This window comes from Brassica napus, chromosome C9 (assembly GCF_020379485.1).
Source record: "Brassica napus cultivar Da-Ae chromosome C9, Da-Ae, whole genome shotgun sequence".
In the NCBI taxonomy this organism is placed as follows: Eukaryota; Viridiplantae; Streptophyta; class Magnoliopsida; order Brassicales; family Brassicaceae; genus Brassica; species Brassica napus.
In genome coordinates, this window is record NC_063452.1 from 64,826,382 (window position 1) to 64,956,572 (window position 130,191).

Here is a 130,191-nt window from a genome sequence, read left to right on the forward strand (position 1 = left end):
ATTTTAAAACAAATCTAAAGATTATAGGCTTCAATATATCGATCATTTACCGAAAAACTCAATATTTTCGTAAGGGCATATGATAACACTGTTTTAATACATTGTTGCATCTTTCAATAACATATGATGATGTTGAAAGAAGTTTTGAACCTTTGTTGTGTCCGTTTCTCTAGGGAATATCAATTTTATATTGGTTAGTACACTAATTTAGGGAGTATATGCAGTTTACTAAATTAATTAATAACAAATTAAAACGATGTCCATGTACCCTGAAAATGAGTTTAGTATACATTAATACAAATGTATAATGTGGTGATAAATTTTAAAAAAAATCTAAATATTAATATCTTCAATATATAGAGCATTTACCGAAAAACTCAATATTTTTGTTGGGGTTAACAGATAGATTTTGAAATAAATTTAAAAAGTATGACTATATTGTTTTAACATATAGTTGAATCCTGCAAAAACATATGATGATGGTCAAAGAAGTTTGGAACCTTTGTTGTGTCCATTTCTCAAAAAAATATCGATTTTATAATGGTTAGTCCACTAATTTAGAAAGTATATGCAGTTTTACTAAATTAACTGATAAAAAATATAACGATGTTCATGTACCGTGAAAAGGAGTTTAGCATACATTGATACAAATGTTAATGTGGTTATAATTTTTTTTAAAAATCAAAATATTATAGGCTTCAATATATAGATAATTTACCGAAAATTTCAATATTTTCGTAGGGGGTTAACACATAGATTTTGAGAAATTTTTTAAAAATATGACAATACATTTTTAATACATAGTTGAATCCTGCAATAACATATGATGATGGTCAAAGAGGTTTGGAACCTTTGTTGTCTCCGTTTTTCAAGAGAATAGAGATTTTATAGTGGTTAGTCAACTAGTTTAAAAAGTATATGCAGTTTTACTAAATTAATTGATTAAAAATTAGAACGATGCTCATGTACCATAAAATGAAGTTTAGCATACATTAGTAAAAATGAAGAATATGGCTAGAAATTTTAAAATTGCACTAAAAATAATAGGCTTCAGTATATATATATATATAGCATTTACCGAATAATTCAATATTTTCGTAGGGGTTAACACATAGATTTTGAGTAAAATTCAAAAATATGACAATAATGTTTTTATGAGTTTAGTATACATTGATACAAATGTATAATGTGCTTATAAATTTTAAAACAAATCTAAAGATTATAAGTTTCAATATATAGAGCATTTACCGAAAAACTCAATATTTTCGTAGGGGTTAACCCATAGATTTTGAGAAAAATCAAAAAAATATGACAATAATGTTTTAACACATAGTTGAATCCTGAAATAACATATGATGATGGTTAAAGAGGTTTGAAACCTTTTTTGTCTCCGTTTCTCAAGAGAATAGCGATTTTATAATGGTTAGCCAACTAGTTTAAAAAGTATATGCAGTTTTACTAAATTAATTGATTAAAAATTAGAACGATGCCCATGTACCATAAAATGGAGTTTAGCATATATTAGTAAAAATGAAGAATATGGCTAGAAGTTTTAAAACAGCACTAAAAATAATATGCTTCAGTGTATTAGCATTTACTGAAAAATTCAATATTTTCGTAGGGGTTAACACATAGATTTTGAGAAAAATTCAAAAATATGAAAATACTGTTTTAATGCATAGTTGCATCTTACACAAACATATAATGATGTTCAAATATGTTTGGAACCTTTGTTGTCTCCGTTATTCAAGATAATAACGATTTTACTGTGGTTATTCCTTTGATTTAAGGAGTATATGCAGTTTCACTAAATTAATTGATAAAAAATAAGAACAATGCCCATGTACCATGAAAGAGAGTTTATCATACATTAACACAAATGAAGAAATTGGTTAGAAATTTTAAAACAACACTAAAGATTATAGGCTTAAGTATATAGAGCATTTACCGAAAAATCCAATATTTTCGTAAGGTTAACACATAGATTTTGAGAAAAGTTCAAAAAATATGACAATATTGTTATAATACATAGTTGCATCCTTCAATAACTTATGATGATGTTGAAAGAAGTTTGGAACCTTTGTTGTCTCCATTTCTCTAGAGAATATCAATTTTATAGTGGTTAGTCCACTTATTTAGGGAGTATATGCAGTTTACTAAATTAATTGATGAAAAATTAGAACGATGTCCATGTACCATGAAAATGAGTTTAGTATACATTAATAAAAATGTATAATGTGGTTATAAATTTTAAAACAAATCTAAAGATTATTATCTTTAATATATAGAGGATTTACCGAAAAACTCAATATTTTCGTAGGGGTTGTTAACACATAGATTTTGAAAAAAAATAAAAAAAATATGACAATATTGCTTTAACACATAGTTGAATCCTGCAATAACATATGATGATGGTCAAAGAAGTTTGGAACCTTTGTTGTGTTAATTTCTCAAGAGAATAGCGATTTTATAGTGGTTAGTCCACTAATTTAGAAAGTATATGCAGTTTTACTAAATTAATTGATAAAAAAATATAACGATGTCCATGTACCATGAAAAGGAGTTTAGCATACATTGATACAAATGTCAATGTGGTTATAAATTTTAAAACAAATCTAAAGATTATAGGCTTCAATATATCGATCATTTACCGAAAAACTCAATATTTTCGTAGGGGTTAACACATAGATTTTGAGAAAAATTCAAAAAATATGACAATATTGTTTTAATACATAGTTGATCCTGCAATAACATATGATGATTTTAAAAGAGGTTTGGAACCTTTGTTGTCTCCGTTTCTCAAGAGAATATCAATTTTATAGTGGCTAGTCAACTAGTTTAGAAAGTATATGCAGTTTTGCTATATTAATTGATTAAAAATTAGAACGATGCCCATGTACCATGAAATGAAGTTTATCATATATTAGTAAAAATGAAGAATATGGCTAGAAATTTTAAAACAGCACTAAAGGCTTCAGTATATATAGCATTTACCGAAAAAATCAATATTTTCGTAGGGGACACATCCATTTTGAGAAAAATTCAAAAATATGACAATATTTTTTTAATGCATAGTTGCATCTTATGCAAACATATAATGATGGCCAAATAGGTTTGAAACTTTTGTTTTCTCCGTTTCTCAATATTTTACTCTGGCTATGCCATTGATTTAAGGAGTATATGTAGTTTTACTAAATTAATTAATAAAAAATAAGAACGTTGCCCATGTACCATGAAAGAGAGTTTAGCATACATTAACACAAATGTAGAATGTGGTTAGAAATTTTAAAATAACTCTAAAGATTATAGGCTTCAATATATAGAACATTTACCGAAAAACTCAATATTTTCGTAGGGGTTTACACATAGATTTTGAGAAAAATTCAAAAAATATGACTATACTGTTTTAATACATAATTACATCCTTCAATAACATATGATGATGTTGAAAGAAGTTTTGAACCTTTGTTGTCGCCGTTTCTCTAGGAAATATCAATTTTATAGTGGTTAGTCCACTGATTTAGGGAGTATATGCAGTTTACTAAATTAACTGATAAAAAATTATAACTATGTCCATGTACCATGATAATGAGTTTAGTATACATTAATACAAATGTATAATGTGGTTATAAATTTTAAATCAAATCTAAAGATTATAAGCTTCAATATATAGAGCATTTACCGAAAAACTCAATATTTTCGTAGGGGTTAACACATAGATTTTGAGAAAAATTCAAAAAATATGACAATATTGTTTTAACATATAGTTGAATCCTGAAATAACATATGATGATGGTCAATGAGGTTTGAAACCTTTATCGTCTCCTTTTCTCAAGAGAATAATGATTTTATAGTGGTTAGTCAACTAATTTAGAAAGAATATGCAGTTTTATTAAATTAATTGATTAAAAATTAGAACGATGCCCATGTACCATAAAAGAGAGTTTAGCATACATTAGTAAAAATGTAGAATATGACTAGAAATTTTAAAACAGCACTTAAAATAATAGGCTTCAGTATATATAGCATTTACCGAAAAATTCAATATTTTCGTAAGGGTATTAACACATAGATTTTGAGAAAAATTCAAAAATATGAAAATACTGTTTTAATGCATAATTGCATCCTACACAAACATATAATGATGGTCAAATATGTTTGGAACCTTTGTTGTCTCTGTTTCTCAAGATAATAACGATTTTACTGCGGTTATTCCATTGATTTAAAGAGTATATGCAGTTAATTGATAAAAAAAAATAAAAATGATGCTCATGTACCATGAAAGAAAGTTTAGCATACATTAACACAAATGTAGAAGTGTACACTGCAGTGTACCTTGAGCGTACATTGCAGTGTACCTTGAACGTACACCACGTTGTAGGTCATAGTGTACACCAAGGTGTACAACGTAGTGTACACTAGAGTCTACGGTATAAACTATAGTAGAACACTGGAATGTACACCGTAGCATCCACTGAAGTGCACACCGTAGCGTACACAGCAGTGTACACTAGAACGTACGGTGTATACTGAAGTGTGCACACATACGTATCAAATATATCTAATACACACGTACGAACAAAGCCTCTAAAACATGTGAACTGGACCATGATGTGGCCTAGAAAAACATTTGAAACCACTAGTTCTTATAAGACCAAATGGTCCATGGTGTGACCAATCAAAACCGCTAAAACCACTGTTTCTTATAAGAACAACTGGTCCACGATACATCTATGTACTTATATGCAGCTAATCAAGGGGTTGTTGCCAGGAGATTCATTAGTACAATAATACATACTCAAAGAAAACTTGTTGACGTGCCAATTGTAATACACTTGTTTCTAGGGTACAAGGCAACCAGTTATATATTTCTTGCCCGTTTTAAGAAAAAAATATTATAGATTTTAACCCAGACTACATTCTATTCTGCAAAAAAATACCTGGAGAACTTGATGAAATGTTTCCCTGTAATATGATTAATGTATTTGGAAAAATTATAAGAGATGAATAAAAACAACAAAAACTTTATGATAATTTTTCCAAATACATTAATCATATTACAAGGAAACAGTTCATGATCTTAACTTTAATTATAGTCAAAGTTCAAAAGAAAAAACTTTAATTATAGTTTATAACATTGTGTACGTGATGTTAATAGAAATTGAACGTGGACCAGAAAGGATCTAAATTTGTCTATTGATTAAAAGTATATCAATAGTTTTCTCTAGCATTTTAAGATGGGATCTAGTTAATCCAAATATGTATTATTTGTGATCGTGGACCTTATTAATTGTTAATCTCCAACAATGATACCAAATTTGGTGTTTTGGTGTCAAAACTTTTTGGTCATCTCTAACAATGACACCAAAAATATTATATATTGTTTGATATTTCAGTTTTAATTTTTGTAAATTTTTATTGTTTGTGATTGATAAATAATTATTATATCACATTTAGATTATTATTTATATTTTTATTATTTGTAAGTGATAAATAATAATGGTCATTTAATAATTTATTTTGAACAAAAAAATTAATATTTTAATTATGTGAAATTAAATTTAAAATATAAATAGTACAATATATTCATGTTTAATTACAAATTTAATAGTAATTGAATTATATTATTAAAAGAAATATAATAAAATATATATTTTAAAGATTTGGTGTGATAAATAGTGTTATACTAATTTGGTATAACATTATTCGCATTATACACCAAATTTGGTGGGATGGTGTTAAATTTGGTATTCCGACAATGGAGATGGTTAGAACATATATTGGATATGCGAATGGTGGGACAACTTATTCGTAGTCAAACATTACATATGCTATTTATACGAGTTAAAGTTTACAAGCTATCATGAAATTAGGAGAAAAGAAGAAGAAAAAAGGGGTGAAGTGGAGTCATTTTTGCTTTATTGAGATGATCACTGGTCTTTAGTCAAAAAAATAAAAATATAGGCTCCTCGTGCAGAAAACATGACTTGATATGATAATGTTGAATATGATTTGATCATGTTGGGATACATGTGCAAAAATAGAAAGAAAAGTTAAATTAAACATTAATTTAGCTAAAACTAGAGTACATAATAAAGCTCATAGGAAAGTGAAGCTTAATAACATAGTCTGGAATTATGATACCGTAATGTATATTCATGACTCTTAGTTAGCCTAATACGAAAAAGATTATTTTAACTAAAAAACAGAGTGAATTGTAAATAATAGATCGGATAAGTTAATAATGAGAAGATTGAAAGAGCATATTAACCCGAATTCTTGTTTTGTTTTTTTTCTTTACACTTTTTGGTTAAAAACCGATTCTTATATTTTTTATTTAAAAAATTATTCTTAATTTTTATTAGTTAAAAGCGAAAAAATGGTTTTTAGCCGAAACTAAAAACTTCGTCTTAAAAGTTCAGGTTAATCATGGTGTAAAGCAGTAACGGACAAATAATAAAGAAAGGGAATTAAAAGGGGGGGGTGAAAAAGGAAAAGAAAAGCAACTTGTGCGTCTGACGTCAGCAAAGGAGTGGGACCCGTCCCGCTTTCGCTCTAATTCTGCTTGGGGATGCGAAAGAAACAAAACGGAAGTCTTCTAATGGGCCCCACAAACAGGATTACAGACCACACGATCGTATTAACTCCTCAATAGAATTTAATCTGGACCGTGCGATCCCCTCAAGAAGCCATCATCACTCTCTTACTCTCAAGCGGCGAGGCGAGAGAGAGATTCTCTGCAACTTTCGTCGATCCCTTCTTCTTCTCTCTCTCTCTTGATCAAAAACTTTTATCGAATTTCGTTTAATTGAGCTACGTAATCTTGAATTCTGCAGCGTGTTGGTATTGCTTCTACTTAACGTTGTTTGTTTGTTCCCTTTCTTTTTTTTTTTTTTGGCTTTTCAGAGATATTTTTCTATGTTCTTCTTCCCCGAAGATAACAGCAGGAGTTTGATATAGATGAAAATGGTGAAAAGCTGGGGTGGAGTTAAATAGATTAATGTGTTGGTATGTTCCCTTTCTCTCAACTTCCCTCCCTGAAATGCTTCCTCCATTACCTTTTGCTTTTGAATTGAGTCAAGTGAGCAAAAAGTTTCTATTTTATTTTATTTTATATGTGTAGAAGAAATGGGTACAAGAAGCGATCTCAGAGGCTTTCTTAAACAGAGCCAAAAGACATCAGATGGGAGATCATCGAAAGGAATGTGATGAGGTTGTGAAATACATGTCAAAGTTGCCGCCCTATCTCCAAGGAGGAGAAGAAGAAAGCAATGTTTTGAATGTTGGAGTCTTGGACTGGTCTCGTCTTGAGAAATGGAAGCAGAAATGTGAGAGAAGAGTGTCTTCTACTACTACTACTACTTTAGCAACACTTCCCAATGCCTCCTCTCATCGCATTCACAGGTGTAAGATTGGTGACCACCAAGTGCATGCTGGTTCCAATCTCCGTAAAAAAGTGAAAGCTTCCCGGGATCTTCAACTCGGAGTTAGATGCAACTCGGAGTTTGCTTCTTCTTCTAGGGATTCACCAAATAAGCAGGAAATGCCAACCTGCAGCTATAATAAGTCCTCTGCCAGAGATGAAGAAAGAGTAAATAAGAGCAGAAGATCGCCTTCTTCATCAGGTCTATTGTCAACGATGGGAAACTCTTGGGGATCGCTAGGCACAAAGGAGACTGAGAAGAGAGCACAAGAAGAAGCTAAAGAAAGCCGGAAACAATGTGTTGTTGACAAGTTAAATAGAGAGGACAAGACCGTTGTTCTCCTGCGATCAAGACGAAGCACCCTTTCTAGTCAACCACCCCCACTGGATCATAACGCTTCTAAAGTAGCAGCAAGTGAGCTTCTCGACTCTAGCTCTTTACAGTTGACATCTCGACTTCCTCCTCGTTCCTGTCCACTCTCTTTCCACTTTGGCAGAGATTCTGAAGATATCATGTTGCTGCCTCTTCTCGGTGGTGTTGATCTTTCTCCTTCTAGTGGGACAACAAGGCACTCAAAGACTGCTTCTTCGAGGATATTTGATCAACAAGACAAGATCAGACATGATAATACTTCACCAAGCAAGCGTTTTAGTTTCAGCTTCGGTCGTCTCAGCAGAAGTTTCACCTTCAGAGAAGATTCATCAGCTACTGATTCTATGAGATTTGATGGTTTAGCTTGTCCATCTCATCAGTCAAGCAATACGGAGGAGGAGAAGCACAACACTCACGGTGGTGGATCTCGGGTTAGCCCTCTTAGAAGACTTCTTGACCCTTTACTGATGAAACCCAAAGTCTCAACTTCTTCCAATCAAGATGAAAAGAAGAAGCAGTCGAGAACACGAGCTCTTTTACAGCTAACGATCAGAAACGGCATCCCTCTATTTCAATTTGTGGTCGATGATGACAACCTCAACAACAAGAGCAGGAGCATCCTAGGGGCTACAATGAAAAGCTCTGATTCATCGTTCAAAGACGAAGATTCTGTTAAGTACTGCACATTCTACTCAGTTAATGAAGTCAAAAAGAAAAAAAGCGGAAGCTGGTTGATCCATGGACACAAAGACAAACAACAACAACAAGACAGGTTCGTCTACAATGTCATCGGTGAAATGCGGTTATGCAACTCAGATATAACAGAGCATAAACCGGAAAACATCTCTTGTGTGATGAGAGAATCAGTGCTCGTTGATGAAACAGAGGAGCAAGTAAAAGGGAGGAAAGAGGTTGCAGCCGTGGTGATCAAGAAAGGAGAAACGACAGTGATAATTCCAGGTGGCGTTCACAGTATCCCGGAGAAAGGAGAACCGACGACGTTGATTAGAAGGTGGAGATCGGGAGGGTGTTGCGACTGCGGTGGCTGGGATGTGGGATGTAAACTCCATGTCCTCTCCAACAATACACTCCTCCATGATTTTGACCAAACCTTCACACTTTTCGATCAGGTAAAGTATATAATCATAAATAGAATAGAATGAAGATAGTCCCTTTTCTTTTATATATGAAAATCTATTTCAGAGATTAAAAAAAAATCATCTCTGGTTTATTTACATTGAGCAGGAAGAAAGTGATAAAAACACTGGTCCGGTTTTGGGGATGACAGAGCTCAAGACAGGGATGTATAGGGTGGAGTTTGGTTCGTTTCTTTCGCATCTACAAGCGTTTTTTGTGTGCGTGACGGTTGTAACGTGTGCCTCCGAGGAGGAAACGGTGTCAAAGACTACCGCAAAAACTTCCTCTCCGTTTGCTCCGCCTCTGTCTCCTGTTGGTAGAGCCTAAATACCCCCCCACAAACTCGGGGACAGAGAGAGAGAGAGAGAGAGAGTGTATAATGGCTCTGGTCTTTCTTTCTTTCTTTCTTTCTTTGGACAACGAGAGAGAGAGTATGCCATATTGTCATGGTTTCCGGTCGATACTTCACAGTCAATGTGACGAGTTCACATGCATTATTGATTCATGCTCTGTCCTTTTCAAAAAAAGAAATGAAAAATACCACCTGTACTTCCAAAATGCTTCTTTAACTATTTCCTGAAACGAGCGTCCCATTAACTACTATTATACTATAATAATAGTACTGAAAATAACTTAAACAGATGCAAATATATATTGCCAGTAATACTAAACTAATTAACCTGGAAAATACCAACGCTTTATTCCTACGCTTTCTGTTAACTTGATAATTCAAAAAAAAAAAAAAATCCATGCAAATATATATTGCCAGTTAAGAGAGCATGAGTCATAACACAATTAACTTGCCACCAGATATGTTTCTTATTAGAATTTTGACATTTTCCCTTTATTAGAATTTAAAAGTATTTTTCTTTCCTTTATAAAAGTAAATATTGATAGTTTGAATTTGTTTAGAACAAAGAAAGGAAAAAATATAATATTTTTTTGGAGGCGGGAAGTGTCTCTCAAGTCTCAACCAAGTTTTGACCGGCGGCGATGGGATGCATTTGCTTCAAGTCTTTGCGGCTAAAACCTCCACCGTCGATTACATCAACCGTCGTCGATAGTCAAGACGATGACGACGGCGACGACGGAGGACAATACCCGCTGATATTCCGGGAGTTCAGCTTCGAGCAGCTGAGAATCGCCACCGACGGATTCTCCCCCGGAAACATAGTGTCGGAGCACAATGAGTGGGTACCAAACACAGTGTACAAGGGCAAACTCGGCGATGGTCGTCGGATCGCCGTCAAACGGTTTCAAAGACTTTCATGGCCTGATCCTTTCCAATTCATCGTTCGTCTTTTTTCCTTTCTTGTTCATAATCTTTTCATCATTTTGATTAACCAAAGATTGGATATTTCTTTTGGTGGAAAAATCAGAAGGAAGCAGAAGCTGTTGGGAGATTGAGGAGTGAGCATATGGCTAATCTGATCGGTTATTGTTCTGATGACAGCGAGAGACTTCTTGTTGCTGAGTTTATGCCTAATTCCACTTTATCTAAGCATCTCTTTCACTGTACTCTCTATCTCTCTCTCCTTTTTCTCTTTGGTGGATTATGATGATCATGTTTTAACTTGCCACACAAGAAAGATGGTAAGCTTAATAAAAATTGTAAATTAATGTTTCAGGGGAGAAGAGACCGATGAAATGGCAAACAAGGTTAAAAGTTGCGCTTCATACCGCAAAAGCCTTGGAGTATTGTAATGACAAAGGCATTAACTTATACCATGATCTTAATCCCTATAGGATACTCTTTGATAAGGTACCCTCTTTCATTATTTCTTCTTTCTTGATTTGGAAGGAAAAAAAACCAAGAAAATCTTCTTTTTTTTAATGAAAAATTGCTTGATGACACAGGTGGGCAATCCTAAACTTTCTTGCTTTGGTCTCATGAAGAATAGCCATGAAGGGAAGAATCATAGTACCAACGTAGCATTTGCTCCACCCGAATATTTGCGCCTAGGTACTTAAAACAACCTTTTTGATATTTGGATCAACAAGAAAATATAGCTTTAATATCATAGAAACTCTACAATAACTTGTTTTTTCAGGTACTTTGATACCGGAGAGCGTCACATATAGCTTTGGGACCTTGTTGTTAGATCTCATGAGCGGCAGACATATTCCTCCAAACCATGTATGATTAAAATGGCCGAATAGTTTGCATTAATTTTTAACATTTTAGACTGCTTAATTTTTTTTATTTTTTTTTGAAAGAATGTTAAATTAATTCAAACAAAAAAACTGTTTTAAACTGCTTAATTAGTATCACATTTCTTATGTAAGTTACTACTGCGTGTGCAGGCGCTTGATTTGTTCCAAACCAAAAACTATTTGGTGCTAGTGGATTCAGCATTGGATGGTCAGTTCTCTGATGAAGACAGGACAGAACTAATGCACATAGCTTCTCGATGTTTGAAGACTGAACCCGAGGAGAGGCCAAGTATAAGGTTTCTCATGTCAACTCTTTCTAGACTTCAGAGACGAGCTGAGTTATGGCCAACCAGTGTCAAAAGACTCATGCCTGTAAGTGTCCCTATTATTCAAGAGTACTCCCTTCTATGCATACTTAATCAAATATTTGACTTAATAACTCAAAATATTAATTGACAGTCTTCTTCAAACAAAAAGACTAAACATGCTACAGAGCCACTGAAGTTAACTCCTTTTGGAGATGCGTGTTTGAGAGCAGACCTTTGCACCATGCACGAACTACTCGAGAAACTCGGGTATGGAGCAGACGATGATGTGATCTCAAACGAGGTACGTTAATGATTATTGATATCCCAAAGCAAAATGATCGTTGCTGATATCACATGAATATACTTATACATTTGCCAGTTCTCATTCCAAATGTGGACGGGAGAAATGCAAGAGAATATGGACCACAAGAATCATGGAGATGCAGCTTTTCGTGCTAAAGATTATGATACCGGCATTGAATTCTATACAGAGGTAAACTAAAAAGAAGAAGAAAAATCTATACATCCTCCTTCTCAGTCTCTCTTATTAGAACTATTAAGGGCCTAATCTAAATATATAGGTGACATTATGTTATTTCACTTTGAAAAGTTAAAAACCAATGGGTTTGAAGAGTGCAGTCTATATTTGAAACACTCCGGAACTCTTTAAGTCATACAAAACATGGAATCATCAGGAAACATGAACACACCATTGTTGACTTTGATTCATTCTTTATATTTGTCTGCAGTTCATGTATGGAGCTCCTACAGTCTCACCAACAGTTTTGGCAAGACGATGTCTATGTTACCTTATGACTGAAATGTTCAGTGAGGCTTTAAGCGACGCGATGCAAGCGCAAGTAGCTTCACCTGAATGGCCAATCCCTCTTTACTTACAAGCTGCTTGTCTCTTCAAGCTCGACATGGAAGCTGAAGCTAAAGAAGCTCTTAGACATGGTTCTGCCCTCGAGTCTTATTAGAATTTGTGAAAAATAATAATATATACGTATATTCAGAAATCGTTAAATACAAAAACATGTAACCCACTCAAATTTTGTGTGATATTTAAAAAAAAAATATTTTGTAATCTAACTCAGTTATGAATCTTTATGTTTTTGTATATTCAATGGCTTGATATGATTACACTTGTGCAAAAATCTAAAACAGGAATCAAATTCATATAAGGCAAAAGAAAAAAAAAACACAGAGGTTAACCTTGTTTCCGCATTGTTGTTAAGGCAAGTTAAAGTGGAAGTACCGTGAGATTGCAAATGCAGAGACCATACATGTTAAAAGGAAGTTAAGAAACCTATTCCCTCTCCAGAATCTCCGGTTAAGAGACCATACTTCCGGCCTCCGCGTCATCCACATTGGTCTCAGTCTTTGTTTGATCAATCTCATTAGCAACTTTAGAGAAGTTTAGAGCTATGGAACGAAAAATCTAGCAAGTCCTGAAATTTTTAACTTACTAAATCCTAACAGTTGTTCTCATTGAGATCAAACGAGATTGTAATATAGTATGTAGTAAGTGGTGTACTCTTTTATTGTATCCTTGGTCCTTGGGAATAAAATGAAGTTGACCAAAAAAAAAAGCTTTAAGCTGATAAGTAAGTATCATCGTGTTGTAGTGCGGCTAAGCTTTGAGACCACCGCCTTCACGACACACCCCTCACTTCTCTCTCTTTAAAGGTTAAAAATGTTTTTTTTTTCAACTTACCAATAGTAAGCAAGCCTTGTCAGCCAAGAGGTTGATGTTCGTCGCCGTTCATGGACTTGACATGTTTGGTTGGTTTAGTTGGTCACGTAAAAGACCATGCCCTCTAGAATTCAGGCCTATTAATAATATAAATGAGTCTTAGGTCCACGAATAATAATTAAGCCAACATTTTAAAAATATTATTTAAGACATTATGGCTTTGGATAGACTCTGGATACATTGTCATTTCAAACACCAATTACATTAGATGACCAATGCAGAACTAATTAACATAGCGAGTAGAAAATATTAAAGTTATTACAATGTGGTTCTGTCTGAAGCAGAGAAATTAAAACCAAACCAGTAAAAAGCCGTGGGAAGTTCTAAGAAACAGTACGTAGATCATGAAAATCAACATTACAGAGAAAAGATTAGGCATTCTTTTTCTTTTCTTCAAGTGGATTACAGAGAAAAGATTAGGCATTCAATGAGCGTCTTGAGGTTGTGGAGGAGGAGGAGGAGGAGGAAGCTTGGGAATATAAGGATTGAGAGGGCTTCCGTGCTCAATAGGACCTCCTCTAACCGAATGTTTTGTTGTTGGAGTTGGATCTACTGGAATATTGTAATCCTCCAAACCCAACTCCATCTCTGCCATTTCTCCACGTGAACTGTTATTTAATTGATCCTCTAAAGAAACAAGAACATACTAAAGAGAGTTAAAGAGAATATGATTGATTACCAGAAGAAACTAGTGAGACACAGAGGACTATGACAGCCAAAGTGAAGACAAATCTTGATTCCTTCATCTTTCTTCTTCTTCAGTGACAGACAACAAAGAAAGTTTCTTCTTCTTTTTTTGAAAAGAGAGAGCGATCGTTTAACAAAAAGAAGATGTGTATGAATTATAAGGCCATGTGGGAGGGCTCTTGGATCTTTGTGTCTTGAATGTGTTGTTGTGGGTCAAATCGAGAACAGAGTTATTGCTCTCTCTCTGTTGCAGAGATGAAGCACCTCAAACAGCTCAGTAGCTCGTTTATTGGCTATACTTAATGCTCCTCCACTACTTTTCGTTTACGACACGTGTCCCGGTTTCTCTATCTCCATAAACAGCAAATTACTCATCGATTGTATTTGATCACCGTTGATATAAACGAGGAAGAAGAGAAGGAATAAAAGAGGAATGTGAAAACAAAGGATGTTTATAAGAAATTAGGTGATGGATGGAGAAGAAGAAGAAGATACAAAGGTTGAGGCGGTGCTTTTTATTTAAATATATATAGAAGGATAATTGTGGTTGTTGGCTATTTTAACACCACTAGCTACTAGTGAGTAGTTATTGTCTTTGTAGTATTAATAGCATTATCAGATTTAATGAGTATCAGCATTGTAAACACGAAACATGCTCTTAAAACATACTGTAGAAAAATACTACTACTATTATAAGCAAAAAAATACTAAAATAGTACTCCATTAATGTCGTATAGCGTTAGACCACCTCCATTGGTTATGGGTTCTAAAAATTAATTTAATAGTTAATTGTGTACTTTATGAAGTTTAGAACCCCTATTAATGTAATTAGTTTTGTAAAAGTCCAATGGGAGAATTCCTATGAGGTTCTTAAAACTTTTTTTTTAGAAATTAAGTTATTAAATTTAAATATTACAAAACTTATAAATTATTGGATTTCATAACATTTAAACAAATATGACATAAAAACATATGAAAAATACAAATAAAAATTTATAATTAGAAATTTTAAACAAACATGAAAGAAATGCATAAACGAGAAAAAACCGATTAGTTGTAATCTTGATTTATACCAAATTTTTGCCATATGTTCTCAACCAAATCAACTTGCTTTGAATTGTTGATCAAAGATTTGGTCGAATCATGTCTTCAATATTATTAGAAGAAAATGCCATTTACCAAAGTTAGAAGCAAGAAATGTAAATTTGAAGGTAGGTTCGTTCTTCTATTTCTCAACAAGTAATGATTAAGTCATCCTACTAAACCGGAGAAGAAAAACGTGAGCTTACTACTAAATAACCTTTCATAAAGCAATGTTCTTTGATAAACCTTAACTACTTACACTCCTTCAGAGATAAAACAAAGCAAAAGTCTTTGATTGGTTTACCCTCTTTGGGTTAGGGATAGAACACAAAGGAAGATGAGTGATCATTTCCTGATAGACGCATTCGTCCCTCTCCGTAAGCTGGATGACTCCATCCAGAACCAACACTTTCCCATATGTCGCAGACTAAAGAAAGAAACCAAACCAAACATACTTATTAAAACAGAGAGATTGATGATTGCAAATTCTAAAACAGAGAGATCTCTCACTCAAAGAACTTGCTGCAACTACAGTACACACTGTCTAAGGTTTGACACTAGAACCAGAGTGCTAATCAATAAAAGTTCACACCTTTACAATATTTTCATGAATGAATCAAACTGAAATCAACACATAAAGGTGTAATCAATTATAGCTGCAAGCAAATCGATCATTTTGAAAGACAAAAGAAAAGGGTTGGTGAGTAAAGGTCATATGTATCGAGAGAGGTTGGTGATGGAGATGGATAGGTAAGCATTCGAGGAGACGAGCTTCTTCTTGATTCTTCATCAGTGCAGCTCTCGTTATTGTTGCTCTTCTGATTAGTTCCCGATCACTTGGTCTGAGTTTTTAAAACGGGCCGTTTAAATGAGAGAGCAAACGACGACATTTCTACAGGAATCACGGAGATTGATGATTGCAAATCCTTTTACAATCTTACTTATTAAAACAGAGAGATTGATGATTGCAAATCCTTTTACAATCAAACACGAAGGAGGAAACCGACATGGCCACTTGGGACTCATCTCGGAGAACCACCCAGGAATCACGGAGGAGAAACAAGCAGGCTCTTTCGCCTTTGTAACAATCGTAACACCAACGAAAATCGAGATCAGAATCAAGTGGTTTTCAGATCAAATCCCCCGACGAAGATCGAGAGAGGAAGAGGAAGAGAAACAAATGATTTTTGAAGGAGAGAGGAGAGAGTGATAAATGGGAGGTCCAGTACCAGTGTGACACATAGGGGGCTTAACATATCTAAAAATCCTACATTAAACACCGTGTAACGCCCCGACCGCCCACAGCTAATGGACCATCCACGCCCGCTCTCTCGACCCGTGGGCCCCATCCTGTCCGACTGTCGGTCCGTTAATTTTTCCAAGACTCGAAATCATTGTTTACTAACCCTGCAATCACCACCCGACCTTTTCTCGTGCTTTGGCCTCACTCGCACGTTATCGCGAATCACTTCCCGATAGGTCACCCATCCTTCCACTACTCCAGCTCAAGCACGCTTAACTCTGGAGTTCTTTCAGAATGTGCTCCAAAAAAGGTAAATCAACTTTGGTGACATAGGTAGTCAAATCAATTCTCTTAAGCCTTTTCACATATCACAACTCGGGATGTTACAATTCACCCCCTCTCAAAGAACGCAACGTCCTCGTTGCGGCCCACGACAGGTCTCAAGACGCCTCTCAAGTCAGAACTGAGATGGCTAACCAGCTCTGATACCACTTGTAACGCCCCGACCGCCCACAGCTAATGGGCCACCCACGCCCGCTCTCTCGGCCCGTGGACCCCATCTTGTCCGACTGTCGGTCCGTTAATTTTTCCAAGGCTCGAAATCATTGTTTACTGACCCTGCAATCACCACCCGACCTTTTCCCGTGCTTTGGCCTCACTCGCACGCTATCGCGAATCACTTCCCGATAGGTCACTCATCCTTCCACTACTCTAGCTCAAGCACGCTTAACTCTGGAGTTCTTTCAGGATGTGCTCCGGAAAAGGTAAGTCAACTTTGGTGACATAGGTAGCTAAATTAATTCTCTTAAGCCTTTTCACATATCACAACTCAGGATGTTACACACCGGTTCTCTTCTTTTTTGTCATTTTTCATTTATTTTTTTTCCTCTTTTCGATAGAACTTCCCTTTTAAATACACCGATGGATTTGCTCTTAGTTGCCTTACAAAAAAAAAAGAAGAAGAAGTTAATGCCACGATGGTTTGACAAAAAAAAAAAGTTAATGCCATGATGTGACTCGAATCAACATTATTTCGAATTTTCATTGCTGTCAAATTTAAATGCTGTTTTTTTTTGTACTTGAAAACTAATAACATAGATGTACAACAAATTTCACATTTCACATTCCTTATTCCTTTCACACTCAGAGTGGCAAACTTTATTTGTAAATCTTTATTACACATTGTATATGTGATTAGACTTAGACATAATCAGGATTAGTTAGTTGAAGCGGTCGATATAAAATCGGTATTAAGATATCCGTAGTTCAACGGTGCCTCCGGAGAGCATAGACGTAAATCAAGCAAGCTATTCACGTACGCTGGCCATTTCGAACAATAAAAATGATATTTATTATACCAAACGCCAATTGTGAGCAGCTGAGCATCCATATGACAATGGAACATATATCCCATGCACATGCATGCATACCGAAATGCTTCTCATGTGATTAGTGTGGTATTAAGTAAGTTATATAGATTTGTCCACAGAAAAGAAGTTAGTCATACAGAAATGTAAGTAAAATAAAATGACTAAAATGAACATCTTTATCTCTCTTTTTATTGTCTAGTTGTACGATTTGGCAATTTGTTAATATATCATCACCGATCAATTAGATAATAGTATCGTTTAAATTCATTTATTAAATAGAGGCGTGGGCCTAAATGTCACATTCTAGAACATGGGGCTACGGAAGAGAGGAGATAAACGTACTAGGGCTGGGGGTACACATTTAATTAAATTTTTACATTACTCAGCTCAGCAAACCACCGAGAGAGAGAGAGAGAGGGAAACAACAAGGTTCCTCTCCAAGAAGAAGAAGATGACTTTAAATTATATTTATTTAATTTCTTCCATCTGCTTTTCCTTTCATCACACGTTATACAATCACGAATCCTATCAATTCAATTCAGAAGGAAAAAAAGCTTTGATCAAAAAAAAAAAAAAAAAAAAAAAAAGGAAAAAGAGCTCCTTAAAGCTTACTCAAAGCTTCATCCCAGTTTCAGCTATGGTGGTGCTCTTCAAAGCCTTAGCTTTCCTCTTCCTTTTAAGCTTCAAGATTTACGAAACTAAGGCTGATGCAGATGGATGTTCCTCTTTCTCCTTTAATGGGGTTTGTGAGCTTTGACAAGAATATTGGCTCTGTTTGTCCTAAAAAAGAAAGCAACTGGTTTCTCGTGAATTCAACAAAAATACATTTATAATCAGTTGCCACTTTCAGACATCTTTACTCTGTGTCGTGACTGAGAAGAAAGAGTAACAATGGAATGTGTATTGTCTCCAGTGGGCCCTCTTCCTCAGTTTATGGATTTTTATCGGACTTTGTTTGTATGAGCAATGATTCGTATTTTTTTTTATTTCGTATCTGCGTCCACAAATTAGGTCTGTATTTCTAATATCTTTCTATAAACCTAATTACATGAAAAAACCAAAAAAAGAACAAAAGTCATGTGATTTCCCCGTATGTGTGTGTGTTTAAGAAGCTCTATCTCTCGTTATCTGAGAGTCTGTGCACTTAGACTTGGTCTTTCAAACCGGTTGATACTACGGGGTTGTTGTGGTTCATCAGAAGAAGTGTCACACATGCAACCAGGAAGAGGGTTTGCATAAAAATTCTCCTCCAACTTGGGACTCAACCCTGCCCTTCCTGCCCGTCTAACATACGGTGCTCCTAATCTTTTCCCATGCAATCTCTTCACCTTGGACGAGAAATCTTCCCAAGACATGAGCCCCGCATCGAGCCTATCAATCAATTTCACTAATCTTTGCCTGAACAAACAAAAAAACACACGGTAAAATGTCAGTCTTAAAATTACATAAAAAGTATTTTAATCACGCAAAATAAAACACAAACTGTACCTGTGGGGATTAATCGTTTTTCTAAAACCTTGGAATCTACGGTGACCCTGAACCGCTTTGGCCATGTTTCCATCATAAGTGTAAGCGAAAACGTCGCTTTCGAGTGCTAAATTGTAATCAAGAGCAGCCAATCTGTTCTGGTAAGGTTTAATAGTCGAAAGTTCTTCCTCAGTCGCCAGTGTGGAGTGAGAGAAGACGTTTGGGAACTCTTGGTGGAATGCATTCATACTGTTTTCGCCGTAGATCTCCCCTGCAACAATGTAGATCTTCGTGGTCGAAGGAAACCCCATTGCCTTGAGGAACACGGCAGCTTCCCGCGGCGTCATGGGGCAGTTACCTTCAAGACGACGTTCTGTACCGTTGATCACCTTTTCTTTCCAGTGAGGAATACTATACCTCATCTTCTCGAGATCGATCGATTCCTCAGAGGTTAGACTGTGATCGCACCCGGTAAAGGCCAACATATCTTTCTCGTACCTCAAGTGAAGAGCAAGGTAGGGTTCATTGTTTTCTCTAAGTCTTGAAGTGAGAACTTTACTTAGATTCTCTATCTCTGGAGAGTAACGAAGAGCTTCGTAGTTGGCCCGACATCTAAGCCGCTGGATGGAAGGAGGTGGGCTGTTATTGGCTAGGCGAGAGTCAGTGTGATTGAACACAATCACCTTATGCTTCTTCAGTAGCTTTGAGATTGAGTTTCTGTAATAACTCGCCTGAGCGCGGTCAAAAACATTACAGAGTTAGGTCAAAATCCTGAAGAGAAAAACAGAGAAGTTTGAAAGCAATGAAAAAAAATTGAAATTACCTTGGACCAGGAAACAGGATTCTTTTCAATAGGCTTGATGGAAGCAAGTTCTTGCGGTAAATACTCGACAATGTTGACATCTTCTGCTAATACGTTGATGAAATGTCTCCAGTCGAAAATTTCCTTAAACGTACTGGAAAGATAATGAACACAACAAACTTATAAGATGATGATGATTATGATGATTCTGTTGAATTGATGATGATGATGATGTGTTTACCTTGGATCACTCCAGAAAGATGAATGGTCAAGGAAAGGAAGAACAAGACTAGCGTTCATGATTTTGGCTATTGCAACCATATCGCATATCTGTGAACAAGAGACAAATGAAGTGAGGACTTGGGAAAATCGAATCCAGAAAAAGGCTTTAAAAGAAGGAGAAGAGAGACTTACACCAGTTCTCATTTGATTCAGACCACCGTTGGCGTGAACAACAAGGTAACCGTTGGTTTGCTTGATTGGTCCTAAACCAGGTAAAAAACAATAACTCGGTCTTAAATATCTCAGTCAAACCAAGGCGACTCAAAGAAGAAGAAGTAGGAAACTTACTTTGGTTCTTAGGACGAGTTAAGCATTTGTGATAGTTACCAGTTTCCGGTTGATTCCAAATCTCTGGGATCTGTTACCAAAGTCAATATTATTAGTTCGTAGAATGGTAACGAATAAGCAAAAGCCCAATGGGCCAACGTACAAGTCAATGTGTTTGTGATGTGATTAGTTACGCGTAAATAAATACTGGATGAGTTTTTATTTATTGCAGTCAACCCTCTGGAAAATTCAAAAAAGAACAAATGGGTACACTCCCACGATGACTTTCGTATTTTGGAAAATATTTGATTAAATATATTCATTAACGAACATTAAGGAATTTTCTTCTTACGAAACTAATCCTCTTTTTAAATTAACTGCTAATTAAAAAAAAAAGGATTCAGCTCAGATTTATATCAAAAATTAGTACTTTTAAATGATTTTTAATATAATAAAAACAAAAAATTGACTCTGTTTGTACGGAGGATTAGAATTAGAAGCTTACCGGCTTTCGTTGGGGAAGGAGTAGTTGAATGGAATTGGAGGAAGACTCTTCTTCTCGGATGATTTTCTCAATGTTATTTCTGGGATGAATCGAAAACACAAACTCGTGTTTCTCCTCCACGTGTTGCCGCCGTCCACCGGAGAGAGCAACAATAAGGAAGAAAGTGAAGACGAGGATTCCTAATAAGGACAGAATCACACGGCCGAGATTCGAGGCCGATCTCATGTTCTTAGCCGTCCACTGGGATTTGTTGTCCACCATGAGCATCCACACCAGCCTGAATTTGCGCAGAGACAGAAACCCCACGAGGTAATTGTTGTGGGATCCACTCGGACAACACGATGATAATCCTCCTCCGTCGGAGAGGCTGCAGCAGCTAGTGGCTTCTTCCTCGTCGGGGACGTAAACGACTGCGTTTCCTCCTCCTACGGTGCTGAAGTTGCAATGATCTTCCTGAGAATCAGCCACGCGACGTCTTGTTGTCGCCGCCGGTAACTGGCTGCTGCTCGACGTATTCACCGGAACGCCGACTGACATATGGCCGAGAAAACAGGGGAATTTATAGAAACAATGAATCTTCTTTCTTTCTTTCTTATTAAAATTTAAAACTGCGTGATCTCAGGCGAGCAGACAAACAATCTCTCTCCCTAATTTCTTCTTCCTCTCTCCTTCTTCTTCCGTTATATACACGTCTGAATGTATTATACGCGGGGCTAATATGTCATTGTATGTATTTGTCCTTTGTAAAGGGCGAACAAAAGAGTTAGAAAGTTGTGGAAATTACAAGTCTTTTTGATCCAACTTTAAAAAAAAAAAAAAAAAACAATTTGGACTTTTATTTATTTCACATGTAAAAAAGGTTCGTTATTAAAATCATTTAGTGTACAACTACGAATTTGCTTTCAACAAATATTCAGATTTTTTTATATTTTTCCTACTTACTTTATTACTGTAACTTAATCTCGACAGATTATCTGATTTTGTCTTCTTTTAAAAAAACTGTTGATAAACTTTAGACGTAGTTGATAATTACATTTATAATTAACAAAATACGGTATCATTTGTTTTGTTATTATTGGTTAATATTTATTGTATTTGCCTAACTAGAACGAATAGACACGTAGATTTTAGAAACAAGGGATTTTGCACAGTAATTAGGTGTTAGTATTAAACCTGGCATCTTGTATTGTCGTTGAAAATAACCGTAGTTATTTTTGTTAAATTTATTTATGCTTTAGCTTTTTTCAACTAACAAACCGTTTTTATTTAAACTGAAACCTTTCATAATTAATAAATATCTATCTTTTTTTTGTCATCAAATAAATTTATTCTTTCGGTAAATACTATTATCCTCGTAACCTATAAATTAATTATGGGTATGATTGGTAGTGGTTATAGGTGTTGTCAAGAGTTCCACTTTTTTTTACGTCACTAAATTTACAACAATCAACCTTTAATAAAAAATTTAAAATTACAACTCACATGAAATAACCTACAGTTGTACAAGTATTCTGTATAACCAAAAATCCAGAGCAATTTTTTAGAGTTCCATAAAATTCTAAAGCAATAAAATCTAAAGCAACAACAAAAAATCTACAGATTTGTTTCACGGTAATTTTTTTAAAGCTACATTCATTATCAATCGGACCCTATATTAATATTTTGTATTATAAGGTCAATGTTCAAGAAAATTATATTATTTGTATGTGAACAAATTAATTCCAGCATAAATTTAATATATTATTATAAATATAAATTTAATATATTATTATAAATTTCTGAAAATGACGAGCTTGAGACTGGTATTTTTTTGTAGGATCCTCTAGTAATGAAAAAAAATCAATTAAAACCTTTAAAGCATTTTTTAAAAAAATGTTTCAAACTAAAGAAAATTTAATTTAATTTCTTAAAAAGCTTCAGTAAATAAATAGGTTTTAAACTATGTATCACTTGAAGTTTACTAAAGATAGTGCAAATTTTGAAAAAATCCATTAGTCATCACTAACTTTTATTTTCGGTGAATTATCACTAACTAGTTTGCCTATGCTGCTCACATGAAAAAGTTTTCATCGCTATCACTCTATCAACATGTAAGTTTTGGTATGCTTATGCTACGTACTCTTATGAAAAGTTCTTTAACTTTTATGGCAACTAAACCAATTTTGTAATACGTATTAATTTGAAGTTTTTTTACCGCAAAGTATTGTATCACTATCAGTTTTTTTCAAAAAAAAAAAAAGTATTATATCAGAAAGTGAGGTTGGTATAACTTAATTGTTTCACGGAATAGTTAAGTAAGTAGTATTTAAATATAAATTTTATTTTTGTGTATAGAATAGGAAATTTGTGAAAGCTGTCGTAGTCATATTTTAGTTTTTTTTAATAAGTTTTATATTTAACTATTTACATTGTAAATTAGCGACACTGCACTGTAATAAGAAAAATGCATTCGAGAAATTGTAATTTTCAGAGTCATACAAACTAAGTAAGGAATAAGGATTTTAATGCGTCATACTGGACATATTTTCGTCAACTTTCTTTTTATAGGTTTAAGTTTTAACCAATACCTAATAAACTAATCTATGTAGATACTGACCAGTTCTATTAATAATACACATTAAAAATAGCATGCGTGTCTATCACGCAGTCATTTTCTCCTATGTTAAATTCCTATAATGCATTTTAAATAAATTTAGAAATTGATCATTTGTTACTTTATATATCCAAAAATTATTTAACCTATCACACTGTTCATCATATATATATTTTATACTTTCTAAGAACAAAGTAGAAAAATGAAACCACTATACGCTAGGGATTACGTGAATGATTATACAGTTCCCAAAGAAAAGTGTATGATTATACCCTTTAAACAAACCAAGTTTTTCGAACCACTAAAAAGGGGCTTTCGGAATATAAATTATAAAACAAATACTCGTATGGTAAATTATATGTGAAACAATATAACAATAACAGTGTTATGTAAGTTTTCGAGTGTATTAAAAATTTAAAAGTGAAAAGACGTTTAGGATAAATTCGAACGTTGCTTGATTTCCCAAATTTATTTGTCCTCTTCCTACGTCCTTTTCTATAGATCTTCCATTAAACGATACCCATACCGCTAAATTTTTATATACTACTTTACAAATACCAAATGGCTTGACACATGACTACTTCCATTTTTATTAGAATTGTTTCTCCGAAGAAGCCATGTTTTACTTCGATTCTATTATGTTCTGTGGATTTAAAAAGATTCCTAAGTGAGCCTGAGTTTAATGTATTGGTGTCACTACATTAATCATGATTATTGGGGGTCTTTGTTTTTGGGTCCTTAGAGCACAATTAAACCGAGGTTCTTAGGATGAGGTTCTTAGCGGAAGTTAATAAATTGTTTCTTAAGCTTAAATAAGGACTTTAAGAACCGGTTCTTAACTTTTTTAGTTAAAAGTTAAGAAACAGTTTCTTAACTTCCGTTAAGAATCTCACTCTAAAAACTCCGGATTAATCATGGTCTTAATACACACATATTTATATGTATATATTATATATATATGCATATAAATATATGTGTATTAAGGACCCAAGAGCAACGACCCCAATAATTATACCTTTAGACGACACGCCTTAGAAGTTTTATTATAAAAATATATAGACTATTTAAAAAGCCTAAAATTCCTCTATACAGAAAAACTTGTTTGTGACTTTGGGTTAAACTGTTTTTTTTTTATACTTTAACCCACTTAGTTTGGTAACCGTTAGAGTTCCATCAGTGCTAATAAACACAATTATTATAATCCTCACAAGCTAGTGGTTTTAATAACTACAGCTCTGTACTCATGAGCTGGATTGTTCTATTGACTATGTCATGCAAACACTACTGAGTTAAAATAGATATTCTCTCGCATATTATCATGTTATTTCAGTGTTAGATCCGATTTAAAACCTAGTGTGCAACGCTTAGAAGATTTGTAACCCATCATGAATCCTGTATAAGTCTGATATCTTGTATATAGAAAGATTTAAAGAAAACAATTCATAAAAAACGTTCAGTATAATCGTTAACTGACATTGACAATGTCTTTGTGTACGTAAACAATTCCGTAATTTAATTAAGCTTCATCGTAATCTCTTAACTTATTTAATAGAGTTTTGATATGAATTCTTCCGGACCTTCTAGTTGTAAATATTATCATATAATGTCACAGAAATCTTGACGTGTATTCTAAATATTCTTAGACAGATATATAATTTGATGCAAATCAATTCTAAAGCTAATAGAAAACGTTGCTGTATAAGAAACGAATAAACTAATTAGAGACAATTTTACTACCGTGAAAAACTACAACAATTTAGTAGTACTTTAAAAAACAGTTTCTTAATTTTTTAGTTAAAAATTAAGAAACAGTTTCTTATATTCCCATAAAAACTCCGCTCTAATAAACCCTGGATAATGATGCCTTATCGCCGTGCCTAAGATGATGGACATAAAAAAAAGAAATTTACACAATCAAACAAGTTAAAAATTATTAGTTATATAGTATAGTGAAAGAATCCCCATTCCGACATTATGTGGATTATGTGTTGGTCTAGACCATATTACACTCCGAACCGCGATTTGCCACGTTCTTTCGATCAACTCTCTTATATAGTTTTTAAAATTTTCCCAAACCGAATTTTCAAACGTACGTTTTAAAAGAGCGAAAAAGGAAGTGGAATTCGAACTCCTCTGACGTCAAAAAGGGACCAAGACTCAATTAGAACCATTGGACCTTTCGTCGAAATTATAACACGCATTTTAAAATGGACTTGAGACTCGAAATTGACCTATTCTCTACATAGACACGTATGAGTTATGTATGCATTCGTCAACCTGTATAGTTTACGAGGGAATATAGTGTACTATTTTATATGATTGCGAATCGTAGAAAGAGGTGGCGAATGGGGGGGGGGGGGCGGGGCACGCGACATTTTGGTGGAATTGTCTCTCTTTTAATTTTCTTTTGAGAAGTCAATATCTCTCTACCTGCCAGCTGAAAGCTAAGCTTCGTGGATGGTTGTTGTCAGGGTTGGAAATATCTCATTAATGATCATTTTAAAAACTAATTTGAAATGAGCAGATTATATATATATATATATATTTATTATTTTAGTTTCTGTTAAATTTTCAGATAAATTTTTTTCGCAAATACCGATAACAATAAGGTAAATATGTTATCTGTGTATACAAGTGGATATACTAAAGGACAATTATCTCAAATAGATTTTTTTTTAAGTTTATGTCACAAAAATAGATTGTAAAAAATAAAATAACCAAAATAGATTTTTTTATTTTGAAAATTTTAATATTTTTTTTAGTTTTTAAAATTTGAAATCATACCCCCAAAACTTCACTCTTTAACTCTAAACCTTAAACCCTAAACCCTAAATCATAAATCATAAACCATAAATTTTAAATCCTAAACCCAAAAACACATCCCTTAATAAAACATTTTGGTCATTTTGATAACTGCGATCTATATTTGTGATAAAAACTTTTTTAGGTCTATCTTACGGAATTTCTCTATACTAAACCCTTTATACAAAATATAAGTGGATATACTTAGACTATCATATTTATATTTATACCCCAGATAAAGATTTATAACAAATATAATGTAACTATGTAAGTACATTTCAACGAATTTGATTTTATATTCTGATATACGATATTGCAGGATAGTTGTTTGATAAACAACGCACCGTCTGATCAAAAAGAAAAAAACGCGTACGGTCTGACCAAAAAGAAAAAGCGCGTACGGTACGGAGTGCCTCTAGTCTTCGGTTCTTCGTCCCCACCGTCATCGTCGACAAGTAGTTTTAGCCGCACCGCATTTTCTATTTTTATTCTGATACATATCTAAACCCAAATTTTCTAGATGGGATATATTGATCTCAGTTTCCTGTGTCATATATTTTATCGACTATATTATATATACCAAAATTCTAGGACTAATAAACATAATGGTAAAATGAAGAAAGAACTAAAATATGGATTACAAGAGTTTGGTGTCTAATGTGAAAATATTGTAAACTATGGGGACCGTTTTGTTTCAGAACGTGAGTTGCAAGCCTTTATCATTCTAGTTTTAATAGTTGATACTATTTGTACAGCACACATAAATCATTATCTTATAATTTATACTAGGTTAAAAGATGCGCCATCAACATAATGAATATTATATATAAATTATTTTAATGTATTATATTATAAAATAATAAATATTAAAATGTTAGGTCGTCATTGGCTTGTCTTTCTCCGGGACGATTCCAGATTCGAGCTCCGGTTCGATTGGGGATCGAGGTCCTTTCTGGAACCGAAGTGCGATCTGGTGGTGAGGATCGATCGTGGACCGTTGATCGCTCCTGGTTCGAGGTTCCGATTGGAAGGATTTGTTGTGTATGGGTTGTTCTGGTCGTCCTGTCAGTGCCCGTTGGTCCAACGGGTAAGGTTTCGGTTCTCGAGTTGGATCCGGTAGGGTCGACGTTGTCGATTCCTGATGGCTTGGTTCCGATAGTTTGATTGGGATCCATATTCGCGCTTAGAAAACTTAGATCGATTTCTTAACAAATATATTTTTCGTTTATCTTCCCCACAGTCGGCGCCAAAATCTACACTAAGAATTTGATAGTGATCGAGAGTTTAATCAAAGGAAGATAAATGATGTGGGCAACAATATCTTTAGGACACAGCGATATAATCAGTTTCCGGTAGACAAAAATGGACTTTTATTGATGAACAAGATCGAATACAATGAGTAAAGCAAGATCAAACGTTACAATGAGATCGCTAAGAGAAAAGATCTAAAGATGGATGAAAAACAAGGTCGAAGTATGGGGGTAGCTCTCTCTAGGGTTTTCAATGTGTCATTTTCTTATGTGTCGACCTCTTTCTTATAACGGGATGCTCTCGTGATGCTCGCAACCGTTCCGCGATCTCTGCAACCGTTCCGCGATCTCCGGATCTTCGAAGTCTCCATCTGGAGCTCGAGTGTTCGCTGTGGGATTTAACTCCTCGCGGTGCATTTACTTGATCGTGGCCCATTAACATATTGACCAAAATTGGGTCCAACAGATACGAAGTCTAATCAAAGATCAAGAGACGAAATCAAAGAAAGAGAAGCAATTGCGATCAACAACGAAAGAGCTAATCGAATCTCGGACATATTACCTTGAATGATAGTAAGTCGCGATTAAGAGATAGATTTTTCGAATTCGGAAACCAAGCAAGCGTGAGAAGGAGAAGAGAGCTCTGAGGTAGGTAGGGGGCGTTTTTATACTACTAGACAACACAGACTCTCTGAGCGGACAAGTAAGCCGATCAACAAGCCATAGCGAATAAAAGGTTGACACGTTAACTTTGTTCTCTTTTCCTTTTTTTTTGGGAAAAAAATATCTTCACCAACGGGTCTAATTATTTATCTCACACATAAAAAAATATCTTCACCAACGGACCTGGCCTATTAATAATATATAACCTTTCGGTTTCTCGTTTATTTAGACCCCAAATAAAAAGTGGTTTAGGTTTCAGCGCTTCGCTTGCCTCTCTGTTCATAATCCTGTCGAAGAGAGATAAGAGTTGCGTAATTCACTCTAAGATTTCGTCCAAAAGAAAGATATTTAGCGTAAAGGTAAGTTCGTTGAATTCGTTTTTTAATCGTTTTCTCTGTAATCTGCCATGTAAGTTTTTTTTTTTTTAAAATTTGAGCAGAATTTACCTTGTTTGTTTTTAAAAAGGTACCAGCTTTCCTCTCTTCATGAGCTGCATGCATGAGTAAAAAAATTCTAAACTGTTTCAGGGCATATCTTTATCTCAGACATGGCTCGGATCTTGTTCTGCATGTTTTTAAAAACTACCTTTTTAACTGTTTTTACTGCAGATTTTGGGTACTGATCTGTATGTGTAAAAACCTTTGACACTTTTAAAAATTGTTTCAATGCAGATCTTTTTGCATCAAAAACATGTCTGATGATTTGGTGAATCCGGTGATAAGCTTGAAGCTACTCATAGACAAAGAGAAAAACAAGGTTGTATATGCTGAATCTGGTGAAGATTTCGTCGACATACTCTTTAGTTTCTTGACATTGCCAATGGGAACACTCGTTAGATTGCTTGAGATGCATCAGAAGTCAAAGTCAGTCCCCATCGGCTGTTTCAACAATATCCACGCAAGTGTAGCGGGTATGGCGATGAAGCATTTCAGTTCCCAAGCTTCCAAACAGATGCTTCTCTACCCTGGGAGTTTGAATCGCGACAAATGCCAAAAGACCAAGCTGAGGATAGATGATACACAGGCTACTAAATGTTTCATGTGCCCTATGTTTGTGCGAAGCGGGGAATGTAGTAAAGGGTATAGCAATTTCAACACCTCGAGGTGTAGCTGTGGGAATTTGATGAGTGAAGTCATTCAGTTCCAAGGAGAAGGAGGCAGAGCAAGTGCAGGGCGGAATGGTGGAGGAGTGTTTGTGAGGAGTGCTTCATTCATCATCACTGATGATTTGAATGTGGAAGTTAACTCTGTTCTGTCTACACTTAAACTTCTTAAAGAGCTTGGCTACGCAGCAGATTGCCATAAGCTGGTTGAGATGATTCTTGACGTCAATCTCCAAGAGGCAATATATTATTCTACTTAAAAATACTTAATTTTGAATATTAAAAAAACGTTTTAAGTTCTTAACGCAGTTTCATCTGATTTTTTTAGGTAGCGACTTTGCTGGAGTGTTTGTTCACATCGGATACTCCATTGACGGATACATTTCTGAAAAAGAAAAGTTCATGCGGTCTTAAGAGGATGCTGAGTCCTCCCGCCTTGAGCGATGAAGAAAAAGAAGAAAGGGAATCAAAAGGTGATCAAACGATAACGCTGAATGCATATGTGAGGAACAAGGAAGGGAACATCATGTACGTTGAGTGTGGTGAAGATTTTGTTGATCTTCTTTTCACTTTTCTTGCAATGCCTCTAGAGTCTGTATGGGGAATATCTGGAAAGGGAATCATCCTTGGATGCGTTGGAAACTTGTGCAAAAGCTTCAAGGAGCTGAGTGCTGATGATTCCGCAAGAGAAGCTAAGTGTGTTATACCTCATTACTACAAGTGTGATCAGAAGCAGCTGCTGCTTGATGCTGTCACTACACATAAGCCACCAACTTACTACCGCTTTGTTTCCTTCTCTGCGAATCATTTTAGAGAGTACTGTTTGAGTGACAAGTCTGATAAGCGACTTGTGTATGCTTGGGATAAACTCTTGCCTGTGACTTGTATAGATCCCAAATCGGAAGGAAATAATCAGTCAAGTGGGTTTGTGAAGAAAGGGACAAAGTTCATGGTGACAGATGATCTCATCATTACTCCTTCCAACTCAGCCTCAGTCTTGGGAATGCTTAAAGATAAACAGATCAGCCTAGAGGATGTCGAATGTCGAGTTATCAGTATGAAACAAGAAGAGGTAAAATAAGCTTGTAGTCAAAGTTTTATTTTCTTTGATTTCAACAATACGTAGTTATACATTTATTCTCATTCATGTATATATAATACGCATTTGCAGGTGATCAAATTATTGAGAGCTTCACTAGTGACGTTTTCTGCCTTGAGCACCGGTCTTCTAGCTATGGAATCAGATTCAACAAGTGCTCCTGAAAGCCGATTCTATAAGAAGCCGAAGATTGAGACTTGAGAAGCAATGTTCAGTCCGAAACTTCTCTTGCTAAAGTTGATCGCTAGATAATCTTTTTATTTAGCATCTAACTGTTTCAGTTACTACAATATCAGTAGTTTTCTTGGACATCATCTACTTTTGTATGAACTTGTCATTTTGACTGCTTCTCTTTTATTCTTTTTTTATGAGACGTTGAAGTTTACGATATATGAAATTAATACCTTTAAGCTACAGAAACAACTCACTGTGGTTACGTAGTTGAGGGGGAAGCTCAAATGGTTGTTTTTGGTTTTACTTATTTGGCTCCTGGTTTTTGATTTTGATTTTGACAGAGCAGATTTAGTTAATGTCAGTATTTAAACTATAATTTAAGAAAAGAACTTAAATTGTGACAAGGCCAAAGAAAAGAAAGAAACTCAAGAAACTTGCATTAGAGATTCTGGCATATATTTATCGACACCTTAAAAAGCAGTAGTATAAAGTTAAAAGTCAAGGGGAAGCGCAAAAGGTTTGGCTTCTTTTTGTTGTTATTGCTTCCAAGTTAAATGGATCTTTGATGTTGATGACACTTAAATGTTTTTACTCATTCAATATAAGAATTTAAAACTCTCTTGAATAAAATTGGTCCATCGTTTTGACTCCACAATATTTTGCAGTCAGAGGAGAAAGCTCAAAGGTTGTTTTTGCGCTTATAGAGGGCTCTTTGGTATTAGTGAACAGTCTTAAATGTAATGCCGCTCGGGTCTGTTGTTATTCCTCAACCGCTTGAGCTTTAAATATAGGTGTTTTGTGATTAGGAGTGTCTTCCAAACTTCTTTCTTCTCTCTTGTTATCATCCCTTTTCATCTTTTTTTTTTTTTTTCTAAGCTGACCTAAATGGCTGATGAAATGTCAGAGGAACCAAAGTTTACTTTGAGGCTTATTGTTGATGAAGAGAAGAACAAGGTCGTTTTGGCCGAGGCCTGTAGGGATTTCATTGATGTTCTCTTCAGCCTAATGACACTGCCAATGGGCACCATTGCCGGATTGCTTAAGAAGCATAAAAAATCCGAGATTGGATGTTTGAGCAACCTCTATCAAAGCGTTGCGGACATGAGCATTGACAACTTCATGACTGGAGCTTGTAAGCAGATGTTGCTTAATCCAAGGAGCGTGAAGGAGGCCTACTGCAAAAGGCTTAAGCTCAACCTAAACCCAACTGATGACCACCTCAAGTACTTTAAGTGCCCTTCTTTCTCAAGCTGCAACATGTGCAGTGATTTTAGTGGCTCTGATTGTGCTTGCGGAAGGTTGATGATCGACGAAATCGAGTTGACTGAAGAAGAAGATGAGATACAGAATGATGTTGATGGAGTATTTGTAAGTGGCAGGTCTTCCTTCATCATCACCGATGATTTGAAAGTGTCTGTTGATTCTACTGGTCTTGTCTTGAAAACTCTCAACAGTCTAGGATGTTCTGATGTTAGTAACCTTGGGGAACAGCTTCTTGATATTGGTCTCAACGAGGTACCTTCTTTTTCTTTTTAATTAATTATTATATAGTATTTGAATTAGTAAAGAAAACATGTTTTGGCTTTGATTTCATAGACTTCTCTTGTTGTTGTTGCTAATTTATATATAGATGATGCATCTTCTTGAGTGTGTATTCTCCTCAAATACTCCGTTGACAGACGCTCTCTTGAAGAAGCAAAGTACACAAGACATGACAAACATGCACAAGCTGTCGACTAAAACAGAGGTATCAGAATCAGAATTTACTATCGATGCCATAGTGAGGAAACAGGACATGAAGATTCTATATGTCGAGTGTGGAGAAGACTTTGTTGATCTTCTTTTCAGTTTTCTCGCTGTCCCTCTTGAGTATGTATGCGATACGAGTTTGGGGTGCATTGGAAACTTACGTAGAAGCTTCAAGGATTTGACTGTTGTTGATAAAGAAGGGAAAGAAGGGTCAGCTTCCAAATGTGTGATGCTACCTCATTACTACAAATTGCAGAAGCAGCTGTCTGGTATAACCTCTGAAGAAGCACCAGTTTACTACCGCTACAGGAATTCCAATCCACGCCAGCCTGACTACAGCTTGACTAAAGATTGTGATCGGACTCCGCTGTATCGGAAGGACAGAATAGTTCCGGTGACTGTGATTGATCCAAAGTCTCATGGCAGAGAACAGTCAGAGAATGGAAGTGGGTTTGTGAAGAGAGGAACAAGGTTTACAGTTTCAGATGATCTGATAATCACAACTAGGGGTTGCTTGAGCACGTCCATCTGCTTTCTGAAGAAGTATGAGATAAAGGCAGATGATGTGGATGTTCAAGTTATTAGAATCCGTGAAGCAGAGGTAGTAACATTTACTTCTTTCTCTAGTAAATACAGTTGATCCCCCTATATTTAACGAAAATGTATTTGTATTTTTTTTTTTTTAAATATTAGGTAATGAATGTGTTGAGAGCTTCTTTGGGGACAACCTCTGCTTTGAACACTGCACTATGGAACTTGATTGCTAAGAAGCCAAAGATGGAGACTTGAAGGAATCAACAATGTTTTGCTATTTTGTCGGTTGGAACATGTTCTTTAGACTATTTTGACTTTAGTTTTCAACTTGGCTTTCTCTTTAATTTTATGAAACTCGGGGCATTTTTTTTACGTAAATCATGAACCCTCTTCCTGGGCCAGAGGTTCTTCCTACTTACAAGTGGGAATAATATTTTAATTAAATAGGAAAATTAATCGGGGACAAATAAGAAACGAGGAACAAAATCGAAAAAGAAAAAACTGGATTGCCCTTTCGCCGCCGCGGTGATCCTCCGTTTGAGAAGAAGTTAAGTAGAGAGAGAGAGAGAGAGAGAGAGAGATCTCGGGACTTATCGGTGTAATGAACAGCTTTAACTCTTCTTCTTCTTATTTTTTGTTTATTAGGGTTTGTTTGATTAATGTAAAGCGATATTGAATTTGGCAGGCGAGAGACAGAAGAATGCTTCAAATTCGACTAAGGAGGGATTCTCCCACAGAGTCTGGAAGCGGAGCGAAACCTTGTCCGGCGGAAACTGTGACGGTTGCCTGTCCCGACCACCTCGTCCTCGCCGATCTCCCTGTCGCGAAAGGGATCGGTTCCGTAACTCCCACCACCGTAATAAAGCCCGTCGGACGCCGGTCTCGCAGGCAGCTAGGAGAGAGGGTTCATTTCTGCGTCCGTTGCGATTTCCCCATTGCAATCTATGGCCGTCTGGTAAATTTATTTTAATACACTAAAAAAGGCTAAAAAGGGGCTTTTGTTTCTTCTATGTGGATGATTTGAACTTTGTTGTTTGTTTGTTTTGGTTTTTAAACAGAATCCTTGTGATCATGCCTTTTGCCTCGAATGTGCTCGTAGTGATTCCATCTGCTACCTGTATGTGTTATCCACTGAGATCTTTGTAGAGATTTCTTAGTCAATCTGAATTCTTGTTATCTCTTGTGTGAACAGATGTGATGAACGGATTCAAAAGATTCAGACTATCAAGATGATGGAAGGTATCTTCATCTGTGCTGCTCCTCACTGTCTCAGGTCTTTCCTCAAGAAGCCTGACTTTGAAGCCCATGTCCATGACCTCCACGCCACCCTCTTACAACTCGATGCTGCTAAAGACGATGGCAACGAGTCAGACGTTCAGAGCACAAAGCTCCAATCTTCTGCTTCTGAATCCACTTTGCGAGCTCCCTTGAGATCCCAGCAACAGCCTTTACTCCACAGGTCACCTTCCTTGTCAAAGCCACACTCTGGATTTGGCCAACTACAGAGTTACCCTGCAGAGACCGACAACTCTCGTCCTCCTGGATTTGAAACCGCTAGTCCTAAACCTGGAATCCGGTTCCCAGACTACCCTCCGCCTATCAATATGATGCAACCACCACCCAGCATGCCCATTCCCATGAATCAAAACCCGGGTTTGCCTCAGCAGTTTGGTTTTCCGCCTTATCCTACAACTGATGGCTCGTCTCAGCAATTCTACAGCGGTCCACCTTTTGAGACGGCAAGACCAGAAGGCAGCGGGTCAGACCAAGGTTCGGCGCTCGGGTATCAGCAACAGCAGCAGCCTTCGCCAATGATGAATCTGAGTTTCCAAGGATCTTATCCTCCTCAGTCTCAGTCTTCATGGAATCCCGGTATGGCACCGCCTCAGACGACTCAGCAGGTTAACAGGGGTCAAGGTTTCGGGTGGCAACAAGAGAACCGTGATGGCTTTGGGCAGGAGTAACTATAAGACTAGTTTCATCTCTCTCTTTTCTTTTTTCATGTAATGTTAAAAACTATTCGTTTGAAAGTTTCAAAAGTGCTTCTGTGACGCTATCATTTTTTGGTTCTGAGTTCTAACTTCGAGTAAACACCAATATTGAAAAACTTTTCCCGATAAATCAAACTGAGTTGAGCCCAACTAATATTCGAGTCGACACAAGTGAGATTAACAGGTACAAGTTCAAAAAACAATCTATATGTAAAATCAGCAAGTGTCTCTAGTGCTTCTTATCTTAGAACCAGAGTCTCTCTCTCTTGATCAGCGAGAATCCGAATTTGTGGTTTAAGGTTTTTGAATAACAAACCGGTCTTACTTTGCTTATTGGCTATGGTGAAGAAGTTGTCACAGTTGTAGGACCTATTAGGATTGTTTCTATTCTTCTTTAAGAGAGGTTTTGCCATTTTCTTTAAATACAGCCATCCTAGTAAACCATTATACACACATAACATGTAAATGTCCAATCATCTGCACATGTGTCATCATCTTTAAGAAAAAAGAGAGACAAAACAAAAGGTCCTGATCTAGTAAAAGCCGAGAAATTTGTCTTTTTTTTTTTTTTTTGGTATTGGCTTCAAGTAAAATAAATACTTACAGAACAAACAGTTCACAGACTCTCTTTTTTATTGGGTTTCCTTCACTATTCAGCAACACTTTCAATCTCAGCCAGAAATTATTACACATTTATAACTTGCATATAGTTTGTAATCTTCAAGGGCTAGTGGGTATAGTACTCTAGACTTTAGTATTCTGGTGATTAGTGTGGTTTCTTCTTTTCTATATTGTTTTCCCACTAACCTACTACTATAATGTGCAACTGGAGAGTGTGTATGGCTATGAAACATGTATTGTTTCAAATGGATTCTCCAATTATGAACCATAATGATACATAGCAATCTTTGCAAGACACCATTATTTCACATTATGAGACTGGGAGAAAACTGAGATCTCTAGAATTTTTTTCTCTCAAAAAGAAAAAAACTTTTTCCCCATGTTTTTTTATTAATTATTGCGATCCCCATTTAAATTTCAAAATGTAAAAAAAACTAATCATTGTCGTGATTTTCATGATTAATCAACAAATCATTATGACCGAACAAAGATAATATAATATATACTAACACATTATGTTAAACTAACGATCATGTAGAATCCCATTGTGTATGTTAATATAATTCATTGCAGATTATTTTTGCTATAGTGTTCTTTTTTGGGCCTTCTTTCATTTCCATGTAAGTTTACACTCTTCCTATATCCTTATAATTCATTTTAATTGCAAAAACAAAAGAAAAAGTTCCCTTTTTAAAATCATGATGTTAGAGCAAATCTGGTTAGTGAGAATACATAAAAGCCCAGATTAGTGGCATTGATTGCGTTGAGGTTAATGGCTGATGGGAATAATTGTTACGTTATTTGACGTTTGATAAAAGGTTCCCTGATATTATATTTGATGGCTTTCATGAATAAATTCCAGCGCGTTAAATAATGAAATACTGTACGTGGGACTCTTTTCCTCACATGAACGAGAATTTGTACATACACACGCTTCAACACATATGTGCTTGGTTTAGCATCGAACTCATCCTGTTGCCTGTTGGTCTGACATAACTTATTTTACGTCTAGTTTAAGTAACACTTTGAAAAATTATACGATTAATATTATTTATATACTCCATAACATATTCTATGACACACGATGAAACTGACAAAATAATACTTGCAGACTAAAAAAGAGAGAGACAAAACAACAGATGAGATTGATGGCGTGAGATTGCTTTTTCGCTTTTTTTCTGCTTTTTCGGTTGGAATCTTTGAAAATCCAATGCATATCTTTACTTATATTTGAGTATATATAATATATACTATTATTTTCTACCCGAGTTAGATATCTCACATCTCTATGACATATGTTATCTCATATCTCTATGGCCAAAACCCAAAACGTTAAATGGATGAAACAAGCGTGTGCTTTGGTAGCTGTAAATAAAGAGACGACATAAAAAAAAAGAAGAAAAAAAACAAAAGATCCAACCGTTTTTTTTTTTTTTTTTTTTTTGAACAAAAAAAAAGAAAAAAGAAAACGCGAGCTAATCTTTAATATCCATATATGATGTTACATTTGACGTGTATAAATGAATACATACCATACTTCCATGGACGAAACCATCAAAATACTATAGTAGCTCAAAAGAGTCGATAGGTAGATAGGTACTGTACGTTCTTTAGCTTAGCCGACAGATAGAAAGACAGTCTAGAAAACTCACTGATCACCCTTTGATATTTAATCACACCATTATACATTATTTTTTTAAAAGGTTCAGAATGCAAATGAACCTTCTTTTTCAACTAACAAGGATTTGCACAGATTTTATCTGACACCTGCAAAATCCAAAATTTCCTATTTTTTTTTTTTTTTAAAAAAAAAAGAAAAGAAAAAAAAGATTTAGTATAATACAAATAATTATATCTCTCGTCATCTCCTTTCTCTTTCAATGTCCGTTGATAACAGACGAATGCTTGAGACATAAACAACTCTTACAATCTCTCTAATCAATTAAGCAGACAGCGAACATCGTATGAGCAGAGAGTAAAAGAAGGAGGATCATTCATCGTCGTATTGTCTCATGAATCCCTCCAGCGACCAAGTTTCCGTCGCCGCAGAGGAACTAGCTCCGCCGTCTCAACCGCATCGCCTATCCACATCCTGCGATGCTCACCCAGACGAGCGCTTCTCCGGTTTCTGCCCTTCCTGTCTCTGCGAACGTCTCTCCGTCTTAGATCACAACGGCGCTCCGCCGCAGCCGTCGTCATCTTCCCGGAAACCACCCACCATCTCCACCGCAGCGTTGAAAGCTCTCTTCAAGCCCTCTAGTGGTAACAACAACGCCAGTGGGAACGGCCGGGTCCGAGGAGGTTTCTTCCCGGAGCTCCGGCGAAGCAAATCGTTTTCAGCAAAGAACAACGAGGGATTATCCGGAGGGTTAGAGCCGCAGCGTCGGTCTTGCGACGTCAGGCTTCGTGAAGAAAACAGAAACCTTCCCACGAAAGAAGAGGAGGCAGTGGTGGAAGTGACTGAAGAAGAAGAAGAAGAAGAAAATGGAAGCCACTCGGAGATTGAGATTGTGAATGATTCGGGCGAAATTATAGAGGAAAAAAGCGACGAGATTGTGGAGGAGGAGAAGCCAATGAAGGAGTACATGGATCTGTATCCGCAGACAAAGAAGCCCTCCTTGGCCGGGAGCTTCTTTTCGGCGGCCTCTGTTTTCAGCAAGAAGCTCCAGAAATGGAGGCACAAGCAGAAGAAGGTTAAGAAGCCACGTGGCAGCCAAGTAGGACGCCCACAGTTGCCGGCTGAGAAGGCGACTGGAAGACAGCCAAGGGATACGCAGTCGGAGATCGCCGATTACGGATTCGGCCGGAGATCTAGCGACACTGACCCTAGATTCTCCCTCGACGCCGGAAGATTCTCCGTGGATATAGGTGTGGAGTTAGACGAGCCAAGAGCGTCGTGGGATGGGCACTTGATCGGCAGGACGACGGCTAGGGTTCCTCCACCGCCGTCGATGCTATCAGTCGTGGAGAACGCGGCGCCAATGCATCGATCAGACATGCAGATTCCTGTTGCGTCGATTAATGGAGAATCCGACCCGATAATCATCATCCCAGGCGGATCGAGTCAAACCCGAGACTACTACACGGAAGCTCCGTCGAGGAGGCGGAAGAGCCTCGACAGATCCAATTCAATTAAAAAAGCAATGGAGATGGAGGAGGTCAAATCGGTGGTGTCGAATTCAAGGGTGTCTCCGGCAGAGTCATACTCCGTGGAGAATCAGCGTGGTGATAAGAAACCATCGAGACGATGGGGAAAATGGAGCATGTTAGGTTTTATCTACAGGAAAGGTGTTAGCAAGGACGAGGAAGATGATAGGTATAGCCGTTCCAACAGCACCGGAATGGTGGAGAGGTCATTGTCGGAATCATGGCCGGAGCTGAGGAACGAAGGAGGACCCAAGATGAGGAGGAGTAACAGCAATGTGAGCTGGAGGAGCTCCGGGGGAGGATCTTCGAGGAATAATAAGAGTTGGAGGAATTCTTCTAAGGATGGTGACAACGGAATGTTGAGGTTTTATTTGACACCGAGTTGGAGAAATGGCGGCGGTGGTGGCGGGTGGGAGAAGACTGCGGCCAGGGCAAATAGTCACGGCCACTCTATAGCCAGGAGAGTCATGAGGCTCTATTGACCAGCAAATTATCTCTCTTAATTTTTATTTTTTAAGTATTTGAGCTTATATGTATTCTGAGTTCTAAACCGATGATTCCTATTCCAGAATAAGCCTTTGGGAACCACCCACAGAAATTAAGCTGCTGCTTCATTAGTATCTTTATTTTTATTTTTTTTGGTCAAAAATTAGTATCTTTATTTAATCTGTTAAATCATGTGCAGGTTCCTTCAATACTTGCATCTGAATCTCAAAGCGACTAATCACTAATAGAAAGTAAAAAACAAAAGCAAATGGAATCAGAGAAAATCAGGTCTGACAAGACAAATCTACTAATATAGTTTCATTACAAAACCAATGCTATGCATATGTTCTTTGGTACTGACAAATAAACATGACTGACTGTTCGAAAACAAATAAATATTACTTACTGTAAATTAAGTTATAAAGAAAAATGTGCATAGATATAACCTTAGAGAGCATGGCCTTTGGCTTTCTTGTAAGTGTAGGATTTGGCAATCCAAAGGTAGACGAAGAAATTCAAGAAACTCAAAACAGCCAATAACCAATAGTAGTAATCAAGATGACCTCTGTTCAGGTTATCTGCTATCCATCCCGCTCTTCCGCCCGTCGTCGTCACTTTAGTAACCACCGTCACCAGCAGTGTGCTTAGATAGTTCCCTAGCGCCACCGTCGTCAGCGCCAATGCCGAGCAAAGACTCCTCATCGCATCAGGTGCTTGGTCGTAGAAGAACTCCAGCTGCCCTATAAACGTGAACACCTCAGCGCAACCTACGAAAAAATACTGCGGAACTTGCCAGAATATCGACATTGGAACCTCTTTCGCATCGTAGAGATCGTGAGTTCGCACGTATCTTAACCTCGCCACCTCTAGGATTCCGGCAGAGACCATTGAGAAAATAGAGATTAAAAGTCCGATTCCTATACGTTGAAGCTGTGTGAAGCCACGTTCATGACCGGTGAACTTCCTGGCGAGGGGAACGATGAGCTGGTCATAGACAGGTGTCCAGAAGAGGACACTGAGAATGTCGAATAAGGCGAGTGATGCGGAAGGGATAGTGAAGTTAGGTCCCATGCTTTGGTCCATAGTGTTGCCTTGAAGCACGAACACTGTGCTCATTTGGCTATAAACAGCAGCAAAGACTATCCCTGAGGCCCAAACCGGCAAGAGACTGATCAGTGCTTTGAGCTCTTCCACTTGCGTCACTGTACATAGCTTCCATCCCGATTTGGCTGCTTCTTTGTTCTCATCAGTCTCTGTCTCTACTGCTGCTTTGTCAAAGAATCTGCAAAAAATAGTTAAAATCATCAAACCAAAAAGTTTAAAACCAACAAAACTACAGCTCGGACTTACGTTAGTTTAGGGGTGTGTTCGAGCTTGCGGCTTCCTTGGATACTGCTTTCAGCGTCGTGTATCTCGTAGAGAAGAGCTGCATCTTCAGGGACTCTCACTTTTGATTTTCTGAAAGAAGCAACGATGACTTGAAGCATTCTTGTGATAGGGCTTCCTCCTGGTTTCTGAAGCCTATAGAATTTGCTTCCCGCGAAGAACAATAGGACGGCGACCGCCATGGCGACAGTGGGAACTCCGAAACCCCAGCCCCAACCAACATTCATCTGAATCCAAACGAGGACAGAGGAAGCGAACATCGCACCAACGTTGATCACAAAGTAGAACCAGTTGAAGAAAGAGCTCTTTGACTCTTTCTCCTCTTCGTCTGTGTCGTCAAACTGATCAGCACCAAAGGAGGAAACACATGGCTTGATCCCTCCTGTCCCGAGTGCTATCAAGTAGAGCGCTACGAACGTGATCGCGATTTGAAACTCGGTTGCGTGGCAGTTTTCACCGTGGCAGGTTGGTGTTAGACCAGGAACCGAAGCTGATAACGTCAATAGCGTCATTCCCTGTTTTCAATCTTTCACGTTCAAAAAAACAAATATAAATATGATTTGTTGTAATAGAAGAAGATGAAAACTAACGCAAATGTAGATGACGACGAAGGAAGCGATGGTCCAGTAACGACCGAGGTAAGCATCGGCGAGAAAAGCACCGATCAAAGGAGTGGCGTAACATGTTCCCGACCAGTTTGTGACACTGTTGGAAGCTGCTACGTTTCCCATACTGAGATGTTTCTCTATATAGTTCACCAGGTTTGTGCTCATTCCATAGTAAGCCAATCTTTCACAACACTCAGTCACTGCCAGTTTCATAAAATCAAAACTCAGAAAGAAACCGGTTTGGTTAATTTTATTTAACCAACAAAAAGGCATTACCGAGAATGAATCTGCAAGCTTTCCAGGTTCCTGTTTTATTCTTGTTGGCTGGTTTCTTGTGAATGTCAAGAGTTCCATCTTGTGTATATTCACTATCCATGATCTCCTTATTATATATGTATATTTTTCAGCCTGTGCAAAGCAAACAAGATCGGGTTTCTATAAATTATAATAAAGGAGAATCAAGAACAACACAAACAAATGTCAGAATCTAGAGAGGCGTTACGATTTAATTGGTATGAGAAATATAACAAAAAGAATCCATATCACACTCTTCAACAGGCAAAGGAAAGAGATGACTTGTTTCTCAAGTTAATTCTGCTGCTAAGCAAAAACACACAAACGACTGAAGAGCCTAATCCAGAACGAAATCTGAGATATTTGTGGATCTGAGACTGTTTAAAGCGCACACTCTCTCTCAGGATTTGCTCGACTACGTACTAATCCAACGTTTTCAGACGGACATGCACTCAGATCGAGAATCTAACATTTTTTAAACTAATTAAATCCCCCCCCCGAACAATGCAAATCACGACACAAAACAGAAACAGATAGTCAAGATAATTTAACAAACCAACGGAGAAAAACATTAATTAATCGTTCCGTACGTACCTTCTTATTCCCCCGTACGACGGTGGCTCGCTGTGCCGGACTACGCGTTCGCTTTGAGGAAGATATTTTTTTTGGGGCTTGAGCGTTTTGCTTTGCACCCATATATGTATTTATAGCACACTGAATATTCAGAATACTGAACAGAATCTGGTTTGGTCTTTTTGCCAAATACGTCCCTTTATTTATTGTTTTTTAGAATTTGACTACTCTCTTTGATCCCCATCTTTCCGGTTAATTGCGTATTTGAATAACTTTTAGTTTTGTTTAACATGTTAGAAAAAGCTTATTTTTAGCTTAACCCAAAAGAGCGTGACCGTGTATGTATATTTAAACAGGGATATCAAAAATCATAACAACATTAACTGATTAAAAAAACAATGAAATTATATGAAAATAAATCCATAAATTAAAATATTAATATAATCATAGTAATGGATTCTTTGTGTCCAGATCCATAGAATTGTTACATGGTGCAAATATATCACTGGTTAAGAAATGTGTAGCAGATTTAGAAGAAGAAAAATATTTATTAGACTTTCTTTTGTTCTAAAACTTATATCATATCTTTTTATTAGGTAAAGATGATTCGTCAAGAGAGAAAAAACAAAAAAAAACAAAAACCCGAACTCGATCAATTAGGTGTTGAGTCTGTTGACAACAAAGAAAAATATCAAAAGAGGCTTAACAAACATTACACACAAGAAAAGTGTTAATATTGCACTTATTTGAAATTAATATATGAATTTTCTGTTGTCTCCTCAAAGATTGATTGATGCTATATCCGTAGTGATATTTAGCCGCTTGCTTGATGGTATATGATACAGGTTGTTCTGTCCACTGAAAGAACTAAGACGTTGCCATCACAATAAATCTAACATCAGAGGTCATTTCGCAAACATCCAGATCGAGTCTTACTCATGTATTTACTGCGTGCCATCAATTTATGACCAATGCATGTTGTATTCTTAGGTCAAACAACGTAAAAGGAAAGAATATGAAATGATATTGACCGTATGTGGAAGGATTTGTGTCTAAGTACACTTGTAAATTGGTGTAGTAATAAGCCAATATTCTTTTGTATTTTCTTATCTTTTTTTTTTTGGTTCAAGACGTATGCTAGCCTCGGTCTAGTTTGTATATTTTTTTTCTAATCAATGCGGATGACGTTTATTAGTTGTGTTTCTCGTTTAGTGAAAGAATCTTTGGGGCTTACTGTATTGTTAAAGAATTCATATGTTGATCAATACATACAAATGGGTTTTAACTATGGGATTTGAAATTCAGTGTCTGCAATCTGTCATATTAGCTAACAAATTGGAAAAAGTATCTAATCTGTTTATATTTTTTCTAAAATTAAATACTCAAACCGTATCTCAAGTTCTTAACACGTGAGAAAGAAGCCTGGAACATCCAAACTAAAACACGAAAACATTTCGATACATTTTAACTTTATATATTAACATGGGCCTATACTTTAAGAGTTCTCGATTTTATTACTTAGCCCACGAACTTTTACCCACAAAGAAAATTCACTGTCGCACTCAAATATAGATCGATTACTTCTAATTCCTGACCAAATGAATTGCTTCGGCTATTGCTTCCCGACAAATATAATCATTTACGTAAGACGCTATCCTCCAGTAATATTTCTTGAAAGGTATTTGTCAACCATTTTATAATATTTTATCAGATAAATGATGATTTTAGACTGTAGTTTCCTTTATTTTTTATTTTTTATTAACTGAAACTTCAAATATAAATTATTTCATGTTATACACGTTTGTCAATAGATCTTAAAATAAATTTTCTTTTTGTGAATTGTTATGGTGGTTATCAGTCTCACTTGGACAACTTCTTTGTTTTTAATCAGAACGTTAAACGTAATCCTACATAAATCATTTGAAGTGCTTCTCATTTGTTATCTGAGTATAAAAAGAGTCACTGGTGATTTTGTTTATTATAAATTAGATAATCATTACAATTTAAATATGATTATAGTACTTTCTGGCCAATAAATTAAACTGATAATACAAGTTAGAGCCATAATATCAAATATGTCGTGCAAAACATAGTGGTTATATATATGTAAATGAAAAATAAATAATTCATAAGAAAAGCATATGCAAATTTTGAGCAGAAAATAAGAGGAAATTATGAAAATAAAAAAATATATTCAAATACAGAAGAATACTATATATAATGAATGTATTGCTGATCACTAAAAAAGTATCTGACTAGTGGGAAGTTCGTAGGATGCTACTAAATCCGAATTCCATTAACTTTCTCGAAGACTATGGATGGTAATGTACATGCATCACTTGGAACATCAAAATGCTATGGATCAAATATTAAGTTTTAATGTACAACATTATTCATAAAAATAAGCGATCAATTTTACCTCATCACGTGATCAAGATACATTTATCTAAACAACTGGTAGATCTCAATTTTTAGAAACCAATATATAAAATTAGCTTTAATAATTAGTAACGCATAAATAGAGTAACGAGATTCTTACTATATATGTATGTTATCCATTTAAATCACAACCAAATGAAGGGACTATGTATGTTGTTTTTAGAACTCCACTGGTAGCCGTGGCGGACCGTCCCGTCTGCTTTATCTGCCTCTAGGAAATGCAGACGGTGCTTCGATCACGATGGGAAGCTCGCCGAGATTCCAACCTATGCTTGTAAACTTGTACACTTTGCAACAAAAGGCCCAAAGGCTTTAGTGTAATAAATGGGCTCTTGACAGATCAGTTGCTTATTGCCTCTTACATCTAATCTTACTCGTGTTAGTGGTAATCGTTGAACCAATACTATATATATGCACTACTTGTATTTAGTCCGAGCCTTGCAAGAGAAACATAACATAACACAAGTTGCTAATCATTTTTATACATAACAAAAGAAATAGTAGTAATGATTTAACACATTAAAAACACAGTCGGTGACTTGACGAAACTAGAACCCGAAAGGCCAAAGTCCAAAACCACATTAGACATAGACACATATCTTACAACATAAAGCTTCCCAAAAACACATAACAAGCCAGCTCTGATTACTTACTTATTCTAGGCGTTAACTTGCGGAGGGCACAGGAAAGAGTCGTTTAACCAACCAATTGAGTGGTCCCAAAACCTGAGCTTTCTTCTTCCTCCAGAACCAGATAGCTGCACTGTACTGTTCATTGCGTATCTTGGTCGTTGCTGCTCTCCAATCATACTTCTCCGTTTCTTCTCTTGCCGCTTTTCCTATGATGTCTCTTGTTTCACTGTCGTTCAATAAACTTCTCACCTTTGTCACGCAGTCTTCCACATCTCCAGGGCTGAACAGAAACCCCGTTTTCCCCTCCTAAAAATAACATCAGATATCATAAACATCACCTAAAGTAATCCTACTTTGGTCGGTCCATAAGAACAATCAATGCAAGAACATGATTTTTAGACACAAGACACTTGGCACCAACTGGATGTATATATATCATATTTTTAATCGACTTCCAAACCATGTTCTTAAATTTAGTGATTCAGATAAGTCACTGACCTGATCTTCAGGGATGATATCAGGGATTCCACCAGCCCGAGCCGCAACAACAGGAAGTCCAGAAGCCATTGCCTCAAGAACCACAAGGCCAAGCGTCTCCGACTCTGATGGCATCACAAACACATCTCCGCTTGCGTAAGCTTGTGAGAGTTCCTCCCCTTGTAACATTCCCGTGAACACCGCTGGCATTCCGGCAAACAGCTTCTCAAGATCCTCTCTTTTTTTAAAAAAAAAGAAAACACCACATAGATTTTTAAAATTCACAATGCTGTCTAAACCTCTTTTTAGAAAGCAATATGGCCAAGAGACTAGTACCTGTATGGTCCATCTCCAATGAAAGCAATCCGAGCTTCAGGCAATTTGTCCATTACACTGTATTACATTCAGTTTTTTGACACACTATCACTACCACCACCACCTAAAAGGAGGAGTGAGTCCAGTGTAAAGCTACATAAGAAATCTAACCTTTTTAGAAGCTCCAAACTCTTTTCTACGCCAATACGACCTACATGGATGACTAGAGGCTTTTCTGGTTCACCGTTACTATTAAATCATAAAGCATTGAAGATTAGCACAAGGAAAGAATTTATATTCTTAATCCATATAAAAGAAAAAGCAGATCATATTTTCTTGCCTTAGTCTTATACGCATTTCTTGAGAGCGGAAACAGGGATTGAAGCTTTCTGAATCAACACCCTTATTCCAAAGTCGAAGTTGATTAGCTTCAACATGTAATAAACAGGAAGTTAGTTTTCAACAATCACAGAATGTTTTGTATAAATATTGTAGTGTTTTAATCTGAATTCATTCACCTGCGGTTGCACCAGCTGCAATAAGATCTTTGCCAATGGCAGCGGAAGGAACTAATGTAAGATCAGCCGCTCGGTGAAGAAATCCTGATAAAAAAAATAAAAAAAAAAGCCTCTTATTCAATTTTTACTTACTTGACAATACCACAGAACAAAATTGAGAAAAACAAAGAGTGAGTTTTACATACTTATCACTGACCACATTGGTTGGACCAACCAACTAAAAGTGTATCTTGGAATGTATCTGCACATGAACACAAGCTTAATCTTGAGAAACATGTCGTCGTTATTTAACGAATTATTATAAACCAATAAATATTCGATGACAATTAAGCTTGAGGGAGCTTACACAGGGACGTGTGTGTGATAAGACATTACAATAGGTACAGATAGTATTTTTGCTATAGCCAGAGCACCAAAAACCTGAAATTTTTTTTTAAAAATAAATGGGGAATTCTCTCAACTTCACTGTTTTGCTAAATGCTGCTATAGTGATGCGAGTTCAAAGAGACTTGTTTACCATAATCCCAGGAGAAGAAGCGTGAATGATGTCAGGCTTAAAGCGAGCAATTTCGGAGATAATTCGAGGACTAAGCGCAAGGGAGAGGGGAACCTTTTGGTACCAAGGGCAAGGGAAGCTGCAGATCAAAGAAGAATTAGCTATATATAATATTTTACCAAATGGAGTGTAACATCTATCCATTGAGTTAGCTATGTAGCTAAGTGTTGATAGATAGTTACCTTTTTGAGCCAATGACTTTAGCTCCATAAAACTCTTCGGGAACGCCTTCATGTGTCGTAACAACAATAACCTATGAAGCCAAAAACAGTTTTTTAATCAGATTGACAAAGAAAAAAGAGAGCATCTTTCACTTTTCAGTTAAGTAATAGTTGGGAATGAAGAAATAGAATCAGAAAAAGAAGAAACCTCGTCTCCCATTTCACGAAGATACCTAATGAAGTTCTGGAATCTGTTTTTGTAACCTGAGACATAGCTGCACAGTTAAGACAGAGATTACTTTTTTTTTTGGTTAATTAAACGACAAATGAGACATGTTATGATCACTAAAAATTTCAGAATCAAAAACCCAGTACGATCACAGAGACATTTCGTCGAACACAAAGCAGGCAAAGACATTTCGTCTGTATAAAAACAAAAGGGAAGCTTACGCAAAGGGGGAAGGCTCGACAAAGAGAGCAATACGCCTGGGCTTGGAGTAGGACTCGGGATCGAGAAGGGGAGCCTCGTCTCCATCCCCACTAACTTGAGTGACAGACTTCATATCCCTCGACCCAGACGAAGTAGAAACCACCCCGAAGAAAGTTTTAGATTGCTTGCGAACCAAGCTAATGGGTAATCTCCGTGGAGACGAAACACCGATGGAAACAGGGGAGTTAACAAAAGAACACCTTGTGGTTGCAGAGGAAGAACAACAACAAGTGTGTTTGGTCGTGCTAGGAAGAAAGGGAGGAGATGTTACAGAGAGAGAAGAAAAAGAAAGGTTCATGGTTTTATTTTTTGACAAATGATCCCTTGATGATGGTTTTGGTTATGGTAATAAAAATAAAAACAGGGCAACGTCAGAATGCAAAAGATGATTAGAGATAAAATTGTTTTTTTCTTTGTGTGGGGAGGGGAGAAGGAATCTGATGAATAAGAAGGGATATCCGCTTTGTGAAGCAGAGGCATCATTTCAAACGTTTCTCGGCATATGCTTTTGCTTCTACTTCGTCTCTACATCCAACCCACCCACACTCTCTCTCTCTATCTTATTCTTTTTACAGTGATTTTTTTGTAGTATATCTTTAAAATCGAATTTTATTTAATCATCTTGTACTAGTATTAGTATTATGAACCTTTATGTGGTTAAACAAAACTGTAATCTTCATAACACTGACTCATGTGGTGGTGCCTATACTGCTAGTATTACTGAAGATAAACTGAACAACACAAAACACCAAACTTTATTTGACATTCTCAATTCATACACGAAATGTTTAAACGATGATGACTATTTTTATACTAGTTTATTACGATCCCAATAACGTTCTGTTCAAGACAAACATTTGACTTCTTTTTATTATTTTGTCCCACTGTGTGTTCATTACCTATATATCAAATCATCAAGTCTGGCACCCTAATTACGTCGTTGGATTCTCTAATTACCTGTACATTGCAAATAACATCATCAACTCTAATCAATACGCCAATGACATATTTCTTTTATATATTATTCCCTAAAATGAGAAAAATAAGCAAAATAAAAGGGACAAAGCTTCTTCATATATGGTATCGAAAATTTATTCCATTGAATATTCCCCTTCGTGTTCCATTTTTTAATATACAAACTACTTGGCTCCCATATACTTGTTGAATATCCAACCTCAAAAATTACACATCTTTTTTTATTTCTCAATTACCAATAATTTATGGATTTTCGGTTTAAATACTTCTATTCTATTAAAACATGAACATAACCTATTGATATAAGTGCGGTCTAACTATTTTAATATAATTATTAAAAAAAATTATTAATTATTTAAGAGAAATATTATATAAGAAAATGCTAATATAATAAAAATACAAATATAAAAATTAAATTTCTAAAAAAATATAAAACAAAAAATATATTCATCTTTTTAAGGACAAGTTTCAACATTTTTTTATGGCATATATTGGATTATCTTGTGAGTGTTTTCAAGCAGAGAATCTTGTTAATTGATTAAAAACCCATATGGGTTAACAGGCCCATATTATTGTTAATGAACTCAGCTATGAACTATAACTTTTTGTTCTATTGGCCCATCTTGGAAAAAAGTAATCAGTCTTTCGTGCCCAAAGATGATTTAGAATTTGCAACAACAAAAAAAAAAATATGACTTGGGTTACATAAAGATTAGTTACTATGAATTTTTTTTTAAATATGAAAGAAATGAAATATCACAAGTTACTAAAAAAGATATTGTAAATAATTTTACTATACATCAAGAATTATTTGAAATAATATATGAGAGGGAAACAGTAGTCTGACAACAATGGGTAGGACCCCTAATATATCACCTAAAAAAAGGCAAAGCTGACAAGAAGAGAATCAATCTGATTTCTGCTTTTGTCTCCTATTTTAAATTTATCAATACATATGTAACGACGTATCTTCTTATTACTTTGGACTAAATTTTTGTATTAAACAAACCATGTACATCGTCTTCATAAAAACTCCACAAGCTAATGTTTTTTGTTTTGTTAAAAAAAAACAAATACATTAGTTTATATATATACAAACTAAACACAGCTAGATCATGAACCATCTATATTTATAAAGAAACTTTTCACATTTATTTTCATATATAAACCCTGCATTTTCATCTGACTTTGTATTTCTCCCCACCACCATAATTCTTCAAGACGTACACTTCTCCCCCATAAATACTCTTCAAAACGTCTCACGTCTCCATTTGGTATTCTCTCTCTCGCTCCCTACAGAGTGCAGGCACAAGAATATGTCTCGAATAGGATCCAAAAGAGTAAGCTTTAGTCCGGACCCTGAAGGAGGGAACGAGGAACCGATCATCTATCCAACACACAACGGTCGTCGGAGGGTCGTCAGCGACGGAGTTTTCAGTTTCAGCGTCAGGAGTTCGCCAAGAGCGAGGAGATTACTCCGGCGTATTGGAGCCGGAGTCGCCAAAACGTTGCGTTTTATGTCACTGGGAAGGAAGACTAGTAGTAACACCAAATCCACGCAGTCTACTTCTACTTCTTCTTCGTCTTTGTCTTGTTCCTCTTCATCGTCGATTTATCTGGTGAAGTCAAAGTCTGTAAACGAGTCAGAGTCTCACCGTGCAGAAGCTATTGAGGACTGCATCGAGTTCTTACACTCTTCTTCGTCTCTGTCGAGATCAAACTCCATCTCTGCCTGGTCTTGCTAAAATATGTGTGACCCACACAACTCAGGTTCCGGTCGATTCAAAAGCTCCAAACAAATTTTGTGATGTAAAAGAGTTGAAACTGCATAGATCAGTTGATTATATCTCCTTTTCTTTTTTAGAGTTAATGACTCATTTAGATAGTTACTACAGATTCGTTATAATTCCTCAATCTTTTTCTTAAGTTTTCTTGCAGACAATAAGCCACTTCATGGCTTTATTTCGACAGAATATTAAAATCGTACGGTAACTAATAAAGACATTTTAAGCAAAATAATAATAATAATAATAATTACGACACATTTGTTTACACTTTCGTGTTTTTTACAAGTGTTCACAACTATGGTCAGATTTATTTTTCTAATAAGTTGTACAGCTTTCGAATTTTAATGAACCATTGATCGTTGAATTTCAAAAGTATAAGATTACGTTCAAACGAAGAATTTTCGTTATTATGCAGAAGGAAGAACTCTTACCATAAGTTAAAAGAAAGACAAAAACAAAGTGGGGTCGAAAAATCACAGGAGGACCATATGAAACAGAGAAAGCTTCCTTCTTTATTGACCCAATATTTTGTCTTCATAACAAAAGGTTAATAAATAAATAACAAATATTTTTAATTTAAAATTCCCAATTAGATAATAAAGTATATTAAATCTTTTTCTAAAAAAGATATATAAACTCATCATAACAAAATATTAAGGGTTTCAGGAACTGTAGCAGCAGGGGACACATTAACTAAAGCCTCTTTTAAAGAATCCAATGAAAAGCTTTTTCATAGTTTATATTTTTATTACCTCATGCGTCTCGGATGCTTTGTGCTGAAGCTTTCTTGAGCTCTAAAGCTCGTTTGTAAGGTGGTGCGATCGGAGGCTGAACCGGGTCCAAACTCTGGTATGACGATCCATCTGCTTCTTTTGGGAGTGGGTAAGACCGGTCTGAGTCATAACCGGTTAAGTCACCACATGCCAAGAATGGAATATAAACTTTGTTGGGTCCTTCAAGCCAACCACTACTGCAATCTGCAAAGAGTACCAAGAATATCTCTCAAGTAACATTAACCCCAAAAAAAAAGACTCTTCTCTTGTTGAAGGTGACGTAACAGGAAAGTAGACTTCTTTGTCTTGCCCAAAGTGTTAAATTCACATGAAGAGAGCATTTTTTTTAGGTGGGAGTTTGGTTGAGAAAGAGTAAACTGAAAGAGTATTACTCAACAATACACAATGTTAGTTGTGTCTAACTTGAAGAGAAGATGAAGTTAAAAAAGAGTTTTTTATTTTTTATTACCGAGATGGCTTCCACCTGAAGGGCTGCCCACTTTCTCCAAGAGACGATGCAGATCTCTTGGGTGAAATACTTCTGGTGGAGAGTAATTTTCGCAGACTGCAAAAGCCTCTATATAAGAAAAAAAAACAAAAATGTAGAAATGCAATCAACATTTTACATCTTTGATGATGATTAACCTTAAAGTGTAAGCAGATAATACTTGCACATATGAAAGTTAATACTCTTTCTTTTTTAATATACCTATGCTAGAATTGCGGCTGCTTTTCGGTTTTGCAAAGGTTACAGTTGGGAAAAACAACTTGAGCTACACATATATAAATAAAAGCAAAATAACTGGAGTATATCTCAGTAAAGAAAGTAACAGATGATGATATTCTGATAAGAGCAAAAAAACTAACCTGAGAATACAAGAGACTTGTATCTTTTCCGCGGAATATCTTCGCAATGAATTTCCCACCTTCTCTAAGAACATGTGTTACAATTGTTAAGCCCTGATGAAAACAAAATCAAAAAGAGTTTTCTTTTGTTGTTCTTTGAAACACATGCTTTACAAGTTAGAAACTTACAGCTAGTATGAGCTGGGACTGGACAAATTCATCCATGTCATGCAAACCGGTAACTACACCCCCAAATTTCGCAAGAAGTTAATTTTGATAGAGCATAATGTCTTTAAAAAAAAAGTGAACTGTGAAACAAAACGTTATACCATCTGGAGCACCATCACAAACAACCAAGTCTGCTTTGCTACCGTCAAAGTGTCTAATAACCTTTGAGAAAAAAACAAATAAGAAAAGAAAAAGAAAGAGGGTAAGCTATAGAAACAAACACAAAATGAACTTGGAGCATAACGTATAAATACAAGAGAGAGAGAAGAAAAATCACGAGTTGGGCAGTACGAGCATTAGTAATGTCCCCTTGAACCTGGATGACACCTTCGATTGGAGACATAGGCTGCAAATCTATGGCCACTATAAGAGGAACATCTCCTTCTCTGTCAACAAGGCGTGATTTTTCAAAAATGAGCAGAATTAAAAAAAAAAAAAAAACAATGAAGCTTACTTTGACTCAGCTGAGGACTTTGCTGGAAGATACAATTGACGACTCAAAACCTACAAAACGAGGTTGACTAATAGTAATTAGATTCAGAATAACACCGAGCTAAACTGAGACTGCAACTTACTCTCAACTAGGTAGAGAGACTAGCTAAACAGAGAGAGTCAGAATCATGAGATGATGGGCAATGTGAATAAAGATAAACCGTACCTGACTCCAGCTACCAGGTGCAGCACATAAATCTACAACTCTCTTCACACCTTGGAAAATGTTGAATGCCTCATCAATCTGAAGAAGCTTAAACGCACTTCTCGCACGCCATCCTTCTTCTTTGGCTTTTCTATAGTATATATCCTGCACCACAAAAACAACAAGCGAGCTTGATATTCTTATTATGGCGCCATTGGGGAATATTGAATGAATACATACTCTTTTGTCCCGAGAAGCTTTTCCCATCTCTTCAAAATTATAAGAAAAAATGAGAAATCAGAGATAAGTTAAACCACAAGGAGTTTGTCACATAGGCATTCTATCAAACACCTTATGGGCAACAAAAAAATCACCAGACTTAATCGATATACCCCCGCCTGATTTCCACACGATATACAGGCAGCTTAGTGATATCTGTAGCAGCCAGCAAATTAATAAATTTCAAGCTTAGACCCCAATTGGAAGATACTCTGCTTGAGATAAGACAACAAAAACAGTTGTTGTTTCTCGTGTTTTATGCCCCTGCCAATTTCGAAGAAAAACACCAAACAGAGCTCCAATAATGTTAAATAGGCCTGAGCCCATGTATTATTCTAGACTAGTAAGTACTATAATAAGTAAAACATGTCCGTGCGTAAATTCAAATGGTCGGCCCATGAATATTCTGACTTTTAAGTTCCATCTTTTTTAATCCTACCATTTTTTTTTCATAATTGTAATCAAATCATCTGATTTGAAATATATGTATTTCATTTCAAAAAACAAACTAATAGCAGTGGATTCCTAACTCATCCCAAGAGCATTGGGTTCCAATCTTGTTAAGGAAAATCACATCCATCGATTGATTTCATTTCCTGATGTCACTCTTGTAATGCGCACTGTTAAAAACTGTCGTTAACTCCTCATCTAATGGAAAATATTCAACTATAAATTGGAAACTAAAAATGTCTTCTTGCAGAAATAAAATAATATAAAGAAAAATATTTTAAAACTCATTTTAACTATTTTTTTTTGCATAATATTCAAATGGGGGAGAACTCTTTTAAGTTAAAAGCGAAACTAACATGCTACAACAAAGAGAATGTACGAGAATACTTAAAACAAGATGATTTTGAGCAGGTCATCTTAAAACCTGGAGAATTCGACGTATTCAAATGATAATTAGATACATGATCTCGAAACTTAATTATATACGGTTCAAAATATTGGTTAAACATTAGTATTATAAGTTTTGGAGTCAGCATGCAAAAACTAATTGGAAGTAATAATGAAGAAATAGATCCTTTCAACGAATTCATATGCCAACAATACGAATGGTCGGTTGATCTAATGTAATGGTCTCACTTCACACAACTCTATATCCATCCCTAATACGTTTGTCTTGTCTCCCACCCACTTTTTATGTCAATTTCTTCTACAGTACTATTTTCCTTCTCTTTAAAATAAAAAAAAAATTATCGTCTCAATTATTGAAATACGTGAGTTTTATATTTTTACCAAAAAAAAAAGAAGAAGTGAGTTTTATATCTTACAAATATGAAAAGATTATAATATAAACATGTGAATGCAAAACAGAACCACCGTCCGATATATAACAAAATGCTAGTTATGACAGTATCAAGAATATCTTACAAGTAATATATTTCGAGACGATTGCTAGCGAGTTTTTTTTTTCATTCCATACAGTGTTATGATATTGATAGACACTAATCTTGGTATGTAGAATCTCTGGTGGGTTGAGTTGAGTTGAAGAATCAAATCAGAGGGGGTACAGCTGGAAGAAAAAACTGCTTCTTCTAGTCTCTATTCACTTTCTTGAAAAGACCCGAAGGCATCAAAGTCCCATTACTTTGATACTTCTTCAACTTCTGTGTTGCCAAAACGCACTAATAAAAGCCCCCCCAAAAAAAACAAACAAAGCATTTTCCATTCTCTTCGTGTAATTATGGTTCATAGAATGATTCTACATGACATAAGATCGTACCAATGACGACATGGGGGTGTTTCCAAACTCTAAACCGATCTGACGAAATGGTTTGGAAAGATGATTGCGATTCAGAGAGAACAAAAGGAGGCACGCGTAGAGGGACGTGAACGGGGCAGGTGGGGTTCAAGGGCTTGATGGCGCGCGTGGGCTTTTGCTTTAAACTCGTGAGAAGTTTCATCCCTACAACTACAACGAATGAATGGCTCGGCTCAAGCTGACACTATGTAACACTGCCACTCTCACTCTCATCTTTCCCCAAATTTTACAGTTTTCATTAAGGGGAATAAGAAGAATATCTTTATATAAAAATATAATGCGGTGTGTTACTTAAATAACAAATATGTAATATAAATCGAATTAATCATTTAGATTTATGTTATGTGTTAGTATATAATTAACCAGAATAATAGCGACGATATGAAACTATTAATCAATATATTTTCATACTGATCAAAATATCATTTTCTAATTTTTAGTAGTAAAACTAAAATCTTTATAAAACTGGTTACCCAATTTGATTTTTATATAAAATGTTAAATTCATATAGGATCAAGTCCAAAATGCGCTGTTTGGCGATGAAGTACAAGGACTGAAGTCAAATCTTGTAGAGACCAATCGCTTGTACTTTAGTTAGAATCTGGTTTTGGTTCGTGTGGTCTAAGTAGGGGTCAAGAGACGGGTTTTCTCGGATCGTGGGAGGAACTCGTGTCATTGGAGTGAAAAATACACCGATGAATAGATTGGGTAATGTAGGATCCCGCTCAATGTTCGTAGGCATTACTAGATCTCATCGGTTGTATATTGGGTTTAAAATCTCTTGAAATTATAATTTTGAATTAACATTTAGATAATGAAAAGTTGACGTTGAGCCAAAAAAAATGTTAAATTCACATATAAAAAGCACTTCATTTAACTTAGATAGTGTACAATCTCTTTTTCTCATCAAGTACGATTTACACATTGATCGATTTAAAAAACAAAAACAAAAAGCATTGTGTAATTCCATAGTACTTCAGCATATTCCCAAAGAGAAAAACCATAGACGTTTAAACAAATTTATTTTCAAACCATGTAGAGACAGAGAGAGAGAGAGTTTACACAATTAAACCGGAGAAGGTTTTTAATTGTCGTATACTAGTCCACATGGTAGAATCGTATGAAAAGCAGCAGGTAAAAAGAGAAGAAAAAGCTTCCCCTGCTTTTATTCTCTCTCTCATCTGAGCATACTTAAAACGAAGGCGGCCGCATTAAGACAGCATTTTAATTAGGCTTCGCTATTACACTGCTCTCCTCCTACTTACTCACTCACCATTGTTTCTTTTCTTTTTCTTTTATTATAAATAACTCACGCACCGTTGTTACATAAACAAAGCTCTTCATTCTCTCTCTATCTTTTTTTTGGGGTCAAATCTCTCTCTCTCTCTCTTGCTCGTTTTAATTACACTCTGCTTAGTTTGCTTTCAAGATTTGAGACTGAGACAGAGGTATTAAACAGTCTTCATGTTCTTCTCAGGCATAAAGGAAAACGATTATATATTTTCAAATCAAGAAATTAACAAATAAACTTTTCATTTTTCTGTTGGTTTTCTGCATAATAGTTTGATTCGTTAACCTTACAGAAATCGACAGATAATGTCGGGTGAGAAGCAAGCGGAGGAGGCAATAGTGGTCTCAGGCGTCAGCGAGGCGGGGGATGACGGAGCCGGTGGAAAAGTGGAAGATTCAACTGCAGAGGATATAAACAGCGGCGATGCCAGTGATGGATTTAGCATGAAGAGTTTTCTCTGGCATGGCGGGTCCGCTTGGGACGCCTGGTTCAGCTGTGCCTCCAATCAAGTAATGATACATATATACTTTGGTTAATTATTTGAATGATTTTTACAAAAGCAGTACAAAAAAAAGTTACCTTTTATCATAATAACCAAAACAAAGTTTTTTCTTCTTTTTACTAAGCTTACTTTTTGTTGTTTATTTTTAAGGATTTCTTTTAAAAAGGAAAACATTCTTGAAATGAAAAACATTCACCGTAATCTTACTACTAACGTATAGTATTAAGAACGATCTCGTTCACTGTTAACTATGACAAATACACTAATATAGTTTAATGAATAGTCAGACTTCCACTTTCTTACAAATTATTGTATCGGGTCAATGTCCATTGAAAGTAAATACAAGCGCATATTTGTTTTTACGTTATATTCCGAGAGAATCGAATCGAATTCTCATAAGAGTTATTTAATAAAAAATGATTACTGCAGGTGGCACAGGTGCTGTTGACACTGCCGTATTCGTTCTCGCAGCTGGGGATGTTATCAGGAATATTGCTACAAATATTCTATGGACTAATGGGATCTTGGACTGCTTACCTCATCAGTGTTCTTTACGTCGAGTATCGAGCCCGAATGGAGAAACAAGAGGCCAAATCATTCAAAAACCACGTTATTCAGGTAAATATAATTCTAGGTTAAGATTTTATAACTCATATATACTGAACTTAATTGATGTTTTTTTTGGTGTGTGTGAATAAATATGTAAAATGGAAGTGGTTTGAAGTGCTTGATGGGCTGCTGGGTCCGTACTGGAAAGTAGCGGGGCTCGCATTTAATTGCACCTTCTTGTTATTCGGATCAGTCATCCAGCTCATCGCTTGTGCTAGGTTCTTTTCCCTTTTTTTCCCAATCTCTTTATTATATAATTTAACGGAATTTTCCATGCTAGAATAATGTTATAAGTATTTAGATTTATGTCATGTCTTGGTGTGTTGCAGCAATATATATTACATAAACGATAGACTGGACAAGAGGACTTGGACGTATATATTTGGTGCTTGTTGTGCCACGACCGTCTTCATACCATCTTTCCACAATTACCGTATTTGGTCTTTCCTCGGTCTTGCCATGACCACTTACACTGCTTGGTACCTCACCATCGCCGCATTTCTCCATGGCCAAGTATGTCACAATCAAATAGGTTTTCAGTTTGACATGAAAGCAATCAATTGTGGTTTCAATAATACCGTTCTCTCATTGTTATTGTGATTTAATTTATAGGCTGAGGGTGTGACACATTCTGGTCCGACCAAACTTGTGCTGTACTTTACCGGAGCTACCAACATCCTCTATACATTTGGTGGACACGCTGTGACTGTGTAAGTCCTTTTTTCAGTTTATTGTATATTTCGCAACCATCAAAGAACAAAAAATAATCAGGTAGATGGATTCGCAACAGTAAATTCTATAATTCATTTCTGATTAAGTAAACTAAGTTAAAATCTATTTTGCATATCCAACATTTGTTTTGCTGAAAGTACTGAGAATCTTATAGTTTTAATTAAAAAGAGGGCAGTTTCTCTGAAGAGTGTTTCTTTCTTTTTAGTTTACTCTTCTCTTTTAACTTGTATATATGCAGCTTTTGCCGGTTACTTTAGATTCTGTCCGAACTGCACAAACAGACAAAATCATTATTAAGCAATATACAAAGAAAAATACCTTTTTGGCACACTAGGTTTTTTTCCACGACCTTTTCTAACTTTTTTTGTTTGTTTACTCACGATATATACATATTTTAGAGTACGTAACATAACCTTACTGGTCGGACCGGACCGCAATCTCTGGTTGGACCAAGAGATCCAACGGCAGTGACTTTTGTGCTCTTCCTTTTTCAATTTATTTATAAATATAAATTATAAATAACAGGGAAATAATGCATGCGATGTGGAAACCAAGGAAGTTTAAGAGCATATACCTGATGGCGACACTGTACGTCTTCACGTTAACGCTTCCGTCAGCCTCCGCCGTCTATTGGGCTTTCGGCGACCAGCTTCTCAACCACTCAAATGCTTTCTCTCTCCTCCCTAAAACGCGTTTCCGTGATGCCGCCGTCATCCTCATGCTCATCCATCAGGTTCCTATCTAACTTAATATGTCTCCCAATAATTCCACTGTATATTAATTGTTGGTCCAGTTCCATGCCATTATTTTATACCATACCCGTGCATACTAGGGACCTTATCCTCTTTCGCGATGAACATTTAATACTGAAAGGAATGTTTAGGTTATGTCATGTTAATAATCGGTTATTTGTTTTAACGTCCAACCAAATGAATACTAAATTGATTACAAATTTATAACATAAGTGGAAATGTTTCTGATGAGATTTTTTTTTCTTTTCTCTTTTTGGATTTATATACAGTTTATAACATTTGGATTTGCGTGTACACCGTTATACTTCGTATGGGAAAAAGCAATAGGAATGCACCACACTAAAAGCATATGTCTAAGAGCGATCGTGAGGCTGCCGGTGGTGGTTCCTATATGGTTTCTAGCCATCATTTTCCCTTTTTTTGGTCCCATAAACTCCGCGGTTGGAGCTCTACTCGTTAGCTTCACCGTCTACATCATCCCTGCCTTAGCCCATATGCTCACCTACCGCACCGCCTCTGCCCGTCGGGTACTAGCTATATTCCTCTCTTGGTCAGATTAATCTACCCCTGTATATATGATAGATATATGAACCCAACGAAAGAAATATACTATTTATTTGATTACATAGTAGTTTCGAAGATAAATTACCACAAACATAACATAGGGGAGAGAGAGAAACTGAAAAAGAACGTAGGTTATACAGATGAGCTGGCTTATGCTTTTTGCATTTAATCCAAAATCAATGAGGTATGTAGGTCCAGTATCGTATATAATGTGGCCGTTATTACCACTTGACTAGTACGATAGATTGTTTAATACACACAGCACATTCTAGTAATCTTTTGACAAACAAAAGAAACATATGTATTTTCGTAGATATATATAACTATAATAGAAGTAGATTAGTTGACGGGATGATATACGTACAATGTATTGATTATTTCTTATTCGTTACGTTAACGACGTGGCAGAATGCGGCGGAGAAGCCGCCGTTCTTTTTGCCAAGCTGGAGCGGAGTTTATGTGATAAACGCATTTGTGGTGGTTTGGGTGCTAGTTCTGGGGTTCGGGTTTGGAGGATGGGCAAGCATGACCAACTTCATCAGGCAAATTGACACTTTTGGCCTCTTTGCCAAGTGCTATCAATGCAAGTCGCCGATTCCTCCTCCTCCTACTCCGGCCACCGGTAATCACCACCGCCGTTAGTGAAGTATGAAAGTGTGATTTTCTTCAGTTTTCTTTTTTTTTTCCTATGTATGAAAGAAACGTACGTATATCAGCGAATTAACAATGTTATATATATTTGAAATTTGGTTAACATCACACGTGATCTTCAGGTTTATGACGAACTTATTTCCAAACTAGTAAAAAACAACTGGATGCTGACAAAGCTGGTTATCATTTATTTAATCATTCATTCAGCCCATCCGTCAAATTTTTGAATCCAAGGACGACAATGATTAAAAGATAACTTTATTATTTCCTCCCAAAATCTACAAAATAAAATATCTTTATTCTCAGAAAAAATTGTCTTCATAACAAACGTACGTATGATGCAATCAACCTGGTGTAGAGTAGTCCTGGGCATATTGGCCGTAATCCAAAACCGAACCGGAATCGGACCGAAAATTACATAACATTTCTTATATTTCTAAACCCAAAAAGCTGAAACCGAATCGATAACGAACTGAATATTTTGAATATATTAAGAATATTAATTTTTAAAAAAATTTAATATATAGAAAATATAATTTATAAATAAAAATATCAAAAAAACCCGAACTATATATACGGATTATCTGAATATTTTTTTTTGGTTTTTCCAGGTTTAACTCAGATTTCTGGATTTTTTCAGTTTTAGACTTTAAACCCGAACCAAACACGAATTATTTATAATCCGATTTCACTTCGAGTTTTATTAAAAAAAATAGAAATCTTGACCCGAACCCGACATTACCCGAACCAAACTAACCCAAAAAAATTCCGGTTTCTAAATACTCTAATCCGAATAATCCGAAGAACATAAACCAAACCGACCTTAAACCGAAAAAATGCCCGACACTCGTGCAGAGTTCGTGTAAAATAGTCGTATTTCGCAAGAAAACAATAAGCAATGACTATAGAGGTCCTTTTGATAAGGCCCAATATAGACCCAAGTTACTAGGCTTAATGGAAGAAGCCGACTGATAACATTGAATCTTTGGACCACAGTGTTGAGGCCTATTGAATCCTTAGGCCAACATTATCGGTTAGTCCCTTAAGGGTTCCTAAGGAGGGGGAGAGGCCACAAAACATCAGGACCGAGGAAAAAAGAAGAGAAAAAGTCCCTAAATAAGGGACAAATGAGGTGAGTCCCTGTGAGTCCTTGTACTATTCATTTGGGGACTTTCATTTGGGGACCTATTGATAATGTTGCCCTTACAATACAGCAAGCTTATAAACAGTGCAACTGAACTCTGAACAAATACAATTATACAAACAAAAGACTATGATGATGATGCAGAACCGATTTGACAGATTATACAATGGTCTGATACTAATCTCCACATGGCACTCCCTTGTTCGATTTCAAACTTTCTGCTAAATTTATTCCAAAGATGCAACCCATAGCTTCTCCTCTGCATCTGAAGAAGCTTGACCTTGACCCATTTCGACTCTTTCTCCGTCTTTGGCACCTTGAAGAACTTCTCTATCTCTAGCCAGTTCACTGGATAGAACGCAGAAGGTCGCATGACGGTGAAGTTGTTGTACTCCTCCTCCACTGCTGCTCTAGTCGCCACTCGAGAAACCAGGTACGGTCCGTTGTATCCCCATACGTTTCCATTGAAAGTTCGAGCGAATTCCTCGATGAATTTGAGCAAGAGAGGATGGTTCTTGTCGAATATTAGCACCGCGTTGTTCAATCTCGTCCAGTTTGTGAAGGAAGGGTCAAGCGTCTGAGCTCCAATAATGTTGTTAAGCCCTTTGAAGCTTTTGAGAAGGATCATGTCGGTGTCTAAGTAAACACCTCCGTATTTGTACAAGTAGGCAAGCCTCATGAGGTTTGACAGATTCTGAGCCAATGATATCTTTCCCGGATCTCTTTTCCCGCTTCTTATTTCTTCTAGCCACTTTTCTCCGGTGGTTCCTTTGAGTAGAAAAGGCAGATCCGGCGTGACTGCAACAACTTTGTAACCACGATCAAGAAACGGCTTCAAGGTTGTATAACCTTGAGGAGAATCCATGGTTGCTGATAGGATCATCAAGCAACCATGAGGATGAGACTTGAAGACACTTTCAATAGCTAAGACCTCTCTCTTTCCGAACAAATCAGCTGGTGATATCCATGTCATGACGAAGTTGACTTCGCATCCAGAATCTCCGACAAACTCATTGGCCTTCCTTTGAAACTTGTCAGACAAGTTATCTCCACTGAACATCTCGATAAGTACTAGGATCTTTTTGTTTACAGTAGTGATGTTAGGGTTAGGAGAAGTCATCACCACTTTCTTGCTTTTACTTTCGTCCTCGGAGCTCAGAGGTAAGTGTGGCTGTGGAATCACTCTCTTGATCTCTATCTTCACCTCTGAGAAATCCCTCTGCGGCTGCATCGAGAAATTAGACATTAGAACCAACGTGGTAACCGCGATCAGAGTTATAAAGCTGAACGCAAACGCGGTGAAAAGTGATGATTGGTTTAGTCGTCTGTGATCAATCACTCTCTTCTCGATATCATGATCCATGAGGAACGCAAAACTAAGTTGGAAACAAGAAGATATAAAAGAAAAACTTTAGACAGATGAGAAGGAAACCATTACTATTGTATTAGTTTCATTTCTTGTTTTAGCTTTGGGGGTTTTGAAAAATAAACAACTCAATGTAGACTTTATGGTCTTTAAACTTTCTGTTGAATATTATACTAGCGCGGTCTGTAAAATACTTCCAAAGAGAGACGATAAGGCGTGCTATTGGATCATATATATATATCGTTGTCAATTGTAACAATTTTCTCATGATTTTTATTTTAATACCACTAACGATTTATATATATTTCTCCATAGTAATTCAACTTATTTTATATATATGTTTCTTTCAAATTTTAGTTCTATTTTTTGTTTTGGTTTATCATCCAAAGCTTTTCAACAATCAGTTTTCTTATGTTAGGGTAAAACTTTATTGCGTTTTAGGTCAACTTTCTCTGCTTATATTATTGTATAATATGATATTTCTTATAAAACTGAATATAAATTCTAATATTTTTTATTGGTTGTTGCAAAAAATGATTCGCGGAAAAGGAAACTTAGAGACATTGTCAATGTATTTAAGTTTTTTTTTTATTTTGTAATACTAATAATTAATTAATTAAACAATGTTTGTTGGATTTAAATATTTTTCCCGTACGAATAGTATTCATGGTTGACTAAAATTTTGATATTTCATGATTTTATGTGCAATACCGACGAAATCATGTAAATGAGAGGTAAAAATCTCCAATAGACAGACGTGTCAATTGATTTTGTCTTGATCTTTCAGATTGGTCTACCTATGAATCAATTATTGTACACAACACGTATGTATTTTATTGATGGTATATACCGACATTATTCATGGTGATTGGTTCTATTTGTTTATATTTTAAAAAATGAAACTTAATTGGTGCATGCATAATCACAACTTGTCAAGGCAAGGTATATGTAAGCAATATGACCATGATATTTGAAAGCATAGTAAGAGAAAAAATTATGAACAAATTATCACATTATTTAAACCTCAATACTGTTGAATTAATGTTGATTGATAGTACTAGCTCAACAACAATAACAACAAGACTCGCCACTTTGGTCGTTTAGCATTTATTTCATTTTACCATTTTTTTGACATAACTTTGTTTAGCCGTCTATCTAACCGATACTAACTTTTTTATATTTTTTTCTCACTGCTCTACCCAGTTGAACAAATAGCCCTGATTTCTTCTCAACACTTCGGTTGTTTATATTTATTCGTCAAAGTGTACATTCGAGTCATTAGGAAGTCGCAACACAACACACAAGTACATCGAGACTTCGAATGTATTCAAGCAAAACATGTGAAAACCGCCTCTCCGAGCACAATCCCATCAACAGCATCCAGCAATCTCTCTTTTGTCACCTGAGTGAGTCACCACATTCAAAACAAACTTCTAATAATGTTACAACATATGCTGCTTAAACTAACCTATATATTTAAAACAAAATATATACTAATTAATCCCTTTTTTATAAGTCCCATATATATTCTTTGTTCTTTTTTAGAATTCAGCAATACCTCCTCCTGAGTTGAACTTTACTAATAACTCGGGAAGATAGTTTTTCGCATATTACCGTGTGCCCAAGATTGGGTTTATCGTTGAGAGCAAAGAGCTTGAACTGGAAACGATGACCGTGACTAGGCATGAGAGGCCCACGCCATCCCGGGATCTTGTGATCGTTATTCCCTTCTCGAATACCAGCAACCTGCTCATCGTTGCCAGAAAATCCTTCCGGCAGACCTTTCATGTCCGGCGGAATGTCGACAACCACCCACACAGTCCACGGCACGAGAGGTCCACTAGGATCAGGAGCATCTATGTCCTCAACCACCAAGGCCAGCGACTTGGTACCTTGGGGAACGTTGTACCTCCACAATATTTACATTTACTTTATTCAATCCTTGGTGTCCAACATATCGCATTAATATTGAATTTTGTTGATAACCCAAAAGTAATTACCATAGAAAAAAAATTACCATTCAAGAGGAGGAGAGATATTCTTCTTCACACCTTGACCTCCCTTTGTATATTTTCTCGGCAGCTTCCCTTCGTTGTCTATCGTCGGCGACACAAGTCTGAATTCCTCACTCGACATTTTTCTCCTTAATTTTTTGTGTGTGTGTTAATTGCAAATGCACCTACGTACCGTGTTTAATTACTGATTTGTATGGTTCTCGACGTGAACAATTATGGCGACACGTGGATGACACGTGACGCCTTTGGGTGTCTGGAAGGGAGGAGGTTAACACTCTGATGTCTTTGAGACATGACTTGTGGCATAACCCCATATCGGGCATTTCATAATCAGTTAATGAGCAAGCTGCCATTTCGAAATATCTTACTATTCAAGTGAACATCAGAGCGTTCTTTATGTATAATGGATAACAACACGTCGTTTTGACAGTGTGAAGACGCTTCGTATTTCAAATACACGCGCGCCACACGACACGCACTAAGATGTTCATTCCTCTGCTGCGAATAGACTTGATAGAAAATCGGAAAAAGAGAGAGAGAGAGACGAGTTCTCCGATCAACAACGCCAGCAAAATGGAGATGGAAACAGAAGTCTCTGGTATTTGAAACCTCGCCACTCTTGCTTAAACTGTGTGTTTTCAAGTTATATTGTGTTCTGATGAGCGATAATGGCAGCAGAGAAGAAGGAGAAAGTGGTGCTTCTGGTTGGTCCGCCAGGAAGCGGCAAATCGGCGTTCTGTGAGTCCGTAATGAAATCATCTCACCGCCCTTGGTCTCGCATCTGTCAGGTCTTTCTCCCTTCACTCTCTATCATACTGCGCACAACCTGACTGATGAAATTCCTCAATGAGACCAAGTACCTCTGTGTCTTTACTACTAGCTGAGCAAGGCTATGCGTGAAGCAAATCTTTAGAATTAGAGCTTGGTGCTTGCTTTTCTTAAATAAATAAATAAATAAATCTGAGAAGATTGGTCTTGGTTTAGATTTCATCTCTCATTTCAGGACATTATTAACAATGGCAAAGCTGGAAGCAAAGCTCAGTGCCTAAAGATGGCTATAGAATCCCTCAAGGAAGGGAAGAGCGTCTTTATTGACAGATGCAATCTTGACAGGGAACAGCGCTCCGAGTTTATTAAGCTCGGTGGTCCCCATGTTGAAGTCCATGCACTGGTTCTCGAACTTTCTGCTCAGGTTTGTATATCTAGATCAGTCAAAAGAAGTGGCCATGAGGGTAATCTACAAGGCGGAAGAGCTGCAGCTGTTGTGAACAAGATGCTTCGGAGTAAGGAACTTCCCAAACTGAATGAAGGGTTTTCTCGGATTCTGTTTTGTTACAACGACGCAGATGTTGAGACTGCTGTTAAAACATACACCATGCTTGGTCCAATGGATACTCTTCCTTCCGGCTCTTTTGGCCTAAAGAATCCTGACACCAAAAGCCAACCGGGTATTATGAACTTCTTTAAGAAAGTCAGTGCGGTTCCTGCTGCTTCATCTTCTTCTAATGAAGCTACAACTCCCAAAGCTAATGATAAGATAGAAATTGTCAGAGTTTCCCCAGCTAAGCTTGTTGTACCTACATTGGCATTCCCTTCAATTTCGACTGCAGATTTCCAGTTTGATCTTGACAAGGCATCTGACATCATTGTCGAGACAGCAGAGGCATTCCTGCCAAAACTCGGGTCTGCACGGCTTGTCCTGGTTGACTTGAGCCATGGGTCGAAGATTCTGTCTTTGGTCAAGGCTAAGGCTTCTCGGAAGAACATTGATTCCGGAAGGTTTTTCACATTTGTTGGAGACATAACTAAGCTTCATTCCCAAGGCGGTCTGCACTGCAATGTTATAGCTAATGCTGCTAACTGGTAAGCTACTTCCTTTATTTTCTTGCTATTCAGTAAAAACGCTTTCTAACCAGGTAAATGTATCTGTTTACTAGGCGGCTTAAATCTGGAGGTGGAGGCGTGAATGCGGCGATATTCAAAGCTGCTGGTTCAGATCTCGAGGCTGCCACAAGAGCACGAGCAAACACTCTTCTACCCGGAAAAGCCGTGGTAGTTCCTCTTCCTTCTACTTGCCCGCTACATAACGCTGAAGGAATTACGCATGTGATACATGTCCTAGGACCAAACATGAATCCGAACAGACCAGACTGCCTTAACAACGACTACACCAAGGGCTGCAAAATTCTCCGGGAGGCGTACACATCTCTCTTTGAAGGTTTTTTGTCGACAGTACAGGATCAATCAAAGTTGCCTAAACGAAACAATCAAGCAACTGTGTCAGATTCTGGTGAGGAAGATTCCGAGAGGAACAAAAAGTACAAGGGGACCATAGCTAGTAATATAAAATCTGGGTCTGTGGATGACAGTGGAAAGAAGACGAGTAAAGGATGGAGCTCATGGGCATTGGCACTCCACATCATCGCGATGCACCCAGAGAAACACCTGAATATCGTGCTAGAATCTTCAGACCACATTGTTGTGATAAACGACCAATACCCAAAGGTAAAAGTGTTTATAAGAGTACCTTTCTTTCTTATGAGACAGATTAATTAAAAAAAGGGATATTTGTAAATGGATATTAGGCGCGGAAACACGTGCTAGTACTGGCGAGGGAGGAGAGTGTAGATGGGCTTGAAGACGTTGGCAGAGAAAATATTCAACTTCTTGAGGAAATGCAAAATGTTGGTTTGAAATGGGTTCAGAGATTCCAGGACGAGGATCCTTCTCTTATCTTCCGCCTTGGTTATCACTCGGTACTTCCTTCCTTCCTTTTGCATTCAGTTTTAGATTTTCATATCTGCTGCATTTTTGATGATATTATTTTGAGTTATGTCTCTTTTCACACACAGGTTCCTTCAATGCGACAGCTACATCTACACGTCATAAGCCAAGACTTTGAATCCGATCACTTGAAGAACAAGAAACACTGGAACTCTTTCACAACCTCCTTCTTCCGTGACTCGTTGGATGTGCTTGAAGAGGTCAAAAGCCAAGGCAAGGCCAATGTGGAGAGTGAAGCTGTTTTGAGAGGTGAGTTGCGTTGCAATCGGTGTAGAAGCGCACACCCGACTATCCCCAGACTCAAATCGCATATCAGAACCTGTCCTTCTCCCTTTCCTCACCATTTACTCCAAACCAGTCGTCTTTTGGCTCGACCAGACTCTTCAAATTAATCCACCGGTTAGATTTATATTTTTGTGGTTTTAAGAATTTTAGAAACTAGTCAAGTGTCGTATGTAATTTTAGTGGATCGTTAATAGGGCTGGGCATTCGGGACCAATAGGGTTTTGGGGGTTTTGGTTCGGGTTCAATCGGCTTTTGGATTTATGAATTTTAGTCCCATTCAGATATTTGAAAGTTCGTTTTGGATTCGATTTATGTTTTGTTAGGTTTGGTTCATGTTTAGCAACATTTTCAAAAGCCAGTTGAATCTAATATATTATCGGGTTTCAATCTTAACAGGGTTTTTGTTTCTAAAATATTTCTATGTATTTAGTTAAACCAAAAGAAAACTAATAAAAATCCAGTGAAGCAAATATCAAAATAAATAAAAACTGAAATGAAAAATTTTCTTGATTCTTTTTGGTTATAATGCAATTTTTGACAAGCGAAACTAGAGAGTAAACAACGATGGATTCAGAGACCAAAACTCAAAAATATGTAAACTTTAACCAACCTGAACACAAATAAATAATTTAAACTTTGACCGACCTGGAATAATTATTCCCTACATTCCAGAAAGTAAGATTTTTTAGATTTTTTTTTAGTTTCACAAAGATAGATTTTCTATATTATTAAGATATTTTTTTTATGCTTTTGAAAAACATTAATTGAGAATATTTGAATTGATTAAATTTTATTGGTGAAAAATTATTGGAAAGTGTATAACAAAGTAAAAAATAAATTAAATTATAAACATTTATTAATTTATTACTTTTGGGAACAGAGTATTTATTTGGATTGATTTGGACTTTATATGGTAGAGAACACAATTATCGAGATCAGAAAGGAATTTATTAGTACTAATCGGAAGAAACTACATAAAAGGTTCCAAAAGCAAATTAAAACCAAGAGTTGAAAAAAAAAAGAGAGTTCGCCCTAGAGCTCTCAGACACGAGTATCGAAACTCGATTGCAGCCGCCGTCTCTCGACGCTGGTGAGTCTTCTGGCCGCCGGCGTCGGGTCCTCCGTTTTAGATCTTCTCATCTTTCTCGTTTCCGTTTCGTTTCCACCGTTTACGTTAGCCCTCCGACCTGGGTCTCTGTCTCTGTCAACATCTCTGCTCACGCCAAGTTTTCTCCCCGTAGAAAGCTTGTCCTTGTGAGTCGCAGATCTTGGCTGTCTCATTACAGATCTGGTTCCACCGGATCTGACTTTTCATGGGGGATTCCCCAACCCGTCGAGATTCTCGCCGGTTTCAGTTCCCGTTTTCCATCACCGTCATCGTGCTGCTATGCTCACCTCCCCCTCGACGAATACCCACCCCTTGTTGGGGTTGAAGCCATTCATCCTCTCCAAGTTGAGCCTCACAAGCCAGATCCGCCGCCATCTCCGCACCAAAATAGGAAAAATAGGAAAAGCTTTAGCTATCTTCCTACGCTGTGTCTCATCTCTCCATCTGTTGGTCTGAGGCCTGAGCCGATGACTCACCACTCACCAAATGTATCCCATCCAGTCACCCATCGCTGCACTTCAACCGCTGTACTGTCATCTTTCCGAAGAGGTCAGGTTTCTTATCTCCTTGGGGTCTTTACCAAAACAGATGTGCAAATATGGTCTTATCTCTCTTGTGGGAAGAGTTTATTATTCACTCATTTGCCGGTGGATTCATCGAGTTCGACTTCATCATCACTAGCAGCCTTCTCCTTGGAGAAGCAAACCACTACCTCCTTGTTAAGGAGTGTTTCCCTTCCAAACATTAAATGGAAGTGTCCATCCATATCTATATCCGTTTTGCTATCTTGCTTAGCGGTTCGTTTGGGGCCTGAAGATGCAACGGGTTTCGTTTCGGCGATTCTCCGAGGTGTAGATTGGATGTTAACGTCACTTGTGACTATTTCTCAGCTTTCCGGTCGTGAAGGGGTCGTGAAGGTTTTATCGACGCATTTGAGCTTGGTCTTGAATTCGCTGTCATCTTCTCATGAAGAACTATCCTACTTATCTGCTTTTGTGATTGTAGTTTATCATTTTAATCAAAGAGGATGGTTTATTACCTCTGTTTATTGTAACCGAACGAGTTGAGATTGAATGAAAGTATATTGTGTTCAAAAAAAAAAAAAAAACCAAGAGTTGAAAAGTAATAAAAAGAGAAGGGATGTAAAGCAGAGTAACAATGAGCAAACAAACTCATGAAGTTGGTAAGAAAAGATTAAGATGCGTGAGTCTCACTCAAAAGATTCGTTCCTTTTGATTATCTTCCTTACTGAGGGTTGTGGGGACGGCCATTAGCAGCAGCAACGCGTGAGCCCCACTCAAGCAACTCTTTGCTCGTATCATCTTTGTGAAGAATCACTTCAATGAAACAAAGGGAATCCTTCTTCTCCAATGTCGCAGTCGTAATCGCTTCCACCAACTCCTCCTCGTATCTCACCTTTGCGGTCCAGCATTTGCCTTCACCGTTATGAATGGCATCGACGAGACCAGTGTAGTTCCAGTTCTTGATCACGTTGTATGGACCGTCATGAATCTCCACTTCAATGGTGTAGCCACCGTTGTTAATCAGGAATATGATTGTTTTCTGACCGTTGCGCAGCATTGTGGATACGTCTTGAGCCGTCACTTGGAAACTCCCATCTCCGATGAAAGCCAACACTCGCTTCTCCGGCACAGCCTGTGCGTATCCCAGAGTCGCACCGACAGACCACCCGATGGATCCATATTGCATCTGAAACTCATACCTAGAAAATGAAGAACGTGAGATTGAGAGTTATGGTTAAATTCTAGTAGAGAAGGGTAAAAGAGAGACGTACCCACATCCTTGAGGAAGCTTTAGTTTCTGGCAGTTAAACCAAGAATCACCGGTTTCAGCAATGACAGCGGTTTCACTAGAGAGCATCTTCTGAACGTGTTGGAACATTGTGTTGACTCTCAAAGGCTCTCTTGCTTTGCAAGCAATTGGCTTACCCTGAGGGACAAAGATCCTGCGGTAATTCTCATAAGCCGTCTCGTTACGCTTCACCCTCTTGGCCAGTTCAGTGAAGAACTCGCTCATCAGGACGCAACCGAACGTTTGACCATTAGCAACAGTGACACGGTCAGGATGCACAACGATGGCTTTCTCTTTCTTGAGGAGAAGGGAGTAACCAACAGAGCTGTAGTCGTTGAAGATTGGGCCTGCAAAGATGTAGGCATCAGCAGATTCGACAATCTCAGAGCAGAAAGGAGTGCTCACTGCTCCCCAATAAGTCCCAATGAAGTGAGGATGGTTCTCCGGGACCAGGCCCTTGGCAGATGGCATCACTGCCATGGCGTAGCCAGAAGCGTCTGCAAGGTCAACAAAAGCATCGCTAGCTTTGGCTACACGTAGCTTGACACCACCAACAATGACCGGCTTCACGGCCTTGTTGAGAAACTCCAACGTTGCTTCAACGGCAGCTTCAAGGCCCATTTTGTTGCTCGATCTGAGACCAAATACATTTAAAAAAAATAAAAAAAAAGGAAATATTGATTCACAAAGGAGGAGGAGATGGTGGATGAAAAAGGGTGGTTAGGTTACTGACCTAGGAGTAAGGGAAAAAGGGACAGGATCACGGATGAAAGTAGGATGAGGAGTAGCAGCTAAGTTGCAGCTGATGCTGATGTAAACAGGCTTGCTTTCTTTAAGAGCTGTTGAGATGGCCTTGTCGATCTGTTCATGAGCATCTTCCAAATTGTTCACCACCGCCTAGCAAGCAACACAACAACATATTAAAATTAAAATATAGATCTGATAGTCTGATAGAATGTAAATAAAATTACTTGGTAGCAAGTAACGGTCTGGAAACAGCGAAGCTCTTGGGTGAAATCAGGTAAACCGATGGTGTGGTGGAGAATGCGGTTGGTCCCAAAATCGTTGGAGTTAGGGCCTCCCACTATACATATAACCGGCAGATTCTCGCTGTAGGCTCCTGCGATAGCGTTCAATACGCTCAGTCCCCCTACCGTGAAGGTCACCACGCATGCCCCCACCCCGCGAGATCGAGCGTATCCATCCGCAGCGTAACCCGCGTTGAGCTCGTTGCAGCACCCAATGTTCTTCAGCTCCGGCTCCGCGATCAGGTGGTCCAGCAATGTTAGGTTGAAATCCCCCGGTACTGTGAATATATCCCTCACTCCCGCCTGTACAAGTCGTCTCCCCAAGTGACGCCCTAGTGTCGCTTCCGATGACCCCACCGAGATCCCTGAGGCTGGAACTGTGTCTTCTATGCTTGCGACGGTGCCGTTTGTTGGACTACACACGTCGCCATTCTTCGGCTTGCACGCATCATCGATCGATCCGATTTTGGTGTCCATTGAAAGGGTTATTTGGTTTAATGAATGAATAATAGTGTCAAGTTTGTTTGGTTCTGTGAGTGTAGTGAAATGGAACGATGGTGTGCCTTTTATATATATAGTAGTTGGGGAATAATAGAATACTAAGAGTGTTTTCTTTTTGCTTGCCCATAAAGTATTTTTTTTTTAAATTACGTGTACAGATATTTCAATGAGAAATTAAATACACTGCTTTAACTCTCTCTTTCCTTTATTGTCTATCATTTGGTCCTAAAAATAAATACAACTTGAAAGGTCCTTCAAAACCATGATTTTGTTTGTTTTCACAAACCAACGGAGTCGCCAGTATTTTCATTTCCAACTTGGCTTCTTCTCAATTTACAGTGGACTGCTTTTTTATACAATGATTGTTTTAAAAAAAAAAATTACTTTTTGGTTTGAAATATTACTAAATGACAAACCAATACAATGTCAAAATGATTGATTACTTGGCAAATCAGCTGGCTCCTCAATTTTTTTTATTATTCACCCATTAACAAAGCAATGCTTATTGGTTATTTTTCCTTACCGACATCTTCGTTCAGTTATTTGAATACGGAATACCGCCATGTTGTGTTTGTGTTACCAGCTCACGAGTTTTTTTTTTGTGTTACCAGCTCACGAGTTACAACAAGATACATTCCTAGTATATTCTATGATATTATTGTGTATAAAAGTTCCAAAACATCTTTTTGGTTCAGATTACAATACGTTTAACTTGGAAATGTTTATCTTTGGTATGTAATAAAAGAAGATTAATGCATTGCAGGTTAGCCTTGTATATGTCTTAGCCTTGTTTTTCAAGGCTAACGTAATCCGCAACGCATAATCTTCTTTTATTCCAAAACTTCATCATATTATTCTTGCGATTTTCTTCTTAATTAATTATGTCTGATATTTTTTTTTGTAACTGAATTATGTCTGATATTTGCTGTGAACAATATTTTACGTGAGAACAAAGTTATAATATTCCCATTTCCAAGTTACAATATCTGCTCTAATCTTCTTACTGTCATTTTTTAAAAACAACTATCCGCTTTATATATTAAAAATAGGAAAAATAGAAGTGGAAAAATAGAAGTGGAAAAAACTAAAAAGCTGCTCTAATCTCTCTACTGTTTGCTAGCCGTCACACCCAAACCCCTCTGATCTGATGCTCGTTTTTCCCCCCGGTGGCGCTTGTCGCTTATGCCAGGGGAGATCTCTTTTCTCTTTTAACTTTTTCATCAGTTTGGTTTTATTTTTTGTCGCTTAGTTCTCTGATTTTCTAAAATCTCATCGGCAGTTATGACAGATTGTTCTTCAGTGTGTTTCTGAGGCTGTCTTTTAAAGGTTTTGGTGGCTCCTGTTCACTCTTCCAGTTTGTTTTTACTGTATTGGAGCTGCACTTTTTATAAAGAAGCAGTGGTGGTGGTGATAGCTGTTCAAGGAGTTCGGTGGTATTATTTGTGGTTGTTTTGTAAACTCAACCTCCTTCAGTGATTCTTTTTTGATGTATGTGTTTTGCAACGGGATCTGGTTGCGTTCTGGATTGGAAGTTCAACGGTCAGGTGCCTGGTTGGACTTATGCCGGAGCGGAAGAGTGACAGTGTTTTCTTTTCACAAAAGACACAACAATGCCTTTTTCTATTTGGCGTTCCTTTCAATTTCATCTACTTATGTGCTTATTTTCTTTGGAAATTTATATTTACCATAGCCCCTATTGGTCTGCGTGGAACTGCATGGTAAACGGTTCTGTTGTCTGTCCTGAACAATCTGCATTGGTTTTCTGGGCTGTCCAATACTATTGAGCGAACTTGCCAAGCACTGAACTGCTTCCAACACTTCTGTGATGAAGTAGTGAATGTGGCTGCAAACAGAGTAGTAATTGAGATCGCTGTTAGTGTCACTAAGGATGGAAGGGTTCAATCCTATTAGTTTGTGGAGGTCCAAGTTGGCTTACTGATATCATTCGTGCTGATGATGTCTCCTCTCCATCTACATACTCTGCACTGGCTTCACCTAATCGAGTATGAAGCCATTTATATCTCAAAAACTCTTTTTCCTTTGTAGGTTTTTTTTCGCTTAAGCACTTAATGGTGTGTGTCCTTTATCCTTGTCTGTCTTCTCTTTGTTTCCTTAAGATCATTGAGCTTTGGAGACCAAACTTTTAGAAGTTATTTCAATGACCAAAAAAAAAATCTTCTCTACTGTTTACAAATTCAAAATGTGATTATATATCAAAACACCGGAAAATACATGTGCCCATTTTTCTGTTTTTTTTTACTATTCACAAATTCAAAATGTGCTTATATATTATAAGGTGTTTTCGGTGCTATGCACATAAAATAAAATTTAAAACTAAATTACATTTAAAAATAACAATTTGTTAATATTTAGATTTGTTATTTGCTTAGCAATATTTTAATTTAACTTTTAATTTAATTAAACATAAAATTTAACATAAATAACTAATTTTTTATTTTAAATTTGGAATTAATAATGAATAAATATATATATTTAAAATTATAATATTGGAAAATATCTATTTTTGGTTAAAATAAATTTATCAAATTAAGTTGCATAAAATAAGAAGGAAAGTTTATAGTTTAAATATCAGAAAATAAAAGTAAATAGTATTTTAAAAATTTGTAAATACAAAAGGAAACTGATGGTATCAAAATTAAAAGTTTATAGTTTAAAAATTGCACAGAGTTCTATTATTTGCCCTTTCACTGGAGATTTTAATTTTTTTTTCATTGGGAATTTTTCGACCCAAATGAGATCACATATCCTGATAGTGTTTTTAAGTACGTAAACTTATGCCTATGGACCTAATGTGGTCTTTCTATGTGGTCAATATAAAAAACGTCAAGTTATAAGGAAACCTTTTATCATGTATCAGAAAAAAATTAACTCGCCAGCAAAATTTACGTGCCGCCGTGGGAATCGATGGAAAAACTTGGCATTCGGATACTCCTTCCGGTATGGATACTGTCCATTCGGATATCAATTTTTTCGGATTTAAAAAAATGGTCTCATTTGGATATTACAAAAAACTAGGATAGATTCGAGTTGGATCCTCCCAAATCCGGGTAGATTCGGATTTAATCCGAAGTAACCAGACTAATCGATTCAACTTACGTATTTTATATCCAAACTTAAACTTATATAAAATAACTTAAAAATCTAAGAAATACTCGATTTATCTAGTTCAAATTGGTTATTTTTTTTATCAAAAATAGCCATAAAACTATTCTGATCGAAAACATATATTTTATTTATAAATATCTAAAATAGTTAATATATTTGGTTTATAATTTTAATTTAGTTATTAATACTATTATAAATATAATTTTAAAATAATATTATATGTTTGACTATCTACAGTAGAACCTATATAAATTATTACTGGATAAATTAATAATCTTTATAAATTAATAAATTTCAGCGGTCTCAATTTGGACCAGTTCAAAATTGGACACAAATCGATTAAATAATAAAATGATATTTTAAAAAAAAATTTCTATGTAAATATATGGTCCCATTAAAATTATAAATTAATAATTTATATGTATATATATTTTATATAAATTAGAATATATTATTATATTGTTTTTATATCCATATTGAAATTATCTTTACATTTTCTTAACACTTAATATATTTTTAATAAGATTTAATAATATTATATCAAAACCACATTTAAATTCTATGCAATATATATTATATACACCATATACTATAATAAAATTAATATAAATGCCAAATTTCAAAAAAATAACAATTAATATCTATGCATTAAAATCAAATATATTTTTTTATCTTAGAATAAATATATTTTAAAATAAAAAATTTAAATAAGATATTTTTTTAAAATTAATATCTCTATAAATTAATAAAATTCTAAAGTTACAACATTATTAACCTATAGAGAGGTTATTCCCTAGTCCATTTTCAGTCGGATTCAGTTTTTTTTGAAAAATAGTCCCTTTCAAATATTTAGGTAAGATCCAACCGGATCTAGGGTATGGATATTATGGCCAGCCAAAGATGAAGAGAAGCAATCTGTATTTTTAACAAATGATAGAGTTTTGTTATGTACTACAAGTATTGGGCCCTTAATCAGTTCCTCTTGATCATGTTCTTAACTAGATGAACTTATGCCTATGAACCCAAAGTAGTGGTCTCGTCATGTGCTCAATCTCAAAATCGTAAAGTTATCAGGAAACGTTTTATCTTGTATCAGAGTAGAAAAATTTATGAATTCACAATGAATAGTAGATTGAGTAATTGGAGCAAAACAAAATGTAGCAGCAAAGAGGAAAATATTGGATAATTTGAAATTACATAACCAATCAGCGAATTCCTCTCAGGCGGCCATAACATGATTTAGGCAACTGGGAAAAAGAGAGAGATCGATATTCGATTCAATCGGCAAAAAGTTGCCTCTTGTTTTCAAAACAATACTAAAAAAAATTATTTTGTTCTGTAGCAAAAACATAAAAGCTTAAGACTTGTAGGAATTGGTCTTAAACTATAAAGCAAGCTTATGTAATAATGCATATGAAACTATATTGGCAACAGGGAAAAAGAGGTAGATCAATAGATTCAATTTCATAATCTCCTCGGCAAAAGGTTGCCCTATATTTTGAATATCAACCTAACTATATCAGAGATTCAATGTTTCACAAGAAAAAGAAAACAAATAATTTCCCATCAGAGTAACTATGACAATATAGCATCATATGAATCTGAAAAATCAGATCCATAGCTTTAGATATGTTATCCTCATCAGGAAGTATTGCAAAAAAAAAAACGAAAAAAAACATACAGAGAAAGAAAGAGCAGTTGTAATGAGATAGGAGAGACAGAGCTACACAAAAGAGTTGCTCCCTATTAAAAAGAGAGGGAGAGGTCGCGATGGCGGCGGCTTACTAGATTATGGTGAATGAACGTTAAAGCAGCGCTTGAATTATATAAAAGGGTTTTGGTAATTTTGGGAATGTATGATGTGGGCCTCGGTGTTTCAAACGCAGCCCATACCAAAGGCTTTAGAATATTACCCGAGTTCAAAGTAGTATGATGTGAAAGTAAAGTGTTTTCTTATGCAAGAGTTTCTTTTATCTTGTTGTTGTTAGAGGAATTGGTGGAAATTGAACTTTACCGTTACTATTGGGCCGTTGGCAATTTCGGGGTTACCAAAGCTCATCCAGCTAATATATATATATATATATATATATATTTTTTTGATAACCGAGTGTCCTGGCCCCACCGTGGTGGTCCAGACTAGAGACCGAACCTTTTAGCGGCGCGGACGCACACCCGAGGTTGGGTCATGGCCAGACAACGGTCTTCGGTCTTCGGTCTCGGACGCCAGAGCAAGTCCGCATGTAAATTCCCTGGTGGCCAGTGCGAATCGAATCCAGGGGTCGTACTTGCAGCCGCAAGCCGTACACCACCAGACTAACTCGTCCTGGTTGGAACTAGTAATTTTGCTCAAAAAAGTGCTTTCGGGAGAATTTGGATTCCAATAATGACACCAAGAGTTACAGAAATAAAACCAACAATATAAACCATGAATTGAAAACCTAATAAAATTCCTCTACTATTATAGAGGAGCTATTAGGGATAACTTATCCCACGTGAAAATTCGAAAGGACATTAAATAATATATAAAAAGTTAGAACCAATTCAACTATCATCAATTGATTTTAAATTAGAAGTCCATAATAAACTCGAATCTAACCTCAACATTAAAAAAATATATATCTATTCTAATAAAGACTAGTGACCTGATCAGCAACAGCCCACATGCCTTTGTGTTTGTTCCACAGAGAACATTAGCTTGGTTGGTGCTGCACCAGACCACAACCCCAGACAATACTTGAGACTTAATGTATGGAAGAATACACGCCTAAAGTCCAACCATACAGGCTGAGAAGAATCAAATGCTCGAGAGAGAGAAAGAGGTTGTGTTACACCTAATGTTTATGATAACGTTTTAGAATTATGTACATCGGATAAAAAATATTAATTTTTTTTATATTGTTTAACAAAACATCATTAATTATTTATTTAACTAATAATTAACTAATAACAAAATAAGTTGTTAAATATAAATGTCATATAAAATACAAATTTATTAAATATAACATTAAGAATTAAAATGTCGTCTAGTTTTTTTTTTGTGCACAAAATGTCGTCTAGTTTAAAATAAAAAAAATTCCTAGAACTTCAAGTTTTAGAAATCGGAGGACGTGTAAATAAATGCACACATCCAGAAGATCAGAACACACAAGTACATCGTGTGAATTCAATATTTGCTAATCACAAGATAACCAAAAGACAAATAGCTCAACGAAACGATCATAATTTTGATGACTCGTAATATCTATCATAATTAGGAATGAGACTATATTAATTCAAAATACGATATGATGGGATATTAATGAAAGATGGAATATTTTAAATAGTTTAGGGTAGCTTCGAAATGCGTACTGTCTCCTTTATGTCCATTTCACATGCAAATTGTGGTCTCCTTCTAATAACGTTACTTAGTTATTTGACGTTTAGTTTTGTATTTTTTTGGTTTTCTGTTTGGGGTTCACATGTAAACTCGTTGACATTTTTCCACTCTAATTCATTATGTAGACTTAAAATTATAAACATTTGATTTAATCGACTAATAAGATGATTTAGCAAGAAATAGACTTGAAACACACACAAGTGATACATGATGATTCATACTGGCGAGTGACGTTTTTGAGGGCTCGCTCTAAGTACCCACATCCAGATAAGCTGACGTAGCGAGTGAGCCCAAATTTATGTAATGTTATGAAATAAACAAACAACATGACTGTGAACGTCTACGACACGGTTTCGAGTTTTTTTTTTTAAAAAAGAACTATTACATTAATGTGAACGTTCCGTGACACGGTTTCGAGTTTTGTTAAAAAAAACTGTACATGTTGCGATCTGCTTGGTAGATGTTTTCTTGCAAGAGAAGAAAATAAACTAAACAAATCTTTCATATCCTTATTCCTCTCTTTAATGTTATTCAGTTTAAATATATTCCTAGAACAGCTAATGTTAGAACTGACTCTATGGCCAAACATGCTCTATCTTTAATGTACCAAGGTTAATTTCTATTAATGAAAGCTGTTTCACAAAAAAGATAAAATTTTATTAAATTAATTGATAAAAAAATAAAACGATATCCATGTACTATGAAAAAAGTTTTGAATACATTAATAAAAATGTAGAATAAGGTTAGAAATTTTAAAACAATACTAAAGATTATAAGCTTCAGTATATAGAGCATTTACCGAAAAACTGAATATTTTGCAGGGGTTATCACATAGATTTTGAAAAAAATTCAAAAATGACAATATTGTTTTAATGCATAGTTGTATCATTAACTAACATATGATAATGGTCAGAGAGGTTTGAAACCTTTGCTGTCTCCGTTTCTCTACAATAGCGATTTTATTGTGGTTTGTCTACTAACTTATGGAACATATGAAATTTTACTAAATTAATTGATAAAAAATAGAACGACGCCCATGTACCATGAAGGATAGTTTTGAATACATTAATAAAAATGTAGAACATGATTAGAAATTTTTTAAAAAACACTAAAGATTATAGGCTTCAGTAACTATTTACCAAAAAACTGAATATTTTGTAGGGGTTAACATATACATTTTGAGAATTTTTAAAAAAATATAACAATATTTTTATTGCATAATTGTATCATGAACTAGCATATGATGATGATATGAGAAGTTTGGAACCTTTTTTATCTTCGTTTTCTAGAATAGCTATTTTATTTTAGTTTATTCCTTAATTTAGGGAGCATATGAAGTTTTACTAAATTAATTGATAAAAAATAGAACGATGCACATATACCATGAAAGAGAGTTTATAATACATTAATACAAATGTAGAATGAAGTTAGAAATTTTAAAACAACACTAAAGATTATAGGCTTCAATATATTAACGATTTACTTAAAAACTGAATATTTTGTAGAACACACATAGATTTTGAAAAAAATTCAACAAATATGACAATATTGTTTTAATACATAGTTGTATGATGAACTAACATATGATGATGGTCAAAGACGTTTGAAACCTTTGTTGTCTCTATTTCTCTAGAAAATCGATTTTATTGGGGTTTGTCCACTAATTTAGGGAGCATATGAAGTTTTACTAAATTAATTGATTAAAAAAAAGAAGGATGCTCATGTACCATGAAAGATATTTTAGATTACATTAATACAAATGTAGAATGTGGTTAGAATTTTTAAAACAACATTAAAGATTATAGGCTTCAGCATATTAACCATTTACCAAAAAACTGAATATTTTGTAGGGGTTAACACATAGATTTTGAAAAAAACTCAAAAATATGACAATATTGTTTTAATGCATATTTGTATAATGAACTAACATATGATGATGGTCAAAGAGGTTTGAAACCTTTGTTGTCTCTATTTATCTAGAAAAGCGATTTTATTGGGGTTTGTCCACTAATATAAGGAGCATATGAAGATTTACCAAATTAAATGATAAAAAACAAGAACGATGCTCATGTACCATGAAAGAGAATTTAGTTTAAATTAATACAAATGTAAAATATGGTTAGAAATTTTAAAACAACACTAAAGATTATAGGCTTCAGTATATTAATCATTTACGAAAAAGCTGAATATTTTGTAGGGGATAACATATAGATTTTGAAAAAAACTCAAAAATATGACAATATTGTTTTAATGCATATTTGTATCATGAACTAACACATGATGATGGTCAAAGAGGTTTGAAACCTTTGTTGTCTCTATTTCTCTAGAAAAGCGATTTTATTGGGGTTTGTCTACTAATATAGGGAGCATATGAAGTTTTACTAAATTAATTGATAAAAAAAATAGACGATGTTCATGTACCATGAAAGACGATTTAGATTACATTAATACAAATGTAGAATGTGGTTAGAAATTTTAAAACAACACTAAAGATTATAGGCTTCAGTATATTAACCATTTACCAAAAAACTGAATATTTTGTAGGGGTTAACACATAAATTTTGAAAAAAACTCAAAACTAAGGCAATATCGTTTTAATGCATATTTGTATCATGAACTCACATATGATGATGGTCAATGAGATTTGAAACCTTTGTTGATTCTGTTTCTCTAGAAAAGCGATTTTATTGGAGTTTATATAACCTTTGTTAATGCATATTTTTTATCATGAACTAACATATGATGATGGTCAAAGAGGTTTGAAACTTTTGTTGTCTCTATTTCTCTAGAAAAGCGATTTTAGTGGGGTTTGTCCACTAATATAGGGAGCATATGAAGTTTTACTAAATTAATTGATAAAAAAAAGAAGGATGCTCATGTACCATGAAAGATATTTTAGATTACATTAATATAAATGTAGAATGTGGTTAGAATTTTTAAAACAACATTAAAGATTATAGGCTTCAGCATATTAACCATTTACCAAAAAGCTGAATATTTTGTAGGGGTTAACACATAGCTTTTGAAAAAAACTCAAAAATATGACAATATTGTTTTAATGCATATTTGTATCATGAACTAACATATGATGATGGTCAAAGAGGTTTGAAACCTTTGTTTTCTCTATTTCTCTAGAAAAACGATTTTATTGGGGTTTGTCCACTAATATAGGGAGCATATGAAGTTTTACTAAATTAATTGATAAAAAAAGAACGATACTCATGTACGATGAAAGAGAATTTAGATTAAATTAATACAAATGTAGAATGTGGTTAAAATTTTTAAAACAACACTAAAGATTATAAGCTTCAGTATATTAACCATTTACCAAAAACTGAATATTTTGTAGGGGTTAACACATAGATTTTGAAAAAAACTCAAAAATAGGGCAATATTGTTTTAATGCATATTTTTATCATCAACTAACATACGATGATGATCAAAGAGGTTTGAAACCTTTGTTGTCTCTATATCTCTAAAAAAGAGATTTTATTGGGGTTTGTCCACTAATATAGGGAGCATTTGAAGTTTTACTAAATTAATTGATAAAAAAAAGAACGATGCTCATGTACTATGAAAGAGAATTTAGATTACATTAATACAAATGTAGAATGTGGTTAGAAATTTTAAAACAATACTAAAGATTATAGGCTTCAGTATATTAACCATTTACCAAAAAACTGAATATTTTGTAGGGGTTAACATATAGATTTTGAAAAAAAAACTCAAAATATGGCAATATTGTTTTAATGCATATTTGTATCATGAACTAATATATGATGATGGTAAAAGAGGTTTGAAACCTTTGTTAATTCTGTTTCTCTAGAAAAGCGATTTTATTGGAGTTTGTCCACAGATTTAGAAGCATATGAAATTTTACTAAATTAATAGATAAAAAGTAGAACGATGATCATGTACCGTGAAAGAGAGTTTAGAATACATTAATACAAATGTAGAATGTGGTTAAAAATTTTAAAACAACACTAAAGATTATAGGCTTCAATATATTAACTATTTACCAAAAAAATGAATATTTTGTAGGGGTTAACACATAGATTTTGAGAAAAAATCAAAAAATATGAAAATATTGTTTTAATGTATATTTTTATCATGAACTAACATATGATGATGGTCAGAGAGGGTTTGAACCTTTGTCATCTCCGTCTCTCTAGAATAGCGATTTTACTTTGGTTTGTCCATTAATTTAGGGAGCATATGAAGTTTTACGAAGTTAATTGATAAAAAAATAGAACGATGCCCATATGCCATGAATGATTGTTTAGAATACATTAATACAAATGTATAATGTTTTTATAAATTTTAAAACAACAGAAAAGATTATAGGCTTCATTATAATAATAATTTACTGAAAAACTGAATATTTTATAGGGGTTAACACATAGATTTGAGAAAAACTTAAAAATATAAAAATATTTTTTTAATGCATAATTGTATTATGAACTAGCATATGATGATGCTATGAGAGGTTTGAAACCTTTTTTTTATCTCTGTTTCTCTAGAATAGCGATTTTAATGTAGTTTGTCCCCTGATTTAGGGAGCATATGAAGTTTTACTAAATTAATTGATAAAAAAATAGAACGATACCCATATGCCATGAAAGATAGTTTAGAATACAATAGTACAAATGTAGAATGTGGTTATAAATTTTAAAACAACACTAAAGATTATAAGCTTCAATATATTAACTATTTACCAAAAGAATGAATATTTTGTAGGGGTTAACACATAGATTTTGAAGAAAATTTAAAAATATGACAATATTGTTTTAATGTATATTTTTATCATGAACTAACATATGATGATGGCAAAGAGGATTTGAACCTTTGTCATCTCCGTCTCTCTAGAATAGCGATTTTACTGTGATTTGTCCACTAATTTAGGGAGCATATGAAGTTTTACGAAGTTAATTGATAAAACAAATAGAACGATGCCCATGTGCCATGAATGATAGTTTAGAATACATTAATTCAAATGTAGAATGTTTTTAGATTTTTAAAACAACACTAAAGATTATAGGCTTCATTATATTAACAATTTACTGAAAAAACTGAATATTTTATAGGGGTTAACACATAGATTTTGAGAAAAATTTAAAAATATAACAATATTTTTTTAATGCATAATTGTATCATGAACTAGCATATGATGATGGTATGAGAGGTTTGAAACACTTTTTTATCTACGTCTCTCTAGAATAGCGATTTTATTGTAGTTTGTCCCCTAATTTAGGGAGCATATGAAGTCTTACTAAATTAATTGATAAAATAGAACGATACCCATGTACCTTGAAAGATAGTTTAGAATACAATAGTAAAAATGTAGAATGTCGTTAGAAATTTTAAAACAACACTAAAGATTATGGGCTTCAGTATATTAACAATTTACAGAAAAACTGAATAGTTTGTAGGGGTTAACACATAGAGTTTGAAAAAAATTTAAAAATGTAAAAATATTTTTTTAATGCATAATTAAATCATGAACTAGCATATGATGATGGTATGAGAGGTTTGGAACCTTTTTTTATACTCGTTTCTCTAGAATAACGATTTTATTGTAATTTATCCTTTAATTTATGGAGCATATTAAGTTTTACTAAATTAAATGATAAAAAATAGAACGATGCCCATGTACCATAAAACAGAGTTTAGGATACAATAATACAAATGTGGAATGTAGTTAGAAATTTTAAAACAATACTAAAGATTATGGGCTTCAATATATTAACAATTTACACAAAATATGAATATTTTTTAGGGGTTAACACATATATTTTGAGAAAATTCCAAAAATATGACAATATTGTTTTAATGCATAGTTGTATGATGAACTAACATTTGATGATGGTCAAAGACGTTTGAAACCTTTGTTGTCTCTATTTCTCTAGAAAAGCGATTTTATTGGGGTTTGTCCACTAATTTAGGGAGCATATGAAGTTTTACTAAATTAATTGATAAAAGAAAATAACGATGCTCATGTACATTAAAGAGAGTTTAGGTTACATTAATACAAATGTAGAATGTGGTTAGAAATTTTAAAACAACACTAAAGATTATAGGCTTCGGTATATTAACCATTTGCCAAAAAAATTGAATATTTTGTAGGAGTTAACACATAGATTTTGAAAAAAACTCAAAAATATGACAATATTGTTTTAATGCATATTTGTATCATGAACTAACATATGATGATGGTCAAAGAGGTTTAAAACCTTTCTTGATTCTGTTTCTATTGAAAAGCGATTTTATTGGAGTTTTTCACTGATTTAGATGCATATGAAATTTTTCTAAATTAATAGATAAAAAATAGAACGATGATCAGGTACCTTGAAAGAGAGTTTAGAATACAATAGTACAAATGTAGAATGTAGTTAGAAATTTTAAAACAACACTAAAGATTATGGGCTTCAGTATATTAACAATTTACCGAAAAAACTGAATATTTTGTATGGGTTAACACTTAGATTTTGAGAAAAATTCAAAGAATATGACAATATTGTTTTAGTGCATTTTTATCATGAACTAACATATGATGATGGCCAGAGAGGTTTTGAACCTTTGTCATCTCCGTCTCTCTAGAATAACGATTTTATTGTGGTTTGTCCACTAATTTACGGAGCATATGAAGTTTTACGAACTTAATTGATAAAACAAATAGAACGATGCCCATGTGCCATGAATGATAGTTTAGAATACAATAATACGAATATAGAATGTGGTTAGAAATTTTATAACAACACTAAAGATTATAGGCTTCATTATATTAACAATTTACTGAAAAACTGAATATTTTATAGGGGTTAACACATATATTTTGAGAAAATTTAAAAAAATATAACAATGTTTTTTTAATGCATAATTGTATCATGACCTAGCATATGATGATGGTATGAAAGGTTTGAAACCTTTTTTTTATCTCTGTTTCTCTAGAATCGCGATTTTATTGTAGTTTATCCCCTAATTTAAGGAGCAAATGAAATTTTACTAAATTAATTGATAAAAAATAGAACGATACCCATGTACCATGAAAAATAGTTTAGAATACAATAGAACAAATGTAGAATGTCATTAGAAATTTTAAAACAACACTAAAGATTATGGGCTTCAGTATATTAACAATTTACAGAAAAACTGAATATTTTGTTGGGTTAACACATAGATTTTGAGAAAAATTCAAAAATATAAAAATATTTTTTTAATGCATAATTGTATCATGAACTAGCATATGATGATGGTATGAGATGTTTGGAACCTTTTTTATCTTCGTTTCTCCAGAATAGCGATTTTATTGTAATTTATCCTTTAGTTTATGGAGCATATGAAGTTTTACTAAATTAAATGATAAAAAATAGAATGATGCCCACGTACCATCAAAAAGTGTTAAGAATACAATAATACAAATGTAGAATGTAGTTAGAAATTTTAAAACAATACTAAAGATTATGGGCTTCGGTATTTTAACAATTTACTGAAAACCTGAAATTTTGTAGGGGTTAACACTTAGATTTTGAGAAAAATTCAAAATATATAACAATATTGTTTTAATGCATAGTTGTATGATGAACTAAAATATGATGATGGTCAAAGAGGTTTGAAACCTTTGTTGTCTATATTTCTCTAGAAAAGTGATTTATTGGGGTTTGTCCACTAATATAGGGAGCATATGAAGTTTTACTAAATTAATTGATAAAAAAAAGAACGATGCTCATGTACTATGAAAGAGAATTTAGATTACAGTAATACAAATGTAGAATGTGGTTAGAAATTTTAAAACAACACTAAAGATTATAGGCTTCAGTATATTAACCATTTACCAAAAAACTGAATATTTTGTAGGGGTTAACACATAAATTTTGAAAAAAACTCAAAACTAAGGCAATATCGTTTTAATGCATATTTGTATCATGAACTCACATATGATGATGGTCAATAAGATTTGAAACCTTTGTTGATTCTGTTTCTCTAGAAAAGCGATTTTATTGGAGTTTGTCCTCAGATTTAGATGCATGTGAAATTTTACTAAATTAATAGATAAAAAATAGAAAGATGATCATGTACCGTGAAATAGAGTTTAGAATACATTAATACAAATATAGAATGTGGTTAGAAATTTTAAAACAACACTAAAGATTATAGGCTTCAACATATTAACCATTTACCAAAAAGCTGAATATTTTGTAGGGGTTAACACATAGCTTTTGAAAAAAACTCAAAAATATGATAATATTGTTTTAATGCATATTTGTATCATGAACTAACATATGATGATGGTCAAAGAGATTTGAAACCTTTGTTGTCTCTATTTCTCTAGAAAAGCAATTTTATTGGAGTTTGTCCACTAATATAGGGAGCATATGAAGTTTTACTAAATTACTTGATAAAAAAAAGAACGATGCTCATGTACCTTGAAAGAGAATTTAGATTAAACCTTGAAAGAGAATTTAGATTAAATTAATACAAATCTAGAATGTGGTTAGAAATTTTAAAACAACACTAAAGATTATAGGCTTCAATATATTAACCATTTTCCAAAAATTGAATATTTTGTAGGGGTTAACACATAGATTTTAAAAAAAACTCAAAAATATGGCAATATTGTTTTAATGCATATTTTTATCATGAACTAACATATGATGATGGTCAAAGAGGTTTGAAACCTTTGTTGTCTCTATTTCTCTAGAAAATAGATTTTATTGGGGTTTGTCCACTAATATAGGGAGCATGTGAAGTTTTACTAAATTAATTGATAAAAAAAGAACGATGCGCATGTACTATGAAAGATAATTTAGATTACATTAACACAAATGTAGAATGTGGTTAGAAATTTTAAAATAACACTAAAGATTATAGGCTTAATTATATTAACCATTTACCAAAAAACTGAATATTTTGTAGGGGTTAACACATAGATTTTGAAAAAAAAACTCAAAAATATGGCAATATTTTTTTAATGCATATTTGTATTATGAACTAACATATGATGATGGTCAAAGAGGTTTGAAACGTTTGTTGATTTTGTTTCTCTAGAAAAGCGATTTTATTGGAGTTTGTCCCTAGATTTAGATGCATATGAAATTTTACTAAATTAATAGATAAAAAATAGAATGATGATCATGTACCGTGAATGAGAGTTGAGAATACATTAATACAAATGTAGAATGTGGTTAGAAATTTTAAAACAACACTAAAGATTATAGGCTTCAATATATTGACTATTTACCAAAAAATTGAAATTTTTTGTAGGAGTTAACACATAGATTTTGAGAAAAATTCAAAAAATATGACAATATTGTTTTAATGTATATTTTTATCATGAACTAACATATGATGATGGTCAGAGAGGTTTTGAACCTTTGTCATCTCCGTCTCTCTAGAATAACGATTTTACTTTGGTTTGTCCACTAATTTAGCGAGCATATGAAGTTTTACGAAGTTAATTGATATAAAAAATAGAACGATGCCCATGTGCCATGAATGATAGTTTAGAATACATTAATTCAAATGTAGAATGTTTTTAGATTTTTAAAACAACACTAAAGATTATAGGCTTCATTATATTAACAATTTACTGAAAAATTGAATATTTTATAGGGGTTAACACATAGATTTTGAAAAAAATTTAAAAATATTTTTTTTAATGCATAATTGTATCATGAACTAACATATGATGATGGTATGAGAGGTTTGAAACACTTTTTATCTCCGTCTCTCTAGAATAGTGATTTTATTGTAGTTTGTCCCCTAATTTAGGGAGCATATGAAGTTTTACTGAATTAATTGATAAAAAATAGAACGATACCGATGTACCTTGAAAGATAGTTTAGAATACAATAGTACAAATGTAGAATGTCGTTAGAAATTTTAAAACAACACTAAAGATTATGGGCTTCAGTATATTAACAATTTACAGAAAAACTGAATATTTTGTAGGGATTAACACATAGAGTTTGAGAAAAATTAAAAAATATAAAAATATTTTTGTAATGCGTAATTATATCATGAACTAGCATATGATGATGGTATGAGAGGTTTGAAACCTTTTTTTATATTCATTTCTCTAGAATAACGATTTTATTGTAATTTATCCTTTAATTTATGGAGCACATGAAGTTTTACTAAAGTAAATGATAAAAAATAGAACGATGTCCATGTACCATGAAACATAGTTTAGAATACTATAATACAAATGTAGAATGTAGTTAGAAATTTTTAAACAATAATAAAGATTACGGGATTCAGTATATTAACACTTAACCGAAAACTGAATATTTTGTAGGGGTTAACACACAGATTTTGAGAAAAATTCAAAAAATATGACAATATTTTTTTAATGTATAGTGTAAGATAAACTAACATATGATGATGGTCAAAGACGTTTGAAACCTTTGTTGTCTCTATTTCTCTAGAAAGACGATTTTATTGAGGTTTGTCCACTAATTTAGGGAGCATATGAAGTTTTACTAAATTAATTGATAAAAAAAATAACGATGCTCATGTACATTAAAGAGAGTTTAGATTACATTAATGCAAATGTAGAATGTGGTTAGAAATTTTAAAACAACACTAAAGATTATAGGCTTCGGTATATTAACCATTTGCCAAAAAAACTGAATATTTTGTAGGAGTTAACACATAGATTTGAAAAAAAACTCAAAAAATATGACAATATTGTTTTAATGCATATTTGTATCATGAACTAACATATGATGATGGTCAAAGAGCTTTGAAACCTTTGTTGATTCTGTTTCTCTAGAAAAGCGATTTTATTGGAGTTTTTCACTGATTTAGATGCATATGTAATTTTTCTAAATTAATAGATAAAAAATAGAACGATGATCATGTACCATGAAAGAGAGTTTAGAATATAATAGTACAAATGTAGAATGTAGTTAGAAATTTTAAAACAACACTAAAGATTATGGACTTCAGTATATTAACAATTTACCGAAAAAAACTGAATGTTTTGTAAGGGTTAACACTTCAAAAAATATGACAATATTGTTTTAGTGTATTTTTATCATGAACTAACATATGATGATGGTCAGAGAGGTTTTGAACCTTTGTCATCTTCGTCTCTCTAGAATAACGATTTTATTGTGGTTTGTCCACTAATTTACGGAGCATATGAAGTTTTACAAACTTAATTGATAAAACAAATAGAACGATGCCCATGTGCCATGAATGATAGTTTAAAATACATTAATACGAATATAGAATGTGGTTAGAAATTTTATAACAACACTAAAGATTATAGGCTTCATTATATTAACAATTTACTGAAAAACTGAATATTTTATAGGGGTTAACACATAAATTTTGAAATTTTTTTTAAAAATATAACAACGTTTTTTTGATGCATAATTGTATCATGACCTAGCATATGATGATGGTATAAGAGGTTTGAAACCTTTTTTTATCTCCGTTTCTCTAGAATCGTGATTTTATTGTAGTTTATCCCATAATTTAAGAAGCATATGAAATTTTACTACATTAATTGATAAAAAATAGAACGATACCCATGTACCATGAAAGATAGCTTAGAATACAACAGTACAAATGTAGAACGTCATTAGAAATTTTAAAACAACACTAAAGATTATGGGCTTCAGTATATTAACAATTTACAGAAAAACTGAATAATTTGTTGGGGTTAACACATAGATTTTGAGAAAAATTCAAAAATATAAAAATATTTTTTTAATGCATAATTGTATCATGAACTAGCATATGATGATGGTATGAGATATTTGGAACCTTTTTTATCTTCGTTTCTCCAGAATAGCGATTTTATTGTAATTTATCCTTTAGTTTATGGAGCATATGAAGTTTTACTAAATTAAATAATAAAAAATAGAATGATGCCCATGTACCATGAAACAGAGTTAAGAATACAATAATACAAATGTAGAATGTAGTTAGAAATTTTAAAACAATATTAAAGATTATGGGCTTCAGTATATTAACAATTTACTGAAAACCTGAAATTTTGTAGGGGTTAACACATATATTTTGAGAAAAATTCAAAATATATAACAATATTGTTTTAATGCATAGTTGTATGATGAACTAAAATATGATGATGTTCCAAGAGGTTTGAAACCTTTGTTGTCTCTATTTCTCTAGAAAAGTGATTTATTGGGGTTTGTCCACAAATATAGGGAGCATATGAAGTTTTACTAAATTAATTGATAAAAAAAAGAACGATGCTCATGTACTGTGAAAGAGAATTTAGATTACATTAATGCAAATGTAGAATGTGGTTAAAATTTTTAAAACAACACTAAAGATTATAGGTTTCAGCATATTAACCATTTTCCAAAATGCTGAATATTTTGTAGGGGTTAACGCATAGCTTTTGAACAAAACTAAAAAATATGACAATATTGTTTTAATGCATATTTGTATCATGAACTAACATATGATGATGGTCAAAGAGGTTTGAAACCTTTGTTGTCTCTATTTCTCTAGAAAAACGATTTACTGGGGTTTGTCCACTAATATAGGGAGCATATGAAGTTTTACTAAATTAATTGATAAAAAAAAAGAACGATGCTCATGTACCATGAAAGAGAATTTAGATTAAATTAATACAAATGTAGAATGTGGTTAGAAATTTTAAAACAACACTAAAAATTATAGGCTTCAGTATATTAACCATTTACCAAAAACTGGATATTTTGTAGGGGTTAACACATAGATTTTGAAAAACACTCAAAAATATGGCAATATTGTTTTAATGCATATTTTTATCATGAACTCACATATGATGATGGTCAAAGAGGTTTTAAACCTTTGTTGTCTCTATTTCTCTAGAAAAGAGATTTTGTTGGGGTTTGTCCACTAATATAGGGAGCATATGAAGTTTTACTAAATTAATTGATAAAAAAAAACGATGCTCATGTACTATGAAAGAGAATTTAGATTACATTAATACAAATGTAGAATGTGTTTAGAAATTTTAAAACAACACTAAAGATTATAGGCTTCAGTATATTAACCATTTACTAACAAACTGAATATTTTGTATAGGTTAACACATAGATTTTGAAAAAAAACACAAAACTAAGGCAATATTGTTTTAATGCATATTTGTATCATGAAGTCACATATGATGATGGTCAAAGAGGTTTGAAACCTTTGTTGATTCAGTTTCTCTAGAAAAGCGATTTTATTGGAGTTTGTCCACAGATTTAGATGCATATGAAATTTTACTAAATTAATAGATAAAAAATAGAACGATGATCATGTACCATGAAAGAGAGTTTAGAATACATTAATACAAATGTAGAATATGGTTAGAAATTTTAAAATAACACTAAAGATTATAGGCTTCAATATATTAACTATTTACCAAAAAACTGAATATTTTGTAGGGGTTAACACATAGATTTAGAGAAAAATTCAAAAAATAAAACAATATTGTTTTAGTGTATATTTTTATCATGAACTAACATAAGATGGTGGTCAGAGAGGTTTTGAACCTTTTTCATCTCCGTCTCTCTAGAATAGCGATTTTACAGTGGTTTGTCCACTAATTTAGGAAGCATATGAAGTTGTACGAACTTAATTGATAAAAAATAGAACGACGCCCATGTGCCATGAATGATAGTTTAGAATACAATAAAAAAATGTAGAATGTGGTTAGAAATTTTAAAACAACACTAAAGATTATAGGCTTCAATATATTAACTATTTACCAAAAAAACTAAATATTTTGTTGGGGTCAATACGTAACTTTTGAGAAAAATTCAAAATATATGACAATATTGTTTTAATGTATATTTTTATCATGAACTAACATATAATGATGGTCAGAGAGGTTTTGAATCTTTGACAATCCGTCTCTCTAGAATAGCGATTTTACTGTGGTTTGTGCACTAATTTATGGAGCACATGAAGTTTTACGAACTTAATTGGTAAAATAAATAGAACGATGCCCATGTGCTATGAATGATAGTTTAGAATACATTAATACAAATGTGGAACGTGGTTATAAATTTTAAAACAACACTAAAGATTATAAGCTTCATTATATTAACAATTTACTGAAAAACAGAATATTTTATAGAGGTTAACACATAGATTTTGAGAAAATTTTTAAAAATATAACAATATTTTTGTAATGCATAATTGTATCATGAACTAGCATATGATGATGGTATGAGAAGTTTGAAACCATTTTTTTATCTCCGTTTATCTAGAATCACGATTTTATTGTAGTTTATCCCTTAATTTAAGGAGCATATGAAGTTTTAGTAAATTAATTGATAAAAAAGAGAACGATACACATGTACCATGAAAGATAGTTTAGAATACAATATACAAATGTAGAATGTAGTTAGAAATTTTAAAACAACACTAAAGATTATGGGTTTCAGTATATTAACAATTTAGAGAAAAACTGAATATTTTGTAGGGGTTAGTTAACACATAGATTTTGAGAAAAAATCAAAAATATAAAAATATTTTTTAATGCATAATTGTATCATGAACTAGCATATGATGATGGTATGAGAGGTTTGAAACCTTTTTTTTATCTTCGTTTCTCTAGAATTACGATTTTATTGTAATTTATCCTTTAATTTATGGAGCATATGAAGTTTTACTAAATTAAATGATAAAAAATAGAACGATGCCCATGTACCATGAAACAGAGTTTACAATACAATAATACAAATGCAGAATGTATTTAGAAATTTTAAAACAATACTAAAGATTATGGGCTTCAGTATATTGACAATTTACTGAAAAACTGAAATTTTGTAGGGGTTAACACATAGATTTTGAGAAAAATTCCAAAAATATGACAATATTGTTTTAATGCATAGTTGTATGATTAACTAACATATGATGATGGTCAGAGAGGTTTGAAACCTTTGTTGTCTCTATTTCTCTAGAAAAGCGTTTTTATTAGGGTTTGTCCACTAATTTAGTGAGCATATGAAGTTTTACTAAATTAATTGATGAAAAAAAGGAACGATGCTCATGTACCATGAAAGAGAATTTAGATTACATTAATACAAATGTATAATGTGGTTAGAATTTTTTAAACACTAAAGATTATAAGCTTCAGTATATTAACCATTTACCAAAAAACTGAATATTTTGGAGGGGTTAACACATAGATTTTGAAAAAAAAACTCAAAAATATGGCAATATTGTTTTAATGCATATTTGTATTATGAACTAACATATGATGATGGTCAAAGAGGTTTGAAACCTTTGTTGATTTTGTTTCTCTAGAAAAGCGATTTTATTGGAGTTTGTCCATAGATTTAGATGCATATGAAATTTTACTAAATTAATAGATAAAAAATAGAACGATGATCATGTACCGTGAAAGAGAGTTGAGAATACTTTAATATAAATGTAGAATGTGGTTAGAAATTTTAAAACAACACTAAAGATTATAGGCTTCAATATATTAACTATTTACCAAAAAAATGAATATTTTGTAGGGGTTAACACATAGATTTTGAGAAAAATTCAAAAAATATGACAATATTGTTTTAATGTATATTTTTATCATGAACTAACATATGATGATGGTCAGAGAGGGTTTGAACCTTTGTCATCTCCGTCTCTTTAGAATAGCGATTTTACTTTGGTTTGTCCACTAATTTAGGGAGCATATGAAGTTTTACGAAGTTAATTGATATAAAAAATAGAACGATGCCCATGTGCCATGAATGATAGTTTAGAATACATTAATACAAATGTATAATGTTTTTAGAAATTTTAAAACAACACTAAAGATTATAGGCTTCAATATATTAACCATTTACTGAAAAACTGAATATTTTATAGGGGACACATAGATTTTGAGAAATTTTTTAAAAGTATAAAAATATTTTTTAATGCATAATTGTATCATAAACTAGCATATGATGATGGTATGAGAGGTTTAAAACCTTTTTTTATCTCCGTTTCTCTAGAATAGCGATTTTATTGTAGTTTATCCCCTAATTTAGAGAGCATATGAAGTTTTACTAAATTAATTGATTAAAAAATAGAACGATACCCATATACCATGAAAGATAGTTTAGAATACAATAGTACAAATGTAGAATGTAGTTAGAAATTTTAAAACAACAGTAAAGATTATGGGCTTCAGTATATTAACAATTTACAGTAAAAGTGAATATTTTGTAGGGGTTAACACATAGATTTTAAGAAAAACTCAAAAAATATGAAAATATTTTTTAATAAATAGTTGTATCATGAACTAACATATGATGATGGTCAAAGAGGTTTGAAACTTTTATTGTCTCTATTTCTCTAGAAAAGCGATTTTATTGGGATTTGTTCACTAATTTTGGGAGCATATGAAGTTTTACTAAATTAATTGATAAAAAATAGAACGATGCTTATGTACCGTGAAAGAGAGTTTAGATTACATTAATACAAATGTAGAATGTGGTTAGAAACTTTAAACCAACACTAAAGATTATAGACTTCAATATATTAACTATTTATCAAAAAACTGATTATTTTATAGGGGTTAACACATAGATTTTGAGAAAAAACTCAAAAAATATGACAATATTTTTTTAATGCATATTTGTATCAGGAACTAACATATGACGATGGTGAAAGAGGTTTGAAACCTTTGTTGATTCTGTTTCTCTAGGAAAGCGATTTTATTTGAGTTTGTCCACAGATTTAGGGAGCATATGAAATTTTACTGAATTAATTGATAAAAAATAGAACGATGATCATGTACCGTGAAAGAGAGTTTAGAATATATTAATACAAATGTAGAATGTGGTTAGAAATTTTAAAACAACACTAAAGATTATAGGTTTCAATATATTAACCATTTACCAAAGAAACTGAATATTTTGTAGGGGTTGTTAATACATAGATTTTGAGAAAATAAAAAAATGTGACAATATTGTTTTAATGTATAGTTGTATCATGAACTAACATATGATAATTGTCAGAGAGGTTTTGAACCTTTGTTATGTCCATCTCTCTAGAATAGTGATTTTACTGTGGTTTGTCCACTAATTTAGGGAGCATACGAAGCTTTACTAACTTAATTGATAAAGAAAAATAGAACGCTGCCCATATGCCATGAATGATACTTTAGAATACATTAATACAAATGTAGAATGTGGTTAGAAATTTTAAATCAACACTAAAAATTATAGGCTTCAGTATATTAACCATTTACCAAAAAAACTAAATATTTTGTAAAAACTAACACATAGATTTTGAGAAAAAATCAAAAAAATATAACAATATTTTTTAATGCATAATTGTATCATGAACTAACATAGATGGTATGAGAAGTTTGGAATCTTTGTTATCTCCATTTTTCAAGTATAACAATTTTATTGTGGTTTGTCCACTGATTTAGGGAACATACGAAGGTTTACTAAATTAATTGATAAAAAAATAGAACAATGTTATGTACCATGAAAAAAAAAATTTAAATACATTAATACAAATGTAGAAAATGTGGTTAGAAATTTTAAAACAACACTAAAGATTATAGGTTTCAGTATATTAACCATTTACCAAAAAACTGAATATTTTATAGGGGTTAACACATTGATTTTGAAAAAATACAAAAAAATATAACAATATTGTTTTAATGCATAGCTGCATCATGAACTAACATATGATGATGTCAGAGAGGTTTGAAACCTTTGTTGCCTCCGATTCTCTAGAATATCGATTTTATTGTAGTTTATCCCCTAATTTAGGGAGTATATGAAATTTTACTAAATTAATTGACAAAAAATAGAACGATGTCCATATACTACGAAAGAGAGTTTGGAATACATTAATACAAATGTAGAATATAGTTAGAAATTTGAAAATCCCCAACAATCGACAAATTTAATAGGTACATGAGGACACATAACATTTTAAAAATCTTCATATTCAAATAACTTCGGAGGATAAATACAAAACAAAACATGTGAACTTTCAATTAATCAAACTGAATGACTATAATATCTCAACCACAATGATCTTATACACCAAAATCATCTTTACCAAAATCATCTTACAACTTATTGTTTCATAGATACAAACTAACCAAATCTTCAGACGGACAAAAATAATAACTTTATACATAAAACAAAATGCATGCAATACCAAAACAACTAAACATCTAATAAAATTTCAAACACAACCCAATCAAAGGTAAACCAAATTTACAACCACCCCGTGGTAGTTCATACGCTCAGTTGCTGATTAACATCAGTTTTGCAATAAATTCTAGCCTGTGTTATAATGTGGAAAGCAGTTGTATTTTTTTAAGAAATATGACACACTAATTAGTTACTGCTTAGACCAACGGTAATGTTATTGACATAGTTTTTAATACTTTAATCTGAATCATACTACAACATTAATTACTGCATAAACCAAACACTTATACAATAACTAATTTTAGTAATTCCGCGCGAAACGCGGACCGGCCTAGTAGATTATATATATATGATCGTAAATAACGCGGTGAAGTAATGAAGGACAAATGTGAATTGGAATTTTGGAGCAAAGACTTTTGTTTGGCAACTGATAAATAGTTATGGACATTCTCATTAGAAGAATAAAGAAGGCATACATATAGCCTAGTAATTATATACCCTAATGGTTTTAGTTAGATGCTAATTTCATTTATATTTTTGATAATTATATAGTCTTATTAGGTATTCCAAAAGCAAATTGGAATATATATAGGGGCTTAACCGATAAAAGTAAAAAACTTATTCTCAAATTGATCAAATTGAAGAGAAAACACAAAAATATCGTTAAATTTAAGCAAGTTTACTTATAATTAGTACCACATGCATGCTTGTTGTACTTGTTATCTATTATAGATGAAGTTTTAATTCTCCCTCCCTTAAACTAAGGTTAGTTACTGCTAATATGCATCAGAGAATAATTTTTCTTTTCGAAAAAGCAGTACTATTTCAAAACTCGATTTTCCCAACAGCTTATTTAAAACTATACTCCCTCCAATCCTTAATGATAGACTATTTAGAAAAAAAATTTATTTCAGAAAGATGTATTTTTTTCTATGATAAAATTGTAAACTTCAAGAAAATTAATTGACTGTATTGAATTACTATTGGTTAAAAATTATTGAAAATTGAAAATTGCAGAAAACGATATATTTATTGTGGTAGTTTAATGTGTTTTTTTAATATGTGTGAAAATACTAAAAAGTCTATCATTTAAGAACGGAGGGAGTATATTATTAAGGAAACTAAAAATAAAAACGAGAAAATGAATTTGAGGATCTAACCGAAATCCAGCCCCAGCTTCGAGGTTGTCGTCTTCAACTATCAATTATTCATAAATAAAACAAACTTACATTTAACTAAGGAACTAGCTAAAATAACCAGAACGAGTCAGCTCTTGGTGGTGAAGGGGTTGCGGCTGTAACTTCCGCAACCCGGGTTCGATTCGCGCTGGGAGAGACTATTTACATTGCTTGGGTTCCCGGCAAAGAGGTGAAAACACTTTTTTTTACACCAAAAAAAAAAAACTAGCTAAAATAAAATAGAAAAGATTAGAAGCCTTGATGTTGATCATCATTTTTATCTTTGTTAAGCTTACTAAGCAAAATATCAATGATAGTATCTCTTTTCTGAGCCCTAGCTTCTTCTCTCAACCGTCTCTCATTCTCTCTTTCCATCCACCTCCTCTCCGTGGCTGATCTCTCCTCCTCTAGCTCCGACATTCTCCTCCGCCACTCTGTCTCTCTCTTCTCCCTCTCTCTCTCCTTCATCTCCCATGCATCTCTCCATTCTTTCTCCATCTTCACCGTTTGCCTCATAAAGTCCTCCAATATTTCTTTCAATGTACTACCCGCGGTTTCATCTTTGGTACTACCTGTAATGCCTTTTCCTTTTTTCGCACGTTTTCTTGGATTAGTACAAGTACTAGTAGTAATCACTTTCTCCTGTGTCTCGACGAAAGCCACTAATTCCTCGTTGATGCTTTGATTTGGCTCTTCAGCCTCTTCCTCTTCTTCTTCGTCAGATGAAAACTGATGATTTTTTCTCTTCGAAGAAGTGCTTGCTTCCGTGGCTTCTGACCACAACACTCTTTGCATTCTCGCTGTGAAAATCGATTGGATCTCGTTGTAGTATGGGAACTGCTGCCTAATAGCTTCTGGCTCAGTAGTTTCACACGCCTGTCCCATTCATATCCAATATGTTTTATATATGTAGTACATACATTAAATATATATATATACATATATATGTTATTCATGCATGTATATATATGTGAGACTATAAGCATACGCTAATATGACCATGTAGCTTAACCAATTTATTAATCCGCGCGTATATGTTCATCTATCATGATTTATGCTAGTTTTATTGACTTGCACTTAAAACGTACAACGTATGTACATACATGGGAGGATCTACACTGATAGCAACGGGGCACGTGCTCCCTATTAAGAAAAAGTTGGATTTTGTAGAGTAATCGGTAAGATGTCCCCACTTAAGCCCAGATGCACGGAGTTCAAAACTCATGGTATGTATTGTTTTTAGTTTTTACTATCTCGCTATACAATTAATGGTTTTCTGACACGTCCACTTTTACCGTATCATTCTTAATTGGACCGTATCATTCTTAATTGGTATTAATAGCTTTTCATTTTTGTTTTATTATTAATATAATTTTTTTTCTTTTCTTTTTTGTCAACAATTTATCTTTTTTGTTAACATACTTTTTGTTTTATTTATTTGTCTTATTTTTTAATATTTTCATCTTACATTTCAATATTTTCTGAAGCATATTTTAAGTCCACTATTTTAATTGTAGCCATTCACAATTGCTGCTAGCAAACGAATAAAACTAACTGATATTCAAACAATAAAAATAAATTTAATATTCTAGAGTTCATTTCTTTATAATACAATTACCATAACAAGTTATATGTATCATATTGATATATATATATATAAACTTAAAGACTACTTTTCTATCTATTTTAATTATTTTTTTCTGCAACACTATATTCTTGTGCTTAATAACATTTGTATTTAACAAAATGGAAACTTTTTATAAGAGAATCATAAGTTAAAAATATGTTTATTATTTGTTACAGTTTATAAATGATTAAATTTATATATAATATTTATTATATATTTATTTATTAAATTTATATTATTGAATATATTTATTAATGTGCTCCCGTCTAGTCGTTGGTCTGGATCCGCCACTATGTTCATATCTAGACGTATTCAACTATCATGTGATTAGTAAAACGATACTTAATTAATACTTAAACCGTTATATAACGGTAACTGCAATTCTTTTGTGGCAATTTGTGAACACGAGCTATATGTTACTTACACACCAATTATTACCATGCAAATTGATCAGTCTAATCTCTATCTTGTTTCCATTAATTAACGGCAGGATAATATCTAAACAACCTAAGATATTATGGTAAACTGCTTTAACAAAAAAAAAAGATATTATGGTAAACTAATTCATTAAAGTGTTTAATATAGTTATTTTCAAAAAAAAAAAAAAGTGTTTAATATAGTTAATCTACCATACACATATAGACTAGGTTTTCCGATATTCAAATTAGCTTAGTCAATATCAGCGCAAATGAAATAATTCATCCACTTAATCATAATATGAGAATGATGATATAGCATGACTCTAAATAAATGTGATGCATATACTTGTAATCCTGATTTCATATAGAACAATATACGTATATATATAGTTAGTGCGCATCTATAGAGAGATTCATTAATCGATAGATAGATGGAAGGTAACCTTGTATCTAGTGACGAGGTTCTTCCACTTGCTCTTACACTGTTCTGCGGTCCGGGCAAAACCCTTGTCGGCCATTTTAGCGGCGACGACTTCCCAAAGTAGCTTATTACGTTTGGTCTCCATGAAAGTCTGATCAAGCTCTTCTCTTATACCCAACAGCTCCTTTGTTTCCTCTAAGCTCCACTGTGGGATTCTCTCACCTCCTCCGCCGGGATCCATCGCCGCCGTCGTGCTCTGTGGCGGTGGAGGAAGCTGTTGCTGTTGGATCAAGTGATGATGCTGATGGTGGTGGTGGTGGTGGTGGTGGAAAGGGTTACGTTGGTCCATTATTGGGATCGAAGTCTTTGTGACGTTAGAGAGAATGAGATTAATTTTAGGGGTTCCTTATAAACGAAGAGAAGCTTCTTTGAAAAAGAGGAGAAGACGTAGAGGGAGAGATTTTAATTAATGTATAAGGTGGTGTGAAAAGAAGGTGTGAAATCGTCAATGGACGATTGGAGTATGGTTTTTTGTTTTTTTCTCTAGTTTTTATTTAAAATAAGATTTAATTTTGATTGAATATACTAGAAGGTTATACAATTATTTAGTTGAATAATATACGAATATCTCTTTTCTTTTAGTGAAAATGACACATTCCGCGATTAGATTAGAAAATAATAAAGTGTAGATTTAACTTAACGCATACTATATTTTTCTTCGTATTTCGAAAGTTTTTGAGGTACTTAAAATAGGCATCTCAAACAATTTAATTATAGGGGTAACTTGCATCAATTAAATATATCGTTAGTGAAAGCTATACATAATTGATGATAAATTTTTATTTTGAGATATAGAAATCGATGAATTATGTGCATCATTTTAGCATTTTGTAAATATAATTTTGTTAATAATTAATACTGCGCTAATATTTCGTCACGCTTACGAAATAAGACTTCCTCATTTTTTTTTTTTCTTCACCCAAACTCAAAATAAGTAATCATTTTTGGCTTTTATGGTCAATTGACTAACTAGATTCCCCCTTTTCAACAAATGGTACTTTTTGCGTCTAAATAATATATTTTGTATCAAAATATTCATAGTAACTCATTTTTATATTTTAACTATATTTTAATTATATATATAAAATTTTAATTTCTAATGAATATAAAATGATATATATAAACTTATAATTGTATTATGTAGAACATAAATACTGAATATTGTTAGAAATAAAAAAGTTTATAGATCAACTTATAAATAAAAAATCTATCACTAAACTGAAGTTGTGAATAGTATGTAAACCATCTCGAATGATTCTTCAATTTGAAACAAAACATAAAATAGTAAAATTATTTATTCAACAATGCATCTTTTTCAAGAAAAATAGTTTATGAATAATGTTCCCTTAAATTTGAGGGAACACTACTTGTAAACTTATTTGTGCTAAATTTTTGTTTTAATAATTTAGTCTTTAAACTTTTATATATTTTATTTCATATTTAAAAATTCAATGTTTATGATTTATACTTTAAAAAATATTAATACTTCCATAATACAATTATAAGTTTGCATAATCATTATATATATATATATATTAGAAATTAAAATCTGTATATAGTGAACACTTAGTTTAAACAAAATTCTGTTTGGGCAAAATCTGTAAGTTTACAAAATAATAAGGAATTTTAGAATTAATAATAATTAGTAATAATATAATATACTTGAAATATTTTTGAGAAATAAATTAAAAAATCATTAGAGTAAAATACAAACTCATTTTAAGTTTATCTTATTTTGAGAGAGAGAATAAAAATAACCAATGAAAATGCCATATAAATTTATTTTTTCCATCAAAATAGTGCACTGTTAGAAAATATTCCTACATTTTCAACATATTCCCTCAAAATGAAATATTATTGGAGATGTTGTAAGTGAAGTAATGTGTTGGTCCACATAAAATATATAATCACCTATTGGATTATGACATACCCCCTCCATATTTTTTAAAATTGATATTTTAACTTTTATTTTATATAAAAATTATTGTTTTTAAATTTTAGTAATCAAAATATAAATGAAAATCTAAAACTAAAATAGCAAAATTTTATTGAGAAACAAATTAAACTAAAATTTTAAATTAATAAATAAAAATATGTGTTTAGCTTTTATTAATATGTATTGATATCAAAACATCAATCTTATAAATAAATACATTATATATATATATATCATAGCTGTTTAAAGGAAAAATAAGACATAAGAGAATCCATATTGAAAATTTCTCAAAAAAACATTTCCAATAAAATAAATAAAATAATAAAAAAGAGAAGAAAGTGTATAAAAGTGAGATGAGTATCTCATTTGAAATATATACAAAATTGAGAAACTCATTACATATGTGATATTCTAACTGAATTATTTTATTTAAATTTAATGAAAAATAAATTATTATAAAATATTAGTATTATATGGTTTAGATATCACTAGTGATACTCTAAGCAAACAGTTAGAGAAGGTTTTGTTGTTATGTATATTAAGTTAGTTGACACCAGACACCTAACGTTCCTTTCAATATAAGAAAGTATTAGCTGACGAAGAAGAAAAAAAAGAAAGTAATTACCTACTGAATAAAAGACTACAGTTATGCAGTGTTTACCAGGGAAAACAAAAACAAAAACAAAACCATACTTCATAATTTTAGAAGTAGAATATCTGTAACATGATTTTTTGAATATCTTTTATTTTGATAGTGTGTATAAAACAAATAATATGTACTTTGCATATTTGCACATAATACAAATGATAGAAATAGTTAAGGGACAAAGGATAGATAATACAAATGATAGAAATAGTAACGGGACAAAGGATAGATAACAGTGAACCAAGCTTATTATATGACAGTCGCAGACAAGTTTGTCAAAAATATATGTGGGGTTTGCATCTCTCTCTCCCTGATGTGTGATAAGAAAAGAAAATCACACAAAATCTTATACATTTCTGTTTCTTTTCTTTTAAGATTCGTTTGTGGATCTTCTAGGGTTCTTTAACTCTATGCTTGTCGAAAACTTTTAAAAACTTATGAGCTAAAACTCATACTTATATTTCTTTTCCGCATTTTAATCGAAAGCTTGTTACAAAAAAAAACAAAATCTTATAAATAAAAAGGGAAAGAATAGGGGATTAAGAGAGTCAGGGGAAGTGGTCCGTTTCTGATGAACCGTGTTGAAAGTCAACAAATATTACATGACATGCACTGGATTTCGCTCCCACCCGTACCTTGCAAATTCTGGATTGGCTACTTGTAAATTCTATGGAATTCACACATTAAAATATACTATCAATTTCTGTCGAGTGGAATATTATCATAGTTTTAAAACTTAGTTAATTTTTATTGGATCAATACGACCGTTTTGCATTCCATTTGTTGAAAAATAATAATTATAAGGGGTTTTAGCTTTTTAGTTCTCAAAAAAAAGAGAGGGAAATTGTGGCGTAAAAAAGAAAAAAGAATGAGAAACAAAAACAAAGGATGATGAATAATCTTGAACAATTAGCTACGCGGTGTGTTGTTAAAATCCACGTGTAAACGCTCACTATATGTTGCCGACGTGGTGATCCAGAGCTCAGTGTTTAGATCTGACCCACCCCCGCTCTTTGGTCATTTACTTTTAAAAGATTTTTCTCCTCGTGTTTATCCCCTTGGTGTTTAGCAACTACAACTTTGCCACTCATATTATTCAAAAATTAGTTTTCTATGCTTTAATTTAATTTTTGACTATTTTATTTATTTAGGTCGAAGTAGGCCTGGGACAGATCGGATATCCGGGCAATTTTATGATATCCGGATCCGGATCCTTATCCGACGAATCCATAATTTTATTATCCTTATCCGGATCTGGGGTTCTCGGATATCCGGATCCGGATTTAGATCCTTAAAATAAATAAAATAATAATAATAATATATATATAATATTAAAAATAATTTAAAAATAAAAAATATAATGTTTTTAATTATTTCTATGTATAATATTACAAAATTTACATATACTATTATAAAAATGAAAATATACTAAATAAAATTAGTTTTTATATATAGATATTACTATTTTTGAAATAGTTATTAATAAAACTTACGGATCCGGATATCCGGACTAAAAAATCAAGATATCCGGATCCGGATCCGGCTTTGACGGATCCAACATTTTATTATCCGGATCCGAATTCGGCCTCTCCGGATATCCGGATTTTCGGATCGAATCCGGATCTCGGATAAAAGTCTCAGGCCTAGGTGGAAGAGCAAAGTAATAGTATGTTTCTTGCGCGGACGGCAGATAAACGTTTGCATCAGATTTTGTGTGCAAACGAATACAAATAATAAATATGGAGGAGATAAACGTTTTAGCATAAAGAAGGAAAGAGAGGAAGCATGATCGAGTCTCTTCTTGGTTGACATACAAGTACAAAAATTATTCTTTGTCAACATCTCCACGTGAGTTTTGAAAAATACTTAGTACCAAAAAAACGTTCTCTTGAACTCAAATTCTGCTGCCAGGATTAGTCATTTTGGCTTAGAACTTTGATCCCGCCAATTTTGATTACTCACGCAGTTATTGTTTTTGTTAAGTCTCTGAACAGCTTGACTTAATATTACGCAGATTGACAATTGTAGAAATAAAATGTGGTGTTCCCCCTTGACGGTATTAACTCTTAAGTAGTACGCAAAACAGCATGTCTAAGTCAAGCCCAGGAAAGCTTTTGCCAAATTAAGATGCAACAGATATAAGCACTGTTCTTTTCATTAACGCGCGACTAGCGGCTGCGACGTCAATTCTAAAGAGAAAGAGGGAAGAAAATTGAACGGAATCAGTTTTTAAACGCAGAGAAGAGACCAGAGAAAAGACGCAGAGGAGAGAGAATGAAGGTAATTGGTCGCTGTTATTTTTGGCGTCAACGGACTTTGCCGAATCCGTGTAGTTTTTGATCGCTGCGTCTCTCCTCCTCCCTCCGAGCAACCATTAAAGATAAAAACAATGAAGAAATTTCAGTCGCTGGTCGCAACCGCCGCGAGAATGAAACGAACAGGGCTATATTAAAAACACATAAAACAAAGCATATCTTTCTTACTACAATTACAAAAAAAAAGTAGAGGGGGGGTGTATTCAGCTAAAAAAAACTAACTCGATAAGCCAAGACAAAAACATCCGCTGTGAAGTCTTTTGGGTCACCAGCACAAGATCAACGGGATGCTCGTTACCTTTGTCAAGGAATGTTATCTTTGTTCCTTATTTTTTCATTTTCAACCGGGTTTGATGTCTATTGTCAAGATCAAACTCAACCGCTGTTGGTCTCTTGTGGCGTTTTTAGTCATCAGAAGAAGAACCCATGAGCTTACTGGCCTCACACTCGGTATTTAAGAAAATAAGAAGATACGTTGTTTGCATCACGAATGAAATTGAGTTAGGATCCCTCATAAATTAGTGGACTCCTCAACAAAATGAGCCCATCTCGAGTGATTATGCTTTTAAAAGGCCCGTGTTTTCTGGTCCTAGTAGCATATGCAGCCATTTAACGCACATCGATCGTAGTGATATATAATATGCCTGATAGCTGCTGGCTGTGCAGTTCGGTTTACTTTGCCTCGATGAGAAAATTAAAGCTCAATAGCCAGATGGGACACACACTCTCTCTCTCCTTAACTAACCACACACAAACCATACAATCGTCTCAATTAACATATAATTTCTACAAAACTGATTTAGAATGCAAACATATGAAACCTGGAGCCCCAAGTATAAGTCTAAAACTTAGTCCATATCTTTAAGAGCATATTATATCCTCCCTCTGGTAAACTCATAGCCTATGACTGAGACCACACATTTGACATAAGACCAAATCCAAATACCACAACAGTTTTAATGAAGAAGTTTTCATTTCTAAAACCAAACAAATATCACCCTGATGGCAAAACTGAAAGCTCAACCTCTATGGGTACCAATGGATATTTAATTATCAAAAACCAACCACAGATAAAGTCAAAAGAGAGTGGTACATTAATATTACTATTATAACTGACAACTCGTTTGTTACTGCAAATGGAAGAATATCGATTACAAAACACTATCAAAGAGATGATACATAAGGAAAACACAAAGAATACAACAAACTAGCAAATATCATGTAAACCACTACTTGGTTAAAAGATTGTAGCTGAACTATATTGCGGCTCTGTAACAAGAATGACGTTCATGTGAACCATTTTCTTGTATTGCTGCTGCTCTGTACACACAAGTCTTCCTTTTATACAAGTTAAATAGGACTCACGGTCCTTGCTTGTATTATTAAATAAATATGGCGAAATTTTCAAATGTAATATTTTGGTTGGGACCAAATGCATATAAATATTCAAAGCACGTAGTTGATTATAGGCTACTTACTGAAACAGACAATAAAATAAAGTTATGGAAACTTCGAGGGAGCTTCGCAAGATGAAGACATAATAAACTAAGAGCACCATCAACGCAAGCGCTTGATGGAGTGCTTCTTGGTGGAACCCACCATAAAACAAGAAAACAGAATGCTTAAAACGCCAGATTAGGCGTTGCTGCTTGAACTGTTTCACGGGCCCTACTGACACGTGGCCGTCCGCGATTGGTTCGTTTTTATTTTTTTTTATTTTTTTAAACATAGAAAAAACCAAAAAAAAAAAAAAAAAAAAATTAAGCACCCCGCTTAGAACAACGATTAAACTAGTTGGGGTGCTTGCGTTGATGGTGCTCTAATGTGTTTCGATTTGTACTGATTGTAGAACAACGACTTGTCAAACTCGTGTGGAAAGATTTGACACAACTAGGATATATGATGACAGTCGTACATAACTCCAATATTCAAAATAGAAAGTTTTAGAACTAGCTTAGCTACCTAGTTCTCAGGGATGGTCGTTCGATTTCTGGGGTAGCAAATAAAATAAGTATCAAAAAAAATTTCAAGGATCAGAAATCTCTTATATATTAATTGAGAAACATTACAATCTTTAAGTGTAGCTACGTGTCGTCACCAGAATGAAATTCAGAATTCTTAGAAAATATGTTGGTCCAATTAAGTACATATTATACTTTTCATTTAACTAATCATAAAATTAATTAAAGTTTACAATTACTATTTTCTTTTCTTTCCTTAAATAAAAGCTACGGAATTACCAAATACGACTAATATATATATGACAATTAATGATTCAAATAATAAATATTTGATAACAATTTATATCTCATCCATCGTTTTTGTTTAATTTTATATTATTAAAATAAATTAAACAATCAAATTTGCTATAAAACTAAAATATAGATTTTTTCGTATATGTTATATTTTGAATTTTTAAAAATGACAAAATTACTAAAACTGTTAAAATTATTATGTTAAAAATTAATAATCAATGGTTTAACATTCCCTATATATTACTAGAGAAACATTTAAAAAGTTTAGAACATGTAGTTTGTACTAATTAAAAAAGTGTCATGCTAAGTTGTCACTTAATTGAAATATTAATTTGTTTACGTGGCGGCTTGAAAATCAATTGAGAATTTTGTTAGTCTAAAATTAAATTGTTAGGGAATGTTATATTATATAGTATGTCTATTATGATTTTCAAATGTTTCTCTAGTAATATATAGGGAATGTTACATCTTTTCAAATGTTTCTCTAGTAATCATATAAATACAATAATAATTACATCTTTTCAAATGTTTCTCAATTAACATATAAGGATTAGAAACGGTATTAAATCTCCCGCTGTAGAAGGTCTAGGCATAAAACGTTGACCTAATTAAAAATGGATATACAAAGACGTCAAAAACATATATTACAAGGAAATGATACAAATACTTGCGTAAGAGACACACATTAGGTTTTTACCAGAGAAAGAGAGTCAACGAAGAAATGTCTTTGATTACTACGGAAGCATCGCCGAGTCTCTCCCTCATAGAGAATGGCGGCGGAAGCGACAAGCGGACGGCGGAGTTGTCGAGAAGTAACCGGAGAACGGTACAGAATCTATCGGCGACGTCGTTGATGAGGAATAGATCGGATCTGAAGCTGATTTCGAGAGTTCGTTGGGAGTTTATGAAGAGAATGTTAACGAATCTTCAGGAAGTTCTTCTCGGCACAAAACTCTTCCTTCTCTTTCCCGCTGTTCCCCTTGCCGTCGTCGCTCACCGCTATGGATGTCCACGTGTAAGTTACTCAATCTCACTCTCTCTATATCATCGTAAATGTTTTTTTAAGAATACATATATATATATATATATATATATATGTGAAGTTTTTTGCTGGTTTCAAAATTACTTTTCCAGCTAAATTATCAGTATGTGGTTGCTTTGTGTAAACAAAACAGGCGTGGGTGTTTGCGTTGAGCTTGCTTGGATTGATACCTTTGGCTGAACGTATTAGTTTTCTCACAGAGTAAATATTTACTGCTATATAAATCTCTCTCTCTCTTTTTCACATAATTTTTGAGTTCCCAAATTTTTTTTTTTTTTTAAATCTATAAACTGTTCTCTTCTTCCTTATCAGGCAAATTGCTTTCCATACTGGTCCAACAGGTGAGATCATCTTTGTTCTTGACTAGCTAATTGTAGGCATTTGAATTGTACCGATTTAACCATCCCTAAACCGACTTCCGTTAGAATAAACTGATTAAATTAATATTTCTTTACACTTGACAGTAGCCAAATAGATAAAAGGAAATGGAAAGTAATGCAAATTTTGGTTGTTTGCATTTTTCCCCATATCTATGTCTGTGTAGTTTTAAATTTTGTTTGAATACCTGGGAGTATGAAACTAATAAACAGTTGGATGAATGAATATGAATGAAGTCGGGGGATTAATGAACGCGACATGTGGGAATGCAACGGAGATGATAATAGCGATTCTAGCGGTTGGACAGAGGAAGATGAGGATTGTAAAACTCTCACTTCTTGGCTCTATCCTCTCCAATCTTCTCTTCGTCTTGGGCACTTCTCTCTTCTTTGGTGGTCTCTCCAATCTCCGCAAACACCAATCTTTTGACCGAGTTAGTCCTAAACTTATCTCTTTTACTTCTGCACACTCTTTTCAATGTGATTTACGTTTTAATCCAATCTTCATCTCTTTAATTGTTTTTAAGAACAGAGACAAGGAGATATGAACTGCATCTTGCTGTTTCTTGCGCTATTATGTCATACACTACCAATGATATTAAGATTCGCAACACAGGCTGCTGGGGGATCAGCAACAAATGCTACTAACGTTTTAGTAGTTCATCCAACAAGAAACGAAGATGGATCAGATGTTCTTGTCTTGTCAAGAGCAAGCAGCTTCTTGATGCTCTTTGCTTACTTGGCTTTCCTCATCTTTCACCTCTTCTCTTCTAGTCTCACTCCTCCACCTCCACCTCCACCTCCACCTCCTCAGGTTCTTTCCCCCTTTCTCTCTCTTAAAACTCTTCACAATTGTAATTACCTTGTCCTTGTATCTAAATTAAATATATAAAAAGAGGGAAGAAGAAGAAGAAGATGTTTATGACGATAACGTGAGTGACAAGGAAGAAGAAGAAGCCGTGATTGGAATGTGGAGTGCGATTCTCTGGCTTATTACAATGACACTACTCGTTGCTTTGCTCTCCGACTATCTTGTCTCCACTATTCAGGTGTTTTTTTTAAAATCTATTTTATGTCCTAAAATGTTATACGTATACGGCATATGAGCCAAACCCTTTCAACTGCCATCTGATTTTGAATTTATAAATGTTGTCAGCGTTTTTGTTTACTAACTGTAAATACACTTATATATGAAATGGATAGGACGCAGCAGACTCGTGGGGATTATCGGTGGCATTCATAGGAATAATATTGTTACCAATTGTTGGTAATGCAGCTGAGCATGCTGGTGCCGTCATCTTTGCCTTCCGTAACAAACTCGTACGTCTTTATATTATTACTTCTTTCTAATTTTATAACAACAAACAATTCATCAGTCTCTTATATGATCTTTTTTTTTTTTTTTGTAACACCATATTTCATTCGAATAGAACTTTAAACTCCAATGTTTATGGGAGCCATTACACATGCTTCATTCCAGAGGGCTTGCTTTGCCAAAGTATCAGCCTCTCCATTTCTATTTCGTTGAATCCAAGAAAAGGAGATAGAATCGAAAGCTAAAGAAAGACAGCCTATGTCAGCCACGATGCCATAGATTTCTGTTACTTGTTGCCCTGAATTGAGTGTGTTGACCAGTAGGAGTGAGTCTGTTTCACATCGTAATTGCCGGATGTTCTTCTCAAAACAGAATTGCAGTGCTTCCCGTAGCGCCAGGCCCTCTGCTACCAGAGGAGAATTGACGTAGTGACAGTGTGCTAGGATCGATACCTTCTCTGTTCCTTCTCCCACAATCCAGCCGAGTCCCGCTAGTTGAAGATCTTCTCTCCAAGCTGCGTCCGTTTGAAGTAGCGTTGAGTTCGGTAATCTGTTTGGGGCTGAGCTGCTCTGTGTTGGTGGTTTAGTGGGTGATTCGGGTATTTGAGCACAGAGCCATTCCCGTGCTGATGCCATCGCTTTTGTGATAATCAGTTCCGCTGGTGTCTCTTTGTTGTTGAAGACGTAGTCGTTCCTTGCCAGCCAAAGATGCCATAATATCCAGGGGGCGAGTGGTCCTGCGGTAATGCCGGATGGAGGGAGACACACCAACCTGCAAAGATCATTCCAACAACCAGGCAAATCTACTAGTCCTCTAGTGTTCACTCCAATTGAGAAAGGTGCCAACTTCCACACTTTTTGTGCTAATCCACAGTGAAAGAATAGATGAGTAATAGATTCAGGGCTGTTGCATCTCTTGCAGTTGATGGTGGAGGTGATGTTCCGGACAGCCAAACCTTCGCCCACTGGTAGTGCTCCTCGGAAAATCTTCCATAGGAACAGTTTGATCTTGGGGGCAGTGTGGATTTTCCATATTCCAGCATTCCAGTCGAAAGTGTCCCTCTCCTGATTTATTTCCAGTAGCTCTGCCTTCTCCATAGCTGCTTTGTATCCCGTCTTTGTTGTGTAATCGCCTGATCGGGTCCCCAGCCAAATAAGCTTATCAGGTGCTCCTGTTCGACTGGGTTTCAGGCTCAGGATTTTGCTCTCTTCGTGGGGGACAATACGTCGAATCGCCTCTCTGTTCCAGTCTGAACCGTCGGGTAGAAGGAGGCAAGCTACGGTGAGGTCTTGTTGATTTTCCTGTACTGGTCCCATAGGTCTGATCTGCTCAGTACAGCTTAACCATGGATCGTTCCATAGCTGTATCATTTCTCCGTTGCCTACTGCCCATCCCGCGTTGCTACAAATGAGATCCCTTCCTTTAAGTATTCTGCTCAGCAGGCACGATGGGTGGTGGATAAGTCTCCAGCTTAGCTTTGCTAGGAAAGCATCGTTGTAGCTTTGGAAATCCTTGAAGTTTAGTCCTCCTTTTGCCTTTGGTTGAGTCATCTTAGCCCAAGAGACCCATGCCACTTTTCGATTCCCATTGCTTCCGTCCCACCAAAATCTAGTGAGTGCTGATTGAATTCTAATACACAGCGAGGTTGGGAGTTTGAAGCAGGTCATAGCATGGGAGGGGACTGGCGTTAGAACACTCTGCAACATCACCATCTTCCCGGCTGTGGAGAGAAACTTATTTGACCAGCTTCCGGCCTTTACTTGGATTTTGTCGACGATTGACGTGAAGAGGTCTCGCTTTTTCCTGCCAAAATGTTCCGGGAGACCGAGATACTTTCCAACGCCCCCTTCCTTGTGTATCCCGAGGATATCCTTCATAGCTGTCTTCATTGCGTTCGGGCTTCGTTTAGAGAAAGTAACTGAGGACTTATCGGCATTGATAACCTGTCCCGAGGCAGTCTCGTACTGTCGTAGTATAGTGGTGAGGGCTGTCGCACTAGCTTCATTTGCTCTGGTAAAAAACATGGTGTCGTCTGCAAAAAGGAGGTGGTTGACTCGAGGACAGCCGGTAGCCACCCGGATACCCGCCATAGCACCACTTTCTTGTGCTCTGTTACATAGTCCCGAGAGGACTTCTCCACACAAAATGAAGATGTATGGAGATAAAGGGTCTCCTTGGCGGATTCCCCGACTCGGTTTAACTCTTCCTCTAGGCAAACCGTTGATGAGGAAGGCGTAAGTAACTGAAGAGACACACTCCATGATCCAGTTGATCCAAGTTTGATGGAATCCCAATCTCCCAAGGACCAATCGGATGAACTCCCATTCGAGTCTGTCATAGGCTTTGCTCATATCCGTTTTGACCGCCATTGAGCATATTTTTCCGCCTTTGAGGTTTGAAGGAAGTGTAGGACCTCATGGGTGATGAGGACATTGTCGGAAATAGCTCTTCCCGGCACAAATGCGGACTGATTTTCCGAGATGATCGAAGAGAGAAGTGGCTGAAGGCGTTTCGTCAAGATCTTGGAGATGATCTTGTAGTAGACATTGCACAGGGCGATAGGCCTATAATCCGCCACTGTCTGTGGGCTTCCTTTTTTTGGAATCAATCTAACGAAAGTATCATTGATTCGCGCTGGAAGGATACCGGAGGTGAAGAACCCCTGTATTTCCAAGATTATTTCCTCCCCAATGGATTCCCAATTGGAATGGAAGAACCCGGCTGAGAAACCGTCAGGCCCGGGTGCTTTATCCGCGTGAATGGAAAACACAGCCCGTTTTATTTCTTCCGGATCCGGAATGCGAACCAGAAGCTCGTTCTCCTCCGCTGTGACTTTTGGTTGCAGTGCTATACTGACTATATCTTCTCTTTCTCCTGGGGTACTTGTAAACAGGTCGTTTAAGTACTGAACAATCACTTTCGCGATTTTCTCTTCCTTATAGACAGGTTTTCCATCCGCGTCTTCAATAATGGAGAAGTCGTTAGCGCGCTTTCGGTTTTTTGTTGTAGCATGGAAAAAACCGGAGTTGCGATCTCCGAGTCTTAGCCACAACAATCTACTTCGCTGTCTCCAATATGCTTCCTCTGCTTTGTACGCCGCCTTTAGTTCATTTGATATCTTGTGTATGAGTTCCAAGTCATTGACACTGCTTGTTTGCGCTTCTTCAAGTTCCACCTTTTTCTTCTCAATTACAATCCTGCTGTTGGCTTGTTTTGTCTTGTTCCAGCGGGAGATAGCGCCTCGCACCTGGCTAATTCGTTCAGTCACTGAGCACAGGTGCGCTTTCTTCCATGTGGCCCGGATTAGTTCTGTAACTTCAGGGTAGTCCTTCAATCTCCTATCATATCGAAATATGCCTCTTCTTCTTCTCTTGGAGGGTTCAAAGATTGTTAGGAGTGGTTTATGATCTGATCCCTCATATGCGAGATAGGTGCATCTAGCAGTAGGAAAGCGCTCAGCCCAGCTTGAATTAGTTGCAGCGCGATCAAGTCTACATCTCACCAAGTGATCTCCTCGCTGTCCTCTCCATGACAAGGGGTCTCCACTATGTGGTAAATCGAACAGATCTCCCTCAGCATAAAACTTTCTCATATCCATAAAGGAGCCTTCTGGTCGTTGTGTACCACCGGTTTTCTCCTCGTTGCTGAGGAGATCGTTGAAATCGCCAGTGATGTACCACGGTGCATCTCTTTCTTCAGTTAGCGAGACTAAGTAGTCCCATAGGTTTCTACGCTGGTGATGGTCTGTGTCGCCATAGATGAAAGAGGCAAAAAATCTTTTCCCTTCTACTTCAATCTCTGTATCAATAAGGTTGGCATTTGCCTCAATAACTTCAAGCTTTATTTCTTGTTTCCAGTACAAAGCTAGACCCCCTGCACCATGGCCAGTTGGGGGCACTAGATCATAATATTCATAGCCCAGATGCTTGAGTTTATCTAAGACAAATGTGTTGGGGTTTTTTGTTTCCATCAGAAACAAGATGTCCGGGAAGATGCTCTTCTTGATCTCCCCTAGCCGTTGAACTGTCCAAGGATTCCCCAAACCTTGGCAGTTCCAACTCACTATTTTTAAGGAACGAGAGTTGACGGATCCCGAAAATCCGTCTTCTTCTTCTTCTTCTTTGTCGTGATCATGTTGGCTATGGGTTGGTTTTCTGAGTCTTGAGTAGATGTTCTCCTGTCCGAGCTATCTCGCGAGGTTGTAGGTCTGGCCCCGTTCTCATTTGACCCTTTTTGTGTCACAAGTCTTCTTCGGCAGGTCGGGGGTTTAGTTTGTAGTATCCTCCTTTTCCTGTAGCTTTGTCCCCCCCCCCCCCCCCACAATCTTTGGACTGCTCTGGCCTCTCTTTTTTGCTCCGGGCGGCCTCCCTGGTTTTCGTTGAGTGTCTGGTTGTGGTGCCATATTTGTTTCAGCTTGTGCCGGTGGTGGAGAAGGACCTAGCCGTAGGAGAGCGGGAACTCGGATTGGGCTTTTACTGGTTTCCCCTTCCCGTGCTAGGTTCTCTTGGTTATTTAAGCTGGCTCTCACCATTTGTGCAGCTGTCTCTTCTATTTCTCCTTGTTCTTCCACTTGCCTATATCGTTCCCTTCGAGCAGCGCTCTCCGTTGGGTCCGCTATTGATGTGTATTGCTTCATAGCGTTATGAATGTCTCCTATGGCTTCTTTCAGTGCTTCTTTAGGTAGTTCCTCTTGTGTTCTCTGTAGGGGAGTCCCCCTAGCAGAGTTCGGGTTGGCTCTTCTTGATGCACTTGATTCCTCTTTTTCCCCTTCAGAGCGTGGGAATCCCCTGTCTCTGAGGAGACCTCTATCCTCACGAAGAGATGAGTGGTGAGAATTCCTTCGATCTCCATGATGTATGGCAGAGTGAGAGTAACCTTCTCTATCGCTATAGCGGTAGTCCTGACCTCTTTGCCATTGTGAGTCTTTGTCTTCAGACCTTCGTGTGTTTGAGTCTCGCAGCTGTCTTTGCTTATCTCGGAGATTGCTGTACTGTCGGGTTCCATAGTAGTCTTCATTTGGTCGGCTGTATGGGGACATGCGAACGTCCCTATGGTGGTCTGAAGGTGCTTTACCACTCGGAGGTCTTCCTCGCATCCTACTGGATTCATCTAATTTGGAAGATAGGACATGGCCCTCTTTGTTACTCTCCGCCATAGTCAGCTTCTCTTTCTTCTCAGCTTTTGCCTTGAGGCAATCCCTGGCCTCATGGTCAAGGCGGTTGCAGTAGGAGCAGTGTTTCGCTAGTTGTTCATATACCAGTGTGGCTGTGACTTCTCCTTTTGGAAACTCAACAACTGAGCTTGTGATGAGGGGAAGTCTCCCGTTCACTTGCACTCGCATTCTTACATTGAGAGAGTTTATTTCGGCTTCTTCATACACTCCTATGTCTTCCCCGATTGCTCTGATTGTTCCTTCTGTCCATAGGTGTACTGGAATTCCTTGGACCTTAATCCAAAACGGTATCAGAGAAGGGAAATCAGTCGCCATTGTTGGGTTCCATCTTTCTACAATCACCATCCATTTTGCATATTGGTAGGATCGTTTCTCAAGGACCCTGAGGAGGTCTTCTTCTTTGTCAAACTGGAATTGGAACATGTCTTGCCCCAAATCCGAGCCCATAGGTCGGGTTTCCGTAGCCCAGCGCTCTGCGAAGAAAGGTAGTAAGGACCATATCTTCTGAACTGATGGGTTTGTGACTCTTCCGATTAAGGTAAGTGAGTGCTTCTGTAAGAGGTACGAGTTGGCTGGCTCTGGTACTCTAACACGTGCCTTTCTTGGTGCCTGATAAGGTTCAGACACTATCGCTTTGCCTTTGTCTGCAGCAGAAAGTCTTCTGTTGTCCATTGTTTGTAACGCAGTGTAGGTTACTGGGAGAGTTCTTCTCTGTTTGTCGGTTCTTTGTAGCGACGAGTTGGTTTAAGATGTCTTCTGTGGCTTGTGGTACTTCGGAGAGCCTGTTGACTAGTTCGGTGAAATCTCTTCCGCTGTCTCCTTGCTTTCTCTAGCTCCTGTCTTTAGTGGTTCGTCGGTGGAGAGTCTTCGAGTGGCATGGCGGTCCCGCCGACTCACGTCGGGGGAGTGAACCCGGCGTTTTGTTTCTTCACGCGGTGGGTTTCAGCGAAGTGACCACTGGATAAAGCTCTAAACGGAAAAGATTTGAAAAGATTCTCTGTTCTGATTCGGCGGAAGATTCTAAACAGGGAAATATCTGGTGGGTAAAAGAAAGTAGTGCCCAAAGTCAACTAGCTAGGGACCAGTCTCTTATATGATCTATCTGCTCGTTTTGATTCCGGAAAAAACTTTTAAGTTAATAGATACTCTTAAAACGTACAGGATATAACTCTGGGAATTGCGCTTGGGTCTGCAACACAGATTGCTTTGTTCGTGGTAAGCTAATTGAAGTTCACCAGACAACTATGTAGAGGCTACATTATTATTAACTATTATGTTACTATTTTAATTTTGACAACCGGGTGGTAACTAATTATTTAAAAATTTGTAGCTGACAATAGTTTTTATATAAAAATAGGTACCAGTCACAGTGTTAGTGGCATGGGCAATGGGAATAGAAATGGACCTTAACTTTAACCTCCTTGAGACCGCATGTCTTGCCTTGTCCATCCTCGTCACTTCCTTCACATTGCAGGTGCGTTTTCTTCAGTTTATTTGACTGTAATTAAATATAATAACGAAGATTTGTGTAATTTTGATTGAATACATTTTATGAATGATAGGATGGGACTTCGAATTATATGAAAGGCTTGGTTCTTCTTTTGTGTTATATTGTCATTGCTGTCTGCTTCTTTGTCGCTAATTCACCTTCAGGTAAGCTTTGCCATTTTTTCCCTTAATTGTTTATATTAGTGTCTTCAATTTTCAGTATTGCTACTGTTTTGTACGATTAATAGTATGCAATTCATTTTGTTTTGCACTTTCTCAACTGCAGCCGAAACAAGTACAACTAATCATACATTGACAAAAAGGTATGTTATGTTTACTAATTAATCATGTAATAGGGTGCACTACTTGGTTTTTATTGCCCCCCCCCCCCCCCACCCCCCCCCCCTAAACCCTAAACCCTAAACCCCAAACCCCACCCCCCCCCCTTCACCCCCCCCCCCCTCACCTCCCAACAACATATATAGTGAACAGAAAAAATGAAGAAAATATCAATCAACCTTCTAAAGAATCTATATTCTATTGTTGCTAAATATTAAGTTTTAATTTACAAGTGAAAATCAAGTAATTTAAGAAAAACAAAATTTAACCAATCAACCGTTTTTTTTTTCAGAATAGATTCTATATATTGATATATGGTTAATATTTTTGCAGGTAACTGAACTATGTTTGACTCCTTTTTGTATTTTTCATATTTTATTTTCGGATTATATATTGTGTATATTATAACATTAATATTTTTTTATAAAAGGATTCCTTTTGTTACATTATTTTCTATTAGGGTATTCAGTAAGGTCACAGAGTATATACAAAAAAGGTATGCTTCCCAAGTAATATTAGTCATTACGACCAGAATTACCATATATATCGTAATATGGTTGTAAAAATTGATGAAATGATAATTTATAACAATATCGTCGATAACTTGGAAAATTAACATATTTTAGGATATATTTTTCTCTTTATTTGTCGGCAACATAGTTTAGGGAATTTTTATAACTATATACATGGATTATTTTGGCAATTTTTTATTGCTTAAACTTGTTTTTAAGAAGAAAAGTGGTCCAACACAGCATGATAAGCAGACTTTTGGATTAAAAAAATATTTGACTCTCAATATTCATAAGGACTTGTACATTTGTGTTTAAACCTCAACGATAAATGGTTCAATGTCCATTTTTCAGCTTATATAAGTGTTTTCTCTTATTATCAGCCTGGCGAGAGATTAAGTGAGTCCCAAATTTCTCGATTGAATTCTCTGATCGTTATCAATATGACTTTTTGTATATGAATGTCCAAGTTTTGCTCTCTCTCTCTCTCTCTCTCTCTCTCTCTCTCTCTCTCTCTCTCTCTCTCTCTCTCTCTCTCTCTCTCTCTCTCTCTCTCTCTCTCTCTCTCTCTCTCTCTCTCTCTTTGGGTCCATGTGTTAACTTCTTTAGGTAGCATTGAGTTCTGTCACGTCATGTTAACATGTGGATTAAACTCCACCTCACCTATTCGGACCAGTTGAACGGCCATAGTGGCTTCCTCTATTGGGTGTAATTGTGTTGGATTGTCCATTAGATGATAAAATCGACAATTTTCAACAACCAAATCTCTATATATAATGCGATTAATGAGTTTACTATATAATCTCCAAAAGGAAATATTCATCCAGACCACCTCAATGAAAATGCTTGTTTTACCATCAAAATCAAAATGAACAAGTATATTCGAAACCAATCATGCTGATGATTAATGAATTTTTTTTTCCAGAACACCTTAATGAAAATGCTTGTTTAACCATCAAAATCAAAATGAACAAGTATATTTGAAACCAATCATGCTGATGATTAATGTTGAGTTACAATCAAAATTACTCTATTGTAGTTTAATTATGGCTGTCGTTGCAAGCGTTTTAGATAACAAAACATATGATGTCAGTTAGGGAAGGTTTCCAGTTCCCCTATAAAAACATGCAGTATTTATGAAAGCATCCAGAAACTAAGTTAGTGTTAGTTATACTAGTATTTTATAAGAAAATACTTGCCATTTCCACTATGAAAACATGCAGCTATATTAAACCAGATAAGATTATAGCTTTTGCTCAAGCTAACTTTTAAGTATCATTCAATTAGAAAAGCTGATCATATAAATATAACAGAAATAGACATCCCAACAAACTTAGTTTTTAAATATAGGGTTTGTTGATTTTCTATTTGAAAAGTAAAACGAATTGAATTGCATTATATTTTTAAAATTTGGAGAATCAGTTTGCATTATCCAATTCAATTAAAAAACATCATTCAACGGCTGAGGTTGAATAAAAATTAAAAATAGATCTTAATTATTAAATAGGACAATCATTTAGGTTTAGCAATTTAACAATTCCAGTTTCTTCAAAACCACCAACAAAACTTATTGATGCATGTTTATACTATGCAACTATTAACCTTAAAGGTGTTAGTATAATTTTCCTTGAGCTTCCTCGAGTCATACTCTATTTAGTTATTACTAGATCGAGAAAACAATAATATCCGAACCGTTAAAAACGCGGTTGTCAAACGAGTCGTTGTAATCGGTAAATGCCAAACGAGTTAAAAAAAAAAAAAACAAGAAAACTAGCCCTAACATTATACTTGCCTTGCAAGTTGCAACGAAAGTGGGAATAAACTATCTACCACTGATAACAGAAGTAGAAGAAATCCTTGTAATGGAGAAAGATGTAACTGAGCTCGAAGCCCTATCAGACGAAACATAACCTTCAAACTTGGATCCTAAATCACTTGTTGAAGAATCTGAATATCCCCAATGGTCATCAATCACAGGAACATCTTCGTCTCCGTTCAAATACCTAAGCACCATTCTCATGGATGGCCGAGACTCCGGTCTCTGATGGCAACAGAGCAATCCGACGGCGAGGGAAACCTTTGCCTCTATACTGTCGTAACAAGATCCTAGTCTTGGATCCACAGCAGTGAGAATCTCCCGCAGCTCCATAACCCAATCTGGCAAGAAGAAGTTTCCAGAGTCGGTAGGTCTTCTCCCGGATACGATCTCTAGCAGCAAAACGCCAAACGCGAAAACATCAGACGCGGTCGATGATTTACGGGTGCGTGTCAACTCGGGGGCCATATAGCCGATGGTGCCGACGACAACGGTGGTGTGGGACAGCGAACCCCCGCGTTCGTAAAGCCTGGCGAGCCCGAAATCACCAAGTCTCGGGTTCATGTCATCATCGATGAGAACGTTGCTGGGTTTGACGTCTCTGTGGATCACAATCTTCTCCCATTCTTCGTGGAGATAGAGCAGCCCAGACGCGACTCCTTTGGCGATCTGAAAACGCACGTTCCAAGACAAAACGGCGCCGCTTTGTCGCGGTCTACTGTAAAGCAGAGAGTCTAAGCTTCCGTTGGGGATGTAGTCGTAAATGAGCAAGAGATCGTTTTTGTGTTTGCACCATCCTTGGAGGTTCACCAGATTCTTGTGCCTTAAACGCCCTAAACTCTCGATCTCTGCCACGAACTCTCGAACACCTTGCATGCTATTGGGAGTTATCTTCTTGACGGCGATTTGATCAGAGGAAAAAGAAGATGAGGAGGGGCTTCCTCTGAAGACGGTGCCGAATCCTCCGGTGCCGATGATCCGGTTCACGTTGAATCCATCAGTAGCAGCGTAGAGATCTTTGTATCTGAGCCGGTGAGGATGATTGATCTCCCAGTCTTCGAGAATCTCTCCTTGTTGCAAACGCTTCTTATACATGACGAAGAAGAATAGCAAAGCAAGCAAGATGAGCGTTACTCCTGATAGAGCCACGATCAGAGAGAGGACCTGAGGGTCGTAACCTGTCTTCTTGGCAGTGTTAGGAGGCGGATGAGGAAGCTCCGAGAGGTTGAGCGGTTCTGCAACAAGAGGAGGAGGATCTACGCCGCTTGAGAAACTCCAACCCATCACGTAATGAGCACTGGACTGGTCTCTCCCCGTGGCTGCCGTGAAACCCACGTACATTTCTTCTTGCACGATCTCTAACAACTTTGGGACTGGTCGCGAGATCAAGGGCTTTACGGGTCTAGACTTCAAACGTGCCGGATAAACCGTGAAGTTAAGCGTTTGGGTTGGTCCGTCGTAATCCAAAAGTGCTTGTATCGGATCACCACTCTGAAGTAGGAAATCCTCTTTTCGGTCAGACTCGTCATTGTCGTAATACACGACCGGTTCTTGAACATCCGATGCCAGGTTGTTGAAATTCAGACCGATGTGATTCCCGGATCGATCAGAAACGTCTTTGAATCCTTGTACCGTGTCGAATTCAACAGCGAATACGTGATTCGTAAGATTCCCGTCGTTTCTTTCATTCAAAAGTCCCAAGTACTGCGCCGATTCGGCTCCGGGGCGGTCTGGAGTCGGAGATAGCGTGAAGGTGAACCCAAACCCCCCGTTGCTGGAGCTTGTAGGGATGATCACGAACACGAATGATGTGCTAAACGAACCAACCGTTGAATTTGCCAGCAATCTTACCGGTTTACTGTAGAACGCTGTACCGGTGACGTTTGCGTTTCGGTCAGTGAGCCTCAACAATCCGTCCGGTTTGATCGTCGCTACTCCTGTCGTCAGAATTTGCGATTGGTTTCCGCTAAAACCACCGAAACTGAACTCTGTTGTTGTTGTTGTTGTTGTTGTTGTTCTCTGAGCTCGTCGAACAGGGACTGTCAACATCAAGAACAAGAGGAAGACGACAATGAATTTCATGATCGGTGCAAAGGAAACAAAGAGAATATAAACACAAAGAGGGTTTGAAAGAAGAGAAGATAACCAGGATGTGTTTCTTTCTCCTATATTTTAGGAGTTAGAGCTCTTCTTATAAGGAGGAGAAAGAACTTCCAAGTTTCAAACAAGACAGAAAGTTGCGTTACATTCGTCCTCTTTGCTAACTGGTTCACATTAACGTGTTGACAATACTTGGAGGAACCCCGTGGTTTCTGATTTTGTGGTTAATTCAGTATTTACATACAAATTTCAAATAACATATTCAACTAATCATTTTCAATATTTTAATTCCGTGGCTATTGCCATTTCTCATTTCTTTTGCTTATAAGCAATTTGATGATTTTGATGTTTATGTTGATTTTGAATTCTCACACATTTTTTTGGTCAAGATTTTGAATTTCATCTATAAAATATTGTGTTATGACTTATGATATATTGGATATATTTAATTTTTTACTTGAGATCACGTGCTGTAAATGATAATTAAATTTCGTTAAATTAAAGTTTCAATATAAATAGTTAGCGATTTTCACATTTTCTAGCTAAACCGCCAAAACAAAAAAGATATTTGAATATTCTTTTTTAACATATGTACAACTTACAAGTTTCCATTATCTACAGTTAAAACCATACTATAACGTATAAAATAATAAGGTAAACATGAACAAGGAAGTAAAAGTAATATAGTTTTGATGAGGAAATTAATGTAAAATATGAATAACGATAATTAATTTGGCAATAAATACTGTATATTGTAATATAAAAATAGTCGACAATTAATATTAAAGCGTATAATTCATTCAGAAAGTGTAAAAACATAAAAAAAAAATCACAATAAACTTAAGGACAGACAATACTCATATATAAACACAGAGGAAGTTTTTATCTGAAATATTACTAATTCATATACAAAATTCCGTAATTTGATATCGTTTCAAAATATAGACTTTTGATATATACTTTAAGTTTAGGATGCTGATATTACAAAGGATTTCTTCTATGCTGAAAATTAAGTTTTCTAATAGGTCCACCGCAGCTATATGAGTTTGACTTTGACAAATTCCATATCTGCTTTGAACCTGCAAATATTCTAATACTTTTGAGAGAAAACGAAAAGAAATTGACTTTTAAGCTTTGGACATTGTGTGATATGGGTTAGAAGATGAGTTTCAAACTTAGAGGAATGCAATAAATTTACTTCGACCAATGATTAGTATGTAACAATATCGGATCATTCATTATCTTTAGTTGAAATAAAACGCTCGTGCTTTATTATGTTTTCAGCTTTACCACAAAATTGAACGAAGTATTGCCTTTAGTTTCCGTTTATTGCGAAATCTCTCAAGTTCATAACTGAAAATTGGTCGCATAGATCCTTATCAGTTAGACTTTGTAAATGTTGTACTATTTCAAAATTCCATTTGTATTTACTTTAAAAAGTCCTTGATGTAATATTGAGATAGAAAAGATCACGTCACCTAAGGTGGTCATGTGAGATTTAACACGGCAGTGTTTTCAAACCGTATAATCCAAATTTGAAACAATGTACAAGTCAAATGAAAACATTGACCATCTTATGGATCAATGTGGTTGGATACTAGCTAGGAAAGGAGGTACAAACTCTCGAGCATCTAAAAGGCTATTACAGGAAATTAGGTTTTGATTTCAGGCAAAAGTTGGCCATGGCCCATGGGAAGTGATAAGTATAGAGCAAGCAATGGATCAGATCAGCTATGGCGAAGAGTGATACCCTTTGGTACCTACACTACTGGTCCTCCTTTCATCAGAGAATGGAATATGAATGTCATGGTGCCCCCTTCTACTCCTTTCTTCTGATTTCTGAAAATTTGATTCATATTTTCTTTTGTTATTTGAGTGTCGCAGAGACTGTTCAGAATTTACTACAACCTTAGTGGTAGAGTAAGGCAGAAGCTGGAGAAAACAGTCCCTGGATTCAACATTATAATGGGAAAAGTACAGAAAGATTATGAGAGTCGGATTGCTCGGAGGATGAAGTGGAGGGAGGAGGAGATGAGAGAAGAGGACCTTGGGCATAATTCCGGCCATAGCGATGAAGATGAGGAGGAGGAGGAGGAGGAGGGTGAAAGTGGCTCCACATAAATGATATATACTTGATAAAGTGATGACTAGAAGAGAACATCATTTTGGTTTTCGAATTCTTTACAAGCAATGCATAACGTTTTGGAATTGGTGTGCGAGTTGTTTGTTTCTCACATATACCACCAGTGTACACACACCATGCCGTTTTTGGCGTCTTCTGTAAGAACGTAACATGGTTAGCTTGCTGCTGCCATGTTGAGTTTATTTGGAATCTCAAGAAAATATATCTATTGCTCAACATAACAAACAAACAGCCTCGAAAGCCCATTAAATCTAATTATGGGTGTCAAAGTGCGAGGCCCGATAATTATTTGCAACAAAGTTGGGAATTGCCATAGCTTCAAACATCATCGTCCAATTCTGAAGCACTCTGATTCCCATTTCTCCAACTATTGACATTAATTATGATAAATGCATTGATAATCTGATTGATATACAGTGAAGAAAGGAGTGGTAGTCGATAGATGTTCAATTACCACATGTTTTATATCTATTGGCTTACTGAAATAGTTTGCTAAAAAACAAGTCCAACCGTGCGAGACCCAACGTCCTTGTTGGTTCCTTCCTATAATTAAGGAAAAGAGAAAAACAAGCTTTATTTCGTTTCTTTTCTTGTCTATAAAATTTAGAAAAGGCCTTATTTGCTTTTGCCTTCAAATTTTTGGATTTCCTGAAGAAATCTTTGTGTAATCGAGAATAAATGGATCAGGTGTTCAACAAGGTTGGATCCTACTGGTTAGGCCAGAAGGCGAACAAGCAGTTTGACTCTGTCGGCAAGGATGTCAGCGTACGTACCCCCTCCCTACCAAAATTATTATTACCAATCAACAGAATTTTTTTTTTCCATAATCAAAAGTTCCATCTTAATCGATTTTTTTATTAATGGGTTTTTTTCTTTCTGAAACTGCATTCATAAATCACATTATTAATTGTTTCTTTTAATTTTTCCCGTATACGAGGCATGAATGATCTCTGACTGCATGTATATACGTTTCCTATGGAAAATTTACCTTACTTTTTTCAGTCATTTGTGACATTGCTTACTAGCCAGCTATATATCACGTGGGAGATTTGGACATGCATGTGTTGTGTGATTCTCATTTTCTCGTTATGTCTATAGATTGTGTGATTCTCCTCTCTTTTTTCTTTTTAGGAATTGGTGTGATTCTAATTATTATTGCCATATTGATTATATATATGCTCGACAATTTACGATAACGCAACTAATTATGTTCTTCCTTGAGCATATTCTTTTTTTTGTTTTGTTTTACCAGTCGCTATCAACGAGCATCGAAGGAGGAACAAAATGGTTGGTCAACAAATTCAAAGGTTTATATAACCTGACATACAATTTTTCCATCATATATTGATGAACCACAAAGATTACAAGAAAAGGTTAGATAATAACACGTAGGAACTTACGGTAATCGATGAATATACAGGAACAATGCAGAAGCCGTTGGCTGAGTTGCTAAAAGACTATGATTTGCCGGTTGGCATCTTCCCACGCGATGCTACAAACTACGAGTTCGATGAGCAGACAAAGAAACTGACGGTGCTGATCCCATCAGTCTGCGAAGTTGGCTACAAAGACTCATCTGTCTTAAAATTCACCACAACAGTAACGGGACGTCTTGAGAAAGGAAAGCTAGGTGACTTGGAAGGAATGAAGACAAAAGTAATGATATGGGTCAAAGTCACAAGCATCTCTGCAGATTCATCAAAGGTCTATTTCACTGCAGGTGTGAAGAAGAGCAGAAACCGAGATGCTTATGAGGTGCTAAGAGATGGCGTCCGAGCCGATAAATTTTAGTTACTCCATATATTCTTCTCCTTACCGACTCTTCTTACTTGAAACATATAAATATTTTTCCTTCTTCAATTTGCACGATCGGCTTCATTTGAAGATACATTAACCGGTGTGTGTTTTATGAAGAATATGGTGATGAGTTTTAATACTGCCGGAGCATTTCTTGCAGAGAAAAAAGACAAAAATAACACTAAATCAAGTTTATGTTCCCAAACTAGCACTCAAGGTCAAAAGTCACAAAAATAGCACTTAATGTTTTATCAAAAGTCACAAACTTAGGGTTTAGAGTTAAAAGGTGGGGTTTAGGATTTAGGGTTTAGGGTTTAGGGTTTAGGGTTTAGAGTTTAGGGTTTAGGGTTTAGGGTTTAGAGTTTAGGGTTTAGAGTTGAGAAATGAGGTTTAGGGGATAAGATTTCAAATTTTGAAAAATAAAAAAATTAAAATTTTCAAAGGATAAACTTAGAAATGTGCTATTTTGGTCATTTTAGTTTTTGAGTGCTATTTTTGTGATATAAACTTAGAAAGATGCTATTTTGGAGATTTGCCCTTTCTCGCAGGTACACGTTGGCTGAAATTATAATCTTGCGAGTTTCAACGATATTTTAATTATAATCTTCTGTTTCAGACAAGTCAGTTTTCCAACTGAAATTTACAAAACCATCATTATAGCAAAATCCATTTTGCATCCAAAAACACTCTTCCCCCAACGTCTAAAATGCCTCCTAAACTCCTAGAGAGTTCCCTATCAATGGCTCTCTCTCTCATCTCCAGAGTAATGACTTTGCCATAGATACAAAACAAGAAGAAGGCTTTTTCACTTTACAAAGCCACTGCGGATAGAAAGCCACGCCTCCCCATGGATGAACACGGCACCTTTTCCCACCCTTTGCCATCCTTGAAACACTCAACCTGTAATCAAACACACACCATCAAGAGTTTATATAATGGGTAAATGATGATGAGCTTTGTCATTTCAAATAGACAAGTAACAAACAATACAGTGTCTAAGATGTCTACTCCTTCCCCCTCGTATCCTCCGATCACATATATGCAGTCTTTCACTACTGCCGCTGCTGAATATCCTCTTGCCTCCTTCATTGCTTCTCCCTCTATCCATGTCCCTCTCCGTGGCTCATATATCTCCACACTCGATACCATTGTCGATCCATCATACCCACCTATCGCATATCTGCACAAGCTTTTATCATCTTTTACCAACTCTTCTTTTTGTTATTCTTAATCCTAAACTATATATCTCAAGGTTTTAACCTTGGCAAAATAACTGAAATAGGGTCACAAAATTATGGGTTAAGAAGTTAAAAAGAAACTCACATGTAAGCGCAAACAATATTGTTCTGATTATATAGCGAGTGAGAGTGAGCGTTGCAGGTTAACTTTTTTATTTGATAAACTGTTAACATAGTTTTATTACAATCAGTAGAACCTACTGTATATTGTTTAACAGATCATCTCATTTTCCCTGTGGGCTTGTTCTTAAGAGAAAAAAAACGATGGTGAGACGAAACTTACAGTTTCTCGTTCAAAACAACAAGAGAATGGCAGCCTCTTCTTGACTTCATCGATGCAATTCTCATCCACGAGTGCTCTCTAGGATCAAACCTTTCAGCTGTGCTGTTAGAAGTAGAGAGAGAGAGTTTCCAACAAACTCGTTCTTGTTAGTTTCACATTATCAGCGGTAAGATTAGGGGGAAAAACAGAAGAGAGGCCTTAATGTTCTTACTTGAGGTACTCCTTCCCATCAAAACCACCGACAGCATATATCGAACCGTTATGCTCCGAGGCTGCAACTGCAAATCTCTGAGATATCACACAACAGCGATTCATTACTTGAATGGTACAAGTCAGCGAAATAGAGAGAATATGGATAATGAAGTAAGTTTACCTTGTGCTCCATTGACCTTGTTCTGATCCATCTCCCTATATCTGGATCAAGCATCTCAACATCTGAAAAAACCACCTCAGCGTTCCCGCCTCCTATTGCAAATATTTTTCCATCCAACGTGGCTCCACCTAAATTTCCTTTCCGGTCGTTCAAGGGAGGGCACAAGCTCCACCGGCCATCCGTCTCGTTATATGATTCAACTTCAAACATAAGAAATAAGAGGCAAAACATAAATCAAAAGTTTAGGGAGACTAAAAAAAACACGCACAATCAAGAGTAAAGTGCGCGACATCAATACACACCTCATTAAACAGTAATTTGCTCAAAATTTTGGTTTAGTAATTTTCTGAGAATCACAGTAGTATGCTTCTGCTACCCATATTTAGCTTCTGTATTGTTTTTATATTTGTGTTGTTAACAGACCTTAATGCATTACTAGTTAACACATGTTAGCAAAAAGGAAAGAGAGGCCCTACCTGTGTTCGACCAGCCATGGCCACCTTCATCCCCTCCAAAGACGTAAACTTTACCATCCAATTTTGCCACTGAAGCATTTGAGCGGATACAGCTCATCGAACTATGAGCCATTACAACATTCCTAGATGGAAAATATGATTGCACTGATGACAATCCTGATTCAGAGTAACCATCAAATCCGCCCAAAAGAAGTATTGCCTCGGTTGAATCATCTGGTGAATGGCTCTCCCCCACATCACTACCACGAGCTTTGGAGATCAAAGAACCTGCTGATTTGGACTCCAGCATGTTGCAACGCTCTCTCAGTCTATGGATTTCAATGTGTGCTTCACCCTGTAATACCAAAAAAAAAAACAAAGTCTCATGAATTTTGAGCTTACATACTGAAAAATAACAAAGCATCATTCCTACTGATGTGAGGACTGTCTAAACCCTGATTATGGTGCAAAAACTGGGTGGAATATACTTATCTTTCAACTGGAGGACGTTTGTCATAACCAACATTCACCAATGAAAACAGGAAGGACCGATAAAAATCCACACCACCACCTTTGCGTTACGCAAAAAGCTTACCAGTTTCTCTTCCAAGTAGCATATCTTGGTTGAATTTTCAATTCCGTATGCCCTGAGTTCCTTCACCTCGTGCATCAACTGCAAAAGAGGGTAATGCCAATATGATCGATCCCATTGATTTTGATACGCCCAAAAGAAATGATAATCTTGTGAGAGCGCTTGAAAAAATGACTAAGAAGTTGAGGTGGAGCAGTTTCTAGTTAACGTTTTATAGATAATTTTTAAGCATTTCTACACAGTTAAGCTTGGATGAGTACACCTAGGAAGGGTGAACAGACGTGAAAATTGACTAGAATTTGGGTATTGTAGTTGAGAGAGTTGAGGGTTATCTAGAATCAACACCTAGGTTGCTGGTTACTCACGTGTTCGATTAAGAAATAAAGGGTTGACTCTCTAGCAGATTTACACATATAGTATATATATTATAACTGGAGACGTGGCGTGGAAAAGTAGCAACCATATGTAGTTAGATAGGAAAGTACCTGGATAATTGTAGTATGTTGAGGAGGAGATGAAACCAGAGAACCGCCATCTCCTTTCAAGTTGTTGCAGGTGGGAATGTTTGGTTGGTCAACGGTTTTGATCAGAGTATTGTCGTCATGACTAAGGGCGAGATCCCTCAGTTCTTCTTCAAGAAGACAGTCCTTATTCATTTGTTCAGAGAGTGAGGAGTCAGATTCCTTGGCAGAAACGAGTGACACCTCCACGGGTTCATTCTTGGAAGGCTTAACTTGGTCTCCAATTTGAGGTGATGAAGGAAAGTGAAAAAGCTGTCTGTTCTGTGGGGTACATGTACTGAGGGGTGGTTTAGGTTTGAGAGCAAAGGAAGTAAGCAGACAAATCAACTTATTAGTCTGTAAATGATCAAGCTCGAACCAAAAATGGTGACAAGTGTAGTAATTATCTTCAATGGCAGGTTTGAATTGTTCTTCAGAAAGGGGTTCACACTGTAACCGAGCACTGATTTGAACCTGAAAACAAAAAAAAAAAAAAAAGATTGAATGTGTAAATTGAAATCATAGGAAAGAAAAGGAGACCTACCTGGGCAGGAAAAGAAGTTCTGTCGGAACCATTAGAGGTCCAGGCATAAGGATTGATATTGAGGAGACCAGGACCAGCAGCCTCGAAAATGCCATGAAGTTTACGATCAGAATAGTTGAAAAGAAACAAGGGGAGGGCAGTATCAATCTTCTGCACGTATGAAATGTGGTTGTAAGGTAAACCAAACAAGTGTTTGGACAAGCATTCCTTGATGGTATCTTTGGTGCAGCCGAAAACGACACCGCCTAGTTGCGTTTTGGTAAGGTTTCGGGATGAAAAGTTGGCCCTCGATTGAGCCATCTGAGGAAAACCTGCAACACACATCAATAATGCAAATCAACGGGGATGGAACAGAACAGATCAGGTGATGAACAAACAAAACGCAATCCAAGAGTTGGAACACACAAAAAATGGCAAAATCAACGCATGCGATGAGCTTCCATTGCGTTCAAAGGAAAGCCACAATCCCATATCCCAAAAAAACAGGACGTGAAAGAGTGGAGACCAGACGAGCATTGAGATGATTAACAAAAACCCTAAGGCAAAAGCAAACTACTCTAAACCTAAAATGGCAGTCGATTTGCGTCTTACTTGCTTGAATCCAGCCAGAGGCCGTGAGAACTCCAAAATCTCCGAGACAGCGCTAAAGATGGAGCGCCATTACTTAAGCCCAAA

At 35.2% G+C, this 130,191-nt stretch overlaps 20 protein-coding genes, 2 long non-coding RNA genes, 1 other non-coding gene and 1 pseudogene across 49 annotated transcripts; 11 read left to right on the forward strand and 13 right to left on the reverse strand.

Moving 5' to 3' along the window:
- The first annotated feature begins 6,743 nt into the window (after positions 1 to 6,743).
- On the forward strand, positions 6,744 to 9,491 carry LOC106370001. Of its 2 annotated transcripts, none has more exons than XM_048768426.1 (3): positions 6,744 to 7,008; positions 7,127 to 8,926; positions 9,042 to 9,491. In XM_048768426.1, the coding sequence occupies exons 2-3, from the start codon at positions 7,184 to 7,186 to the stop codon at positions 9,258 to 9,260; spliced, it is 1,962 nt and encodes a 653-aa protein (XP_048624383.1). In that variant the 5' UTR covers positions 6,744 to 7,008; positions 7,127 to 7,183; the 3' UTR covers positions 9,261 to 9,491. The 2 variants fall into 2 exon arrangements, with proteins under 2 accessions (XP_048624383.1, XP_048624382.1); XM_048768425.1 differs by having other exon boundaries at positions 6,746 to 7,008; positions 7,124 to 8,926.
- A 156-nt stretch (positions 9,492 to 9,647) lies between these two features.
- On the forward strand, positions 9,648 to 13,830 carry LOC106370706 (annotated as a pseudogene).
- On the reverse strand, positions 13,368 to 16,564 carry LOC106370705. Its single transcript, XR_001274358.3, has 2 exons — positions 13,831 to 16,564; positions 13,368 to 13,739 (listed from the first exon to the last, which is right to left on the reverse strand). It is a non-coding gene; the product is annotated as an uncharacterized LOC106370705 (long non-coding RNA).
- A 1,937-nt stretch (positions 16,565 to 18,501) lies between these two features.
- Positions 18,502 to 21,551, reverse strand: LOC106435884 (protein FRIABLE 1-like). The gene is made up of 7 exons (XM_013876823.3): positions 20,858 to 21,551; positions 20,374 to 20,443; positions 20,218 to 20,288; positions 20,045 to 20,133; positions 19,825 to 19,957; positions 19,023 to 19,732; positions 18,502 to 18,932 (listed from the first exon to the last, which is right to left on the reverse strand). The coding sequence occupies exons 1-7, from the start codon at positions 21,392 to 21,394 to the stop codon at positions 18,659 to 18,661; spliced, it is 1,884 nt and encodes a 627-aa protein (XP_013732277.3). The 5' UTR covers positions 21,395 to 21,551; the 3' UTR covers positions 18,502 to 18,658.
- Positions 21,552 to 27,605: 6,054 nt separating this feature from the next.
- LOC125592870 lies at positions 27,606 to 28,241 on the reverse strand. The gene is made up of 2 exons (XR_007328559.1): positions 28,065 to 28,241; positions 27,606 to 27,977 (listed from the first exon to the last, which is right to left on the reverse strand). It is a non-coding gene; the product is annotated as an uncharacterized LOC125592870 (long non-coding RNA).
- Positions 28,242 to 28,384: 143 nt separating this feature from the next.
- On the forward strand, positions 28,385 to 30,789 carry LOC106435874. Its single transcript, XM_013876801.3, has 4 exons — positions 28,385 to 28,524; positions 28,837 to 29,506; positions 29,596 to 30,339; positions 30,439 to 30,789. The coding sequence occupies exons 2-4, from the start codon at positions 28,856 to 28,858 to the stop codon at positions 30,565 to 30,567; spliced, it is 1,524 nt and encodes a 507-aa protein (XP_013732255.2). The 5' UTR covers positions 28,385 to 28,524; positions 28,837 to 28,855; the 3' UTR covers positions 30,568 to 30,789.
- Positions 30,790 to 31,006: 217 nt separating this feature from the next.
- Positions 31,007 to 33,078, forward strand: LOC106435159. Its single transcript, XM_048768427.1, has 3 exons — positions 31,007 to 32,055; positions 32,171 to 32,890; positions 32,983 to 33,078. Exons 1-3 carry the CDS (start codon positions 31,426 to 31,428, stop codon positions 33,076 to 33,078), a joined length of 1,446 nt encoding a protein of 481 aa, XP_048624384.1. The 5' UTR covers positions 31,007 to 31,425.
- On the forward strand, positions 33,075 to 34,882 carry LOC106435883 (E3 ubiquitin-protein ligase HAKAI homolog). The gene is made up of 4 exons (XM_022713140.2): positions 33,075 to 33,421; positions 33,509 to 33,778; positions 33,882 to 33,940; positions 34,016 to 34,882. Exons 2-4 carry the CDS (start codon positions 33,524 to 33,526, stop codon positions 34,785 to 34,787), a joined length of 1,086 nt encoding a protein of 361 aa, XP_022568861.2. The 5' UTR covers positions 33,075 to 33,421; positions 33,509 to 33,523; the 3' UTR covers positions 34,788 to 34,882.
- Positions 34,883 to 37,226: 2,344 nt separating this feature from the next.
- Positions 37,227 to 39,184, forward strand: LOC106435870 (protein OCTOPUS-like). The gene has a single exon (XM_013876798.3). It carries the CDS (start codon positions 37,448 to 37,450, stop codon positions 39,062 to 39,064), a length of 1,617 nt encoding a protein of 538 aa, XP_013732252.2. The 5' UTR covers positions 37,227 to 37,447; the 3' UTR covers positions 39,065 to 39,184.
- Positions 39,185 to 39,337: 153 nt separating this feature from the next.
- On the reverse strand, positions 39,338 to 42,247 carry LOC106435873 (protein NRT1/ PTR FAMILY 8.2). 2 transcript variants are annotated; one of them, XM_013876800.3, is made up of 5 exons: positions 41,951 to 42,042; positions 41,339 to 41,470; positions 41,045 to 41,262; positions 40,419 to 40,969; positions 39,338 to 40,350 (listed from the first exon to the last, which is right to left on the reverse strand). In XM_013876800.3, the coding sequence occupies exons 2-5, from the start codon at positions 41,436 to 41,438 to the stop codon at positions 39,516 to 39,518; spliced, it is 1,704 nt and encodes a 567-aa protein (XP_013732254.2). In that variant the 5' UTR covers positions 41,439 to 41,470; positions 41,951 to 42,042; the 3' UTR covers positions 39,338 to 39,515. The 2 variants fall into 2 exon arrangements, with proteins under 2 accessions (XP_013732254.2, XP_048624385.1); XM_048768428.1 differs by having other exon boundaries at positions 41,045 to 41,470; positions 41,951 to 42,247.
- Positions 42,248 to 44,825: 2,578 nt separating this feature from the next.
- On the reverse strand, positions 44,826 to 48,062 carry LOC106435863 (sulfoquinovosyl transferase SQD2). The gene is made up of 12 exons (XM_013876792.3): positions 47,478 to 48,062; positions 47,236 to 47,302; positions 47,049 to 47,119; positions 46,828 to 46,945; positions 46,657 to 46,730; positions 46,496 to 46,551; positions 46,311 to 46,394; positions 46,133 to 46,220; positions 45,964 to 46,041; positions 45,814 to 45,870; positions 45,499 to 45,715; positions 44,826 to 45,306 (listed from the first exon to the last, which is right to left on the reverse strand). Exons 1-12 carry the CDS (start codon positions 47,813 to 47,815, stop codon positions 45,034 to 45,036), a joined length of 1,521 nt encoding a protein of 506 aa, XP_013732246.2. The 5' UTR covers positions 47,816 to 48,062; the 3' UTR covers positions 44,826 to 45,033.
- Positions 48,063 to 49,520: 1,458 nt separating this feature from the next.
- Positions 49,521 to 53,332, reverse strand: LOC106435879 (putative tRNA (cytidine(32)/guanosine(34)-2'-O)-methyltransferase). Of its 23 annotated transcripts, none has more exons than XR_007328563.1 (11): positions 52,785 to 53,313; positions 52,581 to 52,630; positions 52,404 to 52,512; positions 52,228 to 52,288; positions 52,088 to 52,140; positions 51,920 to 52,012; positions 51,762 to 51,825; positions 51,522 to 51,629; positions 51,032 to 51,256; positions 50,185 to 50,233; positions 49,521 to 50,108 (listed from the first exon to the last, which is right to left on the reverse strand). XR_007328563.1 is itself a non-coding variant. In XM_013876813.3 (11 exons), exons 2-11 carry the CDS (start codon positions 53,028 to 53,030, stop codon positions 51,033 to 51,035), a joined length of 933 nt encoding a protein of 310 aa, XP_013732267.2. In that variant the 5' UTR covers positions 53,031 to 53,032; positions 53,115 to 53,311; the 3' UTR covers positions 50,771 to 51,032. The 23 variants fall into 23 exon arrangements, 17 of the variants coding, with proteins under 17 accessions (XP_022568858.2, XP_013732267.2, XP_013732268.2 ...); XR_001287045.3 differs by having other exon boundaries at positions 49,521 to 50,124; XR_007328562.1 differs by having other exon boundaries at positions 50,185 to 50,316.
- On the forward strand, positions 49,809 to 50,464 carry BNACNNG03880D (josephin-like protein). The gene has a single exon (XM_013876820.3). The coding sequence runs from the start codon at positions 49,809 to 49,811 to the stop codon at positions 50,235 to 50,237; it is 429 nt and encodes a 142-aa protein (XP_013732274.2). The 3' UTR covers positions 50,238 to 50,464.
- A 2,664-nt stretch (positions 53,333 to 55,996) lies between the features above and the next one.
- LOC106435878 (auxin transporter-like protein 1) lies at positions 55,997 to 60,016 on the forward strand. Of its 2 annotated transcripts, none has more exons than XM_013876806.3 (9): positions 55,997 to 56,255; positions 56,391 to 56,607; positions 57,030 to 57,218; positions 57,315 to 57,427; positions 57,539 to 57,722; positions 57,822 to 57,919; positions 58,467 to 58,674; positions 58,963 to 59,220; positions 59,666 to 60,016. In XM_013876806.3, the coding sequence occupies exons 2-9, from the start codon at positions 56,404 to 56,406 to the stop codon at positions 59,897 to 59,899; spliced, it is 1,488 nt and encodes a 495-aa protein (XP_013732260.2). In that variant the 5' UTR covers positions 55,997 to 56,255; positions 56,391 to 56,403; the 3' UTR covers positions 59,900 to 60,016. The 2 variants fall into 2 exon arrangements, with proteins under 2 accessions (XP_013732260.2, XP_013732261.2); XM_013876807.3 differs by having other exon boundaries at positions 56,017 to 56,255; positions 56,401 to 56,607.
- A 1,116-nt stretch (positions 60,017 to 61,132) lies between these two features.
- On the reverse strand, positions 61,133 to 63,007 carry LOC106435158 (lactosylceramide 4-alpha-galactosyltransferase). The gene has a single exon (XM_013876008.3). It carries the CDS (start codon positions 62,413 to 62,415, stop codon positions 61,180 to 61,182), a length of 1,236 nt encoding a protein of 411 aa, XP_013731462.2. The 5' UTR covers positions 62,416 to 63,007; the 3' UTR covers positions 61,133 to 61,179.
- A 408-nt stretch (positions 63,008 to 63,415) lies between these two features.
- On the reverse strand, positions 63,416 to 64,599 carry LOC106435872 (UPF0098 protein CT_736). The gene is made up of 3 exons (XM_013876799.3): positions 64,436 to 64,599; positions 64,033 to 64,327; positions 63,416 to 63,820 (listed from the first exon to the last, which is right to left on the reverse strand). Exons 1-3 carry the CDS (start codon positions 64,552 to 64,554, stop codon positions 63,746 to 63,748), a joined length of 489 nt encoding a protein of 162 aa, XP_013732253.1. The 5' UTR covers positions 64,555 to 64,599; the 3' UTR covers positions 63,416 to 63,745.
- Positions 64,600 to 64,879: 280 nt separating this feature from the next.
- Positions 64,880 to 67,895, forward strand: LOC106435153 (transcription factor bHLH140). Of its 2 annotated transcripts, none has more exons than XM_048768435.1 (6): positions 64,880 to 65,031; positions 65,109 to 65,221; positions 65,437 to 66,296; positions 66,371 to 66,938; positions 67,019 to 67,189; positions 67,286 to 67,895. In XM_048768435.1, exons 1-6 carry the CDS (start codon positions 64,917 to 64,919, stop codon positions 67,607 to 67,609), a joined length of 2,151 nt encoding a protein of 716 aa, XP_048624392.1. In that variant the 5' UTR covers positions 64,880 to 64,916; the 3' UTR covers positions 67,610 to 67,895. The 2 variants fall into 2 exon arrangements, with proteins under 2 accessions (XP_048624392.1, XP_048624393.1); XM_048768436.1 differs by having other exon boundaries at positions 64,883 to 65,031; positions 65,112 to 65,221.
- Positions 67,896 to 69,739: 1,844 nt separating this feature from the next.
- Positions 69,740 to 72,004, reverse strand: LOC125592871 (pyruvate decarboxylase 1-like). The gene is made up of 4 exons (XM_048768437.1): positions 71,394 to 72,004; positions 71,156 to 71,319; positions 70,406 to 71,056; positions 69,740 to 70,333 (listed from the first exon to the last, which is right to left on the reverse strand). The coding sequence occupies exons 1-4, from the start codon at positions 71,925 to 71,927 to the stop codon at positions 69,856 to 69,858; spliced, it is 1,827 nt and encodes a 608-aa protein (XP_048624394.1). The 5' UTR covers positions 71,928 to 72,004; the 3' UTR covers positions 69,740 to 69,855.
- A 4,226-nt stretch (positions 72,005 to 76,230) lies between these two features.
- LOC125593781 lies at positions 76,231 to 76,376 on the reverse strand. The gene has a single exon (XR_007329672.1). It is a non-coding gene; the product is annotated as a small nucleolar RNA snoR144 (small nucleolar RNA).
- A 19,905-nt stretch (positions 76,377 to 96,281) lies between these two features.
- Positions 96,282 to 101,725, reverse strand: LOC106436336 (trihelix transcription factor GT-3a). The gene is made up of 2 exons (XM_013877293.3): positions 100,243 to 101,725; positions 96,282 to 98,629 (listed from the first exon to the last, which is right to left on the reverse strand). Exons 1-2 carry the CDS (start codon positions 100,567 to 100,569, stop codon positions 98,003 to 98,005), a joined length of 954 nt encoding a protein of 317 aa, XP_013732747.2. The 5' UTR covers positions 100,570 to 101,725; the 3' UTR covers positions 96,282 to 98,002.
- A 6,039-nt stretch (positions 101,726 to 107,764) lies between these two features.
- On the forward strand, positions 107,765 to 117,769 carry LOC106436327 (vacuolar cation/proton exchanger 4). The gene is made up of 12 exons (XM_048768896.1): positions 107,765 to 108,447; positions 108,608 to 108,675; positions 108,787 to 108,815; positions 109,089 to 109,285; positions 109,384 to 109,665; positions 109,748 to 109,900; positions 110,055 to 110,171; positions 116,501 to 116,554; positions 116,697 to 116,813; positions 116,902 to 116,992; positions 117,114 to 117,150; positions 117,500 to 117,769. Exons 1-12 carry the CDS (start codon positions 108,154 to 108,156, stop codon positions 117,501 to 117,503), a joined length of 1,443 nt encoding a protein of 480 aa, XP_048624853.1. The 5' UTR covers positions 107,765 to 108,153; the 3' UTR covers positions 117,504 to 117,769.
- Positions 117,770 to 118,968: 1,199 nt separating this feature from the next.
- LOC106436326 (lectin-domain containing receptor kinase VI.3) lies at positions 118,969 to 122,007 on the reverse strand. Its single transcript, XM_013877282.3, has one exon. It carries the CDS (start codon positions 121,571 to 121,573, stop codon positions 119,498 to 119,500), a length of 2,076 nt encoding a protein of 691 aa, XP_013732736.2. The 5' UTR covers positions 121,574 to 122,007; the 3' UTR covers positions 118,969 to 119,497.
- A 2,270-nt stretch (positions 122,008 to 124,277) lies between these two features.
- Positions 124,278 to 125,594, forward strand: LOC106435165 (uncharacterized protein At5g01610-like). Its single transcript, XM_013876017.3, has 3 exons — positions 124,278 to 124,499; positions 124,987 to 125,041; positions 125,155 to 125,594. The coding sequence occupies exons 1-3, from the start codon at positions 124,413 to 124,415 to the stop codon at positions 125,523 to 125,525; spliced, it is 513 nt and encodes a 170-aa protein (XP_013731471.2). The 5' UTR covers positions 124,278 to 124,412; the 3' UTR covers positions 125,526 to 125,594.
- A 510-nt stretch (positions 125,595 to 126,104) lies between these two features.
- LOC106436322 (influenza virus NS1A-binding protein homolog) lies at positions 126,105 to 130,188 on the reverse strand. Its single transcript, XM_013877276.3, has 10 exons — positions 130,108 to 130,188; positions 129,517 to 129,827; positions 128,958 to 129,446; positions 128,476 to 128,553; positions 127,902 to 128,235; positions 127,426 to 127,625; positions 127,264 to 127,340; positions 127,053 to 127,154; positions 126,522 to 126,711; positions 126,105 to 126,431 (listed from the first exon to the last, which is right to left on the reverse strand). Exons 2-10 carry the CDS (start codon positions 129,814 to 129,816, stop codon positions 126,342 to 126,344), a joined length of 1,860 nt encoding a protein of 619 aa, XP_013732730.2. The 5' UTR covers positions 129,817 to 129,827; positions 130,108 to 130,188; the 3' UTR covers positions 126,105 to 126,341.
- Between the last annotated feature and the right edge of the window lie 3 nt (positions 130,189 to 130,191).

Bases quoted from the DNA above. Each gene is read 5' to 3' on its own strand.
- BNACNNG03880D (XM_013876820.3), top strand. From the start codon at position 49,809: ATGTCTCGAATAGGATCCAAAAGAGTAAGCTTTAGTCCGGACCCTGAA.
- LOC106436326 (XM_013877282.3), bottom strand. From the start codon at position 121,573: ATGAAATTCATTGTCGTCTTCCTCTTGTTCTTGATGTTGACAGTCCCT.
- LOC106436322 (XM_013877276.3), bottom strand. From the start codon at position 129,816: ATGGCTCAATCGAGGGCCAACTTTTCATCCCGAAACCTTACCAAAACG. The intron at 128,236-128,475 runs GTAAGCTTTTTG...TTGGTATTACAG, and splicing joins GCTACTTGGAAGAGAAACTG to GGTGAAGCACACATTGAAAT. The intron at 126,712-127,052 runs GTAAGTTTCGTC...AAGCTTGTGCAG, and splicing joins GTTGTTTTGAACGAGAAACT to ATATGCGATAGGTGGGTATG.
- LOC106436336 (XM_013877293.3), bottom strand. From the start codon at position 100,569: ATGGACCAACGTAACCCTTTCCACCACCACCACCACCACCACCATCAG. The intron at 98,630-100,242 runs GTTACCTTCCAT...TGAATGGGACAG, and splicing joins ACCTCGTCACTAGATACAAG to GCGTGTGAAACTACTGAGCC.
- LOC106435153 (XM_048768435.1), top strand. From the start codon at position 64,917: ATGTTCATTCCTCTGCTGCGAATAGACTTGATAGAAAATCGGAAAAAG. The intron at 65,222-65,436 runs GTCTTTCTCCCT...CTCTCATTTCAG, and splicing joins CTTGGTCTCGCATCTGTCAG to GACATTATTAACAATGGCAA. The intron at 66,297-66,370 runs GTAAGCTACTTC...TCTGTTTACTAG, and splicing joins ATAGCTAATGCTGCTAACTG to GCGGCTTAAATCTGGAGGTG.
- LOC106435159 (XM_048768427.1), top strand. From the start codon at position 31,426: ATGGCTGATGAAATGTCAGAGGAACCAAAGTTTACTTTGAGGCTTATT. The intron at 32,056-32,170 runs GTACCTTCTTTT...ATTTATATATAG, and splicing joins TTGATATTGGTCTCAACGAG to ATGATGCATCTTCTTGAGTG. The intron at 32,891-32,982 runs GTAGTAACATTT...TTTAAATATTAG, and splicing joins TTAGAATCCGTGAAGCAGAG to GTAATGAATGTGTTGAGAGC.
- LOC106435884 (XM_013876823.3), bottom strand. From the start codon at position 21,394: ATGTCAGTCGGCGTTCCGGTGAATACGTCGAGCAGCAGCCAGTTACCG. The intron at 20,444-20,857 runs GTAAGCTTCTAA...CTTTGGTAACAG, and splicing joins TCCTTCCCCAACGAAAGCCG to ATCCCAGAGATTTGGAATCA. The intron at 20,289-20,373 runs GTAAGTTTCCTA...TACCTGGTTTAG, and splicing joins AACTCGTCCTAAGAACCAAA to GACCAATCAAGCAAACCAAC.
- LOC106436327 (XM_048768896.1), top strand. From the start codon at position 108,154: ATGTCTTTGATTACTACGGAAGCATCGCCGAGTCTCTCCCTCATAGAG. The intron at 110,172-116,500 runs GTACGTCTTTAT...TAAAACGTACAG, and splicing joins TTGCCTTCCGTAACAAACTC to GATATAACTCTGGGAATTGC. The intron at 116,555-116,696 runs GTAAGCTAATTG...ATATAAAAATAG, and splicing joins CACAGATTGCTTTGTTCGTG to GTACCAGTCACAGTGTTAGT.
- LOC106435158 (XM_013876008.3), bottom strand. From the start codon at position 62,415: ATGGATCATGATATCGAGAAGAGAGTGATTGATCACAGACGACTAAAC.
- LOC106435878 (XM_013876806.3), top strand. From the start codon at position 56,404: ATGTCGGGTGAGAAGCAAGCGGAGGAGGCAATAGTGGTCTCAGGCGTC. The intron at 57,219-57,314 runs GTAAATATAATT...GTAAAATGGAAG, and splicing joins TCAAAAACCACGTTATTCAG to TGGTTTGAAGTGCTTGATGG. The intron at 57,723-57,821 runs GTATGTCACAAT...TTTAATTTATAG, and splicing joins CCGCATTTCTCCATGGCCAA to GCTGAGGGTGTGACACATTC.
- LOC106435879 (XM_022713137.2), bottom strand. From the start codon at position 53,030: ATGGGAAAAGCTTCTCGGGACAAAAGAGTATGTATTCATTCAATATTC. The intron at 52,631-52,784 runs GTACGGTTTATC...CTCGTTTTGTAG, and splicing joins CACCTGGTAGCTGGAGTCAG to GTTTTGAGTCGTCAATTGTA. The intron at 52,141-52,227 runs GTATAACGTTTT...TTGGGGGTGTAG, and splicing joins TTGTGATGGTGCTCCAGATG to TTACCGGTTTGCATGACATG.
- LOC125592871 (XM_048768437.1), bottom strand. From the start codon at position 71,927: ATGGACACCAAAATCGGATCGATCGATGATGCGTGCAAGCCGAAGAAT. The intron at 71,320-71,393 runs GTAATTTTATTT...GTTGCTTGCTAG, and splicing joins AGACCGTTACTTGCTACCAA to GCGGTGGTGAACAATTTGGA. The intron at 70,334-70,405 runs GTACGTCTCTCT...TTCATTTTCTAG, and splicing joins AAGCTTCCTCAAGGATGTGG to GTATGAGTTTCAGATGCAAT.
- LOC106435863 (XM_013876792.3), bottom strand. From the start codon at position 47,815: ATGAACCTTTCTTTTTCTTCTCTCTCTGTAACATCTCCTCCCTTTCTT. The intron at 45,871-45,963 runs GTTAGATTTCTT...AATGTAATACAG, and splicing joins AGTTTGGAGCTTCTAAAAAG to TGTAATGGACAAATTGCCTG. The intron at 45,716-45,813 runs GTACTAGTCTCT...TTTTAAAAAAAG, and splicing joins ATTGGAGATGGACCATACAG to AGAGGATCTTGAGAAGCTGT.
- LOC106435873 (XM_048768428.1), bottom strand. From the start codon at position 42,052: ATGGGTGCAAAGCAAAACGCTCAAGCCCCAAAAAAAATATCTTCCTCA. The intron at 41,471-41,950 runs GTACGTACGGAA...TGCTTTGCACAG, and splicing joins TCGTACGGGGGAATAAGAAG to GCTGAAAAATATACATATAT. The intron at 40,970-41,044 runs GTTAGTTTTCAT...GATTGAAAACAG, and splicing joins TCGTCGTCATCTACATTTGC to GGAATGACGCTATTGACGTT.
- LOC106435874 (XM_013876801.3), top strand. From the start codon at position 28,856: ATGTCTGATGATTTGGTGAATCCGGTGATAAGCTTGAAGCTACTCATA. The intron at 29,507-29,595 runs GCAATATATTAT...TGATTTTTTTAG, and splicing joins TTGACGTCAATCTCCAAGAG to GTAGCGACTTTGCTGGAGTG. The intron at 30,340-30,438 runs GTAAAATAAGCT...ACGCATTTGCAG, and splicing joins TCAGTATGAAACAAGAAGAG to GTGATCAAATTATTGAGAGC.
- LOC106435165 (XM_013876017.3), top strand. From the start codon at position 124,413: ATGGATCAGGTGTTCAACAAGGTTGGATCCTACTGGTTAGGCCAGAAG. The intron at 124,500-124,986 runs GTACGTACCCCC...TTGTTTTACCAG, and splicing joins CTGTCGGCAAGGATGTCAGC to TCGCTATCAACGAGCATCGA. The intron at 125,042-125,154 runs GTTTATATAACC...ATGAATATACAG, and splicing joins GTTGGTCAACAAATTCAAAG to GAACAATGCAGAAGCCGTTG.
- LOC106435883 (XM_022713140.2), top strand. From the start codon at position 33,524: ATGCTTCAAATTCGACTAAGGAGGGATTCTCCCACAGAGTCTGGAAGC. The intron at 33,779-33,881 runs GTAAATTTATTT...GTTTTTAAACAG, and splicing joins TTGCAATCTATGGCCGTCTG to AATCCTTGTGATCATGCCTT. The intron at 33,941-34,015 runs GTATGTGTTATC...TTGTGTGAACAG, and splicing joins AGTGATTCCATCTGCTACCT to ATGTGATGAACGGATTCAAA.
- LOC106370001 (XM_048768426.1), top strand. From the start codon at position 7,184: ATGGGAGATCATCGAAAGGAATGTGATGAGGTTGTGAAATACATGTCA. The intron at 8,927-9,041 runs GTAAAGTATATA...TACATTGAGCAG, and splicing joins CCTTCACACTTTTCGATCAG to GAAGAAAGTGATAAAAACAC.
- LOC106435872 (XM_013876799.3), bottom strand. From the start codon at position 64,554: ATGTCGAGTGAGGAATTCAGACTTGTGTCGCCGACGATAGACAACGAA. The intron at 64,328-64,435 runs GTAATTTTTTTT...AATATTGTGGAG, and splicing joins ATCTCTCCTCCTCTTGAATG to GTACAACGTTCCCCAAGGTA. The intron at 63,821-64,032 runs GTAATATGCGAA...TGACTCACTCAG, and splicing joins AACCCAATCTTGGGCACACG to GTGACAAAAGAGAGATTGCT.
- LOC106435870 (XM_013876798.3), top strand. From the start codon at position 37,448: ATGAATCCCTCCAGCGACCAAGTTTCCGTCGCCGCAGAGGAACTAGCT.